The sequence below is a fragment of the Loxodonta africana genome, chromosome 3 (genome assembly GCF_030014295.1).
Source record: "Loxodonta africana isolate mLoxAfr1 chromosome 3, mLoxAfr1.hap2, whole genome shotgun sequence".
NCBI classification, from domain to species: domain Eukaryota; kingdom Metazoa; phylum Chordata; class Mammalia; order Proboscidea; family Elephantidae; genus Loxodonta; species Loxodonta africana.
This window is the reverse complement of record NC_087344.1, coordinates 161,110,769-161,254,947: the sequence shown is the minus strand read 5'-3', so window position 1 is coordinate 161,254,947 and position 144,179 is coordinate 161,110,769. Positions and strand designations below refer to the sequence as shown.

Sequence of the window (144,179 nt, the reverse complement as noted above, 5' to 3'; positions counted from 1 at the left end):
AGCAATCATGTGGATGATGCTGGACCAGGCAGTGTTGTGTTCAGCTATGCGTGGGGTTGCCACAGTCTGGGGCTGACCTGATGGCAGATAACGACAACAATACCTAAGTCAGGATCTTTAACTTTGATCCCCAACTCCTATCAAGGAAAAAACTTGATTTATGTATATTCGTTTATAAGTTACAAACATATACAACTACAATATCATCATGTACATTATAAATCATACAAAACTAAACATTTTAAAAGCATGAGGCATTTAAAATTTTTTATTAATTTATTAAAAATTAAATATATACAAGAAAGTTTTAATAACCTTTTCAATCTCATTAAAATGTTATTAATTACTAATATTTCAAGTAAGAGCAATGAGATTGAAGATGATTTTTTTCCCTTCATTCAGTGATTCAAAGGTCTAGTACTAAATTCAGTTTATTTCAATACCTGGTTCTAAAAAGGTAACTTACCAAGATACAGAGAGTTAATGAAAGAACTTCATTGGCTGCATCGTAATACTTGTCAATCTATTCACCATTTTAATCAAGGGTTTTTGTTGAAATCTAACAAATAAGTTTCCGTCTTCTCCAATATGTATCGACTGCAATTGCAAACTAATTAAAAGGTGTCACTTTTTTTACATTTAAAAAAGGATTCAAAACCCACTGAAATTACTATAGAAGATTTTTAAACAGAATAAAAAATTGTTTCCAAAGGTTCTAAGATGTTTTACAGATGACACGTATACTTTGTTTTGGGCAACAAAACCAAATAGCAATGGGAAACATTTCCAAATATCCAAATTCTCTCTCTAAATCATGAGTTTCTTTTGAAAAACAATTGATTTCTTATCCATTGTTTAAAACATCATCTTTACCTTGAAGGGACAGAGGGAATATGTTTATGTACATATATATATTCTTTTTAATTTTCTGCTAGTAACCACTTGTCATTATAGAAAGGTCAACTATTCTGGAACATTTTCCTTTTGGTTAAAGAAAATTGTGTGATTCATTTTAAGTTTTACAATATTTAAGGATACTTTTCCATAACATAGACAGAGAACTGCTATGAGATACAAAATACTTTCAGGGCCATTGCTCATCTCATTTCAAAGAACTGGAACGATTCTGTCTTATCATTTAGGATATAATCTGTAAATCCACTTACTCAGCACATATAAACTGCTCAAACCCACCGAGGTGTGCCTTTGAAGACAACCCTGGCAATACTTCTGAAACGTCACAGTCTTAAAAACTCTATGAAACAGTTCTACTCTGTACACATGGGGTCACCATGAATTGGAATCAATTCAATGGTAACTAACAACGACACGCTGTAATAGCTAAACAGGAACAATCAAGTGAGGATGTCACTGTGAACTCCTTTTTGTTGGAGACTGCTCATTCTTCCCTCAGATTTATGCCATACATCATGTCTGACACACAGTGAATGCACCACTGCCCATCTGCGCGGTGGTTAAGAGCTCGGCTGCTAAACAAAAGGCCAGCAGTTCGAATTCACCAGCCGCTCCTTGGAAACCCTATGGGGCAGTTCTACTCTGTCTGTCCTACAGGGTCACTATGGATCAGAATCGGCTCCAAGGCAGTGCATTTTTTTTTGTTGTTGTTGTTTTTAGGTGACAATGAATATAAATAGCAATTCTAATGTTGTTTTCACATCCTAATGTATCATCTTGAGTACCCCGGGAGACCATGGCCTGAGTACATAGTAAGGTATTCCCACTTACATATGCATTAATTTTCCTGTTCATCATTTTACAAAGGCAAATAGAAAATATTCAGGGGTCTGCTAACCAAAAAGCCGGTGGTTTGAACCCACCAGCTACTCCATGGGAGAAAGATGTGGCAGTCTGCTTCCATAAAGATTTATAGCCTTGGAATCCCTATGGGGGCATCTACTCTGTCCTATAGGGTCACTCTGACTCAGAATCAACTTGAAGGCAATGAGTTTGGGTTTTGTTTTGTTTTTCTTTTTTGGTGCTAAAGGAATCATATAGCCAAAAGTTGCATGAACATAAAATGTAAACAATTCTTGCCTTTGAAACTCAAATACAAGAGGTAATTAGAAGAAGCGGGAACTATTTTTTGTAAGGTGCAAAGGACATGCCTATGGAGGTCATTTATAGCCAGATAGCCTTCAGGCTTTCCTGAATGACAGAGAAACATAAAAGAAGCCTAGATGAGAAAGCAAGATATGCACTATAGGCAAGAGTAAAGAAGAAAGTTATTTGGGAAAACCGTTAGTCTCAGTCTAAATTATCAAGGAGGTCTGCAATCACAACAGTCAGTGTGCTTTTGCTGCAGCTGAACCTCAATCTAGAGTTTCAGCCAGTAATCAACTTTAGACACAACCTACTATGGTTACTGTACACTGTACCGGAAATGTACCAGTCCTAACAGACTATGTGGGTCACTGGCAACTATGCCTCAGTAAGCAGAAAAATAACTAACTCCCCAAACCAGTTTCTTACGCTATGAGGTTAGTCAAGTTGAATCAGGATTCACAGAAAAATTCAAAATTCCTAGAAATATGGAAGCAAGCTCTCAGCTAACCATAACTATTAGAATGTAGGAGATAATTCTGATTTCCAAGAGTTACTTCTGAGCATAGAGACCAATTCAGACTTGGAAACTGGATTTACAGGAGCCAAGTAAACCCTTTCTATGCTGGGGAATCTTGATCTGATTCCTACATTTGGAGTTAAGGGACCAAGCTCCCAGCAACTCCTACTTTGTCCTATGTGAAGGCTCCTTGATAAATCTAGGGATTTCTATGGGTGGGACACACATTCAATTTTTGATGTAAAAGGTATAAAAAATTTCACTTATGGAAAATAAGATACACATTTTGAGATGTAGCAAAATAGAGACATAAAATATCACTATTGTTCTGGGTAAAAATGATGAGAAGAGTTTAATTTGTATAGTGGGCACTCTAATAGTCAGGATGTTTATTTGATCTACAAAATAATAATACACAGTTCAAATCTCTAATATTCTGCCAGTTTCTTTAGCCATTTAGTTTGTTTGTGAATCTCCTCTTCCCGCTATTAGATAATGTTTGTGAGAGGAATGTAAACTAATTTTCTTATAGTAGGATCCCTGTTACATTAATACACACACACAAATCACATCCTTGGACTCAAACATAATAAAATAAACATAATAACTACACTAAATGAAAGAGTTGTTTTCCCAAATACCTGCATTTTAAAGATATTCAATTAAATTTACCTAAGAAAAATAAATTTACAAAGACACTTTTAATAAAATGAAAAATATATAATATAAACCCAAAGTTAAAAAAATATTTTTCAGGATGCTCTCTATCACCACTCTTATTGAACACTGTGCTGGAGGTCCCAGCCAGAGCAATTAGGCTAGAAAAAGAAATAATGAACATCCAAATTGGTAAGGAAGAAGTAATAGTATCCCTATTTGCAAATGATATGATCATATATACAGAAAACCCCAAAGAATTCACAAGAGAACTACTTGAACTTGTAGATTTCAGCGAAGTTTCAGGATACAAGATAAACATACAAAAATGAGTTGGATTCTTCTACACTAAGAAAGAGAACTTCAAAAAGGAAATTGCCAAATCAATAACATTTACAATAGCCCACAAGAAGATAAAACACTTAGGAATAAATCTAACCAGAGATGTAAAAGACCTATAAAAAGAAAACTAAAAGACACTACTGCAAGAAACCAAAAGGCCCTACCTAAGTAGAAAAACATACCATGCTCATGGATAGGAAGGCTCACCATGGTGAAAATGTCAATTCTACCCAAAGTGATCCATGGATACAATGCAATCCTGATCCAAATTCTAAAAACATTTTTTAATGAGATGGAGAAATAAATCACCAACTTCATATGGAGAGGGAAGAGGCCCTGGATAAGTAAACATTACTCAAAAAGAAGAACAAAGTGGGAGGCCTCACACTACCTGATTTTAGAACCTATTATCCAGCCATGGTGGTCAGAACAGCCTCATACTGGTACACCAACAAATACACAGATCAATGGAACTGAGAATTCAGATGTAAATTCATCCACCTATGACCAGATGATATTTGACAAAGGCCCAAAGTCTGTTAAATGGGGGAAAGGCAGTCTCTTTAAAAAATGGTGCTGGCATAACTGGATATCCATTTGCAAAAAAATGAAACAAGGCCCACAACTCACACCATGTACAAAATCTAACTCAAAATGCATCAACAACCTAAATATAAAATCTAAAACAAGACAGATCATGGAAGAAAAAATAGGGACAATGTTAGGAGCCCTGATACATGGCATAAACAGAATACAAAACGTAACTAACAATGCACAAACACCAGAAAAGAAAACAGGTAACTGGAGCTCCTAAAAATCAGACACTTATGTTCATTGAAAGACTTCACCAAAAGAGTAAAAAGACAACCTACAGACTGGGAAGAAAAAAAAATTGTGTGTGTATGTGTGTGTTTGAATTTTTACTGTGCTTTTTAAGTGAAAGTTTACAAACCAAGTCAGTCTCTCATACAAAAACTTATACACACCTTGCTATATACCCTGAGTTGCTCTCCCTCTAATGAGACAGCACACTCCTTCCCTCCACTCTCTATTTTCATGTCCATTCAGCCAGCTTCTGCCCCGCTCTGCCCTCTCAACTCTTCTCTAGACAGGAGCTGCCCACATAGTCTCATGTGTCTACTTGATCCAAGGGGCTCACTCTTCACCAGTACCATTTTCTATCCCATAGTCCAGTCCAATCCCTGTCTGAAGAATTGGCTTTGGGAATGGTTCCTGTCTTGGGCTAACAGAAGGTCTGGGGACCATGACCTCTGGGGTCCTTCTAGTCTCAGCCGGACCATTAAGTCTAGTCTTTTTACAAGAATTTAGGGTCTACATCCCACTGCTCTCCTGCTCCCTCAGGGGATCTGTGTTGTGTTCCCTGTCAGGGCAGTCGTTGGTTGTAGCTGGGCACCATCTAGCTCTTCTGGTGTCAGGCTGATGTAGTCTCTGGTTTATGTGGCCCTTTCTGACTCTTGGGCTCATAATTACCTTGTGTCTTTGGTGTTCATTCTCCTTTGCTCCAGGTGGGTTGAGACCAACTGATGCATCTTAGATGTCCGCTTGCTAGTGTTTAAGGCCCCAGACACCACTTTCCAAAGTAGGATGCTGAATGCTTTCTTAATAGATTTTATCATGCCAATTGACTTGGATGTCCCCTGAAACCATGGTCCCCAAACAGGAAAAAGTTTTTGACCACAACATATCCGATAAGGGTCTAATCTCTAAAATCTATAAGATACTTCAAAACCTCAACAACAAAAAGACCAATAGCCCAATTAAAAAATGGACAAAGGATATGAATAGACACTTCACCAAAGAAGACATTCGGATGGCTAACAGATACATGAGGAAATGCTCACAATCACCAGCCATTAGAGAAATGCAAATCAAAACTACAATGAGATACCATTTCATCCCAAAAGGCTGGCACTAATCCAAAAAACACAAAATAATAAATGTTGGAGAGGTTGTGGAGAAACTGAAACACTTATGCACTACTGATGGGAATGTAAGCTGGTACAGCCACTTTGGAAATCAATTTGGCGGTTCCTTAAAAAGCTAGAAATAGAAGTACCATACGATCCAGCAATCCCACTCCTTGGAATATATCCTAAAGAAATAAGAGCCGTCATATGAACAGATATATGCACACCCATGTTCACTGCAGCACTGTTCACAGTAGCAAAAAGATGGAAACAATCTAGATGCCCACCAACAGATGAACGGATAAACAAACTATGGTACATATACAGAATGGAATAGTAGGCAATGATAAAGAACGAAGATGAATCCATCAAAGATCTCATAATATGGATGAATCTGGAAGGCATTATGCTGAGTGAAATTAGTCGCAAAAGGATAAATACTGTATGAGACCACTATTCTAAGAACTCAAGAAAAGGTTTAAACACAGAAGAAAACATTCTTTGATGGTTACGAGGGTAGGGAGGAAGGGAGACGGGAATTCAATAACTAGATAGTAGACAAGAATCACCTTAGGTGAAGGGGAGGACAACACACAACACAGGAGAAGTCAGCACAACTGGACTAAACCAAGAGCTAAGAAGTTCCCTGAACAAAACCAAACACTTTGAGGGACAGAGTAGCTGGGGCTGGGGTCTGGGGACCATGGTTTCAGGGGACATCTAGGTCAATTGGCATAACAAAGTTTACTAAGAAAATGTTCTGCATCCGACTTTGGTGAGCGGTGTCTGGGATTTTAAAAGCTTGTAAGCAGCCAGCTAAGACGCATCAATTGATCCCAACCCACTTGGAGCAAAGGAGGATGAAGGACACCAAAGACACAAGGAAAATATTAGTACAGAGACAAAAGGGCCACACAAACCAGAGACTCCATCAGCCTGAGACCAGAACGAGACAGTGCCTAGCTACCACCAGTGACGGCCCTGACAGAGAACACAACAGAGAGTCCCTGACAAAGTGGGAGACAAGTGTGGCACGGAACTCAAATTCACGTAAAAAGATCAGACTTAATGGTCTGACTGAGCCTGGAGGAACCCCTGAAGCCATGGCCCCCGGATGCTCTGTTAACCCAGAACTAAAAGCATTCCCGATGCCCAATCTTCAGGCAAAGATTAGACTGGACTATACATAAAGTAACACTCATGAAGAGTGTACAACACTCATGAAGAGTGTACTTTTTAGTTCAACCAGATAAAACCAAAACCAAACCTGCTGCTGTTGAGTCAATTCCGAATCATAGCAACCCTACAGGACAGAGGAGAACTGCCCCATAGAGTTTCCAAGGAGCGCCTGGTGGATTTGAACTGCCGACCTCTTGGTTAGCAGTCATAGCACTTAACCACTATGTCACCAGGGTTTCTGTTCAAGCAGATACATGAGACCAAATGGGCGGCTCCTGCCTAGAGGCAGGATGAGAAGACAGGAGGGGACAGGAGCTGGCTGGATGGACAAGGGAAGCCTGGAGTGGAAAGGGGGAGTGTGCTGTCACATTATAGGGATTGCAAGTACTGTCACATAGCAATATGTGTATAAATTTTTGTATGAGAAATTAACTTAAGCTATAAACTCTCCCTTAAAGCACAATTAAAAAAATTTTTTCAGATGATCTAATAATATGGTTCATTACCCATACCACTCTTCCTCTCCCATAAAGAAAATGTAAGTTAACAGAAGCGTATTTAATGTCATCTAAAAGCATGACTGAGGTCAAAGGAGTCCTCTCAGACAAATTCAGTTCTTTGAGTATTTCTGATCACCAGAACCTAATTACAATGACCCAAGTATTTTCAGCAAATGTGAAGAGAAAATCCAAGAGGCACAGAATGTATAAATGTATTAAAAAAAAAAAAAAACGAAACCCAAAGCTGTTGCCGTCAAGTCGATTCCGACTCATAGCTACCCTACAGGACAGAGCAGGCCTGTCCCATAGGGTTTCCAAGGAGTGCCTGGTGGATTTGAACTGCCAACCCTTTGGTTAGCACCCACAGCTCTTAACCACTACACCACCAGGGTTTCCCATATAAACGTCCAGCAGTGTAATATTTTAAATGATAATGGTTGTTATTTATTAAGTGCCTACACGTGCCAAAGGAGCCCTGGTGACGCAGTGGTTAAAGCAATCAACTGCTAACTGAAAGGTCAGCAGTACAAAACCACCAGCAGTTCCACAGGAGAAAGATGTGGCAGTCTGCTTCTGCAGGGATTTAAAGCCTTGGAAAACCTATGCTGTCGCAATGAGTCAGAACTGACTCGATGGCACTGGGTTTTGGTTTACATGTGCCAAGCACTGTGCTAAGTAACTACTTTCATTACTACATTTAATTCTAACAACAACCCTGACATAGTTGTTATCTCCATTTTCCAGATGAGAAAGCTGAGGCTGCCCAAGGTGACACAAACCTAATTCTGCATGACTCCAAAGCCTGTGCACTTATCCACTATGTATTACTTGTTTGTGAGTAGACATAACAATAACATCAGCTAATATAACAGGATGTCAAATGCAACTTTTCCTGTCCTCTCTGAGTTTCACCAGAGGTCTCAAAGGCCAAAATCAAAACAATAGAAGTCAAATACCCCTGCATTCTACGGAGAAGCGCAAGGATTACAAACTGAGTGGCCAAAACTTGTCTTGCTGACATCAGTTCATCACCTTTTCCACCTTATACAAGAGAATTACAATTCATTAATTGTGAGGATTGAAAAGGGGCAACAGAGAGGACTTCTTTAAAAAAAAAACTAGACGCTTGTGTGTGGGTGTTTCTTTGCCTCCTAAGGGCAAGGGAGGGAGGTACTTCCTGCCCACCTCAATCCAAGGGACTGGAACTTCAAGATAACCACTCACAATGTCTAACATGTATCCCTGAAGTATAAGGGACACAGGGACTGGTATCTGACACCCACCCAAGGAATAAAAACAGCTGGCTCATAGCTAAATTTTGGAGACTGCTTAGGTACAAAAGTCAAATTAAAAGTTACAGCAGAAGAGAATGTTTTATAAAATGCCACAATCTGGAAAATTATGCACAAAATTAACTTTGATAATAACTCGAAACTTTAGAATTTCATTACATTAATGCAATGTTAGCAATTATCCATATAATTAAATGAAGTTTATTTTAATCTTTTTTTAACCTAATTATCTTTTTAAAAACCCCTCTAAAGTAAGAAATAACTGTTCCAAACTAGAGCTTTTCAGGTACACAAATTGTTCCAAAGTAAGTTAGGGTAACCTAGTCTTTAAATTACAAATTCAAACTCGACTCAGTTCCCCTCTTAGCAAGACACTGGAAAGTAAAAGCAGCAAAATTCTTACTTCCTAAGGTGATCAACGTTGAATTTCCAGGAACTAAAAAGAGGCAATTTTTTAAAAGTTTTAAAAGTCATAAAGTAATGCTACTACATTTAGAAATTCTAAAATAGAAAAAAAAATTGCCTATAAACCTACCATCTCCAGCATAATCCCTGGTATATTTCAGTGTATTACTTCCCTGTCATTTTCATATAAGAATACTTTTACATACAGGCAGTACCTGGGTTACAAACATCCAACTTACATACAACCCAGAGTTATGAACCAACCCCTGTAAAGCCTATTATACTAAAAATTCAAGGTACATACAATAGTTCGTAATAACGAACAGGTGCTACTTTGCAACCTGCATAAAAACATTATCATTATTATTAGTGTATTATTATGTTAAGGATGTTTTAATGTATCTGGAAGTGTTTTTTTAAATTTTTTTATGCATAGAAAGGTACACTATATACTATATACTATATACTATATACTATATACTATATACTATATACTATATACTATATACTATATACTAAGACAAACATTTGACTGACATTAGGTACAAACCATACCTGTTTTCAACTTACATACAAATTTGACTTAAAGACAGATTTAGGAAGAGAACTCATTCATAATCCAGGGACTACCTGTAGTTGAAATTATAGTGCATATATAAAAACAAATAACTGTAATTTGCCTTTTTTTTTTTCATTTAGCATTACATAAAAAGATGCAATTTTCAAGGTTTAGAATACAGACATAACAGGCTCTCCTAAAACATACATCATATCCACTGTACGATATAGCTTCCCTGTCCACATTCCTGACTAGCTAAAAAGCCGAAGACAAATCGCACCCCTAAATTATACATTCATTGGCTATTTCATTTCAGTTCACAATAAAAGAACAACAAAAAGTAAAACTGCACTTACATGGTTATTAAATCCATGTTTCATATCCCTCAAATTATTATTTGAAACACATGGAGTGTTAATTGTGCAATATACAATATCATTTAGAAGCAACCTTTGGCTGCTAAACAAAAGGTGGGAATTTCAAGTCCATCCAGGGGTACCTCAGAAAAAAGGCCTGGCAACCTACTTCTAGAAAAATCAGCCATTGAGAACCCTGTGGAGCACAGTTCTACTTTGACACACACAGGGTCACCGTGAGTTGGAGTCAACTCAATGGCACCTTTTTTTTTTTTTTAATGTAAAAGACTACGGAGTTGTATCTTTTTGTCCTAGAAAGATGTTCAAGGGCTATTAATTTAAAAAATATTATAAAAGACTGAATAGTATAAACCCACTGCCATCGAGTCACATTATGGTTTTCAAGCAGCGCTTGGTGGATTGGAACTGTTGACCTTTTGGTTAGCCGCAGTAGCTCTTAACCACTATGACACCAGGGTTTTCTAAGTTAATTTAAAAATCTGTATGAATAAAAAGGGTTTAGAAGTTTGTATCGATAATACAGTGAAATGTTAACACTGATTATCATTATGGGTCTGGGTAACAGGAATTCGATTGAGTTTTCTTTTGGTTTATCTATATTTTCTGTTTTTCAATAAATACAATCACTTAGATAGTATTTGTTTTAAAAAATTAGCTTCCTCATTTAAAGATTCATCAAATACTTTCTGAGCATCTACTTCATAAAAGGCATTACGGGAATTAAAACAAGGCATTATGGGAAATAATAACAATAGTTTAGTTTTACTAAGCACCAACTATGTGCCAGTCACTTCAGTCATATGATCTCAATTAATTCTCATAGTACTTTGGGGTAGTATATCAGTTACAAGTAAATCTCAGTACATATACCTAAAAATTTTTAAATAGTAGTGACTTAAACAATATAGATGTTTGTTTCTCTGCCACTTAAAAAAAAAAAAAAGGCAGTGAGTAGGCAGTCTATGGTATCTCCACTGCACCCAGGCTAATTCTCCTTAGGCCATCCTCAACACATGGCCTCAATCTTAAAGGTCACTTCAAAGTTCACATCAGCTATTGGAGTCCATGGGATTATATCTGCATTTCGAGAAGCAGAAAGCAGAAAAGCAGCTCTATTTAAGTAGCCTTCCTGAAAGTCCCATATAACACTTTTGTTTATAGCTCATTGCCCAGGAGCTCTAAACTTAGTAACATGTGTTAGATACAACTGAGAGAATGAAGTGCCATTTACTGAGATGGGAAACACTGAAGCTGCGGCAGTTTGTCAGGGTGGGGAGACTGGGATGGTGAAAATCAAGAATTCTGTTTTGGACACTTTAGGTTTCAGATGACAAAGAGACAATTAGATATGTAAGTCTAGAAGAGTTCAAGTTGGAGTCAGATATGTAAATCTGGGAGTCTTCATAATGTAAATGGTTTCAAAATTCATAGGACTAGATGAGATTACCTATTGAATGAATAGAGAGAGAGAGAGGAGAAGGAGGGTGTTATGAATTGAATTCTGTCCCCCAAAATGTGTGTCAACTTGGCTAGACCATGATTACCAGTACTGTGTGACTGTCCATCATTTTGTCATCGGATGTGATTTTCCTATGTGCTGTAAATCCTAACCTCTATGAGGTTAATGAGGCAGGATTAGAGGCAGTTATGTTAACGAGGCAACACTCAATCTACAAGATTAGGTTGTATCTTGAGTCAATCTCTTTTGAGATATAAAAGAGAAGGGAAAAGAGAGACAGAGGAACCTTCTACCACCAAGAAAGTAGTGCCAGCAGCAGTGTGTGTCCTTTGGACCCTGCATCCCTGCATTGAGAAGCTCCTAGACCAGAGGAAGATTGATGACAAGGACCTTCCCCTATAGCCGACAGAGAGAGAAAGCCTTCCCCTGGAGCTGGCAGCCTGAATTCAGACATCTAGCCTCCCAGACTGTGAGAGAATAAATTTCTCTTTGTTAAAGCTATCCAATTGTGGTATTTGTGTTACAGCAGCACTAGATGACTAAGACGGAGGGGTCTACAGTCTGACCCCTGAGGTAAACCAATGTTCATGGGCATAGAGTCATGAAAGAATACAAGGACGGGGGAGGCGACGGCCTCATTTTACTCTATAGTAGCCAGACCATACTGAACAGGGTATTTCTCCCAGCCATAAATAAACAAGAATTTGTCTATGTTCTATTTATAATCCCCTTCCTGCCTTATCTACTGTACAAATTCATTTCTAGTCTTCAAGGTCCAGCTCAAGGTATAGCTTTCATTTCCCAAAGTTCCCACCCCCTCCTCAATTTATTTCCTCATCTATAAACTCTTCATACTCTTTACATGCCTTTATTATATCCCTTATCAACCTAATTCTCAGATCAGATCAGTGATTGAGAATTACTAATTATTGGTAATTAGCTGGATATGAGAGGATAAGAAAAGAGGAGTCAAAGATGACATGCAGGTTTCTAGCTTCAGCAAGGGGGATGCTGGCGATGCCAGTCTCTGAGTTGGGAACACAGGTAGAAAAGGAAGTTGGGAGGAGACCAGTAACAATGAATTGGTTTTGGACAAGTTGAGTTTTAAGTATCTCAGGAAAACTCAAATGAGTTGCCTGCTAAGCACTTTATTATACAAGACTACGGTTCACGAGGGCAGCCTGTTCTCAAGTAGGGAGACGTTATTTACCTGGGAGTCTACATACTAGAAGCTTCCAAAAAATAGAACTTAATTAAAGGGATATTTTTTCAGATGTTTTAAGATTATGGCACGATATTTTTTCTGCCATTTTAAAGGAATTTAGTATGCACGGCAAATTGTGATTTGATGGAAGAATTGATTTAAAAACATATTTGTTATGTTTTCAAAAGTAAATATTTAGTTTATGAAATAAGATTTTTTTTCCTGCTTTCAGATAAATCCAGATGTTTTAAAATAAAAATGACAACAGATTCTTAATACAGTTTTCAATTTATTTGCATGATATGTACATTAAATAAAGGTTTTTTTTTTTTAAGCCCTGTGAGTGGCACAAGCAGTTTGTGATCAGCTGCTAACCTAAAGGATGGCAGTTTAACTAGTGGCACCACAGAAGAAAGGCCTGGCAATCTGCTTCCGTAAAGATTACATCCAAGAAAAATCTATGGAGCAGTTCTACTCTGTAACACATGGGGTCACCATGTGTCAGGATCAACTTGATGGCAACAGGTTTGGTGTTTTGGGAAGGTCTGTAAATATTTTTTCTTTTTTTTAGTGTAACATACATAAAGCACATAAAACTCACTAATCTTAAGTGTAGAGCTCAAAGAATCTTTACATACATATACACCTGTGTAACCACCACCCAGTACTTCAGAAGATTCTTTCATGTCGTGTCCTAGTCAATAACCACCCCCTCAGAGGTAATTACTCTTGTGAATTCTATCACCATAGATTAATTTTGCCTTTTCTTGAATTTAATTTAAATCATACACTATATATTCTTTTGTGTATAGTTTCTTGTGTACAACATTGTATCTGTAAGATTCATTCATGTTGTTGTACATATTGGTAGTTCTTTCCTTTTATTGTTGTATAGTTTCCCATTGTATGGTTACACCAACAATTATTTAGCATAACAGAAGGTCAGTAGAGCCAAGCAAACTGGCGATGTGATGAGGACAAAACTGAAGTCTAGGGCACTGGGGGAAGGAAACGGATGTTTGCAGGGAAAAACTGGGTTTGAGGGACTCAACACAAAGAAATCAGAAATATACAGTATCAGCAAGGAGGAGACAGAGTAAGGAATCATCATAATTTTTCTGGGGAGGAATGGAAAATCAAAAAGGAGTCACCTAAGGGCAGTAACAGTAGAAGAATATGTTGGTATGGTTGTAGAGAATACACACACAGAGTCCCTAAGGGTCTTGAGCCTCTTTAGTGAGAGAAAAGAACCACCTCCTCTTGAATCAAATGCTCCTTCTCTTATACTACAGGCCAGTGTTTAACTTTTTTGACCAAAATCCATGGTGAGAAATACCTTTAACATCACAGTACACATAAACACACACACACAACTAAAACAGAAATTTCACAAAACAATAATTACCCTTAACTACATGTGATAAAGTAAAAACATAAAGCTAAAATCAAGAATTATTTTTTCATTATTTAAACGCATTTAACAATCCAAAGTAAATAATATAAAAAGCTAAAATTAGAAAAGATTCAATTTAATGCAATGGGTGACCTTTCTTGTTCATAAATTCATTTAGTTTAAAAAACACAAGGGTAATGCTATGCACTTACCAGATTCATGTTTAGTCTTATTATTCCTTTGTTTTTACTATTTGGTCAGAGTTGAAAAGCTCAGTTGAAACAATACATTGTCGTGAATGGTAAAAATAGTAACACACTCTATTTAGCAATGGAAATTCCTTAATCTTATTGTATTGAAATTATAATAAGCAATGTCATGTAATCATTTTTCAGAGTAAATGAAGAACTAAGATGCAATAATTCATTCTCTTTTTGGAGTACACACTGAACTTCATTATTGATCCAAGGCAGTGAAGAGTAAATGGATCTTTTATCCAAATGTTTTTCTTTATTGTTTCAAATTTCTTTTGTGGAAAATAATAATAATTAAAAGTTTGAGGCAGAGAAGTGAGGTTTAACATTATCTCTACATTTTGTTTTGTTCATACGTTCTTCACTGATAATGCTGTATTCAAGACAGAAAAAAAATATTTTAAAATACATAGTGGCTAATGCCAAAATAAGAAGCCCCGATAGCACAAAGTGCTCAGTTGCTAACTAAAAGGTTGGTGGTTTGAGCCCACCCTGTGTGACATGTTTTCCACATCAGGAGAGACCAAGCAGCAGAGAGTCCACTCACACCTCCAGCATCAGCAAAAAGCAGCTCACAATCGGAAAAAGATAAGTACTTACATCTAATCTACCGCGTGGAGCAAAAAACACCCTTTTGGGAAAAAACTCTTCCTTTTACCTGACTCCTCTCCACTCTGCACCAGGTCCCGAGTCAGCTTCAGTGATAGCTGCTTTCCCTGGGCTGGAAGTAGGACCTGTCGTGCACCCTGAGCCATTCTCCTGGCCTTGGAAAAGGAACGAATTAACAAACGGGGAAAAAAAATCTGCTAGCTCCCCTAAGCCAGGAACTCAGAGCAGAAACAGCTCCTTTGCCTAGGCACAGGCATAAGGGGTCCAAGGACTCTGAATGCCTTTCACCCCTGCATAGACCTGTGTGGGCCCATTTCAACAGCATAGACTCTCTTTAGCACAGTACAACAGGGTACATACCTGAAGTCTAACTTCAGCTGTTTCAGCTATATGGTGGAGAGGTAGGTTCCTGACGTTTGACACCGCTCTGCCTATTAAGTAGGGTCCTCACCTATCCACATCTGGGGCTTAAGGACTGTTGGCTCCACCCACACCACCTAGCCACCTATGACAAGTGTCCAAGGATAAGTGGTGCTTCCCAGTGCTTACTACCAACACCACTGGGTGTCCACAGTCCAGCTGCAAAATCCACCCACCTATGCGCTCTAGGGAACAGGGACACGCTCTCCTCATACACTCTAAGGGACAGTTGTCAGTCCCCTGCCTCACTCAGCACGTGACCACAGCCAGATATCCATGACTGCAACAATCACCCCTGCTTGTCTGAGACTATAGGAGACAGCCTGCACCATACACTTGGTGACCGACTACCTGGACATCTAAGCTGAATCCATACAAGAAAAGTAAATGGACTCCTGGGCTCATATACCTAGTAGCAGCTCTAACCACCTGGTGACAGGACGTTAGAGTTTCAAGGGTGCCAATAATCAAACTAGCTCACTTGAGCAGCCTATTTGGGCATATCAAAACAGGAAGCTAGGACACAGTAAGCAAACATAAAATAAATAAATATAATAATGTATTGATGGCTCAGAGACAACAGTCAATACCAAATCCCATAAAAAGGCAGACCATGATGGCTTCAGCAAGCTCCCAAAACAAAGAATCAAGAAATCTTCCAGATGAAGATAACCTCCTGGAATTACCAGAGGTAGAATACAAAAGATTAATATCCAGAAATCTTCAAGAGATGAAGAAGGAGAACAGGCAAAACGTAGAACAAGCCAAGCAGCACACAGAAAAAGCATAAGAAGAACTTAAGAAGATTAGAGAAGAGCATCAGGATAAATTTAATAGGCTGCAAGAATCCATAGAGAGACAGCAAACAGAAATCCAGGAGATTAACAGAAGAATTTCAGAATTAGACAACTCAAAGAAAGTCACTGGAGCAGAACTGAGGCAACGGAAGTCAGAATTAGTAAAACTGAAGACAAAGCACTTGACACCAACATATTTGAGGAAAAATCAGATAAAAGAGTTAAAAAAAAATGAAGAAACTCTCAGATTATGTGGGACTCTATGAAGAGGAATAACCTAAGAATGACTGGAGTACCAGAACAGGGAGGGATAACAGAAAATACATAGAGCACTGTTCAAATTTGTTGGCAGAAAACCTCCCTGATATCATGAAAGACAAGAAGGTATCTATCCAAGATGCTCATCAAACCCCACACAAGGCAGATCCAAAAAGAAAGTCACCAAGACATATTATAATCAGACTTGCCAAAACCAAAGATAAAGAGAGAATTTTATGAGTGGCTAGGGATAAAAGAAAAGTCACCTACAAAGGAGAGTCAATAAGACTAAGCTCTGAGTACTCAGCAGAACACATGCAGGCAAGAAGGCAATGGGGCAACATACATAAAGCCTTAAAGGAAGAATACTGTCAGCCAAGAATTATATATCCAGCAAAACTGTCTCTCAAATATGAAGGCAAAATTAGGACATTTCCAGATTAAAAGAAGTTTAGGAAATTTGTAAAACCAAACCAAAATTACAAGAAATACTAAAGGGAGTCCTTCAGTTAGAAAATCAATAACATCAGATAACAACCCAAGACTAGAACATAGGACAGAACAACCAGATATCAACCCAGATAGGGAAGTCACAAAAATAAAGCTAAAACGCTCAAAACAGGGAAACAGAGACATCATTATGTAAAAGATGACAACATTAAAACAAAAAAAAGAGGGACTAAAAAATGTAGTCATAGATCTTTCATATGGAGAGGAAGTCAAGGCGATATAAAGAAATAAAAGATGGGTTTAAACTTAGAAAAACAGGGGTAAATATCAAGGTAACCACAAAGGAAACTAACAATCCTACACATCAAAATAAAATACAAGAAAAAAAAAAATAAAAACTCTTGTAATACAAAATCAAAGCAATGAAAAAGAAGAAAAGAAATCACATAAAGAAAAACGACTCGGCACAGAAAATTAAATGAAAAAAAGAAACTGTCAACAACACAAAAAAAGACATCAAAATGACAGCACTAAACTCATACCTATCAATAATTACGTTGAATGTAAATGGACTAAATGCACCAATAAAGAGACAGAGAGTGGCAGAATGGATAAAAAAACATGATCCGTCTACATGCTGTCCAAAAGAGACACACCTTAAAGAAGCAAACAAACTAAAAAACTCACATGATGGAAAAAATTATATCAAGCAAACAATAATCAAAAAGAGCAGGAGTGGCAATATTAATCTCTGACAAAATAGACTTTAAAGTAAAATCCACCACAAAGGATTAAGAAAGACACTATATAATGATTAAAGGGTCAATACACCATGAGGACATAACCATAATAAATATTTATGCACCCAACGACAGGGCTCCAAAATACATAAAACAAACTCTAACAGTATTGAAGAGAGACAGACAGCTCCACAATAATAGTAGGAGACTTCAACACACCACTTTCGGTGAAGGACAGAATATCCAGAAAGAAGCTCATTAAGGACACAGAAGATCTAAATGCCACAATCAACTAACCTAACCTCATAGTCGTATACAGAACACTCTACCCAAGAGCAGCCAAGTATACTCTCTTTTCCAAAGCACAGGGAACTTCTCTAGAATAGACCACATAATAGGCCACAAAGCAAGCGTTAACAGCATCCAAAGCATCGAAATATTACAAAGCATCTTTTCTGATCATAAAGCCCTAAGAGTAGAAATCAGTAACAGAAAAGGCAAGGAAAAAAAAAAAAATCAAATACATAGAAACTGAACAACACTGCTCAAAAACTACTGGGTTATAGAAGAAATTAATGATGGACTAAAGAGATTCATAGACTTAAATGAGAATGAAAACACATCATACCAGAACCTTTGGGACACAGCAAAAGCAGTGCTCAGAGGTCAATTTACTGCAATAAATGCACACATCCAAAAAGAAGAAAGGGCCAAAATCAAAGAATTATCCCTAAAACTCCAACAAATAGAAAGAGAGCAGCAAAAGATGCCCTCAGGCACCAGAAGAAAGCAAATAATAAAAATTAGAGAAGAATTAAGTGAAAGAGAACAGAAAAACAATTGAAAGTTAACAAGACCAAAAACTAGTTCTTTGAAAAGATCAACAAAAGTGATAAACCATTGGCCAAACTGACAAAAGAAAAACAGGAGAGGAGGCAAATGACCCAAATAAGAAATGAGATGAGCGGTATCACAACAGACCCAACTGAAATTAAAAAAATCGTAACGAATACTATGAAAAATTGTACCCTAACAATTTGAAAACCTAGAGGAAATGGTCAAATTTCTAGAAACTCACTACCTACCTTAACTAACAAACAGAGGTAGAACAACTAAATAAACCTGTAACAAAAGAAGAGATTAAAATGGTAACTTAAAAACTCCCAGAAAAAAAAAAAAGCCCTGCCCCTGACAGCATCACTGGAGAATTCTACCAAACTTTCAGAGAAAAGTTAACACCACTACTACTAAAGGTGTTTCAGAGCATAGAAAAGGATGGAATACTCCTAAACTCATTCTACAAAGCCAGCATAGCCCTGACACCAAAACCAGTAAGGACACCATAAAAAAGACAATTACAGATCAATAACTCCCACGAACTTAGACGCAAAAATCCTCAACAAAATTCTAGCCAATAGAATTCAACAACATATCAAAAAAATAACTCACCATGACCAAGTGAGATTCATACCAGGTGTGCAGAGACGGTTTAACATTAGAAAAATAATCAATGTAATCCATCACAAAAATAAAACAAATGACAAGAACCACATAATCCTCTCAACTGACACAGAAAAGGCATTTGACAAAGTTCAACACCCATTCACGATAAAAACTCCCGGCAAGATAGGCATAGAAGGGATATTCCTCAACATAATAAAGGGAATTCATACAAAGCCAACAGCCAACATCATCCTAAATGGAGAGAGTCTGAAAGCACTCCCCTTGAGAAGAGGAACCAGACAATGATGCCCTTTATCACCACTCTTATTCACCATTGTGCTGGAGGTCCTAGCCAAAGCAATGAGGCTAGAAAAAGATATAAAGAGCATCCAAATTGGTAAGGAAGAAGAAAAGTATCCCTATTTGCAGATGATATGATCTTATACACAGAAAACCCTAAAGAATCCACAAGAAAACCACTGGAACTAATAGAAGATCTCAGCAAAGTATCAGGATACAAGATAAACACACAAAAATCAGCTGGACTCCTCTATACCAACAAAGAGAACTTTAAAGAGGAGATCACCAAATCAATAACATTTACAACAGCCACCAAGAAGATATTTAGGAATAAATCTAACCAGAGATGTAAAAGACCTATACAAATAGAACTATAAGACACTACTCCAAGAAACCAAAAGAGACCCACAAAGGTGAAAAAACATACCTTGCTCATGGATAGGAAGACACAACAATGCAAAAATGTCAATTCTCCCCAAAGCGATCTACAGATACAATACAATCCTGATCCAAATTTCAACAATATTTTTTAATGAGATGGAGAAACAAATCGCCAGTTTCATTTGGAAAGGGAAGAGGCCCCAGATAAGTAAAGCATTACTGAAGAAGAAGAACAAAGTGGGAGGCCTCACACTACCTGATTTTAGAACCTATTATACTGCCACAGTAGTCAAAACAGCCTGGTACTGGTACAACAACAGATACATAGAACAATGGAACAGAATTGAGAATCCAGACATAAATTCTTACACCTATGAGCAGCTGATATTTGACAAAGGTCCAAAGTCCATTAAATGGGGGAAATGACAGTCTCTTTAACAAGTGGTGCTAGCATAACTAGATACCCATCTGCAAAAAAAAAGAAACAAGATCCATACCTCACACCATGCACAAAAACTAATTAAAAATGGACCAAAGACCTAAATATAAAATCTAGAATGATAAAAATCACGGAAGAAAAAATAGGGACAGCATTAGGGGCCCTAATACATGGCATAAACAGAATATAAAACATTACTAACAATGCACAAATACCAGAAGAGAAACTAGGTAACTGGGAGCTCCTAAAAATCAAACACTTACGCTTATCAAGAGACTTCACCAAAAGAGTAAAAAGACAACCTACAGACTGGGAAAAAATTTCTGTCTGTGACATATCCAATCAGAGTCTAATCTCTAAAATCTACAAGATACTTCAAAGCCTCAACAACAAAAAGACAAATAATCCAATTAAAAAATGGGCAAAGGATATAAACAGACATACCTTGCTCATGGATAGGAAGACTCAACAATGCAAAAATGTCAATTCTCCCCAAAGTGATCTACAGATACAATCCAATCCTGATCCAAATTTCAACGATATTTTTTAATGAGATGGAGAAACAAATCACCAATTTCATTTGCTCAAGATCATGAGTCGTTAGAGAAGTGCAAATGAAAACTGCAATGAGATACTATTTCACCCCAACACTGATCCAAAAAACACAAAATAATGAACGTTAGAGAGGTTGTGGAGAGACTGGAACACTTACACACTGCTGGTGGGAATGTGAAATGGTACAACCACTTTGGAAATTGATTTGGCACTTCCTTAAAAAGCTAGAAATAGGAGTACCAGACAATCCAGCAATCCCACTCCTTGGAACACATGCTAGAGAAATAAGAGCCGTCACAGGAATAGATACATGCACACCCATGTTCACTGCAGCACTGTTCACAATAGCAAAAACATGGAAACGACCTAAGTGCCCATCAACGGATGAATGGATAAACAAATTATGATATATTTACATAAGCAACAATAAAGAACAATGACGAATCCGAGAAACATAACACTGATGAATCTGGAAGGCATGCTCAATGACATTAGTCAGTCGCAAAAAGACAAATATTGTATGAGACCACTATTATAAGAACTCAAGAAAAAGTTTAAACACAGAAGAAAACATTCTTTGATGGTTACAAGGGTGGGGAGGGAGGGAGAGAGGTATTCACTAACTAGATAGTAGACAAAAATTATCTTAGGTGAAGGGAAAAAGAACACATAACACAGAAGAAGTCAGCACAACTGGGCTAAACCAGAAGCTAAGAAGCTTCCTGAATACAACCAAACACTTCAAGGGACAGAGTAGCTGGGGCTGGGGTCTAGGGACCATGGTTTCAGGGGACAACCACGTCAAATGGCGTAACAAAGGTTATTAAGAAAAGGCTCTGCATTCCACTTTGGTGGGTGGCATCTGGGGTCTTAAAAGCTAGCGAGTGGCCATCTAAGATGCATCAATGGGTCCCAACGCACCTGGAGCAAAAGAGAATGAAGAACACCAAAGACACAAGGAAAACATTAGCCCAAGAAACAAAAAGAGCCACATAAACCAGAGACTCCATCAGCCTGAGACCAGAAGAACTAGATGGTGCCCAGCTACCACCAATGACAGCCCTGACAGGGAACACAACAGAGAGCCCCTGACAGAGTCGGAAAAAGGTGGGGTGTAGAACTCAAATTCTAGCAAAAAGATCAGGCTTAGTGGTTTGACTGAGAGTGGAGGAACCCCAGACGACATGACCCCCAGGCCCTTTGTTAACCCAGAACTAAAACCATTCCCGAAGCCAACTCTTCAGAAAAAGATTGGACTGGACTGTAAAACATAAATGACACTTGTAAAGAGTGTGCTTCTTAGTATAAGTAGATACAGGAGACTAAATGGGCGGCTCCTGCCCGGAGGTGAGATGAGAAGGCAGAAAGGGACAGGAGCTGGTTGAATGGACATGGGAAATCTGGGGTGGAAAAGAGGAGTGTGCTGACATATTACAGGAACAGCAACTAGGGTCACATAACAATGTGTGTATAAATTTTTGTACGAGAAACTAACTTGAGCCATAAACTTTCATTTAAAGCACAGTTAAAAAAAAAAAAAATACTTGGTTGAATGTCTCATCATTTTTGCAGATCAAATTTTCCCACACTTGGCTTGACCAAAAAAGATCGGTGTATGGAACACACCAGTTGCTCTGTGGGAGAAAAGATATGGCAGTCTGCTTTCGTAAAGATTTACAGCCTTGGAAACCCTATGGGGCAGTTCTACTCTGTCCTGTAGGGTCACTAAGAGTCAGAATCAACAGCAGCAGGTCTGGTTTGGTTTTGGTTTCTGCTTGATTGTAAGTTACGTTAACATCAACTAACTATCCAATGATGACCATCTCATTATGGTTGTGATCAAACTGACCATCACTCTAATTCTCATAATTTTCCTCTTTTGTTCCATGATACCCAACAGTTAAAACAGGGACCAAGGTAAAGGGGGTTTGCAGTGAATATTGTTGGGGAGTAGACTGTCTCACTTCCTCCCAGCAAGCCCTATCAGTATCAGCCTTAATCGACCCTTATTGATCAGAATATAAGAGTACAGATAAATATTTAAATACAAATTATGTTTCAGATGGCTAAGTGACTAATTTAAACATATCCTGGACAGCTGGAGTGGGTTTATTTATTTTACTCCAATGGAAAAAAAGAGGAAATCCCTTTTAAGTAGCGGCAAGAACACACACACACACCAATCTGTCCTAAATTTTCAATACACACATGGAAAAAAATCCACAAAGATGCCATTGCCATGAATTAAAACTTCAAGGGAAAACAATAATTTCCTTCCATGCCCTCTGTTGTCCCTGCCCTCTAAGTTAGAAAAAAAGAGCATAAATAATAATCTTTAAGTAATACAAATGGATTAATATTGCCTGTGAACCGAATGCTAAAAATTCTATTTTCAGGCTGCTAACCAGGAGTCTAAGAATTATATACAGAAAAAATAACCTTGAATTTTCTCCTCAAAAATAGGCAACAGAAACATCGTGAGGTAGCTAGACGTGAAAAAGTAAACAAATCCTTTAAATTTTTTCCCTCTCTTATCTCTCCATCATTTACTTAACCCTTTGATCTCATAATCTGCTATAATGTCTATGAAGTAAAGAAAAAGTTCATGCTTCCTTGTTCTTAGGCAGAAATTATTCATTCAAGTCAAAGAGGAAAAGGACAAAAGATCCCCATCCTGTCCAACCCTCTGGGAACCAGTACAGGATTCACATCTTGGTCTTTTATTTCACCCAGGTTCCTATGTCCCCACTTTCCTAGAGGCAAAGAGATCACTGTTTAACTGGTTGAGTAAAGAGTCTATTTTCAAATATATTTTTGACTCTGATACTGTACAAATTGATTTATTTCTCTTTACCTCAGGTTCCAAACCAGTAAGAGTGTTTTTCACTTATATGAGAAATGGAGGAAGAAGGAAAATGTTTTCCGATGTTTTAAAAAACATATTAAAATTCAGAAACAGGGTGTATAACTTTGAAGAACCCTGATCTTTTTTTTTTTTTTTAACTAAAAGTACAAATCCAAGAACTTCGAAGAACACATTTGATGACAGTGTCGGAACTATGGCCCACAGGCCAAATCTGGCCCACCTCCTGTTTTTGTATGGCCTCTGAGCTACAAGTAGTTTTTACATTTTTAATTGGTTGGAAAACAATAATAATAATAATGTTTCATGATGTGGATACTTAAAGCTTTATTAGAACACAGCTCATGCTCGTTTTTTTTTGGCAGAACTGGGGAGATATAACAGAGACTGTGTAACCCACAAACCTAAATTATTTACTATCTAGCCCTTTACACAAAAAGTTTGGTTCACCAACTCCTGTCTTAGAAGACCATACATACACTTACTCTAATGATACTACAAATGTGGAAAAATTTTTTGAAAATGCCTTCAAAGCCATAATACATTTTTCTGAATCACCCCAGTGGTGGCAAATTTTCATCCTTTAAAGATGAATGATTTTTGGAAACAGCTAAACCATTTGGAATCAAGACTGAAAAAGGTTAGCTGTCAAAATGAATCAACCAGCAAATATTTATTGATAGTCTAATCCATAGAAGACAAAGTTCTGTTTTTTTAAGTACTATCTCTGACAAAAGCTAAGAATCAAGCAGAGGGATAGTTACATCTTCTAATAGCTTGATTCAAGGTAAACAGGTTACGTATGCCATGGAAACAGGAAGTACAGATGAGAAAAAATAATTCTATGATAAAGTTAGAAGATCTAATTTCTTTCATGGTCATAAATTTGCTATAAAGTATTTTACAAAGAAGAACTCCAATGATGCTTTGGGCAATACACTTTGGAATAAATTACTCCCAAATAAAATTTTAAGAGAACAGGATTCATATGGATGTAAACATTGCTTAACCTTTAGTTAAAATTCATTGTATTGCTTTATAATCACAATTTATAAGACAGGATTAGTAAACAGAAAAAAAAAAAAAGTTAGAAGATCTCTCCCATTTTTACAAACCAAATAATTTATCCTCAGCCTGATTCTAATTCTACATGCTCTCCCTGCGCAATTTCACCTGCTCTTAAGGATTCAATTACCACTTACTGGCTAATTCAGAAAAATGAATCACCAATCTCAGTCTGGCTTCTGGGCTCTGGATTCCCTCTTGATAGCTCCACATGGAATGTTTCGCAGGCTCCCCAAACTCAACATGTTCAAAATTGAAATGATTATCTTCCCTGTACTTTAAAAAATAAGTTCTTCTATCCACACAGTTGCCCAAGCTAAGCAACTAAGTCATTTTTTACTTCTTTATTCACCCTTCCCAGCCAATCAATTTTTAAACCCTGTAAATCCTCCATCTTCACAATCTGTCTTCCCCTCTCCATCCCTATTACAGTTTTCCTGCTCCAGGCCCTTATCCTCTCTTATCTGGCCTATTTCAATAGCAATAGCCTCTTAATTTATCCTCCTACCCTTTGCTTCTCTCCATACAATCTAGCCTCTATACCATGCCTGCTGCCATGTTATCTTTCCTAATTACTTAAAATTCTTCACTGCTTCTCCATTGTTTTTAGAATGAAGTCCAAAGTCCTTAGCATGATACAGGAGGCTCTTCACCACCTGGCACCAGCATACTTTATTTTCTTCCTTTTTCTGAATTAAAACCTTGAGCTTACCTAGATCTCTATCTTGTTTCATAATATATCCTGTACTTAAAAGTATTAAAAGTGCCTTTAACACCATAATCTATAGGGAAAGATTTTGTCAAACTGGATTAATCACTCACTTCATTATTCAAATGAGAGGAAATGAAACCCCACACTTCTCAACAAACCAACCTTTGCAATTTTCTTTTCTACCTTATCTCCAGTCCCCATGCTTCTTAGTCCAACCACCCATCTCTGCACACCCTGACCTCTAATAATATTGGACTACAAGATATTCTGCAAACATACCACATACTTTCACATATCCCTGGTTTTCATCTGTATCTTTGGTTCTCATTCCCAACCTAGCAAACTCCTATTCATCCTTCAAAGCCCAATTGACATATGGTATCTTCTCTGTATAGGATTCCCTGTATGGCCCAAACAGTTATGCACTCAACTACTAGTCAAAAGGTTGGTGGTTTGAATTCACCCAGAGGCAACCTGGAAGACAGGCCTGGCAATCTCCTTCTGAAAGATCACAGCCTTGAAAGCCCTAAGGAGCACAGTTCTACTCTGACACACATGTGGATGCCATGAATCAGAATCTACTGGACAATACTAACAACAACAATACCTTCTCTCTAATCCCCCTGCCTATCACATGCAGAATTATTTTCCCTCATCAGCATTCCCAATGAACTCTATACCTCTGTGTAGCTCTTACTACACTGTATTATAGAGATTTGTTTACATGTCTGATTATAAGCTTCTTGAAGGTTCAAACTCATTGCTGTTGAGTTGATTCCAACTCATAGTGACCCTATAGGACAGAGCAGAACTGCCCCACAGGATTTCCAAGGAGTGGCTGGTGGATTAGAACTGCCGACTTTTTGTTTAGCAGCTGAGCCATTAACCACTGCACCACCAGGGCTCCATCTTGAAGGTAGGGAAGCATTTTCTTTTCTTGAACCTAACATTTAAGTTGTGGTCTGAGGACATATTTTTTTAAAAACAGGTTACACGTATTAAAAAATAATCACCTCTTACACTGTTAAGATAATGCCATAATTGTAGTAACTCAGTGACTGAAAGCTTAAGAATAAAAAGGAACCCACCAGGGCAAAAATACTTTCACACACAAAGTATAATTAAATTGTTGCTTGAACATGTCTTCATCTTGAAATACCAGTTTCTTTTCTCTTTTTTCCTTTTGAAAGAGTTATTTACAGAACTCTCTTGTACATAACCACTGGATTTTATTTGGATCTCTCTCACAGACTTTGAAAGTCAGTATAGTGCAGAGGTTAAGAGCATGGTCTTTGGAGCACGGTCTGGTTTGAATCCTAGCTCTACAACCTAGGCTGTTGGATCACACAAGTTATTCGACCTCTCCATGCCTGTCTATGAGAAGATCATAACAAGAGCATCCCTAATGGTGGTGATGTGAGAATTAAGTAAGCTCATACACAGAAAGAATTTAGAACAGTGGCTTGGACAGAGCTGCTGTTGTTAGATGCTGTCAATTTTCAACTCACAGCTACCCCATGTGACCGAGTAGAATTGTTTCATAGGGTTTTCTAGGCTGCAACTTTTTTGAGAGCAGATCGCCAGGTCCTTCTCCTGCAGAGTGGCTGGTGGGTTCAAACCGAGACCTTGCAGTTAGCAGCCGAGCACTTAACCACTGTACCACCAGGGAGAGAGTAGACCCAAAACCAAACCTGTTACTCTCGAGTCAATTCCAACTCATAGCGACCCTATAGGACAAAGGAGAACACAGAGTTTCCAAGGAGCGCCTGGTGGATTCGAACTGCCGACATTCTGGTTAGCAGCTTGTAGCTCTTAACCACTATGCCACCAGGGTTTTCAGGGACACAGTAGGTCCCAATAAATGCTCATTAATGCTGCTGTTGCTATCATCAGCTTTTAAAAATATCTTTCTTGGCACTTATTTTAACCTGCTTGGTAGAGTGTAATCTTCTAGATGGAAGGAATTATATCCTGTTCGTATGTGAAAACGCTGTGGGTACTAAAACTGTGCCTTGGAATATAAGTGTTCAATGGACAACGTGAATTTAAGTTAATGTAAATTTAAAGCTGGAGACCACCAAGGTCAACAATTTTAAGTCACACAAAATTTATCGATGGAACACATGCTTAAACTTGGTGTTTTAAATCAGTTTAAAAAAAAGACACCTTTCACTGAAGTGTTGAAATATCTTTAAATAAAACTTTTAATGCAACACAAAAACAATATTCACTAGGAAGTTTCCCTCTACTCCTCTGTTTTATTTGATCTTGGTGTCCAGTCTTCTAAAATCCTTGCCTATAATAAAGAGTAGATGTTCCCGGGCGGTGCAAATGGTTAAGCACTCAACTACTAGCCAAAAGGTTGGTGGTTCGAACCCACCCAGGGGCGCCTCAGAAGACAGGCTCAGCGATCTGGTTCTGAAAGGTCACAGCCGCTACGAGTTGGAATCGACTGAATGGCAATGGACAACAACAAACAATACAAGACCCACTGTAGATCATTTAAAAGTAATATAATTTCCAGGTTTAGAAAGCTGTCTATTATGAGATCAGAAAAACTAACATTCTTCCTTTATTTCTACATTTAAAAAATCTACTGCCACATTCAACACACACACATATTACCCAGAAACCCAGTGCCGTTGAGTCGATTCCGACTCATAAGACACATTAAAAAAAAAAAAAGCCCAAAAGACACAATTACTACATTTCCTGGTGTCTGCCTAGGAAACCATTTCTGAACATACCTACAAGTATCCCTAGTAAGTCTACTAGTTACAAACTGCTATTCCCTTCTTTTAGTTCCCTTCTCCCCAAACTGCTTCGCACTTACACATTTACACACCCCCAGTAAAGAACCCAAATGCCTATAATAAAATACAAACATGGATAGATATTAATTTCATCTTGGAGGACTTAAATCTTCCTATAAGCAGCCCCTCAACTTAAAAAAAAAAAAAAAAGCCTTGATTTGAAACAATGCCCCAAGCCTACTTTTTACCAGGTATTTTAGACAACTATTTACCTATTGATTGGCAGCAAGTCTCACAATAAATGGTTCAATAACAATGCATACATAATACGCGCAATTTCAGAAAATATCATTCATCAGTTAGAAATGGACAATACTGATTTAAAAAAAAAAGCTTAAACAATTTTATTTACCTATTGATTGGCAGCAAGTCTCACAATAAATGGTTCAATAACAATGCACACATAATACGCGCAATTTCAGAAAATTTCATTCATCAGTTAGAAATGGACAATACTGATTTAAAAAAAAAAAAGCTTAAACAACTGATTTCCACAGTAAAAAGAAACTTAAGACTATCTAAAACACTACAGATGAATCGCTAGCTTTAGGGTAAAGGTTTACTGAGTGCCTACTATGTGCCAGGCATATATGCATGCTGCAGGTGCATGGATCAACAACAATACCCAACATTAGTAGGGCTTTAAATCATTTCAATTAACTCTCAGAATACCCAGAAGCATAAGCATCCCACTTAAACAGTTAAGGAAATGAAGGCCCAGAAAAGTTAAATAATTTGACCGAGATAATCCCATCTGGTGAGTCCTGATCGAGACTTGGTCTTTTGACTCATAAATTAATCATCTTCTGCTGTACTAAACGCCCCCCCCCAAACAAAAAAAACTCTTAGGTGTTCCACTGTCACATTCTTAAAATAAACCCTACTTGACGACTGCCAGTATTGTGCCCTATCAGATTCTGTTAAGAATCAACGCTCAAAAAAGCAAAAACTTTTTTTAAAAAAGCCCATCGCCTCAGCATGTCGACGTTCAACCTCGCAGGCTAATCCTAGCGAACGCAGCGCGTTTCCTTCTGGATGTTGAGCGCTCCCACTCTCTTCCCCGAGCTCACCGGGCACCGGGCACCTACCATAGCGCGGCGGGGCCGAGGGTCCTCCGAGGGGCGACCGCCCGCCCAGGAGCGTGGGCCCCCGAGGTGTGCGGCGAGGAGACTCTGCCCCTGGCTCCGCCACAACGCGCGCGGCCGACGAACAGGGCCCCCAAAACCTGGCGTCCAAGAAGCGCCGGGGAGTCCCTTCGGACCGGGGAGGTGGTAGGCAACGGGGTCCGGGCCGACACCTCCGCCAGCCCAGTTCGCCGCAGCCAGTCACCTCCCCGCCCGCGGGCGGCGGCGGGCGGCCCCGTCCCGGTGCCCAGCGGGCCACACCAACTGCCCGGAGCGACCCAAGCCCCTTGCGGCCCCGGATCAGCCCAGCTCCTACCTGCCCTGGGCTTCGACGCCGTCTCCGCGGCCCCGCCGCTCGGCTCGCGCCCTCCTCCGCAGGGGCGCCAGGTCTCTCTGGCCAACTCCGGGTCTGCTCCGTCCCACCCCCGCAGGGCCCGACCGCAGGCTCCGCCTCGCCGGGCTCCAGCCCCACCCGGGCCAGCAAAGTCCGGTTCTTATTGGCTCCCATTCCCACCCTTCACGCTTGGGCCCGCCCCCGGTACCTCCTGGAGACCGGGTCAGCTTAGAGCGAGAACCTGGCTTCGGACCTTGGGTGGCCGCGACCAGGAGGCCCCAGCAGGCAGGCGGCCGGCCAAGCTCCACAGTCCTCGCTGTGCCTGGCGTCAGACCGACCCCATGGCCTGAACTTTGTGTGACGTGATTGAAACTTCACAACCCCGCGAGGTAAAGCCTAGTTTAGTCAAGGAATCCAAATGGCACCTCGCTCAAGGAAACCATAGAATTGCAGCCAGCCACAGGGTTGGTTAGGCCTGGTGCCTCCAGAGAAGCAGTAGCTCTGGCTGAGCTCAAGGAGCAAACATTTCCCGGGCAATTTCAGTCTGGTGCCAGCTTGAAACGTAGGGAGACGCAAATAAAGCTCTGAACACCTGAAGTTTGAAATCCTAGAGCAGGGGTGCCTTTGATACTTCCAGAGCCTGAGGTCGGCCCCCACGTCCTGTTGTGACACGCATGCATATGCGCTCCTCCTGCAACACGCTCACGCTCAGGTATGTGCATGGCGCCGTGCCCACTGCGAGCAATCGCCCAGTTTCACTAAGGCTGCGAGTCAAAGATGAGTTGAGCCTGTTTCCCAGGCACTTGCTAACCACCTGGCCCGCCTGCCCTGCCCGAACCTACCCTCCCCTCCCCACCCCAGTCCACTCCACCCCACCCCACCCCACTCCACCCCAGAGCCGCCTGGTTCTGGTGACCAAACGCTTCTCACGTCTGTTCACGTAGAGGTACCAAAATAGAAGACTGCCAGAAAGAGGTGTTTGGTTACACATCGCAGATGACTGTCACAAGCTAACATGACCAAGACAATAAAAGCAGCATATCCCAAACCGTGCTGAACAGCACAGCTGTGAACAAAAAAAAAGTAGGACAGAAATTACAGTCTATGACGGGAAAAAAAAAAAAAAAAACAGTAATGGCAAGATTTTTTTTTTTTTTTTTTTAAACCATATCCCAATGGGAAACCCTGGTAGCGTAGTGGTTAAGAGCTACGGCTGCCAACCAAAAGGTCAGCAGTTCGAATCCACCAGGTGCTCCTTGGAAACCGTATGGGGCAGTTCTACTCTGTCCTGTAGGGCTGCTAGGAGTCGGAATCGACTCGAGGGCAGGGTTTTTTTTTTTAATCCCAATGAGGAAATAAAGGTGAATATTGTTTTATTAAATTCTGAATACTGATCTTTATGGACTCCTCCCATACCCATCCCCCCGCCCCCCCCAAAAGCCTTAATTGATATATTTAGAAAATTTCCCAGTTTTCTAAAACGAAATTTTGAGCTAGCATAGTGTGGATTTGAAATTTATTTTTTAAACTTCGCATTCAGGCAGATTATTTGGCAAAATGAAGCAGACTGAATTACAAGTACCAAATACGAAGCCGCATCTGGCAGGAGTTCTGTGGAGGTAAGGAATGAATTCACATGTATGTGTTCTACTGCCCTCTCATGGGTAAGATGGATATGTACATAATGGTAGTAAATGCCCTTTTAAGCCTGAGAATAGACCGTTTAATTTAGCAATTTATATTATTTTGATGACAAGAAGCCCAAGATAAAACAAAATCAGGTTTTCTAAGGGACTTACAAATTACTCAGCAAACAAAGCTGCAATTTTGGAAGCCAGGGAGAGGATTCTTACACCAGAGATAGTACAAACATGCCAACAGGATCACACCTGTGCTTACAGGCAACTGTACAAAATGTGGAAACAAGCAGGAATTTACTTATTTTTTTTTTCTATTTGAAACGTCATTTCTTTCTGAGATGTTTCACAAATGCTCTTTTTCACATTTGTATCCAATACCCTATAACTTCATGGTATAAACAACTTGAAGGCAGGAATGAAATCTTATTCTTCATATCTTTGGTGTTTTGAATAGTTAGTGATACTTGAAGTGTTTGATCAGTAATTGCTTATTAAATAAATTGAATGAAATATCAGCCTAACCACTAGATGGCAACACAGTCATATGTGCAAAAGTATAGTTTGGCTATTTGGTGTTTCACCTTACCGTGAGTAACAGGCATGCTTCTAAAAGGTTACACGTATCTTATTTTAGGAGTGTGGTGGCATGGTGGTTAAGTGCTACAGCTGCTAACCAAAGGGTCGGCAGTACAAATCCACCAGGCGCTCCTTGGAAACTCTGTGGTGCAGCTCTACTCTGTCCTGTAGGGTCACTATGAGTTGGAATCGACTCAACGGCACTGGGTTTTTGGTTTTGGTTTTTGGGTGGGGGTGGCACAAGTGGAGACTCAAACCGCCCCCCCCAGCGGTTCTGAGGAAGAAAGGCCTGGTGAAGTGCTTCCGTAAGATTACAGGCAAGAAAACCCTATGGATTAGTTCTATTCTGTAACACATGGAGTTGCCATGTTATTTTGGTAAGGAAAACCATTTAAAATGTACCAGTATAGCTCACTATAACCTTATTGTCAATGATATCCTTAATGCTCAGAATACTTCTGTAAAATAAATTCCCACTAAGTATAGTGACTCATCAGTACAGACCTTCCATATTGGGTACACCTGTTCTGTTTTCAGCTAAGCAAGTCACTATTCAGCTGTACCCTGTCAAAGGACTTTTTAATGGTTCTAAGGAATGCCTTAAGTATTCTATAAATCAAAAGCCTGTATTCTTCCAATAGCAACTCATTCGCTTGTGTTTTTTTCCACTCTTAGTAACTGTTTTGCCTGAACAGTCATAGAGACTCTAGAATCAGGCAAACCTAGGTTTCCATTTCTACCGCTCAGTAGGTGTATCCTTGTACAGGTTATTAACTGTACTAACCTCAGTTTATTCATCTTCCCCAAAATGAGGATAATAATATCTATTTTATAAAGCTGCAAAAAGGATTAAATGAAATAATGTCTGTGGAATATTTAACACAATCCTAGACATGTATAATAGGGTAACTCTACAATGAAAATATTGCCCATGTTATATAGTTGGTTTGTTTATTTTATTCTGCTGATTTAAGACCCTCAGCAATTAAATTAAGTTCATAACACCAGGTTTCATAGCGATAGGCCATGCGGATTTGAGCTACATTTGTCTTCCGGATATCATTTCCAATAGGGCCTTCCTCAAGGTAATTGTCGCCCAGAAACTTTGCTTTTTCCTATAAGAGAAAAAGAAAGCAGAGTGATTACTACCTCATTTCACTCTAATATGGACAGTAATTGCATCCTCCACAAAAATCCCTTCCTTACGTTAGCCATGGCAACAGAAAGAAAACCAACCATTAAAAGCACTCATCCAGCACCTCAATGTGCACAGTCTGCTATGTATTTTATTTCCTTTGGCCAAAAGGCATGGCCAGAGGCATAATATGACTCCTTCTAGTCCCTGTCCATAGTAACTGCATATGCTTTGTGCGTAAATTTTTCTACATGTGTTTTCTCAACTAATTTTTCAGAACTAAACCCTATGCTCAGAAGGAAGAATCCCTGGTGATGCAACAGTTAAGCACTCAGCTGCTAACTGAAAGGTCTGTGGTTCAAACCCACCAGCGGCCCAGCAGGAGAAAAAGGCCTGGTGATCTGCCCCCATAAAGATTACAGCCGAGAAAACCCCATGGGGCAGTTCTGCTTTGTCACGTGGGGTTGCTGTGAGTTGAAACTCGACTGGACGGCACCCAACAACAACATACTCAGAAGGGTGATCAGTCAAGGACAAGTCTACCTCATGAGAAATTCCGCACTGCAAGACACTGTTTCTTGCCACTTCACACATATCACAGGTGCTCAGCTTGAAGACTTGTGCGGCAATGGCATATTCTTCCATCAGGGGCTCCTTCAGTTATTTAGGTAAATGAAGCAAAATAAGGAATGTATTAATAAAAGAAATAACATGCCTCCTGCACAAAAAAAGTATAATGAAATACCTGAATTTGACTTCAAACTTCTGGGTGGGACTCAACAGCCCAACAAAATATGTTTGTATTGCTCAAGATTCCGTATGTATATACCTTGGTGAAATGGAATTGCATTGGGTCATCTGTGGACAGTGAGATCATCAGCCCTTTCTGGAGAAAATCTAAGAAAGGATTTTTGGCATACTCTAGAAATAGGCTGTTGTTACTCAGTGGCGACATGGCGATGGGAATCTGGGCTAAGAAAAACAAATACTGTAACACAGCACTCTGAAAAGAAAAGTGAGGGAAAAAAAGATATTTAAGAATGTTGAAAAGAGATAAAACTAGAGACAATTACATCCCACATTCTATTTTAAACTTCTTAGCTTTCAACAAAATTATCGCCTGCTCTTTATATCCGCTATTGAAGAAAATTCTAGTTTTTCAACGTAAGTGCTCTTTTAAAAAAATCTATTTGGGTTCATCACTTTTCAGAAGCATTGAGTCAAACCAAGTTGTTTATTTGAACTTCAGTTGCCTTGGCGAGATGGTCTGTCTCAGGCAAAAGACTTCACCTTGAAACTTTTTGTTTTCCCTACCACAAAGTCCTGACTCTCACCAGAGGCATTTCAAAGCATGCCACAACAAGAAATCCAGCAAAAACTAGCTTAAGATACGCCAAGCTGCCTCTGAATTATCCCTCGTCAGAGCTGTAAAATGGAAGACAGGAGATTTGCATTAACCAACTACAAATCTTAAGCAGGTCCTTTACTTCTCTGGGCCTCTGTAAAACTGTGCTAAGTCATCTCAAAAATCCTTTATGTCCCACTTGTCTTTGATTCTAGTGTTGATAATGACTTGTGACAGTATGGTAAGAACAAAAATGATTCCTGTAGCTCCAATATAAAAGTTAACATTAAGAAGAGAGCCTCTGACTCACCTTTTTTAAATTTAGGCCATGAGAGATATTATCGGCAGTCATGAATGCTATCATGAGGTGGGTGAGAGCTCCAGCTTCCCCACAGTGAGGACGGAACAGAAATGTATTCATGCCTCGTTCCCTAGGGAAATGGAACTGCCATAGGAATCACAGGTGACTGAGAAGGACCTGACAAACAATTCTGGGCATAGAGTGATTTACCAGAAAACTCAGAAAAAGGGGATGGGGCAGCCAAAGGATTCAGCAAAAGCAGGCAATCCCAAATCATAATCTTAATGTATGCAATTTATTCCTAAATAAAGACTTTTTTTTTATTTTAAGACACAGCAGAGGATATGAGGGTAAGGAAGGAAGTGAAGAATTGATTCACTGAAAAGAAACACCTTTGGTCTTAGCAGGAAATTTACCAATACCACCATCTCACCACTTTTCTTACTCATACTTTAAGGGCAAAATGTTTTCAGAAAACCCCGTTATAATATTCCTTCACTTATTCCTCATCCAGATCTATCAAGAAGGATAAAATTTAGACCTTTATAATCAGTTGTACAGTGATTAGCATAAATTTCCGAACTTTCAAACAAAAGGAACTATGGAAGTTACTGAGGGCTCCAAAATGTTGATCCCTGCCCCTAAAGAGATAAAGAAGCTGAAGAAAAATTAAAGGAAAGAAATTTCTGACTTGGGCCAATTGGAAGCATCCCAGCAATGTAACACGGGCCTTGGACCAGATAGAGAGCCAATGAATGCGGAAAGAGATGCATCAAATAGACTGCCTTCTCACTCCAATCCCCCTCTACTCACTTTCTCAGGCTGTTGAGCACCGTGATGTTTGCATACATGTAGTAGGCATAGTAAGCATAAGATGGATTTTTTTCCACTGTCCAGTCCTGCGGTTTGGGGCTCTTGGAGGAAAACATGTGGCCACTGTGTTTGGACTCGTCATCCACGCTATCGAAGCCAGTAATCTGTCAGGAAAAGTGAGCCGTGCACTGGGTTCAGTCCAGTTGGAGGACTCCAATCCTCAAGTAAACTTTCAGGTCCAAAGGCAGGGACCAACCAGCAGAGGTAAGCACCAGGAGTTAGTCATGGCCGAGTGGGAGGGCTGGCTCATAAGCAGCAGTAGGAAGGTCTAAGGGGTCATGCTTACATGCTTGAGGAAGACACTGAGTTCTGGGTGAACCTGGGGGTTGATAGTGGCCTCAAACACTGGCATGAAAACATTCTCCAGCATCTTTCCAAAGTGTGGAAGGAAATTCTTGGATCGGAACACATCACTAGAGGCAAGAATGAAAAAAATAGTTGTTGTTATTGTTGTTAGTTGCTGTTGAGTCGATTCCGACTCATGGTGACTCCACGTGGGCAAAGTAGACCTGCTCCATAGGGTTCTCAAAGCTGTGACCTTTCAGAAGCAGATCACCAAGCCGGTCTTCTGAGGCATCTCTGGGTGGGTTCAAACTGCCAACATTTTGGCTAGTAATTGAACGCTTAATCATTTGTGCCACCTAGGGACTCTTGAAGAAAATATGAGAGGAAAGAAAGATTTTTAGGACTGATAGCCACAGTATAGAGGAGAGAGAGAACTAAATGCCTTGTACAATCAAAGACTTGGTATTTTCATCCTAGCTCCACTGTGGTACATCTTCTTGGTCACCCATAAAGAGGGATTCAATTTGGGTTCAGCATAGAACCTAACAATTTCATGCTGGACCACATGCTGCCATATCTTCCACAAACCTTCTATGGTAAGAAAACCAAATCTTCATAGCTAAGGCTAACCATGTTATAAAAGTTTCAATGACTTATATGTGTGTGTGGCCTATAAGATGGTGAGCATGAAAAGGTTATCAAGAACACTTCTGATTGCCATAAAACCAAAAAACCAAACCCAGTGCTGTTAAGTTGATTCTGACTCAGAGTGACCCTATAGGACAGAGTAGAACTGCCCCATAGAGTTTCCAAGGATTCAAACTGCTGACCTTTTGGTTAACAGCCATAGCACTTAACCACTACACCACCAGGGTTTCTGATTGCCATAGCCAGGGAAAATTTAACAAACTGTTATATCGTACTTACTATATGCCAGTTGGAAACCCTGGCAGCGTAGTGATTGAGAGCTACGGCTGCTAACCAAAAGGTCAGCAGTTCAAATCCACCAGGCACTCCTTGAAAACTCTATGGGGCAGTTCTACTCTGTCCTCTGGGGTTGCTATGAGTCAGAATTGACTCAACAGCAACAGGTTTAGTTGGTTTGGTATATGCCACTCACTCTTCTAAGGCTAGAAATATTAGCTAATTAAACCCTTGGAGTAACTCAATAAGTTAGGTATCATTATTACCCCATTTTAGAGATGATGAAACTAAGGCACAGGGAGGTGAAGTCAGGATTCAAGCACAGCCTGTCTAGGTCCAGAGTCCTAACCACCACACTCTACTGCCTCTCTGCCTTAATGACATTAGACAGGAAGCATTACTCCAGTTAAAAAGTTACTTTGGCTAAAGAGACTGCATAAGACTCTTGCATAGCCACAGGGCACAAAAAACACAGAGGCTGGTGGCCAGAGAATATATAAACAATTTAGTTAGATAAAAGAGTAGCGATACTGAACAAACAGAGAGAGAAGCCATCCCTGTGAGTAATGATTAGCTGGTGATATGAAAGAGAGCAGAGATCTTCAGCAATATCACTGACAAATACTCATTAATCATGGAGAACTTGAACACTTGTAGTATGAGACAATCAGCAGATAGGAGTAAACAGTCTCATACAAGAAAGCTACAGATAAGCAGGGGAAAGAATGAATTGGACACAGAGAAGAAAAATAGGAGAAAGAAAATGTGTAATGAAATGTATGTAGTTCTTATCTAGCTTAGTTTTAATCATTCTCAATAAGATATTTTGTGATTTTCATGAAGTCCTGTGTGTGTGCACACGTGTGCGTGTGTGTGCATGTGTGTGTGTGTATACCTTCTGATTAGAACACTGGACTGAAATGATCTTCCTAATTGCTGTTTGTGGTGCTGCTCATTCCTTGTGCATGCAGGCGAGGCGAGACAGGTGAGATGAGGGCAGGTTTTACGGTTTCCAATGGACAGGTACGTACTAGATCCTGGGGACCTGGATCATCCATGTCATGTTGGGGCAGTAGATTCGGTTGCGGACAAACCAGGTGGCGAGCTTGCTCCACTCGTCAGGACTGCGACCATAGATTGACAGGCGAGGCTCTGCATGCTGGTACTTGGCATCCACAAGGTCTGTACCTACCTCCTACAAAACCAAGAGAGGAGTCCAAGACCAGGAATTCCCACAAGTCCCTTAGGGATCTACATCTATAGGGTCTAGGGAGAGGAGATGAGTACTAAGAACTGAGGAAATGTGAAAAGAAGTAGGAAGCAAGAATATCAGAGGTGGAGATATAAGGGAAGTGAAAGGTGAGGGAAGTCCAGTGGGGATCAAAGGCTCATAGAACGTAATGGAGATTAACATGTGAAAAAGTCAGATTAATCATGATGAGATAACCAGGGCACCTGCAAAGGAAACCCAGCTTTTCATATTCTCCCTACCTCCCAAAACACACATCTCCCAACTCCACTTGTCATTCCTGCACACAGGCGTCATGAAAATGGGACTGGATCCTGATCCTAACTCTTCCTGGACCTCCGATTTACAACGACTGAAAGGGTCAAAAACCAAAAACCAAACCCAGTGCCATCGAGTTGATTCCAACTCATAGCGACCCTATAGGACAGAGTAGAACTGCCCCATAGAGTTTCCAAGGAGCACCTGGAGGATTTGAACTGCCGACCTTTTAGTTAGCAGCCATAGCATTTAACCACTATACCACCAGGGTTTCCTGAAATTAATCCCAGATCCACACTCTTAGCTTCTCTATCCTAGGCATAGAGGTCTTTTAAAGTAATTACAGTAGAAGTTTTAGAAGAAATTCTTTTATTCACTTATGTAGTGCTTGGCTCTAGAGATAGCATCCTGCCTTCCTTCTCCCTTCTCTCCTTCTTTTTCTCCTTCTCTTCCCCCTACCGCCAAGAACTATGCCAGATACCACCTCCACATAGATCTGGTTCGTTCTTCCTCACCTTGATGATAGTGGCAAAATATTCCCCATTAATGTAATTGTCTGTCTTCAGGTAGAGGTCTCGTAGCTCACTTGCTCCTACTGGATTGTATTTGTCGTTGAACTTATCAAAACGCTGGAAAGTCTGGCGTCCCTGAATCAGAAAAAAGGAACACAAGTGTGTAATAGCCAGAGCTGCCTGGACACAGAGACCTGGGGGAATGGCCAGGAGGAACAGGGGCCTGGTAGCAGGGGAGGAGGGCTGGGCTCCAGGAATGGAATTCAGGACAGTGGCCAATGAGTAGACCTCAAAATTGTCTGTGGGTGGTTTCAGTCAGTGCGGTAAGCAGACATGACTAAGAGAGCTCCAAGAAGGGAGGGCTTGTAGGAGAAAGGCATGTGGGGTTCTGAATACTGGAGTGAAGCTGACATCATCTTTCCAACCTACAGCATGAACGTCCAGAGAATCAACAGTCAGGTCGTAGGGATGCATTTTTAATTTAGCAAAAAGTTCCTTGAGGGTCAGATTTTTCTCTTTGGTGCTATAGACCACTCTGTCCGCATCAATATGGTAAGATTTCTTAATAAAGCGCAGCAGATGTTTCTGGTTCATGCAGGCAGCTGCATGGATATGGGTGTCCACCTGTGTGTACATTCAGAGAGAGAAAAACCAGCAGTCAGCTTTAGTTATGCTACTCAGGGACGATAGATAGTGCATTCAGTTCCGCTGTGGTGAGAGAAAGGAGTAAACACAGGGGCATGACCCGACAGCTGGGGGAGGCAGCCCAGCAATAAAGAACCAGTCAGAACCTTCATGTGCCTGTGCAAGGACGCAAAAACAGTCACAGCCAGGTTAGGCTAGATGCGTACATAAGAATACTTACTTCTCCTGTATGTCTCTGTACATCCAACTTACTTCCTATATGTGATCCACACAGAATTCTTGGGAACTGTGCCCCACCCCTGAAACACAACTGGAGGGAAAGTAGCTATTGCTGCTTTAAGCCCAGAAGAGAGAAAGGATTGAAATTATGGAGCCATGGCACAGTGATGACATTTATGAGCTAAGTTCCATGGTAGCATAGTGGTTAAGTGCTATGGCTGCTAACCAAAAGATTGGCAGTTGGAATCCACCAGTCATTCCGTGGAAACTCTATGGGGCAGTTCTACTCTGTCCTATAGGGTCGCTATGAGTCAAAATCGACTGTACAGCAACAGGTTATTGTTATAATTACACTTTGAGGCTTCAACAGATTAAGTAATTTACCCAAGGTCACATAGCCTACTGAACTAGGATTTGGGTCCGAATCTCTACTCCTGTATTTCCTGATTGCCACTTCCTACAATCATTTAAGTAGTCGGCATGCGCTTTGAAAGTGTTCCTAATTGATTGGTTTTCGTAATCATTAACTCACTTGATATTCACAACCCTCATGTGAGCTGGATTGAGCAGATACATTTCCCAATTTTACAAATGAGGAAACTGAAACTAAAATAATCACTTCCCCAAAGTTATACAGTCAGGAAGTGGGAGAAAAAAGGACTAGAACCAAGAACTTCCATATCCTACAATAGTAGTTTTTGGAGTTTGGTTTTATTATTGTCATTGATGATAATTATATAATATATATATATTTTTATGTCAAGAATATGGTAAACCTTTTTATGGGGATAATATATAGACATATCTGTCTGTTTTTACTAATCCACTGAACCTGAAGAAATCTCAGCTTAATCAGAAAATCGGTATTTTTTGTCCTTACCAAGAATTAATGCTTTTGTTCAGGAATTCCTCTGAGCAGCTAAAGTCATTACCTTCCTGCAGTTATAAAAATCTCGGTGGGGGTTGTTCTTCAGCTCCTTTAACTCATCCATCTCATTGAGCATCTCATGGACCTGGAACTTGGAGGACAGGAACTTCAGGCGCCGGTGGGCGTAGGTTTTACTACGAAAAAGAAAATTATATCACTTTCTAAAATTCCTGACATTTCAGGAAATGATCTCAATTTCAAAACCATCAGGACCAGGGGTGGCATCACTAGGGTTGGTGTGACCCAGTGTGGTAACTCATAGCGTCACCCCCCCCATGCTAATTGCCACAATATCGTAGCCAAAACACCAGAGAATTTCACAAAATCAACGACTATAAAGACTATAAAAACGCTGGCAGCAAGAAAAACACAGCGCGTGCAGACGAAGCCATGTGATTTGAAGCATCATTGTAATTGGGTAATAATGACGGCTCTGATCAGAGTGTATTAAAAAAAATTAGGAGGTTCAAAAAGAAAATTAGCATAGAGTTTTAGCCTTGTAGGTATATTGATACATGTGGTGCAGTGATTAAGAGCTATGGCTGCTCTCCAAAAGTTTGGCAGTTTGAATCCACCAGCAGCTCCTTGGAAACTCTATGGGGCAGTTCTACTCTGTCCTATGGGGTTGCTATGAGTTGGAATTGACTCGATGGCAACAGGTTTGGTATTTTGGGGTTGGTAAGGTGGGCTTTTTTTTTTAAGGTGGGCTTACTAAAAATTTTCTTGTTATAACTACCTACAGGGATATTTTTGTAAAAAACAATAAATTTCTGCTGAAACACTGCACGAAAATTTTATAGACAGTCATTTCAGCATCACCCTTTCTGACTGTGTCACTCAGTGCGGTCCGCACCCCCCACACCCCTCTAGTGTTGCCACTGATCAGGACCCTTATCACCCATTGGAAATAGTTATTGGAATAAACATTTTGGTTTACTCTGCAGTTAATCCCACTGAAAGGTATTGGGCTCCAAGGGTTTAGCCTTTTCATCGAAGTCAGACATAATAATGAGGGATGATTTGGGAAGGCATTTTAAAAATCGGTGGAGACAGTGTTCCTCCAGGTTGAAGGCCCTGGCTTCAGAGTCAGCAGATTTGGGCTTGCCCCTCAGCTCAGCCAGCTGTGTGACTTTGGGCAAGTTCCTTAACTCATTAGTCTCAGCTGATAAAACTGGAATATAAAAAAATATCTACCTTAGAGAACAATTGTGAGGAGTAAAATAAATTATGTACATGAAGCATTTAACATAATACTTGAAGATAGTAAAACCAAAAAAACCAAACCCATTGCCGTCAAGTCAATTCCGACCCATAGCAACCTTATAGGACAGAGTAACTGCCCCACAGGGTTTCCAAGGAGTAGCTGGTGGATTTGAAGCACCCAACCTTTTGGTTAACAGCCAAGCTCTTAACCACTGCGCCACCAGGGCTCCTTGAAGACATTAAGCACTTAATAAATACTTACTCTTACTATTGGTAGCAGTGGAGTCCTGATGGCTTAGTGGTTAAAGCGCTCAACTGCTAACCTAAAGGTCAGCAGTTCAAAACCACCAGGCACTCCATGGGAGACAGATGTGGCAGTCTGCTTCTGTAAAGATTTATAGCGTTGGAAGCCCTATGGGGCAGTTCTACTTTGTCCTGTAAAGCTGCTATGAGTTGGAAATTGACTCAACAGCAGTGGGTTTTTGGTTTTTATCAGTAGTAGTGGTAATAGTATTAACTGTTGTTGTTAATGTTGGTTAGGTCTCAGTAACACTTACACAGGTCCTTGAGCAATTAAAGCAAGTAAAAAATTCATATCATCTAAGAAGATGTCCAGATTTGGGTAAGCAAGTGGCTTGGGCTCATCCCTGCTGGCTGCTTCTTCATTAGGATAGATGTAAATGACACCATCCTTCATTTTGAGGTGATAGCCCAGGTTTTCAGGAAGGTCATCTGTTTGGAAGGGGTCTTCTTCCTTCTTCACAGGAGGGGTAATGACTTTTTCAATAAAACATAGAGTCATATATCAGCACATAGGATGAAATAACCACACAAAAGTAACCAAAATATAAAATACTATAAAGTATCATTAATCGAGATACCTGTACTTCATAATTTATAATTATCCAGAGTTAAGCTAAATTTTATTTTTACATTATTTTCTGAAGGTGACTGAATTAGTAGTTTAAAATAATTACAAAAATAAGATTTTATCTCATGTAAGAACAATATTCAAGTTCTTAAGAAGTACTGCTGACATATAAGTAACTGATATGCTACCTACAAATTATTTTAATTATTTACTAAAGTAGATCTTTGAAGGTTTCCTGCTTAGAGCATTTTATTAGCCTATCAAATAATTGTATAGAAGTAAAACTACAGTTAAAAAATTACCTTATTTAAACAAACCTTCGAGATTATATAGTTTCAATTTAGAATGGTTTTACTCTAAAGGGAGATATGAAATAAATGCTTATTATAATAAGAATTTTAATTCCTATTTAATTATAACATTTCCCACCTTTTAAGACACATACAGTTTTTGCTAAAGGAATTGAGAAGGGATTATGTGGATATATTTTTGTTTCTTTCCTCTGCTAACAATTTCAGCCTGAGGAAGCCAAGAACAGATTCCACACTGTCAGCCTTAAAACACTCATCCTTTTACTTTCAACAGTGTGGTCATTCATGCCTCTTCAGCTGCTTTGTCCAAGGCAGCAGAAAATCTCCTGTTTGCAAGTGACAACTAAAGCAGCCAGAGTGAGAACGATAACACACAAAGAAAAAGTCTGCACGTTTCCTATTCCAAACTGGGAGATAAGGAACACAAAAGAAGCGAAACAGAGTATGTTGCTACATTGAATATCCACTTGCAATCCTTATTCTGAAATACACTAGAGAGAAGAAGTATAATTTAGGGGAAACAGAGGCAAGAAAAACATCCTAAACATAAATATTATTGAAGAGGATGGGTAAACCAATATTTTGAGTTACCAATCTGGACATATGTTTAAGGTGACTTTACTATTAAAAGGAATTACAGAGAGGGAGTTGTAGAACTGGATATCTTTAACCATAGGACAATTTTGAAGTTCAAAAACCTTAAATATTTGCCTTCCCAGAAATTCCAATTCAAGAGTATAATCCTAAGGTTATTACATATAATACAACTGCACAAAGATGTTTATGTCAGGATGTTTGGGAATACATTTTTAAAAGTCAGTGACCTAAATACCTAAATTCTGATACAGTGATACAGTAGAAATCTGTGCTGTTATTAAAATATAGTTATTTTTCTAAGTTGTGTCTCATGTAGACAGCATATTGATGGATCCTGCTTTTTTATCCATTCAGCCACTCTGCATCTCTTTATGGGTGCATTTAGGCCATTTACATTCAGTGTAATTGTTGCTAGGTGTTAGTTTATTGCTGTCATTTTGTAGTTTTTTTGTGTGTGTGTGTGTGGTGCTAACATTTTCTTTGTTCCTCTTACCAAAATATAATTTTTTTTTTTTTAAATAGGTCCTGACCCCAAATTCTCATAAAGAGACCAGACTTAATGGTCTGACTGACACCAGAATGACCCTGGAGTTCATGGTCCCCAGACCTTCCGTTAGCCCAAGACAGGAACCATTCCCAAAGCCAACTCTTCAGACAGGGCTTGGAGTGGACTATGGGATAGACAATGATACTGGTGAAGAATAAGCTTTTTGGATCAGGTAGACACATGAGACTATGTTGGCAACTCCTGTCTGAAGGGGAGATGAGAGGGTAGAGGGGCTCAGAAGCTGGCCAAATGGACACGAAAAGAGAGAGTGGAGGAAAGGAGTGTGCTGTATCACTAGGGGGAGAGCAATTAGGAGTAAATAGCAAGGTATTTATACGTTTTTGTATGAGAATCCAACTTGATTTGTAAACTTTCACTTAAAGCACAATAAAAAAAATTTTTTTTTAATAGGTCCTTAGATTTATACAGGCAGAAAGTAAAAACTGAAGTATGTAAATGAAGTACTATGGAAAGTCAGAGCATGTTGTTTACTTTTATCCAGAGGTTAGAAGAATGCAGGAAATAGTAGTTGAGTTGCACTTTGAAGGATTAGGTAGGATTTGGACATTTGGAATATAGTGAATAAGGGCGAGGAAGGGAACAGCATGGCAAAACACAGGTGCAAGGAAACACCTATCTATATGGAGAGCAGGAATAGTTCTGACGAGAACCAAGAACATAAAATGTGGAGAAGAAGTGGTATATGTTGAAATAGGTTGAGTGTGCAGGTCCAAAAAAATAAATAAAGATGTAGTTAGGAGGTCAGATGGTGGTAGGTCTGGAATGCTGAGCCAAAGACTGGATTTTGTTTTTTTGGTAACGGGGAGCAGTCAAGTTGGTAATGGGGAGGAGAGGGATGTGCTTAGAGCTGGGTTTTAATAAAAGAGCTTGCATCAAAGTGAGGATGAACTGAAAAAGAGAGTAAGATTGCGGTTTAGCAGAGTAGATAGGAGGCTGTTGCAATAATCAGGACAAGGGGAAATACAGGCTTACATTAGGGGAATTGGACGATGGAGACAAGAAAAGAGGTTTTGAGAGATATTGTACAGACTGAATCAAATCATTGGACATGTAGGGCAGGGAAGAGAATGGAGCCAAGAATGATTATGATTTTTTACACTGGATTATTTATAATTTAGGGGCATGTTTTAATATTTAGTAGTTAATCCTAAAGATGTATTCTCTACATCCTACAAGAAAATTAATTACCTGGATAGAAGCTCTCATTTGCTACCCAAGCCTCACCCTCAATGTTCCGCAAGTATTTGGAAGGGGTTTTAGGGAACCTCTGAAACGACTTCTGCATGTATTTCTCCCGTATACACAACGCCCGATACAGACCTTTGCAAACTATTTCAAAATCTTCAACTGTAACCTGCCAAGAAAATTTCAGAGTATTGGAACCGATCCTGTGAAAACCTGACAAGTGGGTAAAGCTTGCCTTTGGCACCTCCCAGCTCTCTGTTGCAGTCCAGGCCGAACCTCACCCACCCACTTGGCACACAGTGTCCTCACTGGACCTGGCTGCTTCCTAATTGACTCAGGCACTGGGTCTCCCTCCAGGAGCAGGTCCTGAAGGTTTGCTAGCTCTTTCGTCTCTATCAAACTTACCTGCCCTGCAATTCATTCCCTTACTGTCCTGTAGTCGTTTGTTTTCTTTACTAGATAGCAGTGGTTATCTAGCAGATATGATTACAAGAACTCATTCTAAAAAGGTAAATAGTTTCTTCCTTCCAGATAACTTATGGACATTTTAGATGGAGGCCTCTGAAGACAATACCTCAGCTCAAAGATAATGTGACCCAAATGGTGAGAATTCAAACCACATGAATGTCAGTGAGGGAAGTATTTTGGGATGAACAAGATGTCATGAATCCCTCAAACTCCGTTGCACACGCAGTGCCTTCTATAGCTACAGATAGATCAGAATGTTATCCTGTGAGAAGTCACTCTTTTGGGTGGTTTTACGGAGCGTTTTACCTATGGCTAAAAGTAGAGAGACTGTAGCATAAATTTTTATTGGAACTGTGGGGAATTTCCCAAAATGGCCTATTTGCCCTGCCCCTACACCTGACTCAGGCATGTTCAAGCCGTTCTAACTTGAAATCATTGAATACTCTTTTTTTTTTTTCTTTCTTTCTCTCTCTCTCCGGGATCAACCTAAGCTTGTTCCCAATGGTTTGAGGTTCAGATATTCACCCTAATCAGATTAACTATTTATAAAGACCTGCTGACCTCAGTGAAGAGTCTGACATACAGTGTAGAGGGTCTGCCTCTAAGGTCATGTTTGTTCCATTGCCACCTAGTGGGCCATCAGTCTATCAGCAACTCAAGGGCAAGAAAACCACAAAAACCTGTTGCATCAAGTCGATTCTGACTCATACTGACTGTCTTAGTTATTTAGTGCTGCTGTAACAGAAATACCACAAGTGGATGCTTTAACGAACAGAGATGTATTCTCTCACAGTCTAGGAGGCTAGAAGTCCGAATTCAAGGCACAAGTTCCAGAGGAAGGCTTTCTCCCTGTGTTGGCTCTGGAGGAAGGTCCTTGTCATCAATTTTTCTGTGGTCTTGGAGCTTCTCAGCGCAAGGACCCTGGGTCCAAAGGACACGCAGGCTCCTGGCTGTTTTTGCTTGGTGGTCCCCTGTCTCTCTGCTTGTTTCTGTCTTTTATATCTCAAAAGAGATTGACTCAAGATACAACCTAATCTTGTAGATTGAATCCTGCCTCATTAACATAACTGCCTCTAACTCTGCATCATCAACATCATAGAACCAAAAACCAAACCCGTTTCGGTCAAGTTGATGCCCTCTCATAGCGACTCTATAGGGCAGAGTAGAACTTCCAAGGAGCACCTGGTGGATTCAAAATGCCAACATTTTGGTTAGCAGCTGTAGCACTTAACCACTACACCACCAGGGTTTCCCATTAACATCATAGAGGTTAAGATTTACAACACATAGGAAAATCACATCAGATGACAAAATGGTGGACAATCACACAATACTGGGAATCCCAGCCTAGCCAAGTTGACACACAGTTTTGGGGGACACAATTGAATTCATAACACTGACTCTACAGGACAGAGTAGAACGGTCCCATAGGGTTTCCAAGGCGTGGCTAGCGGATTCAAACTGCTGACCTTTTTAGCAGCCAAACGCGTAACCACTGTGCCTGGGTCTTAGTCACGTTCATGTCCTCAGCACTTACCACACAATGCCTTGCACAGAGTAGTTCTCAGTAAGGACTGATTAAAGTGAATCAATTGTTTATCAGGGATTAACGGCCTTGGGAACTTAGTCCTGCTATCCCTTTTACTTCTCTTTTTCATTCCAATATAGACTAAATCCAGGTGGAGTGTTGCTCAACCACATCTAGCCAACAGCTGTAGCAATATACGTGGTTCTTCAAAATCTCCAGGCCAAGCCCCCAGCTTTCTCATGAGGATTCCCTGACTTCTGGGTGCCTCATCCTTTCCCAGTCTTTTTCTTTCCCACTCCTGTTTTCATTTCTACCGAACACGCAGAAATCAAGTATGTTTTCTAGCTTTTATATATTTTTTGAATGCTGGAGATCTCTCCAGTTTCCAAAATTTGTTTCCCGTGTACTTGTCAAATATTAAACATTTCCTTTCAGCTATTTAGCATCTAAAATCCCTGCCATTTGCAGAACATCCATGTTATTGCACAGAAAATGAATAAACAAGAATGGTGTGCATTTCGTTGCTTTGTCACTTTTAAGTAGCTTGGAATTTATCCTAAGTGGATCAGTTACATGAGAAGGGGGCCTGGCCTGGTCATTAGAACTATATTTGGAGCATTGACTGACAGCCGAAGAGCGGTTCCATCAGTACGATGCTGATTCTGCAAGTCCATGAGACAGAGATTTATGAACAGCCAACTGTTACGGATCAGACCAGCAGGTCAGGTTGTTTGTGGCATGAATTTATTAGCCCTGTGGCATACTAGGAAATCCTGGCAGTGTGGTGGTCAGCAGTTTTACCGGGCACTCCTTGGAAACCACATGGGGCACTTCTACTCTGTCCTATAGGGTTGCTATGAGTAGGAATCAACTCAGTGGCAACAGGTTTGGTGTGGTGGCATACTAGAGTCTGTTCCAAGCAATGATATACTGTGTAAGCATCTTGAATGAAATTGGAGAGGACAGTCAGACAGAAAACAACAGTCCTGTTAGAATTTTCTAACCTCTCTCTCATCTTCCTTCTTTTTTCTCTGATCCCTCCTCTTATTCTCGCTTCTCCTTTTCTTTCTGTTGATTTGTTTTCTTTGATTAGTTCATGCTACCTGCAGCCCTTCTCTCAATTCCAGGTCTGCACGGGGTCTGTCTTTCCCCAAAAGCCCCCTTGTGCCTCCCCGAGGCTCCTGTTTTATGCTGCCATCAGTGAGACTAGACCACCTACTTCTCTCTTTGGACTTTTTTCCAAAGTCTGTCTACCATGTTCTCTGTTACACACATACTCTCCATGTGCAAGCAAATGAGACAAAGAAGGAGACATTATACTGAATGATAAAACCAATATAGAAATGTAAGGCATAGCACATTAGTATTGAGATGCAATAATGTAGTATAACAAAGGACAGGTAAAGTAACACCTTCCTTAAGAGGAAGGGGAGAAACTAGAACTGTCACGCTGAGTGGCTTCCCAGTGTTACATCTGAGGGGCAAGGAGCAACTCACCCCAGAGGCGTAATCGCCTGTGATCTGTACTCTCTGGAAATCCGGCACAGTCTGGTAGGTTGGAGATGAAGAAATGTATTCATCAATGTGGGACAGTTCGGTGGAAGATGTTTCACTTAGTGGAATGGACAAACCAACAGTCCTTCTCCCTTGGAAACGCTTTTTTCTGTGTTTGAAATTAAAAAATAAGTGAATTTTATTTTCATCAGAAGTTCTATTGTGATAGATTGATATTTCACTATTGAATTTTATTTTCAGGGTAAAAAGTGAAAATTAAAATGTGGGCTGAATGTCAAAAATAGGATCCAACCGTAGTGGGAGAAGATATCACTAAGGACACATAACAGTGTTCTCTTTTTCCTGCCATACCTTGGAACAATGGGTCTTAGGGAACCTACTAGAAGATGTTTAGCATGACATCATTCCTCAGAGGCAGTCTGCTCCTAGCGGAAAAGGCAGTCTGGGTGCTGCAATAACCCAGGCTATGTCAGTTACTACCTGTGCCATTTTGTGGCTATTCCTTAAACTTTCCATCTCCCCATTTGTAAAAGCTTCCATCTCCCCATCTGAAAAAAATGGTGTAATAATACCTACCTTATAGGATTTCTGAGATTTAATGTGTATAAAATGCTTAGCCAAGTACCTGGATCTTATAAAGTGCTTAATATTATTTCCTCAAACAAGAAGCATTTATTGTTCCTACTTTGACCTGAGTTCTAGGTTAGGTCCTGTTGGAGATGCCAAAGGAGGTGAAACATTGTTCTTTCCTTAAAAATATGAAGTCAAGAAAATGACAGCAGAATGATCTTTTCCACCTGGGGCTGCAGAGGGTGCTGTGAAGAGCGGGTTGCAATACAGGTTTGAAGACTAACATGTGGCAGATAGTGACAGATGGTGAGCCTTTAAGAGTAGTTCAAATAAATAGACTTTGTGGATACGGGCCTATGAAGACTGCGTGGGGGAGGCAATAAGTATGCATCACAAGGCATAGGAGAGGAAGGCCTGAGAGCAGAAATAGAGAGCTGTAGCCCTGAGGCAGGGAGGAGGTCAGACTGGATGGCTAGGAGGATTCATGTCAGCGGTCACAACACTAAGGTTGGCTAGGGAAGGAGTTTGAAGATGAAGGATCTTGAGTTCCAGTGTGTACGACCATTGTGTGTAAGTTGAGTGTGTTCATAGCAGCCATCAGCCCACTTTGGAACAATTTGTGTGGGTAGCTCGAGCCTCTTGTTCAGGCTAAACGAAGATGCGATGAGGCTAGAAGGCCCACTGTTTTCTTCGTCTTATTTTAGTCACTGGTACCTCTCCCCAGCATATACAGAGTGGGGAAAAAAGGCATTTATAACCCTGGTAGAGTTCTTCCACTGAGTCGAACCATCATTCAGATAGACTGAGCCATATCTGCCTGACATTCCACCCCTTCATGTCCACTGTACTAAGCATTCCCCTTATACATGACTTACCTCCTCCCTTCAGTGGAGGACAGAGTTTCCAGGTGGAGAATGTGTGCTTGCATCTCACGGTGAGATATTGGGCAGATCTCATCCACATCAAAGGGGGAAATCTCATGACGGCCTCCCTCATCTTTGACTTCAGAGGCAAACACTTTTTCAGCAAAGCTACGCATTGCATCATCAACTTCTAAAAGAGGTTTTTGCATGTTAGCATTCAAACTCTTTCCCAAAAGTCATCTGAGAGTTTCTGTCATGTGTAAGGCACAGTGCTAAGGACTGCACTGGGTGCGCACCCCTGCTCCACACTAGGGTCCCAGAGATATGATGGAGCTCAATGCCTGCTCTTTCTTTAGTAGGTTCATATGTGAGTAACTTGGAATTCTGCTCTCAGAAACACAGATCAGATTCTCACAGCACTTTTTAGAATGGTCCAAAAGATGGTCCTTAACATGAGATTGGGCTCTTGCAGGACAGACACTTAATGGAAGGCTGCCTATTTCTGGCAGGGCTGTGTTTGATTTAATAGTAACCATGCAGCCCAGTTCTTCCCATTAGACTGGTAGGGTTTGCTGATTGCTTTTGAAGATGTGGACAGGGTTACCAGTCCTTGGAGTTTTTCCTCCTAGGGAGAACCAGTGATCTAAGTAGTTCTGAGAAATAAATATGTATCCAGGGTCTTTATTCTTTTTTAGGACAGATACTGTGTTTCTCTCACACATTGCAACCTTGTATGTTTTCAGTCCCGACATCTTGGTGATATGTTGGTGTGTATGAGGCAGGGAGTTACTAAAATGCATTACCTGGTGTTGGGAGTCCCATTTCTTGTGGACATGTGGCCGTCCATAATGACTGATTCCTGGAAAGTCAATTTTATTTTTACCTGCCTTAATTTTCCCATTCTTAAAATAAGGGGTGACACTGAGCTCAGCAGTAAATCACCACAAGGCCCTCAGGAAAAGAGAACCAGTTTCATAATATAGAGTGATGGTGAACATCAAGTCTCTACTTTTCTAAATTCCACCTTGTTCTCCAGATGCCCAGTTGTTTCTGTCTGAATAATCATTACCTCTAATACTTCCAAAAGTCTCTGACTGGTATTTCTAGAAAAGAGCAGATAGCAAGAATGGGAATGGCACACAGCTAGTTATTTGGAGCAACAGTGGATGACAAACATTCCCCACAGGATGACAGAGCAAACCATATGCAGATATAGGCCCTTCTGCCCCATAATGTCTATACAGGCCTCCAAAAGGCCACATTTTCAATTCTAACTTAAGTAAGTGTAATATGTTCAAGTCTTTGCTGTGCACTCACCAACTCCTTCAGCTTCCTCTGTCTCCATTTCCTTATCTGTAAATTGGGAATTCTAATACCTATCCACCTTGACCCACAAGACTGTTGTGACTTCAAATGAGATAAAATGGAAATGTTTTCAGAAAAATAAAGCACCTGATTAAATTGAATAATGTAATATGGTCGCATTGGTTAAACAGACATTTGGTATTTGGGGTTAGCTGTGGACTATTAAGGAAATGATAAACGATATGACTTTGTTCAGGCTGAAACATATATTGGAAAGGATAGCCATGAATTCATAACATTGCCATCACTAACAGTCAGGTCAGCCAGTTTTAAAAACCTGCCTGTCACAACACAGTTAATAGACTCTCACAGATGCTGAACTTCATTCATCTGTTCGTCTCATTAAACTCAGGCACTTCCTGAAAATGAAAAGCGTCTTTGGATATTGCGAGTAGTTCTTTGGCAAGTGCCATGATTTGCTAAGGAACAAATGGAACACTAAGTAGATACATTTGATGGCTTAAAAATTCTTCCCTCCACCCAAGTCCAAAGGGTCCCCAGAAATAGTATCATTCCTCCCGAGCGTCACAAGCAAGCACATGCACCTCAAGGATGAGTGGCAAGCAGGAGTTAGAAGAGGCTTCAGGCAGCATGAAAGACAGATGGAAACAGGCTAAGTGGTTGTAATGATGAGGATGAGGATGAGGGCGAGGATGATGCAGCTGGCTTGTTATGCTGGATCTGTAGCAGTGCTGCTGAAGGTTCCCGGAAGGCTGGTGTGGAGGTGGACACCCAGAAACTAAATTCTACCTGCTTGAGATCTGGCTGTTCCAGAACAAGTATTCATTTATCTGGGACTGCCCATACCCACTTCTTTCATATTTTTAAACATTATTGTTTTTTACTAAGGTCGTATCTATCTAAACCACTAGAAACAGTTGAAGAGTAAAAACTCCACTCTCAAGAAGTAGCTTACATGTTGACCAAAAATTATATGGTTGATATTTCCTTCCACTGAATCAACCAGTTGTTTTGACTTCATGCAGTCACAGCTGAAATTTGACTCCTAATTCAAGAGCTCTGCCTTTCAAAAATAATCCAGGGTGTGGTATTGGTAATGGAATGAGTGAACTGGGCATTTCAAAAGATGAGTAGATAAGATTTGGTGACAATCTGAATTCATGGAGAAAAAGAAGACCCCCTCAGGTTTGTATAGATAATTGCTGAGTTATTTTCTGAGCATGTTACATTTGAGATAATGGAGCATCCAACCGGAAATGTCTTGAGGATGGGACATGTACCTTTGGACAGAGAACTGACAAGAGACTAGGGACAAGAAGTAGAGCGAAGTGAAAGAAGCACCAGAGTAGGAGTCAGAAAAGGTGTCCGCGTCTGCTGAGCAAACCACGTAATGACTAGGAAGCTCAGTTTCCATTCATCATAAGAGAAGAATGTTAATAATAATAATAATAATTCCAACTTGAGAGAGTTGTTAAAAAGATTAAATAAATACTTTAAAAACTATACAGTACTATTCAAAAGTTGGGAGTTATTATTATTAACACAGGAATTACAAGACTTGAGAAAAGGAATATCATGCTTGTTTCTTCACCCAGCAGTTTCAGAAAAACACGCTCATTTCTCAGCAGTGCTTTATTAATGTGTAGAAAAAACAAGGTCATAGGCCTTTAATATACCACATTCCATCTCACAGACAAAGGAACTCAAAGGCAGACCTATATATCAGTCAGATAAAGGACAAGTCTGATTTGAGATAAAGGGGAACATACAACTAAAGTTACAGTTTTATTTTTAAAATGGGGTTCCATTTTATATGGTCACAAGAATTCACAACAAAATTTTGTGCCCTGAAATTGAGAGTTAAGGCAAGTTAACTAACAGTAGACCCCTTTGGCTAATTTATGTCGATGGAGAAGATTGTTTTATTTTAATATATCAAATAAGTGCCCCCTACAAGGTTCTCTTTAGAAACTGGATTCTTTTGGAGTCCAGAAATACCGTGAGTTCATTTGCTGTATTATGGGATACCTATGGTCATCTTAATCCTTGTTGACTTTCAATGGTACCACTTAATAAACACTGCTGAAAGATAACCATGTTTCTGAATTAAGAAACAGTATCAATTATTTAATCGATAGTTTGGCAAAAGGCAGGAAAAATAATCCAAATTACTCACGTTTTTCTTCAGCTGTATGAAGTAAAACAAAATAAAATAAATGAACAGCTTTCAGAAATCATAGTGGTTATTAATCAACGCTTTGGAATGAAAACATGTGGATTGGTGCAAGAAAGAGGTGTGGTGGGATACGTTATCACAGCTTCAGTCTTCCAGTTTACCTATAATTTGCCACCATCTGAAAACTCTGGGAATATGCTCATTGTACATCTCTTCATTTTCTTTTCCTTTTTAATATATCTCTTCAAATATATGTTTATAATCTTAAAAAAGGCACTCTTTGTAAAATGTGACTAAAAAAAATCTGATGAAGAGGAATGGGAATGTTCCTACAATGCTAGTAGTTCCAACTGAAATAGCTCACTTGGAAGACAATTTAGTAACACCTACCAACAGTCATTTCTAAGAATCTATCCTATGGAAACAATCCTTACACATGGAAAAAGCTTTACACATGGAAAAAGCTTTAGGTGCAAAGATTACTGTCCAAGTGTATTTATACTTACAAAAACATGTAAGCAGCCTAAGGGATTAGTTAAGAAAATGAGAATATTATACAGCCATTTAAAATGATGTTGATGAAGAATATGTAATATCATTTGTAAAATGATTAAGTTGTAATGTTAAGCAAAAAATAAAGCAGGATATAAAATCACATGTACAGTATCATCACAGCTATGTTTGAAAATTCTTAATTTTACGTAGAGAATAGACTCAAAAGAAAAACACTAAATATTATGTATGAATGGGTATCCTTGGCTGATGGGACTATGGTGGTTTTGTGGTTACTACAACTTTCTTCAATTCCACACATTTTCTAAATGAGTATTTATTAATTTTATTTTCAGTGCAATTTCTACATTTTTATTTCATGTGACAAGTGTATTGGTTTTGTACTGAAAAAGACTTATAACTTACTACTTTTTTTTACTACTCTATACAAGCCTGGATTGGGAACTATCAGAATGCATAATCTGGGTTAATAGTTCCACCATATTCATGATTTTCAACTAATACTCTAGCTAGAGACAGTGTAGGATCACTCTCAAAATTGTAGCAGCACAGGTTGTATTTAGTAGAGTAAAAAAAAAAAAAATATCTCACACCGCTTTTTACTGGGATCATCAAAGATGACGACACAATCTTAGAAAATTATCCCCCACCCAAAACTAAAAACAAAACAAAGAATCCCAAAAGCATCCTGCCTCTGAAATGAATTATTAAAGCTATTATGAACTCTAAATAAGGATGATCACAGCTGATATGATAGCTAAAGAAATGGTTGCATCTGAAAACAATTGAGCTTGCCAAATACTTTTGTACACCTACCTGGAAGTTGGAACAGAGGCATTTTTGCTGGGTTCCTTGGTTCTAGGAGAAGAGACGGTGCAGATGGCTGACTGACATTATAAAATACCTTGACGTTCATTTTTGTTATTTTGCTTTGCCCCTGAAATCTGACCCTTCTCTGCTAAAAGGAGAGAGATGAGCTTTGGACCTATTTATAGCTTTGTCAATTGACAGTGACAAACAGGTGAAACCTATCTACGGTCTCCACTCAAGAATTTTAGAAAAGAGGACTGTGATGGGCCAGGCATTTCATTTCAATTCTCCCTAAATCTTCCTACAGATTCAATTCTCTTCAAGTGTAGTTTTCTTACATAACTTGACCACCCTAAAAAAAAAAAGAAACAGTTGCCATCTAGTCAATTCTGACTCACGGCGACCCTATAGGACAGAGTAGTGCTGCCCCGTATGGTTTCCAAGGCTGTAATCTTTACAGGAGTGGACTGCCACATCTGTTTCCTCCAGAGCAGCTGGTGGGTTTGAACTGCAGCGGAATGCTTAGCCACTGGGCTACCAGGGCTCCTTACTTTGACTACCCTAGTGAAATACAGTGGGGTTGTCTAGGCTTCTTAAAAGTCAAGATAAACTCAGGGTTTTTTGGCATGAGCACAGCTTGGTGTGTATGTTGGTATATCATCAAACTCTCAACACACACACAATAAAAGCTTTTATCATTACAAATATCCCTGCTCAGCATAAATTCACTTGACAGAATTTAATGAACTAAATAGTAAAGTAAATTCACTTCAACTCTTACAGAAAATCAATTGCCATCTAGGATGCTCAGTTACCCCTACTCTACATACTGTAATAAGAATATCTTTCCTTTGTATAACATTTTATACTATATACAGCACTTTCCAAACATTATCTATTTGATCCTAATTACAAACCTGTAAGGCAAGTTGCACGTTATTTTTGCTTCCCAAATGAAAAAACTGGGGCTCGGAGAAGTGTATTGCCCAAAATTATTCTGATCATAAATGGTAAAGCCGAGGCTTCCCAGATTAAAAATCCCATGCTCTTTCCATGATAACATGCAGTCTTAGCTGTAATTAATATGTGGTGATTACTCTTAGGTAAAGAAAGTACTTTGTTCAGCTCAGTAGAATTTATAAATTGTAGCAGCTTATTTAAAAAATTCTTTTTTTTCATACTGAGGACAGTAGCCACCCACTTGGAACTTCAGAGAAGGCAGAAGGGTGGACATAGGCTGAATACTCATTTTACTTTTAACTATTTCCTGAGCTCTGGTGGTGAAGTGGTTAAGCACTTGCTAACTGAAAGGTCTGAAGTTCAAGCCTTCCAGCTGTGCTCAACAAGAGAAAAATGTGGCAGTCTGCTTCCATAAAGATTCCCAGAAACCCAGTGCCATTGAGGTGTTTCCGACTCAGCTTTGAAAACCCTGTGGGTCAGTTCTACTCTGTCCTATAGGATCACTATGAGTTGGAATCAACTCAACAGCAATGGGTTTATTGAAAACTGGGACAAGCCTCTTTGCTGGCAAAAGCCGAATATTTTAGTGCTTAGCCTTACAGCCATCATCTCCTTTCAATCAACAATACTGGAACACATTACAAAGGTGTTACTGAACCATACCGTGTTTGGTTCATTCATTTTCTGTTCCTTTCTGTGACATTTTCACCTGGATTCCCTAAAGGTATCTACAAGTTTATATATCCACTCCAAACACCTTCCTCGACAAACCTACTTTTCCTTAAGTGTTTCTTCTCTCTATATAAGTTATCCCTCAATTTTACCATTCCTTTTATGGCAGACACCCTGGTGTCATTTTCCCTTTCTTTTTTACTAACAAAAATTGTTTTGGTTTGGGGGCATTAAAGGATCCAGTTAAAAAACTATTTTTTGCTAGACTCCTTTGCAGCTACAAGTGGCCATGTGACACAGTTCTGACCAATAGGATGTAGCAGAATTGCTGGGTGAGATAGCTGGAAAAACTCTTTAGAAGAGGGTCAACTCAGCTGGCATATGTTCTCCCCTTCCTCTTCCTGCTTGGAACAAGGATATATTCAGGAGGGGTCAAGGATGTATATCAACTATTGTAACACAAGTGACAAACAGGACAAAAACCACATGTGAGAAAGACCTAAGCAGAAAGAAATGGCCAGGGTCTCTCATGGTATCATGAAGCCACCATAATAGCCCTCAACTGCCCAACTCCAGACTCCTTGATATATAAGAAAAATCAGTTTGTTTTAGCCACTGATTAGTCAGGTTTTCAGTAACTCAGAATCAGTGTTAAAAAAAAAAAAAAAGTCACTAGGCACTGCAAATTCAGACGATTGCATTAGACTCCTAATTATTTTCCCTGCCTCCAAGCCATATCGCATAACACTTCCAGATTCAATCTTCTTGAAACAACACTTTGATCGTTATATGTCCAGTCCAAAAGCGTTCACCAATTCCTCATTCATTTTTTTCAACAAATATTTCTTGGACACTTAATGAAAGAGTAAGTGGTTCAGGTCAGACAGACCTACGTTCTAACACTGTCTCCTCCCCTTACTAGTTGTATAGCCTCAACTTTTAAAAACCTAATCAGACACTGTCCTGGGTAGTGGTGTATAGTGAACAAGAAGACAAAGCCCTGCTTATTTCTAATGAGCAATATGCAATAAGAATTTTAGGTAGTAATGGTTGCTATGAAGAAAACAAAACAAGGTAATTTCTAGTGCTGAGAGATGATTTTCAGCTAAGGAATAGCTCTCTTCCTGGAACTGTTTAGACTAATAGAGTAGACTTTAGATACCTCACACGTCTCTACTGAGTTATCAAGGGCTCTGTCTCTATGAGTGGCATAATGTACTTTTAGAAAACTCTCCACTCCACCTGCCCTCCAGAAAATCATTTGGGAACTTCTTGAATAAACTTTCATATGACTGTGGAACATTATGGAGAAAACAAAGTTCTTCAGACTTATGGGGTCATCCTAACTATTTCGTGCCTTTGCCTCATTGGTGTCTCCAACCCCGCCCTCCAGGACTTAAATGGTTATACACCCTTCCATTTCAGGACCCAACTCTGTCCTCATAAATGCACCATTTTGAAGAGTACTTGACCCACTTGAGGAGTTGCAATTAGTTCAGTATGGTTGGGGCTAAAGTATAGAGTTGGAGAAGGTGCTTGGCGAGAGACAAGAGAAAAAGGCAGACATCAGACCATGCTGAGTTTTGAATTTAACTACTGTAGTGTTGGAGAAGGTCCCTGGGTGGTGCAAATGGTTTGTGCTTGGCTACTAACCAAAAGATTAGAGGTTCAAACCCACCCAGTGGGCCACAGAAGAAAGGTCTATCTATTTCCATAAGATCACAGCCATTGAAAACCCTATAGAGTGCAGCTCTACTTTAATACACATGAATTGCCATGAGTCAAATAGACTTGATGACAATGGGTTAAAATATATATATATATATATTTTAAATTTTGTAGAACCATTGAAAAGTTTTTAAGAAGGGAGTGACAATAATGATAATAATAATATTAATAGAAACCATATTTTGACCAAGTATCTTGTACTAAACACTTTACATTTATTACCTCATTTAATTTCCACAGCAATTCTTTGTGGTGGGTACTATTATTATCCTCATTTTTCAAATGAAGTAACTTAGGCTCAGGGATATTAAATAATTATTCACAGTCAATAAGCAGAAGGGTCAGGATTTGCACCTAGCTTCATCTTAAGCTGAAGCCTGTGTTTTTTTACTTTTGCTTTATATTGCCTCTTATATGATCTGATTTGCATTTTAGAAAGATCATTCTGGCAATAACATGGTTAGGAAAGGAGCAAGGCTGGAGGGAAGAAGTCAAATTAAAAAGTTGTTTTGAAAGTCTTGGTGAAAGATGATGAAGGTCTCAACTGAGGCCATCACTATAGAATTGCAGTGGGAGTGCAATGTGATATTTTGAAGACAAGATTAGTTCACAAATTGCATATGGGGAGTAATGTAAAAGGAGTTGTTGACAATAACTCTCAGGTTTTCTCATGAGTGATTTGTAGAAGAGTAGTACCATTCACTAAGGGAACACAAGAGGAAGAACAGGATTAAGACCAAAACCAATGTATTCAGTTTAACACCTCATAATGGAAATGTCCAGTAGGCAGTTGGATATTCGTCTCTAGAGCTCAGGAACTCATTCCTGTTGAGTCAATTCTGACTCATCAGGAGAGAGTCCTAAATTGGAGATGTATTTGAGAGTCTTCAGCATTGATGTTGGCTAAAACTCTGATAATTGTGTCACTTAGGGAGTTTATGTGGAGAAAAAAGCAGAAGGCCATGAACAGACTCTTAAGGATCATCAATATTTATGGGTTAGTTGTAGAAAGAGGAAGGAGCCCTGGTAGCACAGTGGTTAAAGCACCTGGCTGGTAACCAAAAGGTTGGTGGTTCAAATTCATCAGGCACTCTGTGGGAGAAAGATGTGGCAGTGCTTCTGTAAAGATCTACAGCCTTGAAAACCCTATTGGGCAGCTCTACTCTGTCCTATAAGGTCACTATGAGTTGGAATTGACTCGACGGTAGTGGGTTTGGTTTGGTTTTTGGTTGTAGAAAGAAGAGGCCACAAGAAGAAAGATGAAATGATGGAGGAGGAAGGAGGAGACCTAGGAGATGTTGTATCATGGAAACTAGTGAAGAAGAAAAACCAGAAACTGTGTCACAGGGTTAAATGCTTGACAATTAGGTTGCATCAATTCAGATACTCCAAAAGAAAACTGTAATAAAATATGCAAGAGATTTATTGGGGTAATGTCTATGAAGGATAAGGATGAAGAAAGCAGGAGTAGCCAGGAAGAGCCTTTAGATGGCAATGTGATAGAGATCTGACATCTGTGGAAGGAGAGAGGGAAGAAAGGAGGATTGAGTAGGAAGACGCTTAGACTATAGGGCAGCTCTGAGAAAAGTCTTGGCCAGGCCAATGGGGAGTTCTCCAGCAAAGATTGCCCATTAGAGGATTTCTACATAGGGCAGAAATAGCCCAGCTCGAATCACCATGCTCAGTCATTGGCTAATGGGATGGCAGTGGGGGAGGGACTGAGCACAGCCTCAGCATCGCAGATACACAGCGTGGCAACTAGAACCTGTTGGTCAGCTACGTTCCTCCAAGCAGGTTCAAGAGCCTTTTTCCCTCACCTCCATGGCCTCTGTTGGAGAAGTTTCAGAGGAGGCATGGGAGGGAGGCTAGATCGCGGTGAGGTGAAGAGTGAATGGGAAGTAAGGAAGTAGAGACTCTTTTTTTCCTAATGATCTTGTCAGAAAAGGGAAGGAGGAAAAATAGAGTGCTAGCTCGAGGGGAACTAGGGTCAAGGGAGCATGTTTACAAGATTCTGGGGCAGGCAGAAACAAGTAGAGAGGAGAAAATGAACACAAAAAGAAAGTTGGAACCAATGAAAACAACAGGTTTCCAGTCCTGGAGGAGAAGGGAGAACGTGGAGGAGGCATTTTGAAGAGAGGGGAGAACTCCTTCACCTGAGCCTGGAGTGGAGGATGGGCAGAAGGATGTAGAAAAAGGTACTTCGTGGGAGTAAGTAGGTTTGGGGTATTTCAGTCCTGTATTATTAAAAAATTCCTGACTTACTGAATGAGTTAATGAATATAAAGTAGTTAGTATGAAGAGATGTCCAGAAAAAATTGGTAGGTTTAAGTAACGGGAGAAAGTGCAGAGCAAATCTTAAGAGGTTGCTCTTTCTTTTGGGGATTATACAGGGTAGAAATATATGAGTGACTATACTACCAAGAGTTTTTGCTAACTGCATATATTCTAACTTTTAGCATTTTTCTAATAATGCAGTTTTTCCATTTTTACTTTCTCATACAATTTTATGTGAATATAAATATAAAAAGGAACCCGTTCCTTGATAATATTCAGTGTTTAGTATATGGGGAAGGAAGCACTCTTCCCCCTATATGTGGTTAGAGAAAGTGTAAGATTTTAGTCTAGAAGGAAATTTGGCAATATATTTATCAAAAGTCTTAAAATGTGCTTATCCTTTGACCCAGCAAGTTCATTTTTGTAACTTTATCTTAAATTATTATGTAAATATTTAAGGATGAATTTCAAGAACATTAATTGTACTACAGTTATAATTGGAATAACCTACATGCCTGCAATAGAAGACTGATTTTGGTATAAACATAAAATGAATGTTATGTAGTAATTAAAATGATGCTATGTTGTTGTGTGCCATCAAGTCAATTCCGACTCATAGCAACCCTAAAGACCGAGAACTGCCCCATAGGTTTGCAGCCTGAGCTCTTAACCACTTTGCCACCAGTGCTCCATAAATGATGCTATAGATGGATACATATTAACATGGAAAATATTCACAAAATTTTTATTAAATAAAAAGTATATTGTGTATGACAATATCTATATATATACATTATAATCCTGTTTTTATAATTTATATATTTCTCTAGTTGTTGAAAACAGCCAAAGCAACTTACACCAGTGTTATCTCTTGGTACTGGGATGGTGGCAATTTTCTACTTTTGGCTTATTTGCATTTTCTCCCACGAACAAGTATTATTTCTGTCATAAGAAAGGGACGGGAATTGGGGGGGAGGAGGGGAAACATGAATTTAAAGCAAAACAAAACAAAAACAAATCCCCGTCCTATCATCATCTACAGCCCTTAAGGGAAAACACCCAGAAACTTCCTTCAGTGAGACAAGTCTCTTATCTACTCATCCTCTTTCTCTAATTAAGCCTGCTCTTTTGCAAGTGGAGAACCCCTGGTGGCTTAGTGGTTAAGTGCTACAGCTGCTAACCAAGACGTCAGCAGTTCAAATCTGCCAGACGCTCCTTGGAAACTCTATGGGGAAGTTCTGTTCTGTCCTATAGGGTCGCTATGAGTCGGAATCAACTCGACAGCAGTGGGTTTGGTTTGGTTTCTGCAAGTGGAGCCCTGGTAGCACGTAGTTAAGAGCTCAGTTGCTAACCAAGAGGTCTACAGTTCAAATCCACCAGCTGCTCCTTGGAAACCTTATGGGGCAGTTCTGCTCTGTCCTATAGGGTTGGTATGAGTCAGAATCAACATGACAGCAAGGGATTTGGATTGTTTTGGGGGGGGGGGGTGGTTCTTCAAGCACCAGTACAGTATATAAGATAAAGAAACTCACACCACAACCATCCATTGCCATCGAGTCGATTCCGAGTCATAGCGACCCTATAAGACAGAGTAGAACTGCCCCATAGGGTTTCCAAGGAGCAGCTGGTGGATTTGAACTGCTGATCTTTTGGTTAGCAGCTGATCTCTTAACCACTGTGCCACCAGGGCTCCATAAATAAACTAATCTCGTATAATTCTATTTTTGCTTCAGTTTCTAGCAAAACATAAGTATTATTATCTGTTTTTTAATAATTGTTAATGTGCAATGTTTCAGATACATTACAGACTTACACTGGTTTGAGGGGCTAACCTGGAATCCCAACCATTGTTTAGAACACTGTTTCAATGGGAAAACATTCTGTGTTTCTACGTAACAAATTTACAAACGCATTTTTGGAGCATGTCTTATTTTTAACCGGAGATTTCTTGTATTGCACTGAGTTAGAGATAGCCAGAACTTGATGCTCTAGAGGAAGCAGATGACAAACACTTTACAGGAATGAGCTGTACACATGAGATCACTGCTGCCTGGCTCCTTTTGTTCAGAAAGCCCTTCTTTCCATTCTGCTGTGGCAGAATTCCCTCCCTGCTGAGAAACTTGCTGGGAACTCCCACCTTTTTCCAAGCTGCTCTTCACCCAATGCCCCATAATGCCCACGGTGACTTGCCGTTCAGAGACCACAGCATACCAAAGGGTTCTACAGGCCTCAGTTACCAGTAGTGAACTTTCCATACTATCCTAACCCTTTGTTACATTGCTTCACTGGGAGCAGTTCTGAGTTCACTGCAACTTCCAGTTTAGGATTACAATCTTTTTGGCAGCAGCAACTACAGGCTTTCTTGGTCACCCCGTGAGAGGTGTATGACTTACCTTATACCTCAGGAATGTGTTTTGGTTTGGAGCAAAACCAAACCTGTGAAATGGTGAGGAATTTTATGATATTTTAATGCACCCAGTCTCATTTTCCTGTCAGTAAAAATTTCCCATACAAGTCTAAAAATAAAGAAGTCAAATTTACAAGACTCATCCTTTTCCATGGGACAAACTATTTCCTGCCTTTTGAATGGAACTGAAATTCAGCAATTTGCTTTTAACAAAACAATCCGAACTTCAACAGTGAACTGCATTCTGTTAGAGGGAGGTATGCTATGGGGTACATGCAGCAGTACCAGTGCTTGGCACTGTTCTTAGTTGTTTTACACGTGATAACTCTTTACTTTTCACAGTAATCTCTTGAGGAATTAGTATCACCTCCATTTTACAGTTGAAGAAATTGAGGTACAGGGAGGTTGCCTTGCCCAAGATCACACAGCTAAGTGGTAGAGGCGGGTTTTAAACCCAGGTATTCTGGCTCAAGAGTGGAGGCTCTGAACCACTGTTATATTCTGCTTCACTATTGCTTAGTTGTGCAATGAGCATGGCTGTATCCAGAAGATACCGGGTTCTGGGCTAGACATGCACTGCAATCTAGAAATCCTCAGCTTGCTATGCGGTTGTAGAAGTAGGCTGGTGAAGTTCAAGTGCTTTTCAAACTTTTCCTTATGAGACCTTCTTCAAACCAAATCTTGGATAGAAGCCTACAATGCAAATCAGATGAAAGTGGAACTGCTCTGGTTGAAGTGCGGGGACAGGGGAGGAGGTGCAGAACCCCACCCAGTGAGCCTTTTTCACAAGTCTTTGTGATACTTTAAGGGCTTTGAGCAGCATGGTTGGAAAACTATTAGTGAACCAAAAAGAGCACAGGATCTGCAGTCAGGAGAGCTGGGTTCAAATCTTAGATGAAGCCCATCAGTTTTGAGGGGATTCAGTTTTCTTGTTAGTAACATGAAGATCATTACTACTTAACATGGAGGAGTAAGTGAGATATGTAAGAGCACTTTGAAATTATGAAGCAATATATATTAGTTTTCACTCCTACAAACCCTTGACTTGAAAAGGAAAGGCACAAGTGGCAATAAGGTATGAGACACAGTCTGGTGCATCTTGGATACCTGGAATATTCTCAGAATAATCAGGGAAGGAGGTAAACGTGAAAAGTGACAAGAGGCCAACAGTTGGAACACTGAGGTTAAGCAAATCATGTCTCAGAGTAAATGCTGCCCTTCTTTGCAGCACTCACCAAATTGGAATTAAGACTTTTTTAGGTTCGTCCCTAACAGAATATAAGAATGAGGGCAGGAACCTATGTCTCTTTGGTTGTCTGCTGTGTCCCCAGGGCAGCTTAGGGCCTAGACACATAGTAGGTGCCTGATAAAATCTTACTAAATGAAATTAGGAAGGTGTCATAAGGAAAATTAACTGGGCCAATGTAACAAAAAACATTTTGTTAGGGTTTGTGGCTATGCCTCAGTGGGACCCAAATGTGGTTCTCTGAGATGTCACGCCAGCTACAGAATGATGGGGTGATGGGGTACAAGTCTTGGTAATTTCAGTTCATATACCATGCTAGAGTTTCATTTGAGCTTTTGTATTAAACATCAAACTCCTCAAATCCCAGGCAAAACAAGCATAAGAATGAGATCTCTTGATTTAACTTTCCAGATAAATGGAACGTCATTCCATTGATAAAGAAGCATTCATTATCAGGAGTATAGGGTCTCAGCTGTATATGTGGAGGACACTTATACTAAAAAAAAAAAAAAATAATAATAATGTTTTTTTAAACCAGACTTAATGGTCTGACTGAGACTAGAAGGCCCCCAGAGGTCATGGTCCCCAGACCTTCTGTTAATCTAAGACTGGAACCATTCCCAAAGCCAACTCTTCAGGCAGGGATTGTACTCCACTGTAAGACAGAAAATGATACTGGTTAAGAGTGAGCTTCTTGGCTCAAGTAGACACATGAGACTATGTGGGCGGCTCCTGTCTGGAGGGGAGATAAGAAGACAGAGGTGGACAGGAGCTGGCTGAATGGACAAGGGGAATACAGGGTGGAGAGGAGTGTGCTGTCTCATTAGGCGGAGAGCAACTAGGAGTATATAGCAAGGTGTATATAAATTTTTGTGTAAGAGACTGACTTGATTTGTAAACTTTCACTTAAAGCACAATAAAAATAAATTTTTTAAAATGTTTTTTTAAATAACGTGCAAGTTTTCTTTCAGATTTAGTTATTATACCTAATTCACACACCTCTACCTCCTTCAAAAAGCATAATAGTCCAAACTTTATCACTTCATAGCAGCCATTCTGGAAGATTGATTTTCCTAACCTGGGTAATATTTTAGGCTCCTGCATCTACAGGCTCCAGTAGGCAACTGCTCAATTCCAACTCCATCCTCCCCCATCAGGCATGCAGCTGCCTCTATCTTTCAAAACACTTTATAGCCCTTTAAAGGGTACTGTTGCAGGTGCTGTACCTTTGTTTCACTTTTTATGTAGCTTCTACAAGTTGACGGTAAACTGTATACTAGTTAAGAAGAAACTAAGTCCGTTCTTTCAGGTTGGATAAGGCCATCTCCCTTCTCTCACACCCACACTCACACCAGCAGGCTAATAAGCTACCTTAGTTAGAGTGTGAAGTAAATCATGTAGTAAAATACAAAGTCTCCAAATAAGGATTATTATTAGTTCACAAGGTCTACTTCTGGTTCATGCCCCTAAACTTTTATGTTCCTTTTGGCACTGAGAGAGCATTTGTTATCTGTGTTCTATAAGTTCCCATTTTATTAAGGTATAGGGCCATATGTCATCACCAAGAGATATTTTAAAGGTATTACAAATCATACCCTTCCCATGTGGATATTGGACAGTCTTTCTGTGCTCTCAAGTCATGGAGCTGCACATTCTCTGAAATGCCTTTTAAGCAATTTTGCAAAATGATCAAAGGCCCCTGGGCCCCTTTACATATGAGTATCAAATAACTCATGCAACTGTGTAGGCCTCTTAATGACCTTGAGTATTGCTTAATATGAGCTCATAAACCTTAACAGCAGAGATGGATACAGAGTCCCTTCATATTCCAAATAAGTGAGCTTCTTTAGCACTTTTTCATCCTTTGCCTTTCTGTAGATTCATTTTGTTAAATAGCAGCTATCACCAGAAGCAAGAAAACATCCTTTTTCCTCTTCTCAGTTACCAGAGGGTCAAATATTAGTCTAACAAAATATCTGATATGAAGCCTAGGTGATAAATTTAAGGGGAAAATCTGTTATAGATATAACAAGTCCACATTGTTTCTTTTCCATATACATTTTACAACCTATTTATAAACACTATTTGAGGTAGTCCTATTTAGAAAAAATATTTGTAGTAGTCCTATTCAGCCAAATATTACTGATGCCCCTCCCCTCTTTTTTAATGAAAAAAACTGAAAAAATTGTTCGTTAGGTCTTTGGTCTTCAGTAGAATAAACAAAGTTACCCATAATCACAGTATTCCAGAGTTAGATGGAAAAGTTTATGTTTAAAATAATTCTATTATATCTCCATAATTGGGGTCAGGAAATTTTGCAAATAAGGAAACTAGGCCAGAGTAGTACAATTAGAGCGGGAACTCAGGTTCTCTGGCTCCTACACCAAGGCTTCTCTAGCTGTACTAAGTTTGCTAGGTCATGCAGTAATGCAAAAAATGGGACAAAGACTTCCAATGACAGTTCTAAGTGCTTCATATTAATATGTAAGACTATGACATACAGCTATGAATCACCCCCAAAGTAATAGTTTAAAGTAAGCTTTGACATATTTTAAACTGAAAGAGAATGAAGAACTGAGATCTTCTAACCCCGTTCAAACGTTACATTTAAAAATCAGAAATTAATATTAACTTTCACTGAAGGCACTTTAGTAGAGAAAAAAAATTATGACTAAGCAAAGAACTTCCAGTTTTTATTTTTTAAAAATCATTTAACAAGAAAAGTATTTAACCAAATTAAAAAAAAAAAAATTAGGATGGATTAATTTACAATAGTCAACTTAAAATACCAGCCCTTTTATTTAGGGGTCAAGGATGCCAAAGTTTCCATTTAAACAACAGAATTACACAGTTGATATTTTTACCTATACTTGATGGCACAGAAATATAAGTCATGAAACTTCCATTGAAACCCTCCCTCCCCTCCAGAATAGTTCCCAAATGTTTCTTAGGTCAGTACTCAGGCTTTCTAAAGTTACCAGTTATATTTTGAAATATATCTGTAACTATTCTGATAAACAGACACTTTTAAAACAATTCTCATAAAGACCAAATATCTTAAAATAATTTTGTGGCATGTCAGACTGCTTAAAGAAACTTGGAAAGGATGAAAAATAATACACAAAAATTAGTCTCTTATTTATAGAAATCACCCAAATAAAATATTTTCCCTAATTAATTATCCTTGCTTCTTATAAATAGCTGAGATGAATTATAAGAAGCAGAATGCACCTTTTTTTTTTTTTGGTACTGGGTTGTAGCTGCCAGCTTAAGTGTCTATGATGGTAAATATAAAGCAAAATGTGATTATTCTGGAACGGGGGAAAAACAGCTCTTTAAAGTGTTTCTCTGTCCTTGTTTTCAAGTCAAAACAAAACAAAAATTCACAGCACTTTAAAGGAGGGGCCCATTAAAATAAAATTGTGACTAATTTTACTATTACACTCCTAAAGTCTTAAGTATGATATTTTACAGTAGCATTCTACAGTAAGCTGTTTGAGCAAATTCAGCACTTAGATTAATTTACAGATTATGCATGGTAGCCTTTAGACATTTTTACTCTTCAACTTGCAACATTTAAAAAGTATATAAACAAACACAAAGGAATATATAATTTATGACAGCTGGCCAGGCACTTAACTTGGGGAAAAAACTTTCAGATTTTGAGGTAACTCAGAATTACTTTCAGACTCACAAACATATTCTAAAAACCATACTTTATACCACACTAACTGAAGTTATTCAGCATTTTTAAAAAACTGTAAGCTTGTTGCCCTATTGTACCAAAACTCACACCCAAGTTTAACTTCTTAAGAAGTGAATAAGAACATTTTCAAGACTCAATTTTGGCCCCACTTAGATACTTCTGTGCTTAGAGTACACCCAAGAAAACTACAGATACGTAGGAGGGCTGTGGGCACAAGAGCCTGAGGTGAGTAATTTTATCTTTTCTCCCTAACTTAGCATTAAATTTAATACACTTCTTAGGAAAAGAGTCATGCCGCCAGGCACACAGATGCTAAAAAAAAATTCTAGAAGATGACTGGTTGATGTGATAAGCCCCAACCTAGCCTCAGAAAAATTATAGAGCAATGCTTCAAAGGAGCAGAAACAAAGCAGCAGAGCTTGTTTACAGGTGATGACAGCACTATGAAAGCTCTCAAAGTAGCATGAAGGAGCACAAGTCTCTAGGTTTATATGGGCACAGTATATGGCTCTTCTGAACTTGTGAATTCCTTTCAAGGTAATGTGGATACTAAAAGATGGAGGACCTCAGTGAGTGTTTCGACACTAGAAGACCTGAACAGATAGTGACATTTTGGAATTATTCTTTTATCAAAGTTATCCAAGTCTGTTTTTCATTAGAATTACCAGGGTATTATCTGCAAATGGAAAAGCCGAGTCTCCCAATGTTGTAACTAACAATGAATTATATTTGCTATTCCTTTCTCAAACCACAATTTCAGTTGAAAGACTACTTCTTGTCTTGAACAAACACACCAGCTCTGGTTATCTGGTATGCACTGACTAATAAAAATCCTGTTTTAAACCCTTCAAAAAACATTACGTATAAGAAAAGCTTTTTAATTTGGTTTCAAGGCACCTCATTCTCAAAAAAATATTTAATGAGAAAATGTACTGGCTTAATTTAGTTTCATGTGGCTAAAAAAAGTCTAAATACTTTATTTAAAAAGCCTTCTAAACCAGCCTTCCTTAGGATACCAAGTTTTTCAGTCACGGTGAAGGATTGTTAACTGACTGAACACTTCTTTCCTTGCAGAGCCAACAGCACGCATCTGGCAAAACTACTAGCTGGAGTTACTGGTGTAATGTGCAAATGTGGAAGAATTTCTCTCTGCGAGCTGCTAACTGGCTCATTCAAGTTTTCGAACTGTGACCCTGGTCTATCAGCACCATGCTTTGCTCAACTGAAATCATTAATAAAGCCCCACTGCTATGGCATGAGGGGCAGAAGATGAAGTGAGGAGGGACTGAGGACAATAATTATATACATAATCAAGATACCACAATATACAATCAAAATGTAGTATGTCTGTTAATATGCTGTATTTGAGGCTTGGAAATCATTGATAATAGCTATTAAATAGAAATCTTTACAATATTTGAACACCTGCAAATGTAGAGCTCTCTGGTATGACCCAAATTTGAATACCAGTGGAAGTTCATTGAACACTAGATTATCAGTAAGCTATAAGAAACAAATTACATGTATTTTATAGGTAATAACCTACAAAAAAATGTGAAAATTAGGTAAAAATTAAGTGAAGTTATTCATAATTATTTCCAGTTTCATTTTTCTCCTTGGAGAGCCCCAAAACAGGCCAATAGAAAACCAACTCATACCTGTAAGCAATGGCATCTGCTATTACAGGTGTATCTTTTCCTCAAAGGTAGAGAGATCACAGACATTCATTTGCATATACAATGGTTTCTGAGACATCTACACCACTGAAGTATTGTGAAGGAAGTCTACGAACCACTTCTAGGAAAAAGGCACTTGATTGTGAGAGTTGGATTTAATTACATGAAAGTCGAGAAGACTAGGATAGACTCAAAAGTTAGTATTCATTTTTGTATTTATGAATACAGTGTAGATGCCAGTTTATAGAATGTAGCCAATAACATTACAAACCAACCAAACAGCAACATTAGCTATATTCTCTGCAAATAGTAATTTATGACATTTCTCCAAAAACCAACCTAGTTCCAAGTTCAACAGTAAAAAGGAAAAAAAAAAAAAAATCACCAGCAGTTGCTACTTTGGAGCACAAGACACTGTTTTCAACAGAATTTTACGTCTACAGTTTGGTTCTCTGTTTCAGAGCAGGAATTGCTTTTCAGATGAAAAACCTGGGGTGGTGGAGGTGTATGTGTGTAAGGGAAGAGAACCCAGGAAGGAAAAATACTGGGCAAGTAACAAGAGGTGCATTTCTCTGGTCAGACAACCACATGAGGAGGTAGTTATTCTGAGAACTTCTCAAATAGAGGATATTTTACTGATCTACTGAGAGTTGGGGAAATACAGGAGCTTCTCTGTGAGACTGAAGAGAGCGACAGGAATACTTCTCCTCCAGGGAAGTCAGGACCAGGTGTCAGTGCAGCTGAAATACAGACAGAAGTCTTTAAGTGCAAGTGGCACAAAAAGAGTATACGAAAAACAAGTTTTAAAAAATCCAACCTCAATGATATGCTTCCAAATTTGTCCTACCTTGAAAGTGGCTCTTTTCTGATGATAGAACTCTGTATCTATAAGAAAAGAACACACACCATGTCACTGTCATCCACTTTCAATTTGTAGTGATCCTTCAAACTCCTGGCCAGGGCCAAGAATATGGGATACATATATTTCATAAACAATGTCTTCTAATTTCTTATTATAAAAAATATAAAGATGTTTGTAGAATATATGTTTTAAAAATAATTCAGGCCTCATTATTCTCAGAAAGGGTGCCATAACAAAACTATTTAACAGTTACAAGTGAGCAGAGATCATCCTTTTAAATAGCGGTGTAGACAAAACAACAGTTCACACTCCTCCGAACTGCCTGATACTAACTGACGAGACTTATGTCAGGAGACCGCAATGCTCACCTTGTTACATCACCACACAAGGCAGCCCCATACAACCTTGAGTTCCATCATCGCTGCTGTTGAGTTTTTTCATTCGGTACTGACGTATTTCTCTTACCAGTGTGTAAAAGGCATCTTCAACACCCTATAAAAGAATAAGCAAAAAAGAAAGAAAATAATAAAGACAGCTCCACTGATAGAATCCAAGTTTTAAGTTCTCTCATTTGTACTTCTTCATGTGGATTTTAAATTCCTATTGCTAAATTAATAGGAAATTTGAACTATTAAATTAATAGGTAAAGCTCGCTGCCTCTAAATAACTTTAGCTGTTAAAATAGGGTAACTGAATAAGAGGGCAGACACTAAATTTAGCATCCTACTGAATCACATGAACAGACTGATATACGAATGGCACATTCTGCCAAAAAACAAAAATCAAGCAAAGGAGAAAGGGTAATCTGGACCATAGAGAACTATGAAATCTGAAGATTCCATTCAGGAGGGCTTAAACCCTAAAACAATGATTGGTGTTAAGAGAAAGGACTAATGTTTATAAATATTTTTTAACCAAGGGCATTCACTGTAGAAATATTTGTGCATGTTAATGTGGAAGTAAAAAACGCACACCAGAATAAGAAGTTCATTTTGGGCTTCAAGTAAACAGAACACTATTAGAAATTCCTAAGAACAAACAGTGTGCGTTGTATTTCTAGCAAAGAGTCAATCAAAATTTTCTGCCTTAAACAAACCCTTGCCCTGATGCTGAAAGATACCTGTCTGGTCTTGGCTGAGGTTTCAATGAACGGAATCCCATAACTCTTAGCCAGTTCATGCGCTTGTTTTGTGTCAACTGTCCTTGTTGGCAAATCACACTTGTTTCCCACCAGCACCATAGGTACATCATCTGAGTCTTTTACTCGTTTAATCTGCTCCCTAAAAAAAGGAATGTTATCAGGACGTAAGAATAATCAAGCTTTCAGGAGGGATGAACAGTTAGGGCAAATGAGAAACCGGAAAATTTTACCTAACCTTATTAGCTTCTAGTATTGAGTTTCACTTTTTTTCCCCCCACTAGTTATAGATCTTGTAAGCTAAGGAGATTGTTTAGACTTGATCCAATAGCCATGGGAAAGCCAAGTGCCAGTTCACCTCCTAGTGGAAGTGGATGGCTATTCTATCCAAGTCTGGCTGATAGTTTAAAAAAAAAAAGAGAGAAAAGTAGCCCTGGATTTAACTGGCAACTTAAAATTGCTGTCTAGATTGAAGTCTGGAAGTAAATACTCTAAAGCTCACAGCCTGTAACTTTTAGAAGTTCTCTTCAGAATAAGTGACAGTATTTAACAGAGAACAGCCTACCCACTTCTCCAGAAGGGTGTCCAGCATTTTCATCAAACAAAATTATAGCTGGAAGTCCAAGATATAATATACAAACACTAGAACTGCTCTAAATAAAAGGGGACTGACAGATCTGGAATTTCCAATTGATTAGCATCCTCTTCAATGACATGGCAGTCATACCCCAGAGCACGTGTAGATTCTCTAGAACAGCGCTGTCCAACAAAACTTTTTGTGATGAAACATTCTGTATCTGTTTTGTCAAATATGGTAGCTTCTAGCCACATGAGCACTTGAAAAGCTGCTAGTGTGGCCGAGGAGCTGATTTTTTACATTTTAATTAATGTAAATTTCAATAGCCACATATGGTTTGCAGGTACTGTACTGCACAGCACAGCTCCAGACTCCAGGATTACATGCAGTCATGTACCTGAACCACATTACACCAAGTATCTGCAGTGTAATGTGCTTTGGCGCGATGGCGGCAAGCTATGTTAAGCGATACTGTAAGAAAGCGTAATCAACTTGGACCGTGTCACTGTTAGGTTTACTACTATTCTTTATATTAAACAACCCTCTTTGAAGATCCATCAGAAAATTTTCTTCTGGTCTTGGTATAATTCTGCTTCTTCTCAGCAACGGATCTATTTTCAGCACGGAGACACTTCTCACAAGAGCTGCCAAATTTGTAGTCTGGCTCTAGAAGGTCAACGAAGCTTCATGGCGCACAGTTACAGAATAAACTCATTCCTAACTCCATTTTTTAAAAAATCTCTTTACCTTATTTCTTAAGCTTTTTTATATTAAATTTATCTTCTATACTTTGTACATTTTTACAAGATGCTTTAAGTCATCTTTGGTTTGAGTTAGGGTATAAAATGAAAACTGTATAAATGTCTTTTACGGAAGAAAAAAAATGACTTCTAGGAATTCAATTCAACAAATATTTATTGGGTGTTTGCCAAGTGTGGGATATTTTATGTCCAGAGAGAGAAAATAGAAAGTAGAGCAGGTTTAGAAGAAAAAAAACACTGAATTCAGTTTTGGGCCAGTTTGTTTCTGTAAGCAGACATCTTCATATGGATGGAGAATAAGCCAAGAGTCAAGGCTGGAGACAGAACACTTACGGAGCATTTACTATGCGATGGGTACTCTCCTGAGTGATATATATACAAGTACATTAAATCATTTAATCTTCACAAACTCTATGAGGTAGGTACTATTATCTCTACATTACAGATAAAGAAACTGAGGCACAAAGATTTAGCAGTCTTCCCAAAAGTCACATAGTTAGTAGATGATACAGCCAAGTTTCAACCCAGGCAGAGGCCACGTTCTGAGGCACTATGTTACTCTGCTAAAGAGCTCTGAGCTAAGAAACAATAGCCCTAAGTTTTGGTCCTGGCTCTGCTACTAGTAAATATCACAACTCCAAAACCTAACAAACCACTTTCTGAACTCTAGTTTCTGATTCTGTAAAATAAGAATGTGGTGCTAGAAATTTTTAAGACACACTCTAGTTTTGAAACTTTATGGTTCTATGGAGAAAGACGATCTTTATGTTCCTTTGTCCTGCTTTCATTTTTATCCACTCCCCATTTATCACTTTTTCTATTACAGAAAAATGTTTCTCAGAGATGTCTTCCTCTCTGAGACCCCCTCATGATCTCTCATTACAGTACCTCTAGTTGTGACTCTTTTCCCACTAGCAAGCTTTATTTATGTATTATCACATATTCTAGCAACAGCATTCATATAAAACGAATCTCCAGTATTAACTTTCAATAATAACCTGATTCTCAATGCCAAGCAACCTAAAACCAGCTCTTCCCATAACAAAGCTGTATCTTCCCCAATGTGGCACGCTCATTCCCCCAGAAAGCTTCAGAACACACTTAAAGATCATCCTTCCAGAAAAAATAATGCCCCTAGTACCTGTAGAGGTTAATATCTGCAAATGATTTGCTATTATTGATGGCAAACACACAGAGGAAGCCTTCGCCTGTCCTCATGTACTGGTCTCTCATGGCACTGTACTCCTCTTGTCCAGCTGTATCCAGTATGTCCAACAGACAGGTTTCACCATCTATAACCACCTGTTTTCGGTATGAATCCTGGGGTTGTGGAGGAAGCGGGTGGGGAGATAGGGACATTCAATTTTTACTAAAAACCACAGGGAAAGCAATGTTACTGACAAGGTTAAATAAGCTCCTGATACGCAAGTCCATTATTTCTGTTTATCTGGTTTGCTCCTCCAAACGCTAATACATAATCACAAACAGAAGGCACTTCACGTCACCCTAGGGGAAAAAACACAACACCCCAAATCCTATATGTCTGCAGAAAGGGTAAAATGGTCACTCTGTTCCTGGAAAAGATGAAAAAACAGCGTAATTCAAAAGAGGGATCTACATACTACAGTTAGGAGCCTAGAGATTAAGCTCACGGTGTCTTTTACTAAGGTATAATCTGGACCGCTCTTATCTGAGCTGTTTATTCTACTTTATAAATTGTAAACACACCTCCAATGATAACCTGGTCCTGATTACAGTATCATTTATATTTTTGACTACATACACACAATATTTATGACTAAATACAAAAATATTTGTTTCTAGTTTTAATACCAATTTTTCTTTTTTCTCCTCATGCCAGATTATACCTTGGCAAAATATTCCAGAATCAAATTTCTCAAGGTTCCAAACAAAAATTAATTGCCTAAGAAGACAGACATGCATAGATCAAACAAAAAACAATTCCAATTGGCTTTAAGGTGAAAATTTTACTACCTATATTCTGGGAATTCAGTTCAAAGAAAGTAGCATCATTACACTTCGTAAAAATCTGGCTCCAAAAACAGAATGTGACCTAGTTTCCTGGCCCATTGATCATTCCACTGTAACTGACTTCATCATGGGTCTCTAACATGTATTACTCTTTCAAAGCAACACAGAATTCACTTAATCAAAACTTCCTCAAAGCAAGAAAGATAGTTAAGTGTCCTGAGAAAATGAAAAAAATTATAAAGACAGGTTCTTGGCAAAACAAATTTATAATAATAGAAGCCAGACAAGTAGTTATTTCCTAGCGGGGAAAGAGAAGTTACCAATTGAAAAGGGGCATGGGAGAACTCTCTAGGGTAATGGAAACGTTCTATATTTTGATCTCGGTAGTGATTACATAGGTATATCCAAAAGTAAAGTCACTGAGTTGTAAAAAACCCGTTGCCGTTGAGTGGATTCCAACTCTTAACAACCCTATAGGACAGAGCAGAACTGCCCCACAGAGTTTCCAAGGAGCACCTGGTGGATTTGAACTGCTGACCTTTTGGTTAGCAGCCCTAGCACTTAACCTCTACACCACCAGGGTTTCCCACTGAATTGTAGACAAGGTTTTACAGTAAAAGTATGTATTTTACTGTACATAAATTACACCTTCATAAAAATTTTAAAAGGTTCTAACTATCGGTACTGAAGCTGTTAGGGCTGAAATAAAGATGTGATGAACGATCATAAGCAATTTTTAAGTGGCTATGTTTGAGTTCCATTACCAGTTTGCATTAATTAAACTCTCATAGCTGGGTGTTAGGGAGGCCAGGATGTAGACAACAAGTACAAGTAAATAATCAAAACAATGAAATAAATAAAATATAGAAAACAATCTCTACAATTAGCTATTTTTTAATTAAATAAAATCATAAAACCTTTTATTTAAAAGAAGCCAGTTTAAGCTTATAGAAGCCAACTCACAGCACGAACTCCATGAGTAACAATAAAATCTTCAGAATAAGTACTATTTATGCAGTACTTCCCATGGGGTTGCCATGAGTCTGAATTGACTTGCCGGCAACTGGTCAGTGTTACCATTCACGAATAATTTAAGCATATGACCTTATTTGATCTTCACAACATCCCTGTGTTATAGAAAAATATATGGTAATTTAAAAGGTAAAGAAAATGAGGCTCAATGAGGTTAAGTGGCTTGCTCACATAACTAAATAAGCAGCAAACAGGGACCAGAATCCTAGATATAAATATAGTGACTCAAAATCTTATGTTCTTTTTACTCCAACTCTGTCTCAGACACTTGAACTAGATAGATCTCCGAATCCTCCATCTCTAACCTGCCATATAATCAGACAGACAGTACCTCTACCTAGGCCTTTGTTTCTATTTGACAGAGCTGTCATATCTGAAGAAGCTGAATGTGTTCAACCTTGAATTTGCAACACTTTTCAGAGCTGTTAAATACTGTAAACTTTTGAGAAAATTTTCAGCAAGTAATAGAAATGAACTCTACAAACGTGGAATGCTTTACATACTGTGTTACTGAATGAACATACAAATTAACTTTTTATTTTCTAGCCTACTTATTCCTTTAATTGGTAAAAAGGTAAATCTAAAAATGAAAGCTGGAGCCAACAGATTACTACTGGGCCTCACCTCTATGGTGGGATCATACTCATCTACAAAATGGTTCTGGATTAGCTGGATTGTCAGTGCACTTTTCCCAACACCACCTGCTCCAACCACCACCAGTTTGTACTCAGTCATTTCACACCAGCAAGAACCTGGGGGAAAGGAGCAATTAGGGTTAATTGGTGAGCCCCATCTACAGCACTTCAAAGCTTTTTATAATCCAACCAAAAAAATCAGTAGTTACTAAAACCAGACATGGAAATGCATGGGTTCCATACACGTGACCCTCCAGTTGATACTTGAAGTGATTCAGGAAAGCAAAATCACTTGCAGGTTGGTCTGGGCCTCAGAATCTTGGATTCTAGTCCTTTAGCTACCCCCACCCTCGTCTATTTTTCAACAGTCCTTGGGCCCCGCCCTCAGCCTAAGGTAAAGGAAACCCCCTTCCTTCCTACTCCCCCTCGCAAGCCTTCCTAGCTCCGGGAGGCGGCCTCCAGGCCGCTCCCCTTTTTTCAATCTCCCCCCTCCCCGCTGTCTCCAAAGAACTCCTCACGCAGGGATCAAAACCAAGGACCCCCGCCCAGGGCCTTTGTCTCCAGATCGCTGATTCCGCTCGATCCCTGTCCACAATAAGGTGTCTCTATGCTCAAAAGCCGAACCCCACACACTCCCAAGCCTTACCTCAAGCTCTACTGCCTCCGCTTCGGACAGATTCAGGACCACAAGCTGGAAAAATGTTGGAGACCCCGGAACCGCCATGAACAGCCCCCACCAGGGAGCGGCACTTCCGGCCCCGCCCGCTACGCAATCAGTCGGCGCCCAGGGCGCCCAAGTCCCCGCCCCGGCCACGTGGGCCTCCGACCGGGTAGTCACGCGGCAAGCCCCACCCATACCCGCCCCTCCCGCACTGGACGTTTCGATAATGAAAGCTCTGGGTGCTCATGTTGTTCTCAAAAATCAGTAAAACTTTATTTCGCTTCCATTCTTTCGCCATTAACAGAAACTGGAGAAAGCAAAAATGTTTTGTGTTTACAAAGATAAATGGCCTCTTTACCTAGAGAAGATCAAAACCTCAAACGACAACGGGGAAGAGAAAGCGCCCTCCCCCACACCCCCTGAGCTGACCCTTGTCATCTTAGGCAAAGCTTTCAGTCCACTGGCCAGGGACCCTGTATGTGGCCAATTCAAGATGCGGGCCAAGAAATCAGACCAATCCATTCCCGTGATATAAGGTCGAACAGAAGCTACACCAAGTCCAGTGCCTGTATTTTACAAGGACACAGGCACCAGGTGGCTACTTATTAAAAAAAAAAAAAAAAAAAAAAACAAGATTCATTTCAGGCACAACTTTTTTATTTTTTTTGTTTTGTTTTGAATCAGTAAAAGAAACTGGGTCCTAGAAGCTGCAGTGATCTAAGCAGCAGCAAGTTTGTGCATTCCTCCTTTCTTTGTTTAAATACGTTTAAATTATCTCTCTGCTGGCACACCTCATTTGCATGAAATTCTGCACCATACATACTAATTGTAGTAAAGTTACCCCCCATCCCAGGAAAAAGAAAAGACTACTCTGGAAGATAATTTTCACTGAAATCTAACCAAACTGTTAAGTGGACTGTGACAAGATTATAAATGATATGAAAAATAACATTTTAACATTTGGCCATCAACTTAAGGAAATGGTTTGCCTATATAAATTTCTGTAATTTTAATTTAAAAGGTAATATAACCTACCCTCATACGGTCCTCAGATTTAAAGCATAATGAACAGGAAAGAAAAGGAATAGAATGCAACCGAGTGCTAAGGCAGAACATCTTGCCAGAAGTAATGAAGGTAGACACTAAATATCAAGTGCAGAATTTCACAGGGCCAGCAAGATAACAGTCTATATTTACCAATTACACAGGCGAAGTGGATTTTGCAATTACCAGTTGCGTTAAATGCACCAAATAAAGCTCCTAAAATTGATACTATAAGGCGCCACCTTAAGTTTTCCAGGCTGCAACTGTGCATAATTTTAAAATGGTTTTCTTAAATTTATTTATTTTTTAAACATAACACGAGGAAGGTGTTAAAACTGGTGTAATAGCTCAATAGAATAAGTATTCCAGATTTTGGGAGGGATGAAGAGGGAGATATTCAGAACCCTTCACCAAAATCCCCCCAACTTGATCATAGTGGATTAATGATGTGCTTTGTGGATGTGATTAGTCAATGACACCAGCTTGACGGATCTTTCTTTCGGCACCAAATCCCTGTGAAGAAATAAAATTACAATTAATGACCTGGGTACATGGCAATCACATTACCTTCACAATTCCAAAATGATGTACGAAAGCATTATTTTTAACCATCTTAACGACTACAAATTTTTTCCTAGAGGAGAAAATCTACAGTAATCCTTTTGGCCCCATTATCGAAACTGCTCAAACTATCAGGAAAAGCAAGCAATGTGAGCAACCATTATATTAGGGGCTCAACCAACATACAGATGCAATACTGAAGTCCTTTGCTTCATTAAGTTCTCTCATCTATGCTGAAATAAGACCTCGACAATCTGCTGGTCTGTCAGTTGGCCTCCCCCAGGGCTGGTTATTTCTCATACCATTGAGTTATCTGGTCCCCTTGGCTGACGAAGAACCATTAGGCGAGGAGCACTGGCATCATCCAGGGTGATGTTCTTCAAGCGATTGACCAACCGATCAGGTCTTGGAGCTGCAACAGTCTTGGGGCCTTCGCTGTAATAAAGTCGAGAGGTCAGAAGCAGCAACACTTGGTGGGAAAAAACCAAATACTTGCAGAAGAGTGTTTTCTACCTAATTACCCAAATGACTTGTTTTTAACAAGGGCACTCTTGTTTCACCTAGCCAGCTAGCAAGACAGAACAGACAAGTTTGTATTTTTTTTTCCCTCAGTTTATTACTGCGTAGGAGCTGAAGAATCATTTGGTTGAGAGTTATTCCTAGACTTGCCTAAAACCAGAAAGATCAGTTCCACAGACGAAAAAAACAAGTGGGTATGAAAATCCTTTAGAAAGTTAAATATGAAGAAATATTTCCAAGGATTCCGAGCTCTTCCCATGGTAACAATGTTACTTTTTTTTTTTTAAGTATATGAGTCAGGACTTCTCAGCTATAAATTAGAATTTTAAGCAGAATATAACCTAGAAATGGCTTAAGAAAAGGAGCTAGGCAGAACAGTGACAGGTTCCACAGTTTTTTTTTTTTTTTAAAAAAAGATCTAGCATATAGCAAGTGCCCAAATAATGTTCCACTGGGACAAGTTTATGATACTAAAGGTTAGATAATAAAGACTCCAAGTAAAAAAGACATAGGAAGTATCAAGAAATCACCAGTCTGCAGAGGTGGGAGGGGTGGTAGGGAAGGAAGACAATGAAGGAAAAGAAAGAAATGTGGTAGCAGAGAACACTTAAGGGTGGTTACTGATCCAACAAAAATAAAAACTCACCAGACTCGCCAAACATTACAGGCGCTGCATTTGCCAGTACGCTGATTAAGAATCACTGAGAATTCCACCTCATCTCCTGCCTGTAGCTCAACACCATCCTGAACTTCTTTCACATGGAAAAAGAGCTTCTTGCTATCTCCTACTTCATAGTTAATGAAGCCAAACTGAAATTAGATAAAGTAGCTAAAAAAAGGATATATCACAGGGGGGGAAAACACCTCACATTGAATGAAGCACAACACTTGACTAAAACTAGAATGGGGGGGTGGCATTAATGCCGATACTCTAAGTTCAGCTGCCTGGGGTAGCTTATGGTGGTGCTCTTCAAAGGGTAACATATAACAAGGGCTGCAAAACTTGCCAAGGAAGAAATTTTCTTTCAAATCACTAGCACTCACTATATTAATGAAGGAAACAAAGACTTTAAGATGGCTTTACTCCTTCAGCACTGGGTTGGTTTGGGCTTACTCCTTCATATATTACGAACTAAGTATTTTAACGAATCAAAATCGCCAGGGAGATATTATTTGAAAATGTTTTTATTTAGAATTATTAAACTGGGCTCTAACATTGTAAGAAATAACTACACATACAAAATGTTATATTCACTGTACTTTTTTGTGTGTGTGTGTTGAAAAAAATCCTGAGGACTCACAGAGAAAATTCTCACAGGTATCAGTACTGGGGATAGTTTTGTTTGCTCTCAGTTTATTTTATGAGCACCTCTACTTATGGTTTCTTTTTTCGTGTCATATGCAAAAGCTCTGAGCTAAAGCACTAAAAACCTTGTAGTCTTTGTATTCTGGAAATCTCACTCCAGATTTATTTTCCCTATCCCGTAATGCCAGTTATTAACAGCACTCTTACTTTCTCTTTGCTAACAGTCACTTAATTTTTGGTCTTCATGTATTTTTTATAAGCTACCTCCATTATTAAAAAAGGGTAAAGTAGAAATAAAAACCAAATGAATGTTGATAGCTCCCACTTGGCTGCAAAAATTTCAGGATTTTATTACTACTTGGCAAAAATCCGGTAACTCATAAAAAGATCAAATTTAGATCCAAAGATACTGCCACTTACCTGATCTTTCACACACTCCACTGTGGCCCTACGCAGGGGTGTGATGTTGTAGGCCATAGTCTGTGCATTCTGGCCCAGGACACACAACTGGAACTTGACACTCTCCCCTTTCTGCAGGCAATCCCCTTTGTTGGCCATCCCAACTATGCCAAATGGATATACCTCACCTTTCATATCCCCTGTGAGGAGAAACAGGTACAAATATTTCACAATAGTCTTTGCTAATATGTTTATAAAATATAGTTGCTAAAAGTAGATTAAGTTCCTTGAAAAAATCCTGAATGCTAACTACTACCATGAGAACACAATAGCTCACTAGAACCTGCCTAATTAATGAACACCTTTAAACTGTATTTATGAATTTACAAAATACTACTATCATTTACAATCCCATTACTCTAAGCATGGAGATTTTTAAGCACTATGGGTTGCTAAATGTTACCCACCAGATTATCTTCTTAAGTTCACAATGTAAGCCTAACAGCCAGAAGTATTTCTGCCCCATACTCACCCAGGAATTAAGGAGCTAGCCAGGCAGAGGCAAAAACAGGGCAGATAAATTTATTTGGCATCCCAACTCCTTTCTTTGTTCTGATAATGCCTCCCACAAACTAATGAGCTCCTTTCCCCTATATTAGGGGTCAGCAAACTTCCTTAAAGGTCCAGGGATTAAATATTTTAGGCTGTATTACAACCACTCAACTATGCTGTTGTAGTAAGAAAGCAACCAAAGACAATCTGGCATTGGCTGTGTTTCAAGAAAACAGGCCATTGTGTTTGTCCAGCCCTGCCCTAGAGGTAAAGAGTTGGCTGGAGGTCAGTGCAGGCTACAATTAAAACCCGGGCCTAAGAAGTCAGCTGCTTAATCATTTGGCATCCAAGTGAATCCACCAAATCAACAAAGGTGGGCAAAAGGAGAAAAACATCAGACTTAAGTGGAAAGCTTCAGAATTGGAAATGCTTTAACTACTCCCTTCTACCCGCAAACACACAGGAACCAAAAAGCGTAAGGAGAGCCTTTCAGCAGATAAAAGTCATTCAGAAGAGTGATTAGAGACAGCTGGTCTGATCTAGCTGGGTAATAATTACCATTTATTAAAACAGTGATTCACATTTAATCTTCATAAAACCTTCTGAGGTTGAAGATAATCTCTCCATTTTAAAGATAAACTGAGCTCGGAAAGATTTAAGAAATTTGTCCCAAGATTATAAAGCTAGGAAGTGGAAGAGTTGGCGTTCACATCTAGGGCTACCCAACTCCAAAGTCCATGCTTTTAAATTCATTTAGAGTTGTGCTCCTAAATAAAAGAGCTGCTTTTATGTACTCATTGCCACCAAATGGGAAAATGTGATCTGCATAGTTCTGAAACTCTAGGTAGGCTTAGAGATTTCCAAAGAGTTTCCTCCTCCAAAAAATCTTTGCTTTGGATGATATCCTATAGTCAATGTTGAGGAAGAGGGCTGTGGGGTGGGAGTACTAAAGGAAAAGTGGTGTGTTAGAGAGAGGAGGAAGGAGATTTGACATTACTTCACTGGAAAAAGTCAGATGCCTATACTTCTCTTTCAGTGGAATTGTTATCATCAGAGCATTAATTTAAAGGACTGATTTGCTATAAAGTCAACTGATACTTGGAGGTAGGGAATAGTGGTTCTAAGTAAAACAGAAATTTCTAAGAACCCCATTTGGTAAAGGAACAATTCATTTCCTTCTGCCCAATGCCCTGCTCTTTCTTCACTTGACTTTGACCCCATGACTCCTACATGACACAAAGGTTTATTATACTCTTTGTGAACCAGTCTATCATCCTTCAAAACCCTCATCTACCTCACCATTATGGTAACTCCATTACCCCAATCAACCAGTTTTCCCTCCTTCCATTTCTACTGCAAACTTGTTTTACGCACACAGACCATAAAAAGTTGGTCTTTCTGGTTGTGATTGTTAGGCAGGGAGGAGTGGCATCTGAACTCAAAGAATTCTCAAAGATGAGGAGAAAAATGCAAAAAACTGAAAAACATAGGGAACCTTGGCCTGGAGACAAGAGGTAGGGTCCCCATGAAAACCTAGTCATTAAGGAATAGACACAGTAAACTTTTACAGAAAGCAAAACTATTTGTAGAGTTGAATAGTAACTAGAAAAAAAGTTAATAGAGGACAGTTATAAAGATTTACTGTTGTTGTTAGGTGCTGTCAAGTCAGTGCCGACTCATGACGACACTGTGTACAACAGAACAAACACTGCCTGGTCCTGCGCCATCCTCATAATCGTTGCTATGTTCACGGCCACTGCGTCAATCCATCTCATTAACAGTCTTCCTCTTTTTCGCTGACGCTCTACTTTACCAAGCATGATGTCCTTCTCCAGGGTCTGGTATTATATACTAATATACTATATACACTAAGCCCAGTCAATTGAGAGTATCTTATTATCATACACTTAGCATTAAATGATTATTTTTCATATGTGATTTTGTTCTCAATTTCAATATAACTGAAAGAGTTAGCTGCCCATGTCTCAGTCATGTGCTCAAAGTAGCAGCCATTTGTTCACAACTTAAACCTAAGCTGACACCATTTTCAGGAAATAAAAATATAAAAACCAAACATGGTTTAAAAGGCTGATTTGTCACTTGTATGGCAAATCTGAAACAACCTGATAGGGATTCTCTTACCCTCTTCCACAATCTCAATCATTCCTTGGTACTCGGTCTGTGTTGGATCAACACTCCTCAGGGGGCGAATGACTTTACCAGAGTAGATAGTGGGATCAGCTTCTTCAGTAATACCATTCACTGCAAAACAAAAGCCGAGCACATCTCTCATTCAAAAATTTTATCTAAAACTCCACCCCTTAGGAAAAAAGTGAGCCAAAAAAAAAAGGGGAGGGGAGTTATTAACACAGGGCTGGTTGATATCCTACAGTCATCCTAGAGATAGATAGATGCCTGCTATTCTTGAAACGGGTCAGGGAGCCTGAAGTCAAGTCTATTGCTAGAGCTGTCACTTGACCTTGAACACTTTTAAACTCTCATGAAAATGGCCTCTTTTCATTAAATAATTGTAGCTTGTTTAAGGAATTAATATGTATTCTTATTTAAAACACATCTTGCTTTCACCTTTTCCAGGTGACCAAATATCACCTTTTTAGCCAGGCCTTCCCTGGTCTCTAAAACAGCAATCCCCAATACTCCTTATCTCCCCCTTCCCTGATTGATTTCATCTCAACAGCATGTATTATCTTTCTAAACATACTATCTACAGTATTCTACTTGTTTGCCCAAACTTGCCACTAAAAATAAGCTCAATGAAGGCGGGGGTCTGTTTTGTTCGTTGCTGTATCCTCTTGTGTCTAGAATATAGAATGCACTTAGATATTAATTGAATTTAAATTAGTGGTCTCAACTATCATTTCCCCAGGAGTCACCAAAGAAAGTGTTATTTGGGGGAGTTTATATGAAGGCAAAAAGTAAGCCAGAGAGCTTAAGTGGCGATGATTTTCCTAATTTCCCATTATTTTTCACATTTAGACTCATTCTTCTCCAGAACAGTCTTCTAGGGGATGTAGTCTTTCTTTCCCCAATTCAATGGAGATTTACATCTTGAGTTTATTATTTTTTTTAAATACGTTAAATTCAAGATAAAGCAAGTAACCTAAAAACATCCAGAAGAGCGGATTTCAAAGTTCGGTATCCATCAGAAGAACTTAAAGGACTTGTTAAAAGAGACTGCCCACTCCCAGAGTTTTAGTAGGTTTGGTGGGGTCCAAGAACTTGCATTTGGAACAGCTGCCCGGTGATGTTGCTGATCCTGGGATCATACCTTGAGAATCAACAATCTAGAACATCTGGGTCTTCTCACCTTCTCCAACCCTGTCCTTCATCTCCCACCCAAAGCATAGGGGGAATAAGCAGGAGTCAAGATCCATTACCTGAGTGTGTTTTATTCACTTTTTCTGCACTGATTTTGTTGCCCTTGCCTTTGGACAAGCTATACTCAACCATGTCCCCCAATTCCAGGCTATCGACATCACCAGAGAACTCACTGGGGAGGAAAGAAAATGATATTTTGAATAAGCCACTACCACAAACATCACTAGTAGAAAGTAGCCTTTATTTCTTCAAAAATAACATTCATGAAGTGCTTACTTATGCTGCAAAACTTTTTAAGCACTTTATATATATTGACTGATTTAATCCTCAAAACGACTCTACGAAGAGGACCATATCTCCAGCTTCAAGATAATGAACAAGAACCAAGGGGTTAATTCGTCTGATTTAAAAAACACATGGGTAGTTAATGATAGAGTTTGATTCAGACCCAAGCTGTCTGGTTAGAGCCCATACTTGTAACCACAATGCTATGTTATATACCAAATGCATAATTCCCTCGTGCCATGGCACCAACATAAAAAAAAGACAACTCTCTCACTGAATCAGTAAAGCTCCTACCCAATGCTTAAAGCAGGCACAGGCCTTTATCTTCCGGCCACATGTTTTCTACACAGAGATAGATGATTAACTTCAGTGTATACCTTGCCATAATTTTACCAATATGGAATTTGGTATTCAAAAAATATAATCCGTCAACACTAAATATTTTAACTCTAAAACAATGACCAGCTCTGAGTGCCTAAAAAGGCATTTCTCACCTGTAATGGAAGAAGATTTCCTTATCATGATTAGCTGTTTCAATAAATCCAAAATTATCCTTCAGCGCTGCCACATAACCCAAGAACCTCTTGGAGCTGGAATTACGAACTATAAGTCGCACACAAGCAGCCATCTGCTGACCGGGCCTCTGTTTGTCACTAATACTAAATTCAACCTGTGAATAATGGGATGCTCGTTAACACCATGCCAAACTCCTTAACTTTGGAAATGAGACCTTCAACTTCCCCAGCCCATGCTTTCCACTTCAAACATTCTTCGTAATTACGCTGATGGAATAGATTTTCACCCAAACCTAACACTTCTACTTCTCATTCCACTTTTCACAAGGGATTTTTGTTTTGTTCTTCAGTGTGTTGCTTGTATATTCTTACTACCACTAAAGGAAGGCTATCGGAAAACCAGACATACTAAGCATGAGAAAAATAAACAGCAATAAGAAACCTCTGATGTGATTTTACTTTGATAATGTTTCAGGAGCTGTTTTAACTTTCTGCCCAATATTACCAATTTTATCTAATCCAATGGCTTTAAGTATATCTTATTTAATGCTTAAATACTGACTCCTCAAAAAGCTTTAAGAAAGAATTTGCTAAGCCCTGTTCTAATTAAATTAAGCTGGTTTTAAATATTTTCAATTATTTAACTTCTCAGGCACAAAAACATAGCTCACCAAAACATGATAAAATTTGAAGAAACCAATTTGCAGGATTTATGTTTAAGATGATAATTTTTTATACTACTCCCTCCACCCCTTTCAAATAAGCAGATTATCTTGCCTTATCTCCTATTTGAGGAGGAGCAGATCCTTCCACATCCTTGGCTTGAAAAGCAATAGTCAGTTTCACCCCACAATCATCATAGGCAATAATGCCATCCTCAGCCTCCTAAAGAGAGAGGTAACAGAATGCAGTGAAAAAAATTTCAAGAACAAAAAAGCAGTTTTACAGATTCCTGCGCCAAAGAATTGGCACAGCTATAGAAAGTTCCTACTCCTGGGTTCTCCAACAATAACACAGATCCTTTCCATGTGAATAAAAAGTAGTCTTACCTTAACACGGTACTGACACCATCTGCTGGGTTTGTCAGTTTTAAAAGCCAATTGTTGTTGAAGAGGGAAAGCCTACTGAAAATTTAAAACCCGCCAAATTCCATACTCTCCATGCTGTTTCTTGTGTGCTGTCGAGTGGATTCTGACTCAGTGACCCTATAGGACAGAGGACTGCCCCATCGGGTTTCCAAGGCTGTAATCTTTACAGGGAGCAGACTGCTTTATCTTTCTCCAGTGGAGCAGCTGGGGTTCAAACTGCCAACCTTCAGTCAGCAGCTTAACCGCTGCATCACCAGGGCTCCTTATACTCCTCATAGCCAATCAGAAATCAAATTGGGTATGTATTTCCCATAGGAAATTCTGTAGAAAAAGAAGTCTTTGTATTCCCTATTTTCAATCTCCCATGGCACCTCAAACAGTGTTTCGTACATAATTAATGTCAACCATTTACCAATGTATGAGAATTTAATTTGGTATAGCATCTGACACTGTTCTAACCACTTAATATGATTAAATGGGTGATTAAGTTATGAGATAGTATATGAAAGACAACATGAAAGATTAGCTCCTTAGAACCCTGAGAAATTTCAGTTAGCAAAATTTCAGTAAGCAATGACATTGTACAGCATCTACATAAATTATATTCTTTACAGTTTTAATCAGCATTTCTATGGGTACAATGCCCACAGCCCTAATCTAGTTCTAGCTTCTTTCTGAAGCTCCAGATCTCATTTTAACTATTATATATTAAAGCCAATTCATTTCTACCTTCTTACCATTCATACACCTCCTATAACCACATATTTTATTGAAAAAATTTTTACTGTGGTAAATATATGTCTAATAAAACATTCGACTTTCTATCAATCTTCACATGTTAACAGTTCAGTGACATGAATTGTTTATCATATTGCTCAACCATCATCCTTTTCTGTTCCCAAATCATACCATTGCCATTATCAGAAGCTCAGTGTCCCCTAAGCAGGAAGTCCCCCTTTTCCTCTTTTTCCTGTACGCTCCTGGTACTAAAGTTCCTATACACTTGCCTGTTCTATATATTTTATATAAGTGGGATCATATAATATTTGTCCTTTTGTTATCTGACTTATTTCGTTCATCACAATGTTTTCAAGGTTCATCCATGTTGTAGGATGTATCAGGACTTCATTTTCCTGATTGCTGAATAATACTCCATTACATTATGTATGTACCACACTTTTTCTTTTTTTTAATCCATTCATCATTGATGGGTATTTAGGCTGTTTCCACCTTTTGGATACTGTGCACAATGCTGCAATGAACACGGGGGTACAAGTATGTTTCTGCTTTCAACTCTTCTGGATATATACCTAGGACTGGAACTGCTGGACCAGGCAGTAATTGTATGCTTAACTTTTAGAGGAACTGTCAAACTGTCTTCTACTGTGGCTGTACCCTTTTACAATCCTACTAGCAACAGATGAGGGTTTCAAACTGTCCATATCCTCCCCAACGCCTGTTGTTTTCTGTTTTTAAAATCATAGCCTCCTAGTGGGTATGAAGTGGTATCTCGCTGTGGTTTCCACCTGCTCTTCCCTAATGACTAATAAGGAAGCCCTGGTGGTGTAGTGGTTAAGTGCTACAGCTGCTGACCTAAAGGTCAGTAGTTCAAATCTGCCAGGCGCTCCCTGGAAACTCTATGGGGCAGTTCTACTCTGTCCTATAGGGTCGCTATGAGTCGGAATCAACTCGAGGGCACTGGCTTTTTTTTTTTTTTTAAATGACTAATGATGTTCAGCATCTTATTGTGCACTTACTGACCTTTTGTATACCCTCTTTGGTGAATATAACCACTATATAACAATTATCTATTGAGCATTTACTATATGCTAGGCATTATGCAAGATACTTTATCTTATCAAACTTAATGTTATAACTATCCTTATAGTTACTGCATTTTTACACAAATAACGTGTGCCTTTGATGTTGTTGGCTGTGTCCTGCCCCCACAAGGTATTTCTGTAAGTGTGCTACACTAACTTCTTTTACAGCATGTAAAAAATTTGGCACAGTGGTGCTTAAGACTGGCAAACAAATGTAGAAGGCAAGCATTGTTTCCATAAAAATATGGTACTTTGAATCTCATTTTACAAACAAGAGAAAAAGTCTTAAAGGTTAAATAACTTGACCAAGGTCACACACCTGGTATAAGATGATCCTGAGAATCCGAGTTTGGCTGAAGAGCAATCATGCCACTAAATTAAGCTATTGCCCCAATGGCATCAATTCTGTTTTAAGTAACCAAACTCAAAATCTCAGCATTTATTTTTGCTCTCAATCTTCATCACTCCCAAACCTCAATATCCAGCCAACATCTGACAATATACCAAGTATATTAAATATAGATTAAAAAAGGCCACAGCCCCCAAGGAGCCCGGACTACCAGGGGAGACAAATTCATAAACAGATTAAGTGTAATACATTCTTAATAAAGCACAACGACAGGAGTATATACTAGTATACAGTGTTGGCCCAAGATGAAAATAACAACCAATAAAGGGCAAGGAAAGTCTCGCACAAAACCTGCCTTGATCAAACCAGTTTTGCCAGAAACATTTGGGAAGCAAAGCATTCCAGAAGTTAAAAGCCATTAAGTCAGCTCTGTTTAACTTTACTGTTGTTAATAGTATCATATGCCACTTGTTAAATTCATAGTATGGTCTAGGCACTGCGAGGGTTTGTTAAACACAATTCCACACAACTAAGCAAAACAGGGAAGAATCCTTTTTTAGGTTTAAAAACTGAGGCTCAGAGGTGAAGTCGTTTTCTCAAGCTATAAAGTAAGTGGCAGCAGAGATGCCACTCCTGCTCTACCTTGTACATTACCTTCCAGTGTGTCTCTCACGTACCCCTTGTCTACATCCATCCTCTGCCCCTAGGTTCAGAAACTACTAAACTGTTAATCAGTTTTCTACCAAGCCTCTTCACCTTTTTTTTCTTTCTTCTCCACCTTCATTCAGCCTTTAGCCTTTATACTACTGCCATTATCTTCCTCAAACATGTACCTGATATTTACTTTCCAACACAAATCTTTTTCTCTAGTTACAGTAAAGGTCTAAATTCTTTAAAATAGCAATCATCACCCTCCCAATTTAGCTGCATCCTCATTTTCCATCCCTATTTCCTCTACCTTCCCCCACAAAAAAAAGGGAAATTCCACATTCCTGTCAAACTACTTAACTCATTGCTTTCTAAAGATGAATTTTTCTCATCTATACAACTACTCTGGAAAAAATATTCTGTCTTCACTTATCTCCACCTTTTAAACGTACATGCTTTAGTGAAATCATTCCAGATCTTGCAGTCAGAATTAGTTTTTGCCAGAACACGTTCATTGACCCTTTACTGCAACATTTTATACTCTGTATGAATTACTTATTTCTACACAACTCTCTGTTTACTTCAGGGAGGTTGTCTTATGTATCTTTGTATTTCCTAGCCATTGGATTTTTCAATAAATGGAGCTCATTTGTGAAATGAGTCCAGCCAATTTTTAACATTTTTTATCTGTTTGGAAGATAGGTACCGTTATCTTAAGCGAGTCGTTCTCAACTGAGGGCGATTTTGTTCCCCAAGGGACATATGACAATGTTTGGAGACATTTTTGGTTATCAAAGTCAGGGAGCAGGAGGGAAATGATACTGGCATTCAGTGGGCTGCTGCTGAACTTCCTACAATGCATAAGACAACGTCCCACAGCAAAGAATTATACAGCCCAAAATGCCAATAATGCTGCGGTTAAGAAATTGTCCTTTAAATTAAATTCACTGATAAAATAGCAAGGGATTCCAAAAATGACAATACCACATTATTACATGGCCGTGGTTGCTATTAAGCACAGTAAGAAAATCATTTTGATCATGTAAACTTACCTTCTCTTTGCCTTTATTTGGGCTAGTGGTTTTGGGATTGGAAAAAGTGGCTTCTTTTTCTACAGTGCCCAGAAAACGATGATCTGGATGGGAATGAAACGAAACCGTGCCCTTGGGAAGTTTTTTAATCCTAATAGCATGATTTCTTTGGGCAGAGAGCATATCCTACAAATGATACACAAAATTAACTTTAAACTGAGAAAAAAGTTATCAGGAAAAAAAACAAGCCCATACTTTTCTCAAAAACTACTTACAGGAACTACAGTAAACTCTACTTCATCTGCAATATGGAGCTGGTTCCCATCCAATATTTCACTGAAGTGGAAGAACATACGAGCATCACGATCCACACACTTGATGAAACCAAAACCATCTCTCATGGCAGCAATCACACCCTGAAACCCAAATTAATAGTTTCACTGGCTGTGAAACGTGTCCAGTAAAACACTCAAGTTTGGAAGCACCATACAAGCTAAATTCATTCAGAATTTCCTCTACTATTGAACCAAACATTATATCCACAATTTCATTTTTTTCCTTCACTGAAATATGAACTCACTGCTTTCAATAAATTTATCCATTAAACAATTTTCTGAGACTCTCCAGATGCTATCCCCTTCGCATATTATTACTACACTTGAATGTAAACACATGCACACGATTTACAGTAAAACCTGCAGAATCAGAATCTGTGTAAGGTGAAAACCTGTCGGACAAAGAAAACATGTATTTTCTAATAATACAGAACGAAAGAAAAGTGGTAAGACTGCATCCTGTCAAAGGTGGAAAACTTGTGAGACTCAGAAAAACAAGACAGTCCTGCAGAACTCCGGCTCACACAGATTTCACTTAACTCTCAATTCCAAAAACTTGGTATTTATCCTGGTTTTACAAGATGAGGACACTGAGGCTGCGAGATTAAACAGTATGTCCAAAGTACACAGCTAATCAGCGGCTGGGCCAGGATTCTAAATCAGCCTCTAAAGCCAAAGCCTTATGACAATGTAACTTGTGGAAATTTCAAGATTCTACAAACCAACATTTCAGGGGTCTACGACAAAAGTCAACTTTCTACTCTCTATCTCAAAAACTTAAGTGTATTCAGGTCTGAAAAATAAATATGGGAAACCCCTTCCCCACCCTTTTCCCCTCCTTGCTACATTATCAGCCCTGTGTTGACACTGTATCCAGAGTACTTGGCATATGGTAGGCACACAAATGTTTACTGACAAGGTAAACGAATCAGTAGCCTACCAATAGCTTTACATATCACGTATCTACATTTTCCAGAGATGACTGTTCTATACCCAGTTCTGAATACGGCCTAAAACAATATTCTGACACTTAACCACTGCTAAGTCCTAATCAGAGTCACACTGCTAAGTCCTAATCATAGTCAATGTACTCAAAACTGCATTCCATACTGTAAGACAAAACACTGCCTCAGAAGTTTAATGTTTATTTTTAAAATCACACTTTCATACTTCCCAACTTTTAAAACTAAAAATACATTGCAGTATCAAATAAGATCAGTTTTCTAAAGGCAAAAGCTAAAAAAAAAAAAACTCAAAGATAAAATTTCATTGACTGTATCTGGTTCCACTGAGTTACACTGTAAATGGTAAGATCCCAAACAGAACTAAATGTAAACTACGGAAAAGTTAGTTCATGAAAACTGCGTTTGAAAAAAATGTTTGGGTAACAATTATTTTACATGCCCCTGTTGGACATCTACCCATTAAAGAGAATTTTTAACTTCGTTTAGTCTAGTGATTACTAACCATCTTATGAAACACTTTGGGAAAATCAACTTTCTACAATGATGGACATGAATTTTTTCTCTCTCGATCTTAGAAATCATACTGTCCTGATTTCCATTCTAAAACTTTTTCACTATATATTTGCAAGATAACTGGCAGAGATAGAAACCAAACCCAGACTTCTCTGAAATCTCAATTCAGCATTACAAACAAACTTGAACGTAACATTGCCCCCATATTAAATACACACCCAATAACATCCAACACTTACCATTTCTCTGGCTTCATTAGTGAACTGAAATGTATTTGATAGAACTTCTATATTGGTTGCTCGCTCTAATTTATCACGTCGGTCTGTTGAAATATTAAACCTAACATGGTCACCTTCCAGAAGGGTCACCTTGGATTTTGTATCTTTGTCTCCAAAGGGAAGTTCTTTAGGAATCACAAAATCAACTTTGATGCGTCCTGGCAATGGGTCATTCTGATGAGAAGGAAGAACAATTTTAGCTGGAGATTTTTCATCATTCCTAGTTCAAACAACAAGAACACAGCAAACCCATGTTATTTACAGCAGACAGTTCCCTGAAGGGAAAAAAGGTGTTGACAATATAGTCCAATTTGAATACTCTGGGTTCTGTGACCACATAATAAAACCACTGCAGCTAAAACTCTGTACTGTTACACCAAGAGGTTTTATTTAAGGAAAAGAATTTCAGTCTTTTGTTTCACATTTCCTCAGCAATGACACCACTTGTCTTCTTACCTCCCCACCCAGAAACAGACTGGGGCGGAGGGGGGAACAAATGCACACCCAAACTACAGTCCAAACCAATCAAGTTTTTTTTTTCCCAATTTAATCAGCATTTTTTCTTCTTCTGCCTTCTCTCCTTACCATCCAGTTAAAAAAACTACATATTCATGGATATATTAATCAGTGGTTTCTCATTTAATTTAATTATACACAAAAAAAATTTGACCTGTTTCACCAACACACAATTACACTAATCAAATGGAATAAACTTTGTTCATACCACTCCATATTATTCTGTTCCTGATGAGGGAAGAGAGGAGAATTCGCCTCAAAAAGACTATTTACCTGGTTTTTACTGGGTACTTTTGGGATAACTTTGGTTACAGTTCCTTCAAAATGTTCAATGCTGATATCTTCAAAAATGACTGTTCCTTGAGGCAATAGTCTGACATCTGTTGCAACTTCTTTACCCTAAATCAGAAGGGGATTAAGTCACATAATTTTAAGTGTTTCTGAAAAATCTAATTCCCTACTGCTTAAAGGACCAAAGATCAAGTTAGTCAACTATCTTACATTTCTGTCCTTGATTGTGAACTCCACATCATCTCCAGGCTGTAAGAATTCTAGGTCACCCTTAAATTCACTATAGTGAAAGAATATCTCTTTTACAACATCACCTCTTTCAATAAAGCCAAACGCCTCCTAAAGTGAAAAAAAAAAGGGGGGGGGGTAGGGGGACATGACAAGCCATTCAGTGTATGTATTTTTTATTACAATTTACAATCCACAAATCTTTTCAAAAATTTATACTGTTGTGGAAGTGATATAATTTGCGAGAGTCTAATATTATCAACTAAATGCCAATTTTAAAGAACCTAATGAACATTGAAACAGTGAAATAATTTCAATGGAGAAGGTAAAGAAGAAAAACAAAATGCCTGCATTTGAATCGTAACACTTTGCGTCAAAGAATAAACTTAAGTGTCTCAAATTTGATGACACTTACCTTCATGGCACAAACTACTCCCTGACAGCGAGTTTGCTTCTTTTTCAACAGCATAATATTACGAGCACTTACAGCACCAGTACTGGAAAGGAACAGAAGGATTTGGGGTGAGGGGGGAATCAAAGAAGGGTGAAAAAAATGCATCAGCTTGGTTAGACATGAGTCTAGAAAAAACAAGCTAATTTCCTTGGGCTTCAAGAATTATACATCATATGAAGAGTAAATGTAAGGTTTATGGCACCTGATCCTTTTCATGACTCAACCCGCCCAGCAATCTAAATTGGGCACACATACATAATGTTTTCTCTTATACTGCTGAACTATTTGTTTTTGACAAACTTGGACTTGGGGTACATGATGCTCTACTCTGCTTGCAGTCCGACTGAAATAGTCACAAATTGAATGTAACCAATGGTGAGAAATGCTAAAGTTTTAGAGAGATCATTCATTAAACAAACACCTGAGTAGGCATTACGTGCTGCGAATTAAGGTACTGGGAATACCGAGATGAGTAAGAGATCATCCCCGTTTTCAATGAGCGCTGACTTAAGTAACTACTCCACCAATTATTTCTGATTAAACAGCCATAAAAGACAGTTGAGTAAAATGCCTTGATTGTAGGCGAAATCTAGTGTGCTTTCAGAATATTCACCTCCACTAGAGAATTTAAAATCAATTAGAGGTACCACATGTTGCTATACTGTCTCCATCTTTGAACAGCAGCAACGTTAATTCAATTTTCTTTTAAAGGTAGCATACAACTGCACAAGATGCAACAGTATTATTACTGTAGTTGTTTTAAGAGAAGATCTATAGACCAATTATTTTCCTTAGTTCTTCATGGACAGATGGTAACCTAAGTGCTGTATATGGAAGTGTTTTCTAATTTAAAGTTTAGCATATTATCAAAGACACTGAAGAAGTCCTACTTGCCTTTGCAAGTTATTGCAGTGAAAAGGCTTTAGAGACAGACTGGGATTTAAATGTCTGCCACTTAAAAGTTGTATGACTTCAGGCAAGTTAGTTACACTTCAAGAATTTATATCTCATTTTACATACGAGGAAGCTTATCAGGTAAGGCCCTTCTGAAGATTAGCAGCCAAGCCAGAAAAATGGCTTTTGGGATTCCCCTAATTCCAATACACATCTCTATGCAACCAATTACGAAGTTTGGTGTTTTTATCTTCTCAATGTGACTTGACTTCTCTACCCCACCACTCCTGGCCAATCTATATTAGGCCCTTATCTTTCACATCCCGTATCACATCTTCTAGGTTAGGTCATCCCTACTCTCCTAATGTCTACCATCTCCACCACTTCAAAGATTCAAACTGATCATTACTTCCCTGTTTAAATCTTTCAAAGATTTCTATGACCATGGGATAAAGCTCAAACTTCACCTTCCGAAGTTCCAGTCAATTCAGTGAACTCAAACTTTTGGCCATTTCCTGAAACATGCCATTATACTTCCTCTACCCAGAATGCTTTTTTCTCATTTCGCTAGTGATTCTGGAAACCCTGGTGGCAGAGTGGTTATGTGCTACAGCTGCTAACCAAGAGGTCGGAAGTTCAAATCTGCCAGGCGCTCCTTGGAAACTCTATGGGACAGTTCTACCCCGTCCTATAGGGTCATTATGAGTTGGAATCAACTTGAGGCAGTGGGTTTGGTTTTTTTTTTTTTTTTTTGGTTTTCTAGTAATTTCACACCCATTCCTCAAAACTAAAACACTGCTGTTTTTGCAAAACCTTCACTAATCTCTACAACAGCTCCTTGAAAGCTGTGACCATGTTTTATCTTCCTATTTCTGACACTGTGCACCAGTGCCTGTCACAGAATAGACCTGCAAATGCTCAGTTGATGAATGAAGTGTACAAGATCATGAAAATTATCTAGATTTACAAGTTAGATTTTTAACTTGCTTCAAATTGCTTAATGCAAAAAATACCAAAAAGAATCACTTAGTTGGGAAAATATAAAAAAGAACTTACTGTTTATTGTTATCAATTACAAAGTTTATTTTATCTCCGGTCTCCAGCTGAACATTCCCTTCAACATCTTCAGGGGTATAAGTCAGATAAAACACTTCCTGTGAATTAATAAGTTATTATTACTATATTGGCAGGATACATAGTCACTGTTTACTGTGACTTACTTAAATAGGTCTTATACTGGCATTTTAAGCCAAATTTCTTAAAATTAAATGCTTTATGACAAGTTGCTTTATTCATATAAACACACACTCCCCCCTCCATGGTGCTGATGACTTCTGCGAGCCCACGGCTGAGCAGCAATCCAACTTCAAAAAGCTTACACATGTGGAAGCATTTGCCCTGAGACTGTAGATACATTTCAAAAGAACATTTTTATATAAGGCATTCCAAACAAAAAAAGCTGGAGTTAGTGCTTAAAAGGAGCCAGAAGGGGGAAAAAAAAGAAAGAAAAAAAGGCCACCCCACCCCCCCGGAAAAAAGTGATTAAAAGGAGCATTTTACCTTATATTCTAACTAAGGTCACACTTGGGCAAGCTAAGACACTTGGAAGTCCTAACAATTTTTTTCTTTTTAAAAATTTTTATTAAGCTGCACTCAAAGCCTTTTAGAAACCAAATTTAAAACTGATTTTACCAACTACAGCTTACGTTTTCTATTTTGAATTTTAAAGTACGGTTATAGATCACATGGTGGATCAGGCAAAGGTTTAAGAAAAATACACAAGTTTACCCCATTACGTTCGTAGCATACACTCCCTGTTGGACTCTGACCCGGGGCAGCTGGAGATTTACTCTCTAAGTTGTGAGGAACAGCGCACACAACCTACCAGTCAAAAAAAAAAAAATTTCCATTGCTAATCATTTCAGGAGCAGCACTGCGCAATATAAACTGAATTTTAAAATCCTCTATACTATACATAGGGATGCATTTTAATATGATCCACAAGAGGATGTCATGCTGCCAAGTTTCAAACTTACAGTACATAAATTGACTGTAAGCACAGATTTAGGGTTATATGTAAAAACCCAAACTGAACCTTGACCATATTTGTATCTTAGGTCAAGAATGCCAGTGCTTCTGATAGAATTTTTAAAGAGTAATCTTTATAATCTATAGCTCTCTAGCGTGCAAACTGAGGTGATGGGGAGAATCTTCCTTTTCTAATGTAAAAGATATGCAAATGCAGGGCCCTAAGAAAACACAAAGCATTAAAGTCACTAACTTGTCCATTCATTCGTTCTTCAGGGAGGATTTCTGGTTTTATCTTCACCAGTTTAACAGCAATGGGTTTCCCAGTCCGCCGGTCAGAGGATACTTCAAATTCAACATCATCTAAAACAAAGAATGTGTATGTTTTTGGGACTAATTTTGGCAAAATGTTACCTCACTTCCAGGCTAAACTTAAGGGAATATTTGAGCTGCCTTGGACCACTGGTTTTCAAAGTGTGGTCCCTGGACCAGGAGCATCAGCATCACCTGGGAGCTTAGCAGAAATGCAAATTCTTGGGCCCCATTCAAGATCGGATCAAAGAGAAACTCTGAGAGTTGGGGTACAGCATTCTGAATTTTACCAGGCCTTCCAGGCAATTCTGATAGATGCTAATGTTTGAGAACTCCTTTAGATTAAGATTGCCATGTCTTTCTCTTAAGTTTTTACAGCATTTTACAAATACTGCAAATGAGGTGATATAACGATCATGACCTTTGGCAAGTGTTTTTTAAACCTCTTTGTACCTCAGTTTCCTCATCTGTAAAATGAGAATACTTCCTAACCAACAGAGTTGCTAAACAAAATAATGCTCCTATCACACTTAGAATCTTTGGTAGATAGTAAGCATTCATGTTGGCTATTATTCTGATTGTTTTCTGAAAAATAACTTAAAAACACACACTGGGACCTTGTAATTTCAGTCCTTTAATAAGCCAAACATTTTCATGGGTGAAAATGCTTTTTATGATGTCAGCCAAGATGAATTTACATGACGTCCAAGTGGTGACATTCAAAGAGCGATTTTTTTCAGGTATTAAAATAGGACATGGTAAAATAATCGTAACTGACATCATAAAAGTATATTATTTTCACCGACTTAAAATAAAAAATATACTTACAGTCATCATTACGGGGAAATAACACTTAAATCTCCCAAGCATCCATTATAAAAATTCTCAAAGATAACTGTTTATACAGACATATTTCAGTAACTGGTACAACCAGAAGATCAAACTATTAACACTTTCACAGACAAGTTGATAAGAGAAATTTATTAGATTCTTTTCAAAAGGGAGAACTGACAGATTACCTCCTACTTTTAAGTCCTGCAGGTTGCCATTATACTGTGAACAGTGGAAGAAAAGTCTAGCTTGACGTTCTGAACACTGAATAAATCCGTAAGAGGTTAGCAGTTTTTCAATAACCCCAGTTTCACGCAGTGCTGCTGAAGTACCATTGGGGTACCCATTGTGTCCATTGTTGTGGAGAAGGTTTGGATCAAAGCTCATCTGTTTTAAAATGAAAAAGAACTCAATATATACATACCTGTACATTATCTCCACAACATACAAAGTCTGATCAACAAACCACTAAATCATTAGTATAGAAAGGCAAAGAAAATAAAGGTAAAAAGACAAAGAGATGATGATAGCTTTTATTACTGAAATGTTAATTTAACTAATAAAACATTTCAGGGGAAACAATTCAAAGTATTTTGGGAGAACTGCCCTCATCTGAGGTAGAATTTTCACTTACCAGATAAAATAGCATTTCTGGAGTTTAATATTAAAGGTAAATCAACTACACAAGTAAAAGTTGCCTTTCCATTAATTTTAAATGACTAAAACTGCAATTTCAGAGCAAAGGTTACCAATACTCAAGAGACAGCAAATCAAACTACCAAATCTCATCAATAAGAGATTTGTTAATCCTTATTTTGAAGCTTAAAACAAAATAGTACTATTTGGGAAGCCATGCATCTTGAAGGTAAATACTTAAATTAGTAGAGATTAACACAATAAAATAAACTCTATGACTACTTAATTCAAACCAGAACATTTCAGAGTGATGCATGCATAGGTCTTTTTTTTTTTTTTTTGATTGTGCTTTTAGTGAAAGTTTACAAATCAAGTCAGTCTCTCATACAAACATTTATATACACCTTGCTATATATACTCCTAGTTGTTCTCCCCGAGACAGCACACTCCTTCCCTCCCTCTCTCTTTTCGTGCCCATTCACCCAGCTTCTGACACCCTCTGCCCTCTCATCTCTTCTCCAGACAGGAGATGCCCACATAGTCTCATGTGTCTACTTGATCCAAGGGGCTCACTCTTGACCCTTATCATTTTCTATCCCCTAGTCCAGTCCAATTCCTGTCCGAAGAGTTGGCTTTGGGAATGGTTCCTGTCTTGAGCTAACAGAAGGCCTGGGGACCATGACCTCTGGGGTCCTTCTAGTCTCTGTCAGACCATTAATGCATAGGTCTTTTAATGGAAGAAAATCCAAAATAAATGATCTGAAAACAATAGTTTTCTAAAACAAAATTCCAAGACAGCAAAAGCTCTTCCACTTAAAAAAAAAATTTCAATAATGTCACAGGTAGTTTTAAAGAAATCTTTTGATCTGTTTCAGACACTGACTTAAAATCTCTAAATACTACACTGTTGTTTCTATAATCAGAAAAATCACATATAAACCCATTCCTTAGTGAAAGAGGAACCATTTAAATCCAGTACAACGGAATAGGTTTAGATCTTCAAATACTGTTTATAACATTGGCTACTTCATCTTATTTGAGTAAACCCGAATTTTATAAGCTTAAACATGAACAGGACAAAATCTCTAGCAAAGGATAGGTCTTTGCAACTAGTTTTAGGCCTTTTCTTTGAAAATTTGACTTACATGCATTTTAAGCGAAAAGTTGAGCATTAATAAAAAGAAAGCATTTCATTAGGAAAAAAGAATGACTAAATTTTAAAATGATAAACCCAAGTATGAGTAAATAGTATGTGGAATGGTCAAATTATGAAAATTAGACCCACCACACCTGTTGGTGGTTAAGTTCTAGTTCTCTCAAGCTAGACACTAATTTTGTGTTTGACATTTATTAACTCATTTAATTTTCACAAAAGCCCACAAAGAAATTAATATTATCTCTATTTTACTACTGAGGAAACAGAGAGGTTAAATGACTTGCCGAAGTAAAATGTTACAGCCACAACTCAAACCAAGGTTTGCCTCTACAATCTGGGCTCTCAACCAGGGCTTCTCAAACATAAGTTACCCGGAGATCTGGTTAAAATTAATTAAAATGGTTAACTGAAGTGGGGGACCTGAGAGTCTCCATTTATAACAAGTGATACCAATGCTTCTGATTCTCAGACACAACTGAGCAGCAGTTACTAAAGTTACCTCTTAAGATTGGAGGTGGGATGCTTAAGTAAAGTTAGAAAGTGAGTCTGAATGACCCTTGTTAATCATGCTCTTAACACACAAAAAAAGGAGTTGGGATGACTGCTTCCCTGACTTACAGATCTCTGATATGCAGGGGTCCTCTTTTGTTTTTTAGTCCCAGATGAGGTAGAAGATGAAGATAAAGGTAAAGAAAGTGAAGGAGGGACTGCAGGAGGGGGATGAGGATCTGATGACACAGTAAAAACGTTCTCCATCTCAAACAGCTGTGATAATATAGCATAATGTTTACAACTATGGTCCATAACAATTTAATGCATACTTGAGAGTTAACCTGTGAAATCTTTTCAGATTTACTATTAGGTCAGTTTAGCAAAATATAATTCAGTTAACCAGATTTCCATTGACATAGGAAATAAATTACAGCATTAACATTAAAAGGTCATACCGAAACATTTTTTGAAGCCCTTAAATAATCCCGAACCAATAATATTTTCAATTTTTAAAATAAGGACTCTCCGGGAAGGGTAGTTAGTTGCTCAAGTGAGATAGCTAAGCCCAATTTCTTTTCAACGTGCGACAACTTTAAATAAAATCTGATTATTCTCAACCACTAGTTTCCCTAGAGTACATGTAAAACAATCCACTGGAGTGTGGGACGGAAATATGAGAACTTTTTTTTTTTTAACTCAGAAATAAAAACCAACTTCTCCAAGTATTTTTTACAGGAAAGGCCTCACTCAATCTTTATGTCATATGGTCACGTGTCACAACCATTATTCAGGTATTCAGAGGGAAGAGCAGGCAACTCCACAAGAGGTGGACCATGAAGCCCTTGCTCATTCATCTGCTTTCAGCATATTAGTTTACACATGTCCAGTTTAACTGGATTTACAAATTTAGTTATTAGTTTAACTAAACTCTCCTCACAAATAGACAAATGGTTGAAAAAGGTTCCCGCAGAACCTTACATGGATGATAACGCTAATAATGCAAGCACAAGTAAAGAAGTGCCAGGGAGAGCTGACAGTTCTATCCCTAGTACTAGTTCTTCATCCTCCACATTATGAAATAAATGACCATCTAATCAGATCTGACAAGTATGCCAAAAATTTAAGATCAAATCTGATGATATGAATTGCTATTAGTAGCAATAAAACACACTAAATACATTACCTCTTGAGATACTAATACATGATAGTATGAAGTTTCTTGAACACTTAAGAGAAAAACCAAGTATTCAGAACATATTTCTAGTGAAGATGGAAAGATTCTGTACCATTTTTATATTGTTTATTTCATCTTTATCTGTACCACTACGCTTTACAATGCAAATACAAACGCAATAGTAAACCAAACCAAAGCCAGTGCCGTCGAGTCGATTCTGGCTCATAGCGACCCTACAGGACAGAGCAGAACTGCCCCACTGAGTTTCCAAGGAGCACCTGGTGGATTTGAACTGCCAGCCCTTTGGTTAGGAGCCGCAGCACTTAACCACTATGCCACCAGGGTTTCCAATGCCACAGTACAATCATACAATTTTTAATTATACACATAGTGGCAGCACATGCTCAAGCTTTTTACTGACAAGCAATATGATCAAATTCATTTGAAGACCACTATTCTAGAACACTGACTTAGATCCTGACTTTCAAGCTGTACTCATTCATGTTTAGGCTATAGTTCTTACCATAAAAATAAGAACACAAGTATGACTTATAGTACTTTGCCCTAAACCAAACCCACTGCTGTTGAATCAGTTCCAACTCAGTGACCCTACCGGACAAAGCAGAACTGCCCCACAGTGTTTCCAAGGCTATAAATCTTTATGGAAGCAGACTGCTACATCCTTCTCCCATGGAGTGGCTGGTGGGTTTGAACCACTAACTTTTCAATTTGCAACTGAGTGCTTTAACCACTGTGCCACCAGGCAGGAAGTAAGGATCCTGTTTTTCTCACTCTAAGGGAAAATGAGTCACAAGGGCTTACAGCAAGCATTTCCTTCTAAAACTAATTTATTCCCCAACAAAGGTGCTGGCATATAGGTTGTATTACTGCTCTTGAATCTCATCTCACTCCTAGCTGTATATCAAAACAGTGCTGAAAAGGGTTTTCCCCTTCTCAGAAACACTGCTGACCTGAGCTCTCTTTCCCTAGCCTTTATCCATTTGGGGCTTTCCTCCCCAACACATGAAGGAAAAATATATACTGCTTAATTTTAAATCAGAGCATAGTAAACACATCCCCATTTAAAGAATTTCTAATAATGTGGATAAACTACATTTTTCTTGGCATTGTTAATTATTTCATATGCTTATGTGTCACATGACTTTTAAGCAATATTATTAAACAAAACAGAAGTTCATTACAAAAATGACATAAAAATAGAAGTCCAATGGAAAAAGTAGATAGATTCACAAAGAATCTTAATTAAGATACAAGAAGGTGCCCCCTCCCAAAAGAGGTGGTGGAAAAGACTAGTATATAAATGTTACTTGGCTTCTGTTAATAGGGAGGAAAAAAAATCAATTTAGTCCGTCACGTCACAGCATATAAAAAATATAATCCAGATGGATTGAGATATATGCCTGAAATATTAAAAAAGAGATGCTTATACTTATAAAAGCTTTAGAGGGGGTTTTCTAGGTTTTAATTCAATTGAAAAAATTGCAAAGGATCAACATGAGGTTACATAAAAAGTACAAACTTTTCTACTTAAACCTAAGGAAAACAAATGTAATATATCAATGTATTATTAAGGAATTTAAGCCAATCAGTAAGAATTAAACCACTGGAATACATGCCCTTTAAGGGCAGGGACTTTGTCTAGACAGAACAGAACCTGGCATGTTGCAGGCACTCATTTGTTAAATTACTGAAAGACACTAAGACAAATGAGCAAAACATAAATCAATCTTTAAAATCATTCCCTAAACACAAAATATTTGAAAAACTTCAATTTTGGCAAAAATAAAAAATACAGATAAACCAGGTTATTATTCATATATCAAATTAGGAAAGATAAAAGACTTAAAAAAATATTGAGGAAGTGGGCTAAGAACAAAATGGTCCTATACTTTTATGACAGTAAACTCGTACAGGAAACCCTGGTGGCGTAGTGGTTAAGAGCTACAGCTGCTAACCAAAAGGTCAGCAGTTTGAATATACCAGGCACTCCTTGGAAACTCTATGGGACAGTTCTACTCTGACCGATACTGTCACTGCGAGTCGGATTCGACTCAGTGGCAACGGGTTAAACTGGTACAATCTTTCTGAGACGCAGCATATCGACATGTATCAAAATGTGGGGATCTTTTTCTTAATTCCACTGCTGGAAACCTATTCTGGGGAAATCTGAAATGTGGACAAGGCTTTATGCACATTATGTCCACTGTAACATTTTAGTAATAAATTTCTGGAAACAACCTCAATTTTAACACAGGTTCAAGAACTTACAATTATATTATGTAGTTATTAGAAAGGATGCTTGAAAATGTTTATGTTATGAAATAAGAATATTGTTTATACAGTATGATTTCAACTGTTTTAAACAGACAGACCATAGAAGTCTCATTTAATGTTCACAGGTGAGAGATTAAACTCAGGTGTCCTAAGGGCACAGAGCTAAAAATGGTAAATATGGGTAGGGGATCCAGTTCTGGCTCTGTGGCTCACACTGTTAACCACTGTTTAATTCACTAAACCAGTACTCACACGCCTACTATGCATCAACACTAATCCAGGTTCTACAGATTCGCAGCTGCTGTTAGGTGCCATGAAGTTGGTTTCAACACGTAGCAACCTTACGTACAAGAGAACAGAATACTGCCTGGTCCTGCACCACCCTCACAATAGTTGTTATACTTGAGCCCATGGTTGCAGTCATTGTGTCAATCCATCTCATTGAAGATCTTCATCTTTTCTGCTGACCCTTTCCTTTACCAAGCATGATGTCTTTTCTCCAGAGACTGATCCTCCTGATAACGTGTCCAAGGTATATGAGACAAAGTCTTGCCATCCTTGCTTCTAAGGAGCATTCTGGCTGTACTTCTTCCAAGACAGATTTGTTCATTCTTTGGACAGTCCATGGTATACTCAGTGTTCTTCACCAACACCATAGTTCAATGGCATCACTTCTCCTTCGGTCTTCCTTATCCATTGTCCAGCTTTTGCATGCACGTGAGCCAACGGACAACACCACAGCTTAGGTCAGGCGCACGTTAGTCTTCAAGGTGACATCTTTGCTTTTTAACACTTTAAATAAAAAATCTTTTGCAGCAGATTTGCACGATTTAATGTACTGTTTGATTTCTTGACTGCTGCTTACATGGGTGTTGATTATGGATCCAAATAAAATGAAATCCTTGACAACTTCAATCTTTTCTCTGTTTATCATGATACTGCTTGTTGGTCCAGTTGATACAGTAGGGAACAAAGACAAAATTCCCTAATCTCACAGAACTTATTAGATTTTACATCTTTTTCTACATATGTACTTTTAAAATGGGAAAAAAGTCATTAACAAAACTAATTCCTTTTAATAAAAGCTGAACTGGAAAGAATTTCAGGTCAAGTTTAAACCATTCTAATAATTAAAAAAAAAATGAACCAAAGTTTCCTGAACTATAAGTCAAAAGACTTACTTTTAGTCCTGGTTCTCTCATTAAGTATGACCTTGAGCAAGTACTTTTAACTTCTCTGGGATTATCTCCTCAAATGTAAAGTAAGGCCTAAGTGGTTTCCAAATCCTCTTGGAAAAAAAATCAAAATTCTGTGATTTGCATTTTCTTCTATGACCTTGAGATTTTTTTTTTCTTTTAGATCTAGTTGCTGCCTGACTTCTTCTAACAACTACCTTTAAAAAGGCAGCCTATTTCACTGTAGGAAAGACAGATTTTGAAAACTGCTCTGTATTCCTAATCTAACCATAATCCTCCCATAACTTCCCCTGGTCCTTTTGGCTTTCTGAATGCAACAGCTTTCTGTTCTGATTGCTGTCTTTTGCACATGGAGTTCCTGGATAGCATAAACAGTTAAGGACACAACTACTGCTGAAATATTGGCAGTTCAAATCCACCCAGAAACATCTCAGAAGACAGGCCTCCTAATCTGCTTCTGAAAGGTCACAGCCTTGAAAACCTCATGAAGCAGTTCTACTCTGCATACATAGGGTCGCCACAAGCTGGAATCAACCCCACTGCAATGAACAACAAAATAATGATTCGTTAAAGTGTATTTCACTACTCTTCATGTTATACCCTGATCAATATACAGTACTACATGACTATGTCTCTTGATTTTGTAGACTATAAAGTTTCAGTAATTTCACATAAGTCTAAAAATCCTCAGGTCTTTTCTTAATTGACCACATTGGTCAAAGTAAGCTTTCTCCTTTTGGTACTTTCATAACTGATCTTTTGTTCCTAAATACCAAACTATGGTCAAATGCTTTTAAATTTCATTCTGTTGTTTAATCTGGAGTTCCAATTCACAGAGCTAATTTAAAATTATTAGGTTTTGTATAGTCTACCTTTTAAGCATTCTCTATGTCCTACCTCACAGGATTGTTGGTTTAAATAAGTTGGTTCATATAAAAAGCCTAGAATAGTGCTGTATTAGCATATAAGAGTTCACAATAACTACTTGTCATTAAGTCTTTGTTTGAAAAGGCAGGGCAAAGATAAAATGTGGCAACATACACCTTGAAACCTCTTTAAAAATCAGCGCCTTAGTATCTTCCAATAATTATTTAACCAGATTAAAAATTACTTAACTCCATTATTATAGGTCCTTGGGTGGCATAAATGGTTTGAGCTTGACTACTAAAGGTTGGTGGTTCAAACCCATTCATCAGCACTGTGGAAGGAAAGGCCTGGCGATCTTCCATGAAGATTACAGCCAAGAAAACCCTACAGAGCAGTTCTACTCTATCTAACACATGGAGTCACCATGAGTCAGAATCCACTTGCTGGCAATGGGTTTGGTTTTCCAGTTTTAACTCCAACCTGTATTTCTCCATATTGACCGTTATGCTATCATGATAAACCACAGAACCAAACCCAATGCCACTGAGTCAATTCTGACTCATAGTGACCCTATAGGACAGAGCAGAACTGCCCTACATGGTTTCCAAGGAGCGCCTAGTGGATTCGAACTGCTGACCTTTTGGTTAGCAGCTGTAGCATTTAACCACACCACCAGCGTTTCCACTATCATGATATACTCTGTCAAATGTCCTTATAGAAAAGTCTTGTTTTTTAATCACTAGCTCCTGGATTTTTGCTACGGTTAGAGAGCCAACTCCATAGTTCCCACACCTGACTCCCGCCTTGACTTTGAAAAATCGGGACATTTACAGTTCCTGGCCATGTTGTTGTTGGGTGCCATCAAGTCAATTCCAACTCCTAGCAACCCCATCTGACAGAGCAGAATTGCCCCATAAGGTCTCCTAGGCTGTCATCTTTACAGAAACAAATCACCAGGTCTTTCTCCTGTGGAACCGCTGGGTGGGTTCAAACCACTGATCTTTCTGTTAGCAGCAGCGCACTCAACCACTGCACCACTAGGGCTCCTTTCCTAGACAAAGCTCTCCATTTAGTTAACTATTACCACATCCCTAACAAGTTACACTGTTATCTTCTCACTCATCTGGGCTTTAGTTTTCTCTTCGTGTTTCTGCTATGCTTGCCAGTGTGAAAATTATCTTCAGCAGAAAAAGTGGAAGCACAATAGGGATTTCCTAGCTTTGCCTCCCCTCTTTGTCAACTCTGAAAAGCCCTGGTGGTACAGTGGTTAAGTGCTTGGCTGCTAGCCAAAAAAGGTCGGCAGTTTGAACCCAAAAGCCGCTCCCCTTAGGAGAAAAGACATGGCACTCTACTTTCATAAAGATTACAGCCTTGGAAACCCTATGGAGCATTTATAGTCTTTCCCATAGGGTTGTTATGAGTCGGAATTGACTCAACAGCAAAGGAATTTTTTAAAGTCAACTTTAGACTGTCTTGGTCAAAACACTCACCAAAGCAATCTCTATTTTCACATGCCAAACAAACTCTGTATAAGTTTTATTCTTCCTTGCCATTTTTAAAGTTCTTTTGTATTTATTTGTTCTTTCTTACATATGTACTGATTTTACCATTTTTACAAAAGTCTCCTTTAAAATACGGAGTTCCATTGCATCACCAAGTGCCCCTGCTTTAATTAAAGTAATTCACAACTGTACAATCAGAACAGGTTTCACTGCTTATACTCACTCCAACTGCAAGTTAATCTGTTTATGAAGATGTGATCTACCATCTTCAGTTATACCATCTGTATAACTTAATTTTTAGATAGCTAGCATGAACTTGGGGTCACCATGAGTAGGAATTGACTCGCAACAGATTTTTTGTTTGTTTATTTAGGGTGAATATGGATTTTTTTTATTTATATTATCTTTTAAGTTCTCATGGCGAACTAACATTCAGAATATGAAGATTAAGTGAAACAAACAGCAGTTGTAGTTTACATCTATTTCAACAAGGCATGAGACTGAAATATACAAGTCTTAGCTTCTGGTCTTTCACCTTTTGAACAATAAACACAAAACGGTAGTTTCAATATGCATTACCACCCCCATCTATCCAACAGAATTGGTATCAGTCTTCAATTACAAAAAGAAAACAGAAGGGGAGGTAGGAAGAAACAAATAAAAAAAATAAATGGTACAACAATTACCTTAAAATTAAGTAACTTAAGTGTCTGTTTATGGAACACAGATAATTTAAATAAATTAGTATTACAGGTAGTTTTCAGTTCTTATTGAGTAATTCTGATCCACAAGGGCATCAACACTACAGCACATCCTTTAAATAAGCTGAAGATAAACGGCCGAGTGCTTTTTAAAATGGCGACAGAGACAACCCTTTAAGAGTGATCCGTTTTCATTCCTCTGAAGCACTTTTAAAAAAGTTTATCACCAATTTCTCTTTGAAATTATTTTTCTCAGATTATACTCTCCTGAATTCCTCTATTTCTTTTAACATTCTCTTCACTGGCTCCTCTTCATTACCTGTAAACTGATGACTGCTTCCTCAATTCCAAGCCTTTTTTGTATTCATTCAGAAAATCTAGAAACTAAAGATTAAAAAGGAAAATTGCCCTTCACAGTCCTAGCCCCCCTCCAAAGATAACCAGTGTGTAACATTCCATTCTAACATATCTTCTTATACCTCACATCACTACCGAATGAACAAAACAGATTTCTAAAATATAATTTCTGCAAGTTCCAAACGTCTCTATTCCTATGAATAATGGTTTCTACCTTGGACACCTGAATACACCAAGTCAATCCCCTCCAGGCTCATTGTCCATTTCAAGTGGTTACCAAGTCCTATCACCCTATCACTCCCTACCACTTAAATACTTAAGTCATCCCCTCCATCCCCCATTCTTCCTTCTGTATCCTAATTTTTATCTTCCTTACACTCTATTCATTGCCTCCTAACAGGTCTCAACCTCACCCTATTCCCCACAAATGACACCATTTATCTTTTAAAGACACATTTCTGAATATACTATTACTTTAAAGTCTGAAGCAATAGTTATCTCATTTTGGGGAAACAAAAGCAAAAACATTAAACCCTTGCTTATAAACATCTGACAGCTTTCCTACAGAATAAAGCTAAATACACTGGGCCTGTCAGAATCTGACTCTGGCAAGCCTCCTTTTCCAGTTATTCTCCCCACCCCACACAACTGTGTATCCTCTACTCTGTTCATAATGAAGCTCTCAATATATACCATGTAGTTTCAGACCTCCTTGGACCTACGCATTGTTACCTCTCTCTCTCTTCCAGAAGGCTGTTGTAACCTCTTAATTAACTGCTATTCAGCTTCAAATATTGCTTCTCTGTAAGCTTCCTTTTCCCTCCTTCCAAGAAGTTGTGCTCCTTCAGTTATATTTTCTGAGCACTGTATGCATACCACTGTTTATCCTATTATTAATCTGTGATATTTTGTAATAAATTGTTCTAAATCCTAAGTCCATTAACATTTTATTCATTATTATATTTCAGCACTAGCAATGCCTAACACTATAGTAAGCATGTCAGTCATTCATTCACAAATAAGTATACCAGCTAATGGCAGGCACATAGGTACTGGGAGTAAAGCAAAGTCCCTCCCTCAAAAAGCTAACGTTTGGAAAAGGGAAGAAAAGCAAATGGGACTGGCTGTAGGGAGAGAGAAACAAGTATTAGTACCAAACATTGCCTTGGTTACAAAGACCCCAGTACAAAGACCGGAAAGGGCATTCCTGTATGCAACCCTAACTTCTAAGTAGTACAGATGGAGCTTCTCTTTCTAAGAGACTAATACATCAGAAGAAATCAGTATATACTAATACTAAAAATAATCTATGTGAAAATCCCATAGTTTTGGCCATAGTGTTCCAAGGAAAGACAAAAATAAATAAAATGAAATAACCTGGTCTGAAATAAAAATTGTTTTCATACTACCTTTAGAATAAAACAGATTAGGAAGACTTTCTATTTGACCAAATAATTAGGAAATTCCCAATTACAGAACCGATCATGCACAATAGGCAACTACAAACCTACCTCGCAGCGATAATCAAATATTGCACTTTCAGTAGTATTTGCTGATTCTTCTTTTTCAGCACACGTTTCAAAGGATGAAAGTTGCTAGTATTAAAAAAAGAGCGAGAGAAAAATGATCTATCAAGCTAATAAAGAATACAACTGCTGCTGCACCGGGCAATCTCACAGTACAGCACTGAAGAAAACAAAGACTACTAGCAGCGTTGGGAAGTGCTCTTTCAAAGCTGTTGAGTAGGCACAAACTTCTTGTTTCAGATCAAGTGTTGTGTCTTCAACTTAAGTGTACTCTTCTTTGGTCTTATTGGTTGTTACGAGGTTTGTTTCTTGCCTGATCTGAACTTGAAGCAGCAGTTTCAGGTGGTAAAATCTGTTCTGTTACACTTCATACTAGAGATAAAAAAAAAAAACAACAACACACACTGTAAGTACATCTTCTGTAAAAGAATCAGGGGCAGAGGGCAGGAGGAGGGGCGAGCCCACGCCACTAACTCAGACTCGCTGCTCAAGCAAGGAATGCAGGGAACCCGGAAGCACACTCGTTTGATGTTATTTGTACTGTATCTCCGGTGGTAATGAATACGTCCTTTGGTATTATACAGACAGGACCTGAAACTATTTCACAGTTCTTACTGACCCCCTCACCAAATTAAGCTCTTCGTTACATAGGTTTTAGCTTAATATTCAACTTAGTATGAGCACCTAACACTGTGTGAGGTACTGTGAAAAATATAAAAAGCTCCTGCTATCAGAGCATTTGGAAACCCTGGTGGTGTAAAGGTTGGCGGTTCAAATCCACCAGGAGCTCCTTGGAAACTCTGTGGGACAGTTCTACTCTGTTCTATAGGGTCGCTATGAGTCAGAATTGACTCAATGGCAACGGGTTTGTTTTTTCTCTTATCAGGACATTTACAATCTTGCTGAGAAATTATCACTGGAGAAAAACCAGACTAGAGGACAAAATACCAACAATTAACTTGTTCAACTAATATCTGGGTACCTACTATGCCACATATGATACTAGAAATGCTTATTGCTTATTTATCACTGTATGCACATGGAAGCAACAGAGTACAGTCAGAGAAGGCTCTTAAGTAATAGGTGGGATTTGAGCCGAAGCTGAAAAACAGGCAAAATTTGAAGAGAATGGAAAAAATTGAGCATTCTAGGCATGAAATATCACATAAGCCAAATCAGGTATGCCACTAAAGCTCATTGAGAGCAAGGGACCATGTATTACATGATTTTCTACTCTGGCATCAAGTGAGGTTTACTGCACAAACGACTATGGCAACAAGTATAACTTGTTGTTCCAGAGGATATCAATAGACTAGCCTAGCTAGAACAGAGAGCTGAGTTAAAGTGAAATAGGATATGCGGCATGACAGGTGCAGTACAGTCACAGTTCCTCGTGAAATGTTAAGTCCTGAAATCTTGCTGGTGATGACTTAGTGAAGAAAACAGAAATACTACTTGAACTGTTACAGTAACCAGAAATGTCTATAAGAAACAAAAACAGAATGAAAAAACATGGGAAGAGAAATACTTATAAATAAAATCATGGAATTCTGCTTTATATTAGCCATAAAATAAATGATTATCTCCTGCTGTGATCCGATAGTGCTGTTAACTAAAATGACTTATATGTGAAAAAAAGATGGATTTGGTTTTAGACATGCTCAGATGATGGATGGTACAGTAAATCTTGCGAAAGCTGGAACCCGTGTAAGGCGGAAATGTGAAATTTATTTTCCACTAAAACAAGTGGTAGAAAAGTGGTAAAACTGCACCTTGTCAACTGGCACATACCATGTACAAGGCAGTCCCCTTGAGTTCCTGATCTCATCTGGCTCCCACAGATTTCACTATATATTCACTTGAAAAATATCAGAGCTGGGGAAATAGTTAAGACTGGGAAAGCACAATTCCAATCACTGATACTTACTGGCAAAATACCACAAACAAGTTATTTAGCCCCATAAGCTTCAGTTTCCTCATGCAAAATGAGAATTCAATTAATAGCTGATCTATGGCCATTTTCTATATTTAACATTCTGTGATTCTGTGTTTTTACTTCAAAAATCAGATATCATACTAGCCCGATCTTTCAACTTTACTTAAATCATTTTTCTATTACCCAGACTAGATACTTCTTAGGACAATGATTCTCAAACCTCGCTGCACATTATAATCACTTGGGAAGCTTTAAAAACATATTTGTGTCCAGTCCTTTCCCACAGAGTGACTTAACTAGCTTAAGGACCACTTCCTTAGTTATCTTCGACCCCCCCACCCCGCATCTATACACCCAGTGTTGCAAGTCTCATCACTGTTTCCTACAAGCTATCTTTTTTACTCATCTGTTGTCCTAAATGCCACCATATTTTAGTCTAGGTATCTAACACATCTGTGAACTTCAATGTCAAACCCTTCCAATTTGTTACATTAACACTATCACACTGATCTAAAACTCCAATTTCATCTCATCTCTCTTGCCCAAAAATCTCCAGTCATTTTTCCAGCACTCTAGAGGTTCTCAATCCTGACTGCACATGCAACGACCAGGGAAACAAACAAACAAATCAAAGCCTGGGTCCTGCCCCCAGAGATTCTAGTTTAACTACACTAAGTTAAGTCCCCCACCACTAGTCTGTCAGTTTGTCATACTGTGGTGGCTTGTGTGTTGCTATGATGCTGGAAGCTATGCCACTGGTATTTCAAATACCAGCAGGGTCACCCATGGTAGACAGATTTCATTGGAGCTTCCAGACTAAGACAGACTGGGAAGAAGGCTGTTAAGATCTACTTTTGGAAAAAAATTGGCCGGTGAAAACCTTATGGCTAGCATTCTGGTAGAGGGTCAGCAAAAAACAGGAAGACTCTCAACGAGAGGGACTGACCAGCGGCTGCAACAATGGGCTAAAACATATCAACGATTGTTGAGGATGATGCAGGGCAATGTTTCGTTCTGTTGTGTGCAGAGTTGCTGAGTAGGAACCAACTTGATGGCACCTATCAGCAACACGTTAAGTCCCAGGAGTCCATGGGTGACACAAATGGTTAAATACGCAGCTACTAATCTAAAGGCTGGCGGTTCAAGTCCACCCAGAGGCACCTTAGAAGAATGTCCTGGTGATCTACTTCGGAAAGATTACAGCCAATGAAAACCTATGGAGTGAAATGCAACTCTGAAACACATGGCTGCCGTGAATTGAAATTGACTCAACAGCAACTGGTTTCTGGTTTCCATTAGTTTAGATTTCAGGCACTGTTTTTTTTGTTTTTCCAAAGCATTCTCATAAGCATTTCTGATTTGCAGTCAATGTTATTAAGCATCATTCTAAATGCCCCTAGTCTACCTTTCCATCTTTACCTTTTATTTCCTTTCAATTTTCTCAAATAAGTAAATTCCTTCTCCTAATCTTCGAACACAACTCTTGGGAAACTACAAAATTCTTCCCATGAAAAACGTAATTTTGTCATTTTCAAGGTGACAAAAAGGCTTTTTTGACAGCACAAACTCATTACCTTCTCTTAATTCCTGTAGCACTCACTGCCTGCATTTATTTTAGTAACAAATCACTTCTGCACTTTGTTTACTTCATGTCTCTGTACCTCATTCCACGATTAATCAAATTTTTTCAAGTTTATCTTTAACACATCCCTCTTTAGTACCTAATCCGATGCTGCTAAACTTAACCACAGCAGAAACTAATACAGGCAAAAAAGGTTATCCATAACAGCCAAAAGGACATTACAATTCAAGTTTAGACAACTTTTCAAAGAATTTGTCTTGGCTAACTGTACAAAGCCTTAATTATCCAATCAAGAAATAATAATCTCTTCTTTCCAAAATACAGACTTGGTATACTGATTTTAACATAACGACTTAGATCTATTTATGGACTTAAAGAACTCAGGATTGTTACCTGATAAAATTGGTGAGAAATTTACGAAAATGCCAAGGACAAGGCTATGTGTATGGTGGGAAAAAAAACTAAGAACAACTCATTTTGAAAAACTTGAACTGGATTAACCAGTTCTTATGTTAAGAACTGTCAAGCTTGTCATTTAATAACACAAAAACAAGAGACTTCTAGTCTCTGAAGAAAAATCTCTAAAAGCTGGAATATTGCTGGCATCTTAGGCATTAACCAGACCTATTAAAACCCAAAAACCCATTGCCTTCAAGTTGATTCCAACTCACAGTGACCCCAAAGGACTGAGCAGAACTGCCTCATAAGGTTTCCAAGGAGCAGCTGGTGGATTCGAACTGCCAACCTTTTGACTAGCAGAGGAATACTTTGCCACTGCACCACCAGGCCTATCAGGATCTACTAAAGCTCAAACAACCCACCAATAATCATGAATAATTGAGGGTGGCTAAATTTGCTTCACTAGTATCTTCACAGCTATAAGATTTCTAAGATAAACTACATGGTTTTCAATCAAACAACACTAAAGGCTTTCAAGGCACCAGTTGGGCATTTTAATAAAATTGGCTGTCCACTTAAGGCAGGATCATTAACATTCATCAGTAATACTGACAACTTCTCTTGCCTTAAACCTCTGAATAAGTACATTCCCTTACCACCCCCTCCCCAAAGCCAAACGTTTCTTAAATCACATGAAATATACAGAGCACTAATCAAGAAACTAAGCAACAATTTAAATGGGGATCTAAGAGTCTGGCTGCTAGCTAATCAACTCATTTTTCCTTTGGTCAATTCGGAAACAGTATCACTACTTGTCAAATATCAACAATTATTCTGTTTTAGAAGTCAAAGCTAATTCCTTTACTTGCAGTGATAATCAAAATCCTTATTCTCTACTTCCCTTGTCTTAAAATTATCACCACCTGTTTTTTTATTTACTGTCTCCCCTAGTTCACTACTTTACCATAAAGGCCTAGCAGGAGGCACTAAGTATTTGTTGAATTATCACATACTGAATTACTACACTTACGTGCTCAGAAATTCATCTAAAATGTATCACGTTACTCACTTTAAACTTTCTGACAAATTATTCTTCAAGTATGTATAGCACACATTTTGGGAGAACGTTAATGAAAGGCTAAACCAGTCTACAAGAATCCCCCCCCATCCACTTCCTTTAAGAAAAGCAAAAACCCAAAAAAGCAACACTGGATTGAAAAGGTTCTCTACTGGCTGACTCTGTTGTTGTCCTGTAGCAAATTTCAGCGGGGAAGGGAAGGAGACTTGACTAGGAATAACATTCTTGCTTTAACTTCCCAGTTCATACTTCTTGATGTATTAACTCAAGACAAGTTCAAGTCTATCACATTTTGTTATAACCTGTATAAGTGAAGTGCTAAACAGATCTTAATTCACTTTTACTTTAGAATCTAAGGTAAACGATAAAATTTAGATAATTAACCAACTTAAGACAATCTGAGTCATCTACTTGCTGAGCTGAATAAAAGAAAATCAAATTAATGCAATTACCTTTCTGTATATGTTTAGTAAGAACAATTTTACTAAGTTACTATCTGAACAAGATATTTCGGTAATAAGGTATTTAAAACTATATATCCATTTATCACTTTTTACATACTTTGAATTAGCACATATGTTAGTGTTGGAAGCTGAAGAAATATTCCAGACATTAAAAAAAGAACTGTATAGACTGGTACCATTCAATACAAATACATAATTTCAAATATTCTAGTAACCATATTAAAGTTAAAAAAAAAAGTGAAATTTAAAAATGTTTGACTTAATCAAATATTTCTCATCATTTCCACATACAATCAGTATAAAAAAATTAGGATTTTTACATTCTTCAAAACCCTGTATTTAGTTTCTAATTACAGCACACTTCAATTTAGCCTAGTCACATTTCAAATGCTTAACAGCCACAGGACAGGTCACAAGGAGGTACCATGCAGGACCAGGTGTAGACCAAAGAAAACCAAACAAAAAACCCGTTGTGTTTGAGCCAGATTTCAACTCATAATAATCCTACAGGTCACAGGTGAACTGCCCCCAAAGGTTTTCCAAAGCTGACAGCCACATCTTTCTCTCATGGAGCGGCTGGTGGGTTCGAACCATTAACCTTTTGCTTAGCAGCTGAGTACTTAGCCACTGCACTGCCATGGCTCCTTGTAGACTGAAGAGGGAACTATAAAGGGAATGGAGTGATCAATAAAGCAATAATAAAAGTTTAAAGACCCTTGCATAAAGATTTTCACTGATAAAAGGAGGGAGTATCCAGCACAGACTTAACCATAAAGGAGTTTATAGTTATTAAGTGGGAAACCAGAAGTGCAAACAACCAACTATGTACCAGCTGTGGATGCAAACCAATGGATGCATAGCCTACATGTGCAATGTGAAGAAACTGCTGATCAATTCATTTTTCAACTCCACGCTAATGATTTACCTCAGCATAAAAGGACATATTAAATATAAAAATGGTCCAAAAAGAATTACTACATAATAGTTCTGAACAACTGCCTAGATTATATTCAGTTTAAAACTCCTAATGAAACATGCGGCACAATGAAAACTTGCAAGAATTCTTCAAGCTTGGCAATAGTATGAAATGAAAATAAATTTTGCATTGTTTTGTTAAGTAGGCACTCACACATGAAAGTGGAAAACACTCTAAAATTAAGACAAAGGAATTGTTTTTCATCCTATTTGGGCAGAAGGGATTTAACAGCAAGAAATAATGGGATTTAAGTAAACATGTTGAATACTACACCTCACCACAGCAGTTTCACCACTTCTAGCTGTAATTCTCTATTATGGAAAATCCTAAAAGTTTTAACAGCTCTCACAATAGTTTGGGTTAAAGATCTCAAAGTGGTTCCTCCTTTTTTTTTTTTTTTTTAAAGACATAGAAGGCAAACAAATTCTTTGTGTTGGTTTATCAAGATTTTTACGTCATTTTGTAATACAGTCCTAAAATCCAACTCCTTAAATATCTGTCCAAACAGCATTTCCATGTTTCAACTACCTTGTCAAAAGTATGATCCTGCACAGTCTAAGTGTCTCTAGATGGGGGGAATGGAGAATACAGGGTGGGCTAAAGCAGACAGAAAAGACTGCATATGTCAGCTTTGACACTCTCAATTTTGATTTGCTAGGTACTTACTGGAATTTTCAACACTCATTAAAGGTCACACTTGCTAAGACAGAACTTACTTACAAAAAAAGTAAAGCTATCTTCTGTGCCTCAAATACTTTACTTTTCAACTCAGCTGCTATAAATACTCATCTCAACGGTAAACATCCAGAGCAGCTGCAACATCGCTCAAACTACTACCATCTCTTTTATTTCGGGCCTAGGGCTAAAAGGAAACAAAAAGAAACAAGGCTTTATGACTCAGGTATATGCCTCTTCGAGTATAAAAACTCCCTTCTTACCCACATCAAAGACATACCCATTACTGATTAGTACCAAAAGAACACCAAGGCCCCTCGATGTAGTATTGAAAATTCTAGAAACGCGAAGTGAAAATTACTCAGCATTTCGATATAGTGTAACTTGTATTAATGGAACCTACATTTTAAAAAGATGGTAGCTCTGGCTGAGGACTGCCAGTTCATACTGGTCCGATAAAAATCCAAGTCTCTCAAACGAATACTTAACTACCACTGTGCCTCTGAGCTTGCTTCCTCCCTCCCTCCCTTCTCCGCCCTATTTAAAGAGCACCACATTCTTCTATTCATTTTAGGTGCTAAACAAGGAAATTACCTCGCCCAACAACGTTCAGATTTTTGTGTCTGCAGACTAAGGCTTGTTTTGGGGAGCGTTCCCTGCCTCACCTGTGAGTCAAGCAAGAAAGGAGACAGGGGCGTTTCTAAAGGAAAACCATGTGGCTCTTAAGAACCGTGGCACTAAGATTTCGTACTCTAATGGTGAAAACCTCGAACGTGTCTCCGACCAGGGCTCTGAAAAACTAACTCCACGTAGAATGACGAAACCAGGCTGTTCACTGCACTATGTGGGACAGGCGCTTGCACCGTAAGAGCCAGAGGAGGTAGTAGGGAGGACACCACAGAGCTCTCACAGCGCTCGCCCTTTTCCCAGGAGAGAGGAGAGGTACCTTGTGCCTACGTGATTAGAGGCTGGTTTCCTTTCTCAAGATGCCGAGGGGGAGGCGATGAGTGGATAGCTGGGATAGCTCTAACTGAGTACAATACGGATGCCAATTCTACCGCGCTACCGTGCCAGACATGGCAGGGGAAAGGACGTGTCTCTAAATGGAAATGGGGGGTCTCTCTCCCTACACAAAGGAGGCGCCACTGCCGCACTGCGCTCTGGCACTCGTAATCAGTTGCCCAGGCAGGTGACGGCCGGGAAGCTACAGTGTCCAGAGTCAGGGTAGGCCCCTCTCTTCTACCTCCGGCGCTTCCAGCTTCACACAAAGGATCGCGCCACCACCCCCCTCGCCCCGCCCGCCGGGATATGTAGTTCCCGTTTCCCCGCCAAGCCGCAGAGGGGAACCGGCCAGACTACAGCTCCCAGCAGCCTCAGCGCCCGAGCCCCGCACCCTCTGCCTCCATCTTGGCTGCGGTCGGAGCCTCCATTTTCGCACCCTCCCCCCACTTTAGTCACCACCACCACCAATACCACCACCACCACGCGCACCCGCCTGGCCTCAACTTCTCGCTTCAGCTCTGCGATCTAACGTGAGGCTCAGAGAGTTGAACGGGAGAAGTGTACAAAAGCCCGGGGCAGGGACCCTGGGTGTGATCTTCCTTACCCGGAGCTCTAGGAATCCCCACTCTGACTCAGAAGTCTCTCCTGTTAGTCTTAGTCTTATCTTCCGCTCTTAGCCTAGCTTCTTGCTACCCTCAACTGGATGCCGAGGTCGTACTCACCCCAACAGCTCAGCGCCCCCTCTCCAGCGCCGCCATAAGCAGCACGGCCCGGTACGTAGGAATAAATCTCGCTTCTCTCGCGAGAGTTGCGGGCTCCAAGCGCGTGCACAGGAAAGGGGAGGGTTACCGTTCTCCTAATACGCTTGCGCAAAAGGGCTGAGTGACGCCTGCCAATGCGCTGCGCTTAACCACAACCAAGATGGTGGCGAAATTCCTCTAGTTTCCCTCACTGCGGGAAGCAATCTGGGTGTTTACAGACTCTGCTGGGACGCAAGGGGCGGGGTTACGGGCGACTTCGGAGTCTCTGGTCTTCGCCTGAATGTGCTGTAAGCAACCGAGACCAGGAAAAACCGTGAGGTGAACCGTTCTGAGGGCATCTACTTGGAATGTCATATAAAGGATTTTTCTTTTCCCAGCGATAATCCAGGAAGTCCCCATATTCCAGTTTTCCGTCACTCACAGTGCAAGCATTTTTTCTCTTGTCTCCTGAATAAACAAACCTTAAAAACGGGGATGCTTGGCACGATTGAAATAGTTAATCCCAGACCTAAATTGAAATTGTATTTTGAATTAAGCTGCAACTAGGTTTGAAGCCTGTCTCTGCTTTCTACAAAAGACAAGTTGACTTCCTGTGAAAGTTTTCATTGCTTTTGGCACAAAGAGCTTAGAGATCCAGGCCTTAGTTCATGTAAATAATCTTACTATCCTAACTGCTTTCAGGCATTACATCCAGTGAATGCACAGGCCCTAACTCACTCCCTCCTAGCTAGATGAGCAATGTTTACATTCCAAAAGGTTTCAAGTTAGAGCTCATTTAATCTTCTTAACTAAATCGTCCACTTCTGTATTTCAAGGGCTCCAGTTAGGGTTGAGCCGGCTTACAGTCAATCACTAAACCCCCATATCAGGAATGTTTACAAGGCTTGCTTTAGAAATATTGCTTTAGTCAATTTGTTTCTGGAAATAAGAGATTGATGTTAGGCTAGAAATTGATGTTAGGAAAGTTTGCAGTTTGAAAACCCCTTGTAAATTTTTTCTTCCTTCTCCTGTATCCCCTTGATGTGAAACCATTTTGCGTTTGTTTCCTCTGCCTGATAAATACCTCATTGGTCTCTGCAAGCCAGAACACATGCTGCCTCTTGTTTGAGTGCCCATGTGATTCTCCATTTCATGAAATGATCTTATTTGTTTTTTTCCTTCAATAAAATTATTTGTTATAATTTCTAGCAGAGCATCAGTTTAATGTTTTCACTAGGCCCCTGCTAAATTAGATTGGAATTTTTATTAGTACAGAGATAATACAGAAGTCTAAGAGAGATTTTTGTCTCCCAGAAACTATGTTGCTTGCAACAGAGGGCCAGAAGTGAGCAAGCCTTCATAATCACTGAAAACAAAACAAAACAAAAAACCTCCTCCAACTTACCTTTCTAGTTACCCGAAGATATTCATAGTATATCAAGTAATCAAAGAGGCTGAATCAGTAACTAAAAAGTTGAAATCAGGGCAAATGGATGATTCTTCCAACAGGGGAATATGATTTATTCTGGCCACAGAAAAGTTCAGTGAACTATCCCCTGCCAAACAATTAGAGCACATCCCTCTGGTGAAAGGAACACTTTTCACAGATTCAGTGGCTTTCTCACTTGACAGTACTGGATAAACAATGATCCCTCACTCTCTTGAGAACTTTACCACCCACTTTATTTACTCTTCCCACAAATACTTACTCAGAATTTTATATATATCATCGCTGGAGATACAGTAGTAAATAAAAATGGATATGATCCTGTCCTCAGAGAACTTTCAGTCTAGCATCAATTAAATAATCACAAAACAAATCTAGTATCCCAGGAAAGCAAGGGTGGTTCAATATAAAACAAACCAATCAATGTAATATACCACATTAATAGAATGAAAAAACAAAACATGATCATCCTAATATGGAGACCCTAAAACTATCTGAGGTGCTTGACCAGAGTAAAGAAGGTAAGATAGGGTTTATACCTGGAATCTATTTTCTGTAGAAAACCGGTGGAACCAGAAAACTGAGCTAGTTAATAATTAGAGCAATTCTGCCTGTTACCTGGTATCCAAGGAAATTTTTCTTTGTGACTAAGCTGTCTTAGTTATCTAGTGCTGCTATAACAGAAATACCAAAAGTGGTTGGCTTTAACAAACAGATTTATTCTGTCACCATCTGGGAGGCTAGAAGTCCAAAGTCAGGGTGCTAGCTCCAGGGGAAGGCTCTTTTTCTCTTTTGGCTCTGGGGGAAGGTCCTTGTCACCAATCTTCCCCTGGTCTAGGAGCTTCTCAGTACAGGACCCTGGGTCCAAAGGATGCGCTCTGCTCCTGGCACTAATTTCTTAGTGGTAGGAGGTTCCCCTACTCACTTCCCTCTTTTATATCTCAAAAGACATTGACTCAAGATACAATGTAATGTTATAGATTGAGTCCTGCCTCATTAACATAACTTCCTCTAATCCTGCCTCATTAACATCATAAAAAATCATAGAGGCAGAATTTACAACACATGGGAGAATCCCATCAGATGACAAAATGGTGGACAATCATGCAATACTGGGAATCATGGCCTAGCCAAGTTGACAGATATTTTGGGGGACACAATTCAATCCATAACACAAGCTAAAAATGAATGTCGTCAGGTTGTTCTCAAGGAGTTTTATGTACCCTCTACATTCCCAGAAATGAATGTCTGACAGATGTCCTGTAAAAACCCCCTCCTGTAGTTACTAAGCAGTAACTAGTCAACAAAGCACATTTCACCAAGTGGTAACTAGTCAACAAAAACTCTTTAAACCAATCATTGTAAAGATCCCTCTTTTGTTACCCTGCCTTTGACAATGATGTATCAAGAATAACCAGTCAGAATATTGAAGCCCCTCGTTATTTGTTTCAGCCCTATAAAAATGTTTTTGTAATTACTGTGCTTCAGACTTCATGGTTCCATTTTCATAGTCTACATAGATCCCCAGTTTGAACTGTCTTGAATCTTTAATAAAAAACAAACAAAAAGCCTGTTGCCATTGAGTCAATTCTGACTCATAACAGAGCAGAACTGCCCCATAGGGTTTCCAAGGAGTGCCTGGTGTATTCAAACTGCTGACCTTTTGGCTAGCAGCTATTGCTCTTAACCACTATGCCACCAGGATTTTCTAATCTTTAGTAAACCTCTTTATTTTAATTCAATTTAGACTATGAGTTTTTTCACGCTACAATATTTTTCGTGGCAGTGGTGGGATCCAAATGTGACTTAACTGCTATAACCCTGAGAAACCACAGGTGGAGCATTGGACCCAGCACAAACCCATTGTGTTTGATCCATTTCGCCAGGCTCTTAGAGGTCACTCCAGGTGAGACTTCTTTGATAGAACTTCTGCTGTCTTTTGCATTTGAAGTTATCCAAGGTTTATTAATGGACTTTTGTCTGTTTATTCTTTGTTCACTAACTGTGAACATTTAAGGTTGTGTGTCAACTTGGCTGGGCCATGATTCTCAGCATTTTTTCTTACTGGAATAGATACTCACTCTGGATATGGATTTGCCTCCCCCGCATGCAATGCTTCTGCCAAAACTACCATCCATGAACTTACAGAATGCCTTATCCACTATCATGTTGTCCCATACATCATTGCCTTGGATCAAGGGGCTCACATCACAGCAAATGAATTGTGGCAAGGGACCTATGCTCATGGAATTCACTGGTCTTACCATATTCCCCATTATCCTGAAGCAACTGTCTTGATAGAATAATGGAATGGCCTTCTGGCTTTCTGAGGCTTATTGAAAATAAGGTTAATCATCATAAATAGAGATAATTTTATCTAAAGGTTTTAAATTGATTTTATTTAGCTTTGCATTACTTTTGTAATTTAAATCAAGTCCTTCACTTTTAAAAATTATTAACTTAACCCTTTGAAGCTCCGTGGGACATTTGGTATCCCACCCACTTTTTATGCCTCTGGAGTTCTTTGGAAAGGAGGTAGTCTGATTTTAATGCATTAAGTCTCAAGGTGGGAGCATTTTGAAATGTGTGAATCTCAAAAATACTGAGTGGGAGCCTCATTTTTATGTAGACTGATCATTGTCTTAGGTAATACCTCTCAGGTGTGTGAGTTTTCTAAATTTTGAACAGGTTTGCCTTTAAAATTTCTGAGATAACCCTCTTCACTATGTTTCCCAGTTAGCATATTCTTGTGAGAATGTACCTATCATCAGAAGAAGCTACTGCCAGTCTTCATTCAGTCATAGTGGCCATTTTTTCTTTCATGCCATTCATTGTTTCCAGATGTTTTTGACTCCCTTCTTTTTTTTGCTTCTGCACAGTAAATAATTCCTTTCCAATAAGGAATAATGCATTGCAGTGGTGCTTTTGAAGAGACTGGAACTTTTATAAGTTATTCTTACCCTGCATTCAATCTTAGGGCCCAATCATTGCATTCGTATGTAGCAGATGGAATGCACCACTGTGAGCAGTTCTGTAGTATTCCAGGGCAACTATTTCTGATTCTTAGCTGTTATTACTGCTTTTGTTATAATGAAGAATACATAGTAGTGGTAATTTTCCTGAGATTCAAATTCCTTTATTTTCATTTATTTTGCCTCTAAGCACTGCTTTTACAGTACTGTAGTGGTAATTTTCCTGAGATAAAAAATCCCTTGGCTTTATTTATTTGAGTTGTAAGAACTGCTTTTGTAGTAAGTAAAAATGCATTGTGCCATGTTTTGAAGTGTCACAAAAAAATAATAAAAAGGCTAAGAAGAAGGAGACTACTTTAAAATGTGTGTGTAGTCATTGCCAGGTACCTTCATGTTTTACCTCATGTTTGAAATTTTTTAACAAATAAAATTAAAAAAAAAAAAAGATTTTTTTCATTGACTCATATTGGCAGGATTTATGTCATCCAGAGGCCACTGGGACATATGTAATCCCAGGTAATGAGTATCAAAATCCATCATTTATAACAAGAATTAAGAATTGATCCTTTAATCAGCATGCCTTCATTAGTGAAAACACATAGTGTCAACAAAAAATTCAAAGGAGAAAATTGGGCCTTGAAATTAACCATGACCATCTTTTAGTTTGTCACCTGCTGAGAAGTTCTCCTTTACTGATTCACTGAAAACATTGACTAAAATAGTTCAACAACAACAGCAATAAAAAACTACATCAGACTTAATGAAAGGATTATAATAATTCAACTATGGATATAATTGGGCTAAATCAAGATTTCTAAAATTTTCATGAAATATTGATGAAGTTTCAAGCTACTACTGATCCAGGATTACATGGAACTAAAATTAACTACCTAAGGCTAAATGAAGAAAGAATTACTATGAGATTTATATGAGGATATTGTTCAATGCTCTATTTTCTAGATATAAGAAACCATTTTTTAATTTCTCTTTTCCTCTTTTTATATAAGAACCAGCTATTTCAATAACTAGTAACTCTGTGCTAGCTACAGAATATCTCACAGATTAGATAAGCCTTTGGCGAACGGAAATTAGACTCCCAGAGTCTATCTAACATCGTCCAGGAGAATACACATATTGGAAAGAACATCACCTAAAGAATTTATTAGAATCTTGCTGAAGAGGGCCATACCCAAACCCTTCTTACTAACCCTTGTTCAGACAAGTTAGAGTTAATTAAATCTTGTATCCATTTGTCAAAACAAAAGAAAACCAAATCTTCTGTTTAAACCACCCAGCCCACTGGAGTACTGAGACTCAAACTGAAATTCAACTGCCCCAATGGCCAGAAGTAGAAAATGGCACTGGAAATAAACAGCTGAACCCAAGGGTGTGAAACAAGATCCATGCAAGTTGCAACAAAATTTAGACTTTTTAGACTTCATTCATTAATTTTTGGTCTCTTCTTTCTCCTGCATACTCTGCATATTTATGATAATATATATTGATAGTTTTGATAATCTTTTATGTCAACTCTTGAAACTATTGCATATGTTTAATACTTATGGCCTTTAAAATATCTTTATCCTATTCATTTAATCCTATGCAACCCTTCAAATAATTCCCCTTTACTGAATTTTGCTTTACATTTGAAACTGCTCTGTTTTGTCAACTAAGTTTTACTCTCTAATAGTATTTTACTTCTTCGGGCAAGTAATTGAAAGGACCTGTTTTGTTATAGCAGCTATTTTTGTTATTCACTTTATTTTGCTCCACTATGAAGCCCTTTTTAAGTTTTGGTACTACTTTCTTTAACTCTCATTAACACTTAGAAAGAGAATGCCCTTATTAGCACAATCAGTAGATAGTGCTGACAGTTTGACAGACTGCTGGATATGTCACTTCTTGCTGCAATCTGTGTAAGATCATTCTGACCCATTTGATACTCCAGTTTTTGATTCTAGATATATACCCAATGCACCCTAGGAGCTTTAGGAATCCCACTAGTATTTATTCATATAATGATAGCAAGCATTTGGATAAATCATATTAAAATACTAACTTTGTAAAAAAATATGTGTATGTAGAGAACAATCTTATTGTTGAGTGACCAGGATGGAGATGATCCTTTTTAAGGGCCCTTAATTCCAACCTATGGTATAGTAGACCTAGAAAAGTCTCTTAGAAATTTATCTGCCACTATAGCATAGATTGCTGATGGAATGACGGCCCAACAAAGGTCTCTAGCTTCTCTACCCAAGGTAGTTTTAGATAACAGACTAGTCCTAGACTTCTTAGCTCAACAAGGAGGCTTATATGCTAAGAAAACATCTCCTGTTATTCTTGGATTAACACTGCTGGAGAGGTGGAGGAAGAGATCTGAAAAATACATCAGAAAAACTGTTTGGCTTCACTCTTGTTCCTCCAATGGCTGTACCACCCTTTTTTTATTTATTCAGTTGGTTACCTCAAAAGTATAGGATCATGGTTGCAGTCTGTATTACAAACTAGATTGATTGTCCTAATATTATGTGATTGTCATTGGAATTGATAAATGTGCATATTCAAATTAGGAAGTTCAGTACTACCAAAACAACTTATATACATTGATTCTGCCCATTTTGTAACACAGCGGTGGATTCTGCACCCTGTATTAGCTTCAATGAAAAGGTCAGGTATTCCTCCAGTTTGGCCTAGGTCTCTGTAATGGATTGAATTGTTTCCCCCCAAAATATGTGTCAAGTTGGCTAAGCCATGATTCCCAGTTTGTGTGGTTGTCCTCCATTTTGTGATTGTAATTTTCCTGTGTGTTGTAAGTCCTAATCTCTGCCTGTGATTAATGAAGCAAGATTAAATTTTGTTAAAGAGAATTAGGGTGGGACTGTAACACCCTTACAAAGGTCACATCCCTGATCCAGTGTAAAGGGAGTTTTCCTGGGATGTGGCCTATACCATCTTATATCTTAAAAGAGATAAAAGTAAAGGAATGGAGCAGAGAGTGGGGGACCTCATACAACCAAGAAAGCAAACCTGGGAGCAGAACATGTACATTGGACCTGAGGTTCCAGACAGAGAAGCTTTTAGCCCAGGGGAAGACTGATGAGAAGGACCTTCCTCTAGAGCAGACAGAAAAAGCCTTCCCCTGGAGCTGGTGCCCTAAATTCAGATGTCTAGCCTACTAGACTGTGAGAAAATAAATTTCTCTTTGTTAAAGCCATCCACTTGTGGTATTTCTGTCATAGAAGCACTAAATGACTAAGACAGTCTCTGAGTCTTTACCCCTTTATAACAATATCCGGACAAGACACATGGTGAAGAACCACATGGTATCCAACAAAGTAGTGAGTATAAAGGCCTGAAGGAGGACAGGCTGCCATCAAGGCTATAGAGATCATGCTAAGGACATCTCGTATTAAGATCACTGAAGACAGCTGCTTGGTCATAGCATGGTAGATTTCCCAGAGCTGCCTGGCAACTTTGGTACCAGTGGTCTCTGACTATGGAGAAAGAAGCTTAACACCAGAAATAAGGCATAAACCGTGAAGAGTGAGCCACTGCCAGCGAGCAGAGTATCAGCAACCCATGCCAAAAAAAGCATGTCCATAAATGTAATCAAAGGATGTTTGATTAAAATCCTTGATCAAAAGGAGGGAATAATATGGAGAGCCTAAAACTATATAAAGTGCTTGACCAGAGTAAAGAAGCTAAGATAAGCCTGGAATCCATTTTGTGTAGAAAATCAGTGGAACCAGAAAACAGAGCTGGTTAATAATTATAGAGCAGCTCAGCCTGTTATCTGGTATCCAAGAAAATGTTTTCTTTGTAACCAAGCTAAGAATGAATGTTGTCAGGTTGTTATCAAGGAACTTTATGTAACCTCTACATTCCCAGAAATGAATGTCTGGCAAATATTCTGTAACACCCCCTTCTGTTGTCACTAAGCAGTATAATCAATGAAGCACCTATAGTTAAGTGGTAACCAGTCAACAAAAACTCCTTAAACCAATCATTGTAAAGAGCCCACTTTTGTTATCCTGACCTCGACAATGATGTATCAATGAATAACCAACCAGAATATTGAAGCCCCTTGTTATTTGTTTCAGCCCTATAAAAATGTTTTTGTAATTACTGTGCCTTAGACTTCATGGTTCCATTTTCATGGGCTGTAGAGATCCTCAGTTTGAATTCTCTTGAACCTTTAATAAACCTCTTTATTTTATTTCAATTTAAAATTTATTTTTTTTCACATTACAACAATCTCAATTGACACAGAAAAGGTATTTGACAAAATCCAACACCCCTTCATGAAAATAAACACTCAGAAAACTAGGAATAGAAGGGAACTTTCTCAATATGATAAAAGTAAATAATGAAAAAGCCACAGCTAACATTATATTTTAACATTATATTTAATGATCGGGAACAAGACAAGGGTGCCACTTTTCACCACTGCTAATCATTATTGCACTGGAAGTTTCAGCCAGAGCAATTAGGCAAGAAAAAGAAATAAAAGGCATCCAAATTGGAATGGAAGAAGTAAAACTATATTCACAGATGACATGATCCTATATTTAGAAAATCCCGAAGAATCCACAAGAAAGCTACTAGAGCTCGTATATAAATTCATCAAAGTTGCAAGGTACAAGATCAACACACAAAAATCAGTTATGTTTATACATCAGCAATGAACAATCTCAAAAGGAAATTAAGAAAACAATTCCATTTACAATAGCATCTAAAAGAGTAAAATATCCAGGGATAAATTTAACCTATGAGGTAAAAAACTTTTGCACTGAAAACTAAAAACCTTTGCTAAAAGAAATTAAAGAAGATCTTAATAAATGGAAAGATATTCCATGTTCATGGATTGGAAAACTTAATATTGTTAAGATGTCAATTATAACCAAAGTTATTTACAGAGTTAAGAAAATCATTATCAAAATCTCAACAACCTTTCTTTGCATAAATGAGTAAGCTTATCCTCAAATTCATATGGAACTGCAAAGGTCTCAAATAGACAAAACAATCTTGAAAAGAAGAGCCAGGTTGTAAGACATATACTTTCCAATTTCAAAATTTGCTACAAAGTTACAGTAATCAAAACAACGTGGTACTGGCATAAGGATAGACATATAGAACAATGAAATAGAATTGAGAATCCAGAAATAAACCCATTTATCTATGGCCAATTGATTTTTGACAAAGGCACCAAGTCCATTTAATGGGAAAAAAAAAATAGCCTCTTCAACAAATGGTGCTAGGACAACTGCATCTCCACTTGAAAAGAATGAAGTTGGACCCGTACCTCACACAATATACAAAATGAACTCAAAATGGATCAATGACCTAGTATAAGAGCTAAAACCGTAAAACTTTTAGAAAACATTGGGATAAATCTACATGACCTAAGCTTTGGCAATGAATTCTTAGATATGGCATGAAAAGCTTTAGATATGGCATCAAAAGCATGAGCAACAAAAGGAAAAATAGATGAACTGGAGTTCATCAAATTAAAACTTTTGTGCACCAAAGAAAATTAGTAAGGAAGTAAAAAGATCACATTCAGAATGGGAGAAAATATTTGGAAATCATGTATCTGATAAGGGTTTAATGTCCAGATTACATAAATAACTTACAACTCAACAAAAAAAGACAACTCAATTATTAAAATGGGGAAAAGACTAGAATAGACATTTCTCCAAAAAAAGATATACAAATGGCCAGTAAGCACATGAAAAGAGGCTTAACATCATTAGTCATTAAACCAAACCAAACTTGTTACTATTGAGTCAATTCCGACTCATAGCAAACCTATAGGACAGAGTAGAACCGTCCCACAGGGTTTCCAAGGCTTTAATTTTTGCTAAAGCAGACTGCCACATCTTTCTCCTGAGGAATGGCTAGTGGGTTGGAACAGCAAGCCTTTCAATTAGCAGCTGAGTGCTTAACCACTGGGACACCAGGGCTCCTTCATTAGTCTTTAGGGAAGTTCAAATCAAAACCACAATGAAATACCACTTCACACTCAACAGGATGGCTATGATTTTTTTAAAAAAGGAAAAATAAGTATTGGCAAGGATGTGGAGAAATTGGAATTCTTTTATATTGCAGATGGGAATATAAAATGGTCCATCTACTGTGGATAAGAGTTTGGCAGTTCCTCAAAAATTTAAACATAGAATTGACATATGACTCAGCAACTCCACTCCTAGGTATGTAACCAAGAGAACTGAAAACAGGACTCAAACAGATAGTTGTACCACTGTTCATAGCAGTATTATTCATAATAGGCAAAAAGTGGAAATAAGCCTTTTATGGATTGAACTATGTCCCCCCAAAATATCTGTTGTAAATCCTACCCTCTATGCCTGTGATTATTATCCCATTTGGGAATGAGTTGTCTCTGTTATGTTAATGATGTAGGATTAGCATATACCTCAACTCGATCTCTTTTGAGATTGTCTTAGGCTGGTGTCCTAGTCATCTGGTGCTGCTGTAACAGAAATACCATAAGCAGATGGCTTTAACAAAGAGAAATTTATTCTCTTAATACATGTGCAAAGAGCTGCTGATGGAAAACCAAAAGGGAAGAACACACTTGGCGTTTCTCAAGCTGAAAGAACTGAAAAAAAAATGCAAGCCTCGAGTTGCAATAGTGAAGGATTCTATGGGGAAAATATTAAACAACGCAGGAAGCATCAAAAGAAGATGGAAGGAATACACAGAGTCATTATAACAAACAGAATTAGTTGATGTTCAACCATTTCAAGAGGTGGCATATGATCAGGAACTGATGATACTAAAGGAAGAATTCCTAGCTGCTCTGAAGGCATTGGCGAAAAACAAGGCTCCAGGAATTGATGGAATATCATTTGAGATGTTTCAACAAACAGATGCAGCGCTGGAGGTGCTCACTTGTCTATGCCAAGAAATATGGAAGACAGCTCCCTGGCCAACTGACTGGAAGAGATGCATATTTATGCCAGTTCCCAAGAAAGGTGATCCAACCGAATGTGGAAATTATAGAACAATATCATTAATATCACACGCAAGTAAAATTTTGCTGAAGATCATTCAAAAATGGCTGCAGCAGTATATTGACAGGGAACTGCTGGAAATTCAGACTGGTTTCAGAAGAGGACGTGGAACCAGGGATGTCATTGCTGATGTCAGAAGGATCCTGGCTGAAAGCAGAGAATACCAGAAGGATGTTTACCTGTGTTTTATTGACTATGCAAAGGCATTCGACTGTGTGGATCATAACAAATTATGGATAACATTGCAAAGAATGGAAATCCCAGAACACTTAATAGTGCTCAGGAGGAACCTTTACAAGAGACAGTTGTTTGGACAGAACAAGGGGATTCTGATTGGTTTAAAGTCAGGAAAGGTGTGCGTCAGGGTTGTATTCTTTCACCATACCTATTCAATCTGTATGCTGAGCAAATAATCTGAGAAGCTGGACTATATGAAGAAGAATGGGGCATCAGGATTGGAGGAAGACTCATTAACAACCTGCATTATTCAGATGACACAATCTTGCTTGCTGAAACTGAAGAGGACTTGAAGCGCCTACTAATGAAGACCAAAGACCACAGCCTTCAGTATGGATTGCACCTCAACATAAAGAAAACAAAAATCCTCACAAGTGGACCAATGAGCAACATCATGATAAACAGAGAAAAGAGGGAAGTTGTCAAGGATTTCATTTTACTTGGATCCACAATCAACAGCCTTGGAAGCAACAGTCAAGATATCAAAAGATGCATTGCATTGGGTAAATCTGCTGCAAAGGATCTCTTTAAAGTGTTGAAGAGCAAAGGTGTCACCCAACCCAAGCCATGGTATTTTCAATCGCATCATATGCATGTGAAAGCTAGACAATGAATATGGAAGACTGAAGAAGAATTGACACTTTTGAATTGTGGTGTTGGTGAAGAATATCAAATATACCATGGACCGCCAAAAGAACGAACAAATTTGTCTTAGACGAAGTACAACCAGAATGCTCCTTAGAAGCAAGGATGGTGAGACTGCGTCTTACATACTTTGGACATGTTGTCAGGAGGGATCAGTCCCTGGAGAAGGACATTATGCTTGGCAGACTACAGGGTCTGTGGAAAAGAGCAAGACCCTCGCCGAGGTGGACTGACACAGTGGCTGCAACAATGAGCTGAAGCATAACAACGATTGGAACGATGGCTCAAGAGTGGACAGTGTTTCGTTCTGTTGTGCATAGGTTCGCTATGAGTCGGAACCAACTCGACAGCACCTAACAACAACAGTCTAGTAGCCTAGAAGTCTGAATTCAGGGCATCAGCTCCAGGGAAAGTCTCTCTCTCTGTGCTGGCTTTGGAGGAAAGTCCTTGTCACCAATCTTCCCCTGGTCCAGGAGCTTCCCAGCACAGGGACCCTAGGTCCAAAGGACCCGCTATTCTCCTGGCTCTTGTTTCTTGGTGGTATGAGGTCACCCTGTCTCTCTGCTCGCTTCTCTCTTTTATATCTCAAAAGGGATTGATTTAAGACACAATCTAATCTTGTAGAATGAGTCCTGCATCATTAATATAACTGCCACTAATCCTACCTCGTTAACATCATAGAGGTAGATTTACAACCCATAGGAAAATCACCTCAGATGACAAAATGGTGGACAATCACACAATACTGGAAATCATGGACTAGCTGCATTGACACACATTTTGGGAGACACAATTCAATCAATGAGAGCTGGGTTCTCTAGAGAAGCAAAATCAGTAAAGTGTATAAATATATATATAGAGAGAATTATATCACGGAAATGTCTCACGCAATTGTAGAGGCTGGAACATTCCAAGTCCATGAGTCAGGATAGAGGCTGATTCATGTAGCCACAGGGGCTGGCAAATCCAAGATTGGCAGATCAGACAGCAGAGCTCTTGCTCACGGGCTGCGAAGACTGATGAATCCCAAGACTGGCGGGCAAGATGGCAGGTAAGCTGCTAGCTCAAGTCCCAAGAGCCAGAGGTCAGATGAACAAGAGCCAGCTCCAGGGTCCAGAGTGAGTAAAAGCCCGCGAGTCTTGCCAGAAAGTCCACTTATATTCAGTGCCGGTCACACCCCCAAGAGCACTCCCTTTCAATAATTGGCTACTCACAGTAGATCCTATCATGGAGGTGATCACATTATATCAAATCTCATTATGGAAATGATCACATCATCATACGATGCCAAACTACATCATAACTGCCAAACCACTGAGAATCATGGCCCAGCCAAGCTGACATACAACCTTAATGATCACAATATATGAAAGATATTAAACAAGTAAGCAGAGGAGAGAGGGAATAAGATAGATGCCGAGACACATGGAGATCTCCAAAGAACCAGGAAGAAGAAATTTAAGAGGCAAGGACCTTCCTCCAGCGCTGACAGAGAAAGTCTTCCCCTAAAGCCGGTGCTCTGAATTTGAACTTCTAGTCTCCTAAACTGTAAGAAAATAAATTCCTTTTTGTTAAAGATATTCACTTGTGGTATTTCTGTTATAGCAGCACTAGATAAATAAGATAAACCCAAATGTACATCAGCATATGAATGGTTAAATGAAATGTAGTATGTACATACAATGGAATATTATTCAGCCATAAGAAGGACTGAAGTTCTGATACATGTCACAACATGGATGAACCTTGAAAATATAATGGTAAGTGAAATAAGTCAGACAGGAAAGGACAAATATTGTATGATTCCACTTATATGGAATATCTAGAATAGTCAAATTCATAGAGACAAAAGTAGATTAGAGCTTACTAGGGGCTGGGAGAAGGGGAGTGGGGAGTTATGGCTTAATGGGCACAGAGTTTGGGGTGATGAAACAGTTTTAGAAATAGTAATGGTGGTTGCACATCATTGGGAATGTAATTAATTTCTCTGAAATGTATACATGTTTTAAACAAAACCCATTGTCATCAAGTCAATTCAGACTCATAGTGACCCTACAGGACAGAGTAGAACTGCCACATAAGGTTTCCAGGGCTGTAAATCTTTACGAAAGCAGGCTGTCATATCTTTCTCCCACAGAATGGCTGGTAGGTTCAAACCTCGGACCTTTCGGTTAGCAGCTGAACACTTAATCACTGTGCCACCAGGGTTCCTTATATATATTTTAACACTATAAAAATTTTTAAAAATCTACATATACGCATTGAAATAAGTGCAATGAAGAAAAGGTGCACAAAGTCAAGAAATTATATTACCTCCAATTCTGAACAAATCACCTTGAATTTTTACAGGAGGCAGTATTTTATTTTTGTTCAAGGATTTCCTCTCTACCTTCTGGTTGCTGCTGATTCAGTCCCGTGCATACCACCTGAAAGTTGCCTAGTTATTCTCTTTGATGCCTTCCCCCGCTCTTATAGGCACTGAGTATTTGCTTCACTTTCAATGCTTTCATAGATCATGCTCTCATAGTTATTAGTTTATACTAGCTGGTGATACTTAGGAAACCCTGGTGGAGTAGTGGTTAAGAGCTACAGCTGCCAACCGAAAGGTCAGTAGTTCAAATCTACCGGGCGCTCCTTGGAAACTCTATGGGGTAGTTCTACTCTGTCCTATAAGGTCGCTATGAGCTGGAATCGACTCAATGGCAACGGGTAGGTAGTAGTGGTAGGTGATACTTAAGGACAGGGCCTGTGGCATTAATCTGTGTATCTCTGATTCTTGATTATGCCTGGCAGAGAGAACTCTCAAAAGCTTGTTGAATAGCACTGGACAACAGTGTGAGAAGTTGTTAGGAATTGAAATGCTCTGCTGGGTAAGTACAGAATGTAAAACAGGGCTTTGAATCTGGTTCTTTCCAGTTCAGCATGGCCAAGGAAGTGAAACTGGAATGGACTCGAATTTTCAAAATTTGGGTGAAGCAGATTAGTAACTGGAATGGGAAAAATTATGGATCAAAGCCCTGCTGGAAACTTAATCTCCATCTAAGAAAACAAGGACAGCATGCGCTTTGCATAGCAACCAATTGTTTTCCCCATCAGATTTTGAGCAGAGTCAGAAACAGCAGTGTCTACTCAAAGATGGTGGTCTACTATCCTGCTTTGAATGTATTTCACACTCTACAGTCCTGCCAATAATCCAACCTCACGCATCAGGCTCCTGAAAGGGCTCACTATGCCACTACCAAGTTTCCCATCCCAGGGCTGCAATCCATAATTTTTCCCATTCCAGCTATCGTTCTGAATTACCCAAATTTTAAAAGCTTGGGTCTGTTCTGGTTTTCCTTCATCCACTATGACTGAACCAGTTCAAGCCGATTTACACCCCTGATAGAAACATTTCAAACTAGCTATTTCGTTTCCTTTGTGTAATTCTTAAATGGCAACCTGCCCTTTTCCCCTGTAAATCTGATCTGGATAGGCTCATCTAATGTTACAAAGAAACTGTCCTGAGCTCTTGTACTAGAAACAATGTCATGTGAACCTGGGCTAAAAGTAGAATTAGGTCTGAGAAGACACATTCTAAAATATCCCAGCGATAGGACATATAAAATAATAGTCTCACTACACTCTGCCAATGCAATTCTTATTCTATTCATTTATTCATTAACATAGTTACTAAAGACCTACTTAAGCCATATGACCACTTCATCATCCTCATTCTGACTATGTCTCAAGTACCCTTAAATTCCTGCTTGAACCAAAATTAGTATCAATTTACACTTGACACAAAGTACAGATATGTATAAACTCAGAAGCATATATTTTAGCTGTTAATGCAATAAAGTAAAAGGCTGAATAATTTGGATTAAATTAATAGGTAAAATAACTTATTCTTTCTATGGGCAAAACTCATAAATAAAAAACCAAACCAGTCACTGTTGAGTCGATTCCAACTCATAGAGACCCCATCCATTTCAAAATAGAACTGCGTTACATAGGGATTTCAAGGCTGTGACCTTTTGGAAGCAGATTGTCAGGTCTTTCTTCCAAGGTGCCTTTGGGTGGGTTCAGTGCTTAACCGTTTGCACTACCAAGGGACTTCTCAACTTGTAAATAGATATAATTCATTTTTAGAAGATCACTACATTTTAAAGCAATTTAAAAGTTTTTTTTTTTTATTGTGCTTTAAGTGAAAGTTTACAAATCAAGTCAGTCTCTCGCACACAAACTGATATACACCTTGCTACGTACTCTCGCCTAATGAGACAGCCCGCTCCCTCCCTCCACTCTTTCTTTTTGTGTCCATTTGGCCAGCTTCTAACCCCCTCTACCATCTCATCTCCCCTCCAGACAGGATATGCCAACATAGTCTCAAGCGTCCACCTGGTTCAAGAAGCTCACTGCTCACCAGCATCCCTCTCCATCCCATTGTCCAGTCCAATCCTCGTCTGAAGAGTTGGCTTTAAGAATGGTTCCTGTCCTGGGCCAACAGAAGGCCTGGGGGCCATGGCCACTGGGGTCCTTCCAGTCTCAGTCAGACCATTAAGTCTGGTCTTTTTATGAGAATTTGGGGCCTGCATCCCACTGCTCTCCTGCTCCCTCAGGGGTTCTCTGTTGTGTTCCCTGTCAGGGCAGTCATTGTTTGTAGCCAGTCACCATCTAGTTCTTCTGGTCTCAGGATGATGTAGTCCCTGGTTTATGTGGCCATTTCTGTCTCTTAGGCTCATAATTGCCTTATGTCCTTGGTGTTCTTCATTCTCCTTTGGTCCAGGTGGGTTGAGACCATTGATGCATCTTAGATAGACCGCTTGCTAGCATTTAAGACCCCACATGTCACTCTCCAAAGTGGCATGCAGAATGTTTTCTTAATAGATTTTATTATGCCAATTGACTCAGATGTCCCCTGAAACTGTGGTCCTCAAACCCCTGCCCCTGCTATGCTGGCCTTCGAAGCGTTCAGTTTATTGAGGAAACTGCTTTTGGTTTAGTCCAGTTGTGCTGACTTGTCCTGTATAGTGTGTTGTATTTCCCTTCACCTAAAATAGTTCTTGTCTACTGTCTAATTACTGAAGACCCCCTCTCTCCTCCCTCCCTCCCTCCCCACTCTCGTAACCATCAAAGAATATTTTCTTCTCTGTTTAAACTATTTTTTGAGTTTTTATATAGTGGTCTCATACAGTATTTGTCCTTTTGCAACTGACTAATTTCACTCAGCATAATGCCTTCCAGATTCCTCCATGTTATGAAATGTTTCACGGATTCATCATTGTTCTTTATTGATGCATAGTATTCCATTGTGTGAATATACTATAATTTATTTATCCATTCATCCGTTGATAAGCAGCTTGGTTGCTTCCATCATTTTGCTATTGTAAGCAATGCTGCAGTGAACATGGGTGTGCATATATCTGTTCGTGTAAAGGCTCTTATTTCTCTGGTATATATTCCAAGGAGTGGGATTGCTGGATCGTATGGTAGTTCTATTTATAGCTTTTTAAGGACGGGCCAAATCGATTTCCAAAGTGGTTGTACCATTTTACATTCCCACCAGCAGTGTATAAGTGTTCCAATCTTTCTACAACCTCTCCAACATTTATTATTTTATGTATTTTGGATCAATGCCAGCCTTGTTGGAGTGAGATGGAATCTCATTGTAGTTTTGATTTGCATTTCTCTAATAGCTAATGATTGTGAGCATTTCCTAAACATATCTGTTAGCTACCTGAATGTCTCCTTTAGTGAAGTGCCTGTTCATATCCTTTGCCATTTTTTAATTGGGTTATTTGTCTTTTGTAGTTGGGTTTTTGCAGTATCATGTAGATTTTAGAGATCAGACGCTGATCAGATATGTCATAACTAAAAGCTTTTTCCCAGTCTGTAGGTAATCTTTTTACTCTTTTGGTGAAGTCCTTGAATGAGCATAGGTGTTTGATTTTAGGAGCACCCAGTTATCTAGTTTCTCTTTGGCATTGTTAGTAATGTTTTGTATACTGTTTATGCCATATATTAGGACTTCTGTTGTCCCTGCTTTTCTTCCATGATCTTTATTGTTTTAGATTTTATATTTAGGTCTTTGATCCATTTTGAGTTAGTTTTTGTACATGGTGTGCGGTATGGGTCTTGTTTCACTTTTGGATATCCAGTTATGCCAGCACCATATGTTGAAGACACTGTCTTTTCCCCATTTAACAGACTTGGGCCTTTGTCAGATATCAACTGCTCATATGTGGATGAATTTATATCTGGATTCTCGATTTTGTTCCATTGGTTTATGTATCTGTTGTCTTACCAGTATCAGGCTGTTTTGACTCCTGTGGCGGTACAATAGGTCCTAAAATCAGGTAGAGTGAGGCCTCCGACTTTGTTCTTTTTCAGTAATGCTTTACTTATCCAGGGCCTCTTTCCCTTCCGTATGAAGTTCGTGATTTGTTTCTCCATCTCATTAAAAAATATCATTGGAATTTGGATTGGAATTGCATTTTATCTATAGACTGCTTTTGGTAGAACAGACATTTTTACAATGTTAAGTCTTCCTATCCATGACCAAGGTATATTTTTCCACTTATGTAGGTCTCTTTTGGTTTCTTACAGAAGCATCTTGTAGTTTTCCTTGTATAAGTCTGTTACGTCTCTGGTAAGATTTATTCCTAAGCATTTTATCTTCTTGGGGGCTACTGTAAATGGTATTGATTTGGTGATTTCCTCTTCAATGTTGTTTTTGTTGATGTAGAGGAATCCAATTGATTGTTGTACGTTTATCTTGTATCCTGATACTCTGCTGAACACTTCTATTAGTTTCAGTAGTTTTCTTTATTTAGCCTAATTGCTCTGGCTAGGACTTCCAGCCCAATGTTGAATAAGAATCATGATAAAGGGCATCCTTGTCTGGTTCCCGATCTCAAGGGGAATGGTTTCAAACTCTCTCCATTTAGGATGACATTGGCTATTGGCTTTGTATAAATGCCCTTTTTTATGTTGAGGAATTTTCCTTCTATTCCTATTTTGCTGAGAGTTTTTATCATGAATGGGTGTTGAACTGTGTCAAATGCCTTTTCAGCATCAATTGATAAGATCATGTGGTTCTTGTCTCTTGTTTTATTTATATGATGGGTTACTTTAATTTTTTTTCCTAATGTTGAACCATCCCTGCATACCTGGTATGAATCCCACTTGGTCATGGTGAAGTTTTTTGTTTTTTTTTTTGATATGTTGTGGAATTCTATTGGCTAGAATTTTGTTGAGGATTTTTGCATCTAAGTTCATGAGGGATATAGGTCTGTAATTTTCTTTTTTTGTGGTGTCTTTACCTGGTTTTGCTATCAGGGATATGCTGGCTTCATAGAATGAGTTTAGGATTATTCTATTCTTTTCTATGCTCTGAAATAGCTTTAGTAGTAGTGGTATTAACTCTTCTCTGAAAGGTTGGTAAACTCTGCAGTGAAGCCATCTGGGCCAGGGCTTTTTTTGTTGTTGTTGGGAGTTTTTTAATTACCTTTTCAATGTCTTCATTTGTTAAGGGTTTGTTTAGTTGTTCTACCTCTGTTTGCGTTAGTTTAGGTAGATAGTGTATTTGTAGAAATTCATCTATTGCTTCTAGGTTTTCAAATATGTTAGAGTACGATTTTTTTGTAGTAGTCTGATATGATTCAGTTGGGTCTGTTGTAATATCGCCCATCTCATTTCTTAATCGGGTTATTGCTTCCTCTCCTGTTTTTCTTTTGTCAGTTTGGCCAGTGGTTTATCAATTTTCTTAATTTTTTCAAAGAATCAGCTTTTGGTCTTGTTAACTCTTTCAATTGTTTTTCTCTTCTTTATTTCATTTAATTCTGCCCTAATTTTTATTATTTGCTTTCTTCTGGTGCCTGAGGGTTTCTTTTGTTGTTCTCTATTTGTTCAAGTGGTAGTGATAATTCTTTGATTTTGGCCCTGTCTTCTTTTTGTATGTTTGCATTTATTGATATAAATTTACCTCTGAGCACTGCTTTCACTGTGTCCCAAAGGTTTTGATAGGAAGTGGTTTCATTCTCATTGGATTCTATGAATTTCATTATTCCATCCTTGATGTCATCTATAACCCAGTCATTTTTGAGCAGCGTATTGTTCAGTTTCAAAGTGTTTGATTTCTTTTCACTGGTTTTTCTGTAATTGATTTCCACTTTTATGGCCTTATGGTCAGAGAAGATGCTTTGTAATATTTTGATATTTTGGATTCTGCTAAGGCTTGCTTTACGACCTAATATGTGGTGTATTCTAGAGAATATTCCATGTGTGTTGGAAAAGACAGTATACTTGGTTGCTGTTGGGCAGAGTGTTCTGTATATGTCTATGAGGTCAGGTTTGTTGATTGTGGCATTTAGATCTCCTATGTCTTTATTGAGCTTCTTCCTGGATATTCTGTCTTTCACCGAAAGTGATGTGTTGAAGTCTCCTACTATAATTGTGGTGCTGTGTATCTCACTTTTCAGTGCTGTTAGAGTTTGTTTTATGTATCTTGCAGCCCTGTCATTGAGTGCATAAATATTTAATATGGTTCTATCCTCCTGGTATATTATCCCTTTAGTCATTATGTAGTGTCCTTCTTTATCCTTTGTGGTGGATTTAACTTTAAAGTCTATTTTGTCAGAAATTAATATTGCCACTCCTGCTGTTTTTTAGTTGTTGTTTACTTGATATATTTTTCCCCATCCTTTGAGTTTTAGTTTGTTTTTGTCTCTAAGTCTAAGGTGTGTCTCTTGCAGGCAGCATGTAGATGGATTGTATTTTTTTAAATCCATTCTGCCACTCTCTGTCTCTTTATTGGTGCATTTAGTCTATTTACATTCAGCACAATTATGGATAGGCATGAGTTTAGTGCTGTCATTTTGATGTCTTTTTTTGTGTGCTGTTGACAATTTCTTTTTCTCACTTAATTTTTTGTGCTGAGCAGCTTATCTTTATATATTGTCTCTTCCTCTTATTTGCTGTAGTTGATTTTGTTCTTCTGAGTCTCTATTTTTTTCTTGTGTTTTATTCTGATGAATACAATTGTTAGTCTCTTGTGTGGTTACCTTAATATTTACTCCTATTTTTCTAAGTTTAAACCTAACTTTTATTTCTTTATATCGCCTTGTCTTCCTCTTCTTATGAAAGATCTATGACTACATTTCTTAGTCCCTCTTTATCGTTTTAATGTTGCCTTCTTTTACATAATGACCTTGTTGTTTCCCTGTTTTGAGCATTTTTTAATCTTGATTTATTTTTGTGATTTCCCTATCTGGGTTGACATCTGATTGCTCTGTCCGGTGTTCTAGTCTTAGGTTGATATCTGATATTATTGATTTTTTAACCAGAGAACTCCCTTTAGTATTTCTTGTAGTTTTGGTTTGGTTTTTACAAATTCCCTAAAGTTCTGTTTATCTGGAAATGTCCTAATTTTGCCTTCATATTTGAGAGACAGTTTTGCTGGGTATAGGATTTCTGGCTGGCAATTTTTTTCCTTCAATGCTTTATATAAGTCATCTCACTGCCTTCTTGCCTGCATGGTTTCTGCTGAGTAGTCCAAGCTTATTCCTATTGACTGTCCTTTGTAGGCTTCTTTTCGATTATCCCTAGCTGCTCTTAAAATTCTCTCTTTATCTTTGGCTTTTGGCAAGTTAGATTATAATGTGTCTGGATGACTTTCTTTTAAGGTCTTCTTTATGTGGAGTTTGATGAGCATCTTGGATCGATATCTTTTCATCTTTCATGATATCAGGGAAGTTTTCTCCCAACAAATCGTCAGCAATTTTCTCTGTATTTTCTGTTATCCCTCCCTGTTCTGGTACTCCAATCACTCATAAGTTATTTCTCTTGATAGAGTCCCATATGATTCTTAGGATTTCTTCATTTTTTAAAATTCTTTTATCTGATTTTTCTTCAAGTATATTGGTGGCAAATGCTTTATCTTCAGTCTCACAAAATCTCCCTTCCACTTCTCAATTCTGCTCCCCTGACTTTCTATTGAGTTGTCTAATTCTGTAATTTTATTGTTAATCTTCTGAATTTCTGATTGCTGTTTCTCTATGGATTCTTTCAACTTATTAAGTTTCTTCAACTGCTTTGTCTATGTGTTCCTTGGCTTGTTCTGCGTATTGCCTGATCTCCTTCCTGATGTCTTGAAGAGTTCTGTTTATTAATCTTTTGTATTCTGTATCTGGTAATTCCATGAAGGCACCTTTATCCAGAATATCCCTTGATTCTTTGTTTGAGAGCTTGTTGAAGTGATTATGGTCTGCTTCTTTATGTGACTTGATATCGACTGTTGTCTCTGAGCCATCTATAAGTTATTGTATTAGTTTATTTTGTTTGTCTAGTGTATCCTAGCTTCTTGCTCTGTTTTGTTTTGATATTTCCAGATAAGTTGCTTGAGTGAGCTGCTTGATTATGTTCGCCTTTGAAGCTCTAACATGTTGTCACCAGATGGCTAGAGCTGTTACCAGGTATATGAGCCGAGGAGTCCATTCACTTTTCTTGTATGGATTCAGCTCAGGTGTCCAGGTAGTTTGTCATCAAGTGTGTGGTACAGTCTCTGTCCTACAGTCTTAGGGGGGCAGGGGTGACTGGTGCAAGTACCAGTATCTGGTTGCAGAAAGGGATCACGCTGTGAACAAGGCAGGGGGCTGACAACCATCCCCCAAGTGTCTATGAGGAAAGCGTATCCCTGTTCCCTAGAACACACAGGTGGATGTGTTCTGCAGACAGACCTTGGTCACCCAGTGCTTTTGGTTGTAAGGACCGGGAGGTACCAGTTATCTTTGGACCCCAGTTGTGGGTGGCTGGGTGACCTGAGTGGAGCCACTAGTCCTTAGGCCCCTGATGTGGGTAGGTGAGGATGCTATTTAATAGGCAAAGTGGTGTCAAACATCAAACACCCACCTCTCCACCACACAGCTGAAACAGTTCCAGTCTGCAAACAAGGACCTATTCTCCTGAAATAGGCCCGCATAGGTCCATGCAGGGCAGAAAGCTATTCAAAGTCCACAGATCATTTATGCCTGGACAGGAGCCGCCTCTGTCCTTAGCTCCCCACGTTAATGAAGCTGGCAGATTATCTTTTCCCCAATTGTGAATTTATTCCTTCTCCAAGGTGGGAAAGTGGCTCAGGTCTTGCAACAGGGCCTACCTCAGACCCAGGGAAATTGACAGCCACTGAAGCCAGCTTTGGGATGGGGGGAGGCCATGGTTAAATATACACAACTTAGCTTTTGCTAAGAGTGCCATTCTTCTCTGGTTCTGGAGGTGTGAGTATGCTGTGTGGCTGGATGTTACCCCCTGAGGAAACTGCGGCTGAGGGCTACCACCAGCCCACTGCAGCTGCTCCCAGGAACGGTGCCTGAGGGTTCCCTGCGATTCAGGTTCAGCAATTCCTCTCCACTTCGGAACCATCTCTCCCTCCCCCTGCTGCTAAATCTATTTTCTAATTCTGCCTTTGATGTTCAGGGCTTCTAGCTTGTCATAAAGGTAATCTTTTCACTTGTTTCTTTGGATCTATGTTGTAAGAGGGCTCACTGGAAGCATCTGACTACTCCACTATCTTGGCACCACCCCTCATCTTTTTTTTAACCAAAATTAATTGCAGTTAACCTCTTGAAGTCCCTTGGGAAATCATCTCCTATATGACATTTTAGTCCTGGATTTTGGGGGAGATATAGCACTCTGGTTGCACAAAGATTAAGTGCTTAGCTGCTAACTAAAAGGTCGGCATTTGGACTCATTAGTGGCTTGGCAGGTGAAAAGACCTGGTGATCTGCTGCCTAGGAAACCCTATTGGGAAATTTCACTCTGTCATATAGGGTCTCTATGAGTCAGAATCGACTCAATGGCAAACAACATCATTTAGTTTACTAAGGAACAACTACCAGCCAAAAAAATTAATTATTTTTGGTTATTCATCGTATTTATTATTCTTTTCTCAGAAACTTAAATGGACAATGAAATTGATTAGGGCTGTTCTTTTTATCCACAGCTATGAATAAGTGCATTATCTCTGTATCCCATTTGAGAACCAAACTCAGCATGCCTGCCTGTGAGCAGGAGGTTGAGGCCTCAGTGCATGTGCAGTATCCCTGTAAAGTGGTTGAGCTGTCATGGCTCCCAGGAAAGCCACTGGGGTGGCAAAGATGTCAACTTCTTTAGTCCTAGTCTGAGCCACCATCCCGTCTGTGAGCAAGAGGAAGCTGCAGGCCATATGGGCTGCCTTCATCCTGACTCCTTCAGCAGTGCACAAGATAAACCATATCTTAAAGATAAGCCTGAACGTGTAGGTGTGAAAGTTGGTGTCTGAACCAGGGGTTGCAATGGCCTTTCTTATACTTTAGAATATACAGAGACAAAAGGAGATTCTGATGAAGACGTTCAAGATGGTGCCAGAGTGTTCATCGAAAAGAAAGCAGTTAACCCATTTAGGAACAGAAATGGACTATATAGAAAACAAATTATTCAGTGGGTTTGTGTTCAATAACCCAAACATCAAAGGAACTTGTGGCTGTGGAGAAAGCTTCAATACGTGAAATCTCAGGACTACTGCTCTGGCTGTGAGCTCCAGGGATGCCCACGGAAACCTTGGGCTTACAAAGGATACCATATGACTATCGCTATCCTAGATTCACAATGCATGACTGGCTTTTGAGGAAAATAAAAGTAATGCATTTGCAAATGAAATGAAACAAAACAAACAAACAACAAAACTAAGCATGCCTTACACATTTACGAGGTTTTCCTTCAACAGTGATGGCTAAGATTTTTGTCAGTTCCCTGTCAAATGAGAAAAATTAGGTCAATGTAGAGCTTTTTTTATAAGGCTAAATTTGTTAAAGAT

The 144,179-nt window shown here is 38.8% G+C and overlaps 3 protein-coding genes and 1 pseudogene across 8 annotated transcripts; 1 reads left to right on the top strand and 3 right to left on the bottom strand.

Moving 5' to 3' along the window:
- Window positions 1-31,993: 31,993 nt before the first annotated feature.
- Window positions 31,994-50,249, bottom strand: AMPD1 (adenosine monophosphate deaminase 1). The gene is made up of 14 exons (XM_003409419.4): window positions 50,015-50,249; window positions 48,552-48,717; window positions 45,062-45,227; window positions 42,084-42,303; window positions 40,328-40,457; window positions 38,961-39,155; window positions 38,535-38,666; window positions 37,544-37,707; window positions 35,590-35,716; window positions 35,244-35,407; window positions 34,440-34,560; window positions 33,614-33,787; window positions 33,328-33,438; window positions 31,994-32,764 (listed from the first exon to the last, which is right to left on the bottom strand). Exons 1-14 carry the CDS (start codon window positions 50,209-50,211, stop codon window positions 32,606-32,608), a joined length of 2,226 nt encoding a protein of 741 aa, XP_003409467.2. The 5' UTR covers window positions 50,212-50,249; the 3' UTR covers window positions 31,994-32,605.
- Window positions 50,250-66,794: 16,545 nt separating this feature from the next.
- Window positions 66,795-77,269, bottom strand: NRAS (NRAS proto-oncogene, GTPase). The gene is made up of 7 exons (XM_003409600.4): window positions 77,140-77,269; window positions 76,483-76,610; window positions 73,976-74,154; window positions 71,479-71,638; window positions 70,727-70,850; window positions 70,344-70,381; window positions 66,795-70,236 (listed from the first exon to the last, which is right to left on the bottom strand). Exons 2-5 carry the CDS (start codon window positions 76,591-76,593, stop codon window positions 70,731-70,733), a joined length of 570 nt encoding a protein of 189 aa, XP_003409648.1. The 5' UTR covers window positions 76,594-76,610; window positions 77,140-77,269; the 3' UTR covers window positions 66,795-70,236; window positions 70,344-70,381; window positions 70,727-70,730.
- Window positions 77,270-77,402: 133 nt separating this feature from the next.
- CSDE1 (cold shock domain containing E1) lies at window positions 77,403-119,123 on the bottom strand. Of its 6 annotated transcripts, none has more exons than XM_010589592.3 (20): window positions 118,995-119,123; window positions 110,146-110,532; window positions 98,447-98,645; window positions 97,369-97,478; window positions 96,876-96,968; window positions 96,144-96,241; window positions 94,155-94,236; window positions 93,722-93,850; window positions 93,494-93,619; window positions 92,666-92,878; window positions 90,889-91,029; window positions 90,635-90,799; window positions 86,452-86,559; window positions 85,654-85,829; window positions 84,934-85,046; window positions 83,678-83,797; window positions 81,005-81,183; window positions 79,925-80,088; window positions 79,062-79,194; window positions 77,403-78,711 (listed from the first exon to the last, which is right to left on the bottom strand). In XM_010589592.3, the coding sequence occupies exons 3-20, from the start codon at window positions 98,643-98,645 to the stop codon at window positions 78,664-78,666; spliced, it is 2,397 nt and encodes a 798-aa protein (XP_010587894.1). In that variant the 5' UTR covers window positions 110,146-110,532; window positions 118,995-119,123; the 3' UTR covers window positions 77,403-78,663. The 6 variants fall into 6 exon arrangements, with proteins under 6 accessions (XP_010587894.1, XP_064138456.1, XP_010587895.1 ...); XM_064282386.1 differs by lacking the exon at window positions 118,995-119,123 and adding an exon at window positions 118,877-118,898; XM_010589593.3 differs by lacking the exon at window positions 96,876-96,968.
- Window positions 119,124-143,481: 24,358 nt separating this feature from the next.
- On the top strand, window positions 143,482-143,979 carry LOC100677353 (iron-sulfur cluster assembly 1 homolog, mitochondrial-like; annotated as a pseudogene).
- Window positions 143,980-144,179: the final 200 nt, after the last annotated feature.

Excerpts from the sequence above, each read along its gene's own strand:
- NRAS (XM_003409600.4), bottom strand. The coding sequence starts at position 76,593 with ATGACTGAGTACAAACTGGTGGTGGTTGGAGCAGGTGGTGTTGGGAAA. Across the intron at positions 71,639-73,975 it reads GCAGATATTAACCTCTACAG|GGAGCAGATTAAACGAGTAA; the intron begins GTACTAGGGGCA and ends TCCTTTTTTTAG. Across the intron at positions 70,851-71,478 it reads CCTCAGCCAAGACCAGACAG|GGTGTTGAAGATGCCTTTTA; the intron begins GTATCTTTCAGC and ends ATTCTTTTATAG.
- CSDE1 (XM_023547496.2), bottom strand. The coding sequence starts at position 100,854 with ATGGACCATAGTTGTAAACATTATGCTATATTATCACAGCTGTTTGAG. Across the intron at positions 90,800-90,888 it reads TAGAGTTTACTGTAGTTCCT|GATATGCTCTCTGCCCAAAG; the intron begins GTAAGTAGTTTT and ends TATCATTTGTAG. Across the intron at positions 83,798-84,933 it reads AGTGAATAAAACACACTCAG|TGAATGGTATTACTGAAGAA; the intron begins GTAATGGATCTT and ends TTTGTTTTGCAG.
- AMPD1 (XM_003409419.4), bottom strand. The coding sequence starts at position 50,211 with ATGCAAAAACCTCTTTTAGAAGTTGATGATGCAATGCGTAGCTTTGCT. Across the intron at positions 45,228-48,551 it reads CAGGCGATTACGCCTCTGGG|GTTACAGTTGAAGATTTTGA; the intron begins GTGAGTTGCTCC and ends TTTTCTTGGCAG. Across the intron at positions 33,439-33,613 it reads TGCAATTCCATTTCACCAAG|GAGCCCCTGATGGAAGAATA; the intron begins GTATATACATAC and ends AAATAACTGAAG.